The 109,744-nt window shown below is 37.7% G+C and overlaps 6 protein-coding genes across 6 annotated transcripts in view; 3 read left to right on the top strand and 3 right to left on the bottom strand.

Moving 5' to 3' along the window:
• The window catches only part of golt1a (golgi transport 1A), a gene marked incomplete at both ends in the record, with an annotated part of 2,268 nt that extends 959 nt beyond the window's left edge, over nt 1-1,309 (top strand). Inside the window, 4 exons of the mRNA XM_083892256.1 lie at nt 373-464; nt 658-836; nt 1,115-1,178; nt 1,280-1,309. Of these exons, the coding sequence (XP_083748382.1) occupies nt 373-464; nt 658-836; nt 1,115-1,178; nt 1,280-1,309 (365 nt within the window). The remainder of the gene's footprint in view (nt 1-372; nt 465-657; nt 837-1,114; nt 1,179-1,279) is intronic.
• Nucleotides 1,310-6,758: 5,449 nt separating this feature from the next.
• Nucleotides 6,759-28,891, top strand: optc (opticin; the record flags this gene model as incomplete). Its single annotated transcript, XM_083892673.1, has 6 exons — nt 6,759-6,956; nt 7,171-7,327; nt 7,450-7,608; nt 7,711-7,913; nt 7,997-8,092; nt 28,724-28,891. The coding sequence occupies 6 exons, from the start codon at nt 6,759-6,761 to the stop codon at nt 28,889-28,891; spliced, it is 981 nt and encodes a 326-aa protein (XP_083748799.1).
• Nucleotides 28,892-29,752: 861 nt separating this feature from the next.
• LOC310929673 (dihydropyridine-sensitive L-type skeletal muscle calcium channel subunit alpha-1-like) lies at nt 29,753-49,446 on the bottom strand (the record flags this gene model as incomplete). Its single annotated transcript, XM_083892493.1, has 42 exons — nt 29,753-29,941; nt 30,332-30,483; nt 31,042-31,167; nt 31,264-31,394; nt 31,496-31,597; nt 31,800-31,902; nt 32,717-32,813; nt 33,098-33,225; nt 33,423-33,582; nt 34,794-34,885; nt 35,332-35,397; nt 35,481-35,606; nt 35,700-35,726; nt 36,202-36,249; nt 36,817-36,900; nt 37,790-37,900; nt 38,149-38,307; nt 38,529-38,730; nt 38,827-38,973; nt 39,287-39,339; nt 39,443-39,550; nt 39,646-39,733; nt 39,841-39,947; nt 40,344-40,403; nt 40,514-40,643; nt 40,794-40,926; nt 41,039-41,108; nt 41,218-41,320; nt 41,546-41,660; nt 41,758-41,878; nt 41,982-42,189; nt 42,372-42,597; nt 43,037-43,197; nt 43,687-43,768; nt 44,091-44,236; nt 44,375-44,478; nt 44,953-45,158; nt 45,369-45,521; nt 45,777-45,919; nt 46,390-46,529; nt 48,395-48,500; nt 49,259-49,446. The coding sequence occupies 41 exons, from the start codon at nt 49,444-49,446 to the stop codon at nt 30,367-30,369; spliced, it is 4,977 nt and encodes a 1,658-aa protein (XP_083748619.1). The 3' UTR covers nt 29,753-29,941; nt 30,332-30,366.
• Nucleotides 49,447-53,425: 3,979 nt separating this feature from the next.
• apobec2a (apolipoprotein B mRNA editing enzyme, catalytic polypeptide-like 2a) lies at nt 53,426-56,615 on the top strand. Its single transcript, XM_083892946.1, has 4 exons — nt 53,426-53,798; nt 54,170-54,394; nt 55,092-55,400; nt 55,891-56,615. The coding sequence occupies exons 1-3, from the start codon at nt 53,575-53,577 to the stop codon at nt 55,393-55,395; spliced, it is 753 nt and encodes a 250-aa protein (XP_083749072.1). The 5' UTR covers nt 53,426-53,574; the 3' UTR covers nt 55,396-55,400; nt 55,891-56,615.
• Nucleotides 56,616-65,948: 9,333 nt separating this feature from the next.
• elf3 (E74-like factor 3 (ets domain transcription factor, epithelial-specific)) lies at nt 65,949-73,401 on the bottom strand (the record flags this gene model as incomplete). The annotated part of the gene is made up of 10 exons (XM_083892672.1): nt 65,949-66,022; nt 67,351-67,426; nt 70,853-70,958; nt 71,127-71,322; nt 71,552-71,671; nt 71,780-71,866; nt 71,965-72,108; nt 72,201-72,317; nt 72,451-72,678; nt 73,254-73,401. The coding sequence occupies 10 exons, from the start codon at nt 73,399-73,401 to the stop codon at nt 65,949-65,951; spliced, it is 1,296 nt and encodes a 431-aa protein (XP_083748798.1).
• Nucleotides 73,402-85,520: 12,119 nt separating this feature from the next.
• On the bottom strand, nt 85,521-94,103 carry asip1 (agouti signaling protein 1). The gene is made up of 4 exons (XM_083892671.1): nt 93,972-94,103; nt 87,732-87,900; nt 87,557-87,603; nt 85,521-85,830 (listed from the first exon to the last, which is right to left on the bottom strand). Exons 2-4 carry the CDS (start codon nt 87,892-87,894, stop codon nt 85,651-85,653), a joined length of 390 nt encoding a protein of 129 aa, XP_083748797.1. The 5' UTR covers nt 87,895-87,900; nt 93,972-94,103; the 3' UTR covers nt 85,521-85,650.
• Nucleotides 94,104-109,744: the final 15,641 nt, after the last annotated feature.

Below are 109,744 nucleotides of genomic sequence, written 5' to 3'. Positions count from 1 at the left end.
TGAAAGAATGACAATGTCCAGGTGCAAAGATGTAACTGCAATGTGTGCCAGGAACCTGTTCTGTTTGCCCAGGTCTATCAGCACCTGCCAGTCTTGTGCATTGGAGAGCAGACCTGCTGCCCTGATGAAAGGCTTCTGCTTCCCCAATGAGGTGTGGGGCCTGCATGTTGTTATGGCTAAGGAGACACTCACAGCAATTGCCTTCAGCACTTGGTCATGATGCCACCAGAAGTCGCCCTCCACTAAGGCCTTAGGACATCTGCTTGGGATATGTTTCAGTGGTCCTCTCCCAGAACAGAGTGGTCAGGCTTTGCCCCAGGGAAAGCAGGGATAGGTAAAAAGTAATCTCTCCTTGCCCTGTTTGTTTTCCAGAGATTGGTGTTGGTCTGATGGGATTTGGTTCGTTTTTCTTAATCTTTGGTGTGCTGCTGTACTTTGACTCTGTCTTGCTGGGATTGGGAAACGTGAGTTCAATTTATTGTCACACACATCTGCTCATTGCCACTTTCTCACTAACGCAGTCATTTTAATTGCAAAACCTCTGTAGAACATTATTAATGAGTGGGATGAGTCATTTAAACACTCAGACCAGCCCATCTGGCACCAGGAGTCATGCCACGATTAATGTCACTTAAATCAATTTTCCTCCTCATTAAGATCCTGTTCCTGACCGGGTTGACATTTATCATTGGTATCAGAAGGACCGCCCAATTCTTCTTTCAAAGACACAAGTTCCGAGGTTCTTTATTCTTCCTGGGCGGAGTCTCTCTGGTACTGTGTCGTTGGCCAATCATCGGAATGCTGTTAGAGAGTTATGGCTTTGTTCTTTTATTCAGGTGAGTAGAGGCGGAGTTTTTGTAAAACAGAAAACAAAGCTGCAAATGAATCTTCATTTTGTCATAATGAAGATAATCTCAAATGCCCCCACTTTGATTTGGAAATGTTACGTTTTGAAAGTATACATAGTAACTTCTACATTTTGTTAACATTTTGGTGAAGTTGATCATTTCATTCATCTCTTATTTTTTTTGTATCTCATACTCTCATTGATCATACCAGATTGTAATGTGATGTAGCCTTTCAGCAATGTCAACCGTTCTGTTTCCTACCATAGATCCTTCTTCCCAATGGCCTTGGGATTTGTGGCGGCAGCGTTGAATATTCCCTTCCTCAGTGCAGTATGTTTTGTTTCTGGCTCAGTAGATTAACATACTTTAAAATATGGTAATCAATATCTCAAGATAGAATTAAACATTTAACAGAATGTTTTTCCTTCCAGTTTACCTCCAGCAGCTCCTCCATGGTCTGAGCAGAAGACCTCTTACAGCGATGAGGAAGTGTGTGTGTGTTGGGGGCAACTATTTATTTTGTGGATAAACAGGAACAATAAGTTATTTTTTACAATGTTTTATATTTTCTATACTCTGAGGTTACAAATACAACCAAGCATTCGAACAATGAGCTGCTTAAAAGTGCTAACCTGAAACTTTTTACCAATAAAATACAAATCCTGGATCTATGTAGTCTTATTTCGGGAATCACTATTAATGCAATGTTTGTCAAAATTGTAAAACCTTATCAAATAACACATTTACACTAAGCAAAAAAAGTTCATTATAATAAATAGGCCTACTACTAGATACAATGTTGTTTTTTATTCATTTGCTAAGTAATCTTCCATTTGAAATAAATGGATGCTCTGGTTGTTTTTCCTTACACGTATGTATAAAAGGCTTACACTGGGGCTACGTAAAACAAACCTTTCTTTTATGCCATTCTACTTCTACAAACATACAAATGGAGAGTATGTTTATTTTCTGCCAATAAACCCCTCTAAATGTTTTACTCTGGAGCTTCAAAAACCTTTGACACGTCACTAATATCAGACTGGTGCCAGGTAAAATGTCATCTTTCCTGTGGTGCGCTGCCCTTTCACACATTAAAGAAGAGGTCGATACAGTATCTATAGATACGACATACTATAATGTTCTCTGGTTTGCGGACAAAACAAAAACATTTAAATATTTGTTTTTCTTATCTACAAAACAACCTGCTTATTAATTGAGAAAATAATAAAATTAAACAGTAATCAACATAACCATTGTACCCCTGGTGTTGTGATTCGGTGCAATACAAATAAAGCTGAGAATAACGTGCTACATTAGACAGACACACGTGATTTATGTATTTATTGTTTTGCTGACAGATCTTTTATGTTAAAATGTATTTTGGAATCACATATTTTAGTTTTTACACTCCAAATATACATATTAAATTAAATATTTTAAATGATAGCATATATCATATATATATTTACACACAGTAACAAAATATTTCGTTTTTTTGTCATTTCCCATAACGTAGACTAAAGGAGTTGTGGTTGTATGAGGAAACTTTGCGACGTTTCTTTATAGTTTGAGGGAGGGCCAACTTTGGGATCCACCATCCGATCCTGGGAAACTTTGCATCATTAGACTGGATCTTACCATCAGGTAAATTCCCAGAATGTTTTGTTGATGGTGGCACTGATGTATGGCTCAAATCCCTCAAGACTTTGAGGATTACCTGATCTGAAGGACACAAAAAGACAGATATATCTGGTTTATAGGCCATAGCTTGATTTGGATTTTTTCAACGTTCATCCATGTGGTGAAGGGAAAGTAGACAGTGTTTGAGCCTTTCATTTTATTTATATCACTTTTTCCATGCATAGTCATGTGGAATGTTGTCTCCATAAATCCCTCTTTTCACTCCATTTTTGAGGGTAATCATTTGAAACAGCAAACTTAGCTCATAATGATCTGTTTAGGCTTCATGTTTAATTTTTCAGTTTCTTCCAACTTATAATGCATGTGTCAATAATTTGTCGAGTTAATAACTATGCATTGATGCACTCATTTAGACAGTGATGACTTCCTGTAGCTACTATTTTTTTTTTCTGCGGGATGCATTGATTTGTTTCAGGAAGCTTTGAAAAGCTTCCCAGTCTTTGACTGTACCTTGACTGTAGTGAGTTGATTTCAAACTGCTGGAAGAGTAGACCGTTGTTGAAAAAGCAGCCATCATTAGAGCAACGAGACGTAGCATCATTACAGTCAGTCACAGCCTCTGATATTGTTCTGCAAGTGGAAAATAAATAATTAAAATTGTATTAATAGCAGTTTTATCATTCTGGGTTTCAGAAACAGTTTTGTGTTTGTTTACTTTGTATATACACACAAAACATTTTAATTATTGTGTGTATTTATGACTGCAATTGTCTGAGACTGGTGAGATTAGTGTTTATATCTGGTCACACCGTATTCAGGCTCAATAACCCAAGGTGAGTGGGGTTAATAAGAATACAGACATTGCATTTTGTTCCAGATGTACAAAATAAAATAAAAAATAAAAATCTACACCAGTCCCCTCTGAGGTCACCACACAAAACTACTAGGTGAGGTAATCATGTCGACCCCCACAGACCTTTACTTTGAAAGACATCACCTTTTTTGATCAATAATTATTGTGCACCTTTTATTTATGTCAATGGTTACAGCAGCTGTGTGTGCTTGTATCTCCGCAGCTTCATACCTCCGCCATGTCTTTCGCTCTGTCCTTTTTAGCAGGATTACGCAAACATGGACTTGATTTTCTTTGTCAAAGAAGACCCCCTCAAAATTAAAAAAAATCCTATTGGAACATTGACTGTATTCTTGAATGACAAAGAGCATCCATTCACACTGATCAAGTCGGTAATTACAATGTGAGAAATCACTTTTTGCACCTAATCACTGACAACCCAATACACTGTACTGCAACATAACGTTATGATCATCCTCACACAACATCATTTACCTACATTTTCACAACATGAAAATGTATTAGCCAGATATAGATACGACTGACTTGACAATGACATAAATCATGAACTAATGTGGAACGTCCTCTTTTCTATTTTACCTTTACAAAAATAATTTTACATTCAATTATAACCCAATCCTTCCAAACCCAGCAAATCACTAATTTCTTTCCTCTGACTGTGTCCATATCACATTGACTGTATATTAATTCTAATGTATTTCTAGACACACACAGTAATGTTGAAACTGTGGCAATTGCCTCATCATCAAATTATTAAACAGACAAAAGACAGAATATGAAATGTGCTGTTCTGGTCTTACCTTTACACCGAAGGTGAGCGCTGACTGAAACCTCCTGTCCCCTGCTGGGTTAGTGTCTTTTATAGGGTGACACTTCTGCGTCATCATCACTGGTTGGTGGTGTATTTGATGCCACATACAGTGCACCAACACACATCAGCACTCCTCATTCCTTTCCTGTACATCCAACTCTGTACAAATAAATCCAAACCACTGATTCCCACATGTGCACTCAAATGTGGTTTAGTTACTATTTTTGGTCTTTCAGTAATAGATAAGAAATTAGGTTTTTGGTCAACACAATAGTCTGGAGGTCATGTCAGTATAACAACAATGTGAAAGTGAAGTCAGTGAAGTGGGCTGAATAATACATCCCCACTGCTCTGGACAGAAAATTACAATGTGCTTCTATATTTGTTGATATGTCCAAAGCTCAGCTGACCGTGACAAAGTGAAATAGAGTCTGTTTAAGATGGGGCTCTCAGAGCAGGCAGTTGGGTGGTTCTCTAACTACAGTATCTCAATGACAATCAATCCCAAAGTGTTAAGTTTGATGGTGTTTGCTCAGATTCTCTGCCAGTCACAAGGGGTGTGCCACAGGGCTCTTTTCTGGGCCTACTTTTATTTACCATTAATATCAACAATGTCAGGCTTACTTATATGCAGACAATATGGTTATTTATTCCCCTACTCCCTCACTGATGCCATAAACAATGTCCAACATGCTTTTGACAGTGTGCAGAACAACCGTTCTCGTCTGAAACTTTCTTTCAATGCAAACAAGTCCAACATGATGCTGTTTTCTAAAGCCAAAAGGATACCACAAGCTGTTCCCTTAGTGGTCATTAATGAAGGTAGTGTCATCGAGGTGGTAAGCTCTTTAAAATATTTGGGCATTGTATTAGAGGAGTCTATTACCTTTCAACCACATGTTGAATTTCTTGAAAAGAAGGTCAGACTCAAACTTGGTTTCTACTTCAGAAACAGTTAAGTTTCTCTTTTAAGGCCTGTAAAGGACTTGTTTATTGTCACATTTCTGCTTGTACTGGACTATGGAGATGCCTTGTATATGCAACACAGCTAATGCATATGCTAGATTCTCTATACCTCCCTTTGCTTCATCATTTTAAAGCTCTGGCTCATCATCTGATTCACATAATGCAAGATCCATATCCAGGTGGAGCTGGAGTAAAAAACTCAAGATGCTTGGACGTATCTTGCATTTCTCCATGGCATTGTCATGAGGTGTGAACAATACTGTAAGTGACAATTCACACCATGTAATATTGGGTAGTGATTTGGGGGTATTCAAGGTGATTTGTCATGATTATTACTTTCCAGCTGTGATTGTGGCAAATTGGCAATAGTTTTAAAGGTGTGTGTGTGTGCGTGCGTGTGTTGGAGGAGACTCTGGTGACAGCTGAGTACACACTAACTGAAAATACTTGCACATTCCCCTGCTGCTTTTGTTTGTCACCCTTCCCTTCCCACATAAGGGGGCATTGTCCACAAGCCACTGTGAGCCCAAGTGAACAGCAAAGGCCTGTGTGGACTCTTGGTCCAAAGTGAATCGTCGTGCAGTCATCGAGAGCAACATCATTTGAAGGACAAACGTTAAGGAGGGTCTTCAGGAGCACACGTCTGTAAGTTCTGTAATTACTGTTCTTTTTTGATTGCAGCATGCAAGGCTTATATTTTGTGTATTTCTACTTTGTCACTTTGGACTCACAATGACAATTACTTGCTGAAAGGGTGGTGAAAACAAATTATTTCATTTAAAAAATGTACCCATTCTGCTTTAATTACATATTTGTGTTGTTTGTATTGCCTGGTATAATTCATGCAGGAATGATTGATTCCTCGTGTGTGTGCACAGGCAACAGGACAATTAAGAATTGTTCTCCTTTTCATCCATCCATCCATCCATTCATCCATCCATCGATCCATCCATCCATTTTCTACCGCTATTAATTCCAATTATTAATTAACTCTATTTTTCCATAGAGTGACATTTTATAAGTGTACCTGTGGCCTTTATCAGTGGAATGAGAATAACTAGTCCATTTTGGACAGAATATAACAATTAAATATACAGGCTGTCTTTGAAAAACCTTGCTCCAGTGCCAGGACTCGCACAGCCTTGTCATATTTCACAGCAAACATTCCTCTGACGTTTTAACCAAACAGCCAACAAAACTCCGTTGGCCCACTAATTAAGGATGTATTCATGCAAGGCGGCTTTACAAACCCTGTAAAAAAAATGTAATATGTGAAAGGACTTACCAAAGGACCAAAATAACAAGTAGAAGAAAGTATTATGATAATAGGCAGATTCCCCGTGATGTGACTAGTTGTAGTTGAAGTTTTTAGAAGGATCAAATACAAGAATAAAACACAAGAAAAATACCATTACTATTCAATAGAAAAATAATGTTCTTTGCAATAATTTTCTGTAAAACCTTAAACCTTGGCAACAAAAGCAGTTTTGAGATTGCCTAATGTAACTGAACATGTCTGGCTCTACTAAGTTTTACCTATGGCTCTGTTTGAACATACTGCTGCTTGTGTTTATAAAACCTTTTATCCCACTTGACTGACATTACAGATCTCAGGAACATGTGGTCTCGGATGGTGGCTTCTGTCTTCGTCCTGGTCTTCCTTAGCCCCTGCCCTGGCATTGAACCTTTTCCAGTTGAGCCAGATGATGATGTTTTTGACATGGAGAACTATGACCTGAATACTGAGATTGAATGGGAGAACATGGATGTCAACGTTTTTGGAGACGATTATGATTACGATTACCTGGATCAAGAGGTATGAGGAAGAAAGGGGATGGAAGTCACTCTCTAACTACTTAGAGAACAGAGAGATATCGATGGGATGGTGCTTCTCTGCCCATCCCTGTCCTGCCTCCATCTCACATGCTTCCACCCAAGATCCCTATTTATGCACTAAAATATTTGTATTAATCATATTAACAAATTAAATCTAATTAAAACGCTATATCACACTCTTCTCTGGTGTCCAGGATGGAAAGACTGAAATTGAAAATGTAGCACCAAACACCCCCTTACCAGCTACCCAGACCACAGCTCAACACTATGAGGAGGCAATGACACTGACTCCAGCACCAGTGTCCCTGGACTTTGAGGGACCAGGGCTCTTTGGCCCTGAGACTGGCCTGGGTAGGTCAAATAGTTAAATGCTATTACACAATGTATTCAATACTTATAATAATATATTGATAATGCACTGTGTTAACTGTGTGTTAACTGTGTGTTAAATGTTCCCCTCTCCCTGTGCGCAGGTATGCCTACCTGCATATTATGTATGTGCATTGGTGGGAGTGTGTACTGTGATGACATGGGCCTGGATCAGATCCCACCCCTGCCCAAAGACACAACCCATTTCTATGGCCGCTTCAACAAGCTCCGTCATGTCAAGAACACAGACTTTTTCAATCTTAGTGAGAAACCACTTTGCATATGCTCTGACTGACTGTTAATGTCGATAGTCATCGGTGTCATGGTTTTATTCTTTGTTTGTTTTGTTTTTGTGTTTCACATAGACAAGCTCCAGTCTATCGATCTAACTGGGAACCAGATCTCAGGTATGGATGAGGATGTGTTTCACTCTCTGACACAACTCCAGGAGTTATTGTTGGCCTACAACAACATGCAGGTCTTGCCTGAGCTGCCAGTCAACTTGAAGCGCTTAGATCTACGTAATAATAAACTGATAAGTCATGGGTTGCATTCTGAGGGTTTTAAGGTAAGTGTCTCTTCAAATATGATGAGAATACGAATGATGTTGCTACTAAAGCTGGTGGATGACAATTACTGTTTTCCATGCAGAATATGAGTCACCTGGAATTCCTCTATCTGTCCGGCAACAACCTGGATTATATTCCTACATCATTGCCACTGAGCCTGAAAGTGTTACACCTGCAGGTACAAACACATTCATGGCTCATCTATAATGTATCCGTATGGACAACCTGTCTCATGAAATATTGTGTTCCTGGACAACTTAATTGCATTCTAAAATCACATTATATCAGGAAAAACTTTTCTCCCAGTTTGTGTTTCATAAACAGTGACAGTGATTACTATAGGTAAGTAAGCAATATTGTTACTTTAAGGTGAAACAATGCAAGATTATATTTATTTCTAATGGAAAGGATGTTGCTGCAATGAAGAATCTGTAGACATGTAAATAAGTAACCTGATTTTGCTTCCGAAAACATTGTAAATTCAGGTTGACCTCAGTATGTCAATAGGTTGTCCATAATCTGACAGAAAGTTATACTTTGTATGCCCTTCAAAATTTGATAAATAAGTCATACATCGATATATCCTCCAAAATCGAACAAAAAAGTCACACTTCGTATGTATGTCCTTCAAAATTAGAAAAAAAGTCATACTTCCATGTCATCAAAAATCTGACAAAAAAGCCTTACTATAGCATGTCGTCTAAAATATGAATGAAAAGTCATACTAAAGCATGTCGTCCAAAATTTTGCCAAAAAGTCATACTATAGCATGTCGTCTAAAATTTTACCAAAAAGTCATACTATAGAATGTCGTCCAAAATTTGAATGAAACGTCATACTATAGCATGTCGTCCAAAATTTGACCAAAAAGTCATACATGTCATCCAAATTTTCACCAAAAAGTCATACTAAAGCATGTCATCCAACTTTTGAATGAAAAGTCATACTATAGCATGTCGTCCAAAATTTGACAAGAAAGACATACTATAGCATGTCATCAAATTTTTTATAAAAAAGTCATACTATAGTTTTTCGTCCAAAATGTGTATGAAAAGTCATACTAAAGCACGTCGTTTAAAATTTCACAAAAAAGGCCTTATTACTGGGCAGGGGTGGCTCAGATGGTAGAGCACCTGCCCCATATGCTGAGACTGTAGTCCTCTCTGCAGGTCACCCTGGTTCGAATCCTGCACTGAGCGGTCTTATCTGCGTGTCATTCCCCGTCTCTCTCCGCTATACTATCGAAAAAAGTCAAACTATAGCATGTTGTCCAAAAAGTCATACTACAGAATGTTGTCCAAAAGTCATACTATAGCATGTCGTCCCAAATGTGAATGAAAAGTCATATTATAGCATGTCGTCCAAAATGTGAATGAAAAGTCATACTATAGCATGTTGTACAAAATGTTGCCAAAAAGTCATACTATAGCATGTTGTCCAAAATTTGACAAAAAAGCCATAGTATAGCATGTCGTCCAAAATTTGAATGAAAAGTCATACTAAAGCATGTCGTCCAAAATTTGACCAAAAAGTCATACTATACCATGTCTTCAAAAATTGACAAAAAAGTCATACTATAGCATGTCGTCCAAAATTTGAATGAAAAGTCATACTAAAGCATGTCGTCCAATATTTTGGCAAAAAGTCATACTATAGCATGTCGTCCAAAATGTTTTCAAAAAGTCATACTATAGAATGTCGTCCAAATTTGACCAAAAAGTCATACTATAGCATGTCATCCAAAATTTGACCAAAAAGTCATACTATAGCATGTCGTCCAAAATTTGACCAAAAAGTCATACTATAGCATGTCGTCCAAAATTTGACCAAAAAGTCATACTATAGCATGTCGTCCAAATTTTCTCAAAAAGTCATACTATAGCATGTCTTCAAAAATTGACCAAAGTCATACTATAGCATGTCGTCCAAAATTTGAATGAAAAGTCATACTATATCATGTCGTACAACATTTTGCCAAAACTTCATACGATAGCATGTTGTCCAAAATGTGACCAAAAAGTCATACTATAGCATGTCGTCCAAAATTTTACAAAAAAGACATACTAAAGCATGTCGTCAAAAATTGACAAAAAAGTCATACGACAGCATGTTGTCCAAAATTTGAATGAAAAGTCATACTAAAGCATGTCGTCCAAAATTTTGCCAAAAAGTCATACTATAGCATGTCGTCCAAAATATGAATGAAAAGTCATACTATAGCATGTCGTCCAAAATTTGAATGAAAAGTCATACTCATGTCGTACAACATTTTGCCAAAAAGTCATACTATAGCATGTTGTCCAACAATGACAAAAAAGTCATACTATAGCATGTCGTCCAAAATTCGACAAAAAAGTCATACTATAGCATGTCGTCCAAAATATGAATGAAAAGTCATACTAAAGCATGTCGTCCAAAATTTTGCCAAAAAGTCATACTATAGCGTGTTGTCCAAAATTTGAATGAAGTCATACTAAAGCATGTCGTCCAAAATTTTGCCAAAAAGTCATACTATAGCGTGTTGTCCAAAATTTGAATGAAGTCATACTAAAGCATGTCGTCCAAAATTTTGCCAAAAAGTCATACTAGAGCGTGTCTTCCGAAATTTGACCAAAAAGTCATACTTTAGCATGTCATCCAAAATTTGACCAAAAAGTCATACTATAGCATGTCGTCCAAAATTTGACCAAAAAGTCATACTATAGCATGTCTTCCGAAATTTGACCAAAAAGTCATACTTTAGCATGTCGTATAAAATGTGACAAAAAAAGACATACTATAGCATGTCGTCAAAAATTTGACAAAAAAGACATACTATAGCATGTCTTCCAAAATTTGACAAGAAAGACATACTATAGCATGTCGTCCAAAAATAAATGAAAAGTCATACTATAGCATGTCGTCCAAAATTTGAATGAAAAGTCATACTATATCATGTCGTCCAACATTTTGCCAAAAAGACATACTATAGCATGTTGTCCAAAATTTGACCAAAAAGTCATAGAATAGCATGTCGTCCAAAATTTTACAAAAAAGACATGATATAGAATGTTGTCCAAAATTTGACAAAAAAGTCATACTATAGCATGTCATCCAAAATTTGAATGAAAAGTCATACTAAAGCATGTCATCAAAAATTTACAAAAAAGTCATACTATAGCATGTCGTACAAAATTTGACAAAAAAGTCATACTATAGCATGTCGTAAAAAATTTGAATGAAGTCATACTAAAGCATGTCGTCCAAAATTTTGCCAAAAAGTCATACTATAGCGTGTTGTCCAAAATTTGAATGAAGTCATACTAAAGCATGTCGTCCAAAATTTTGCCAAAAAGTCATACTAGAGCGTGTCTTCCGAAATTTGACCAAAAAGTCATACTTTAGCATGTCATCCAAAATTTGACCAAAAAGTCATACTATAGCATGTCGTCCAAAATTTGACCAAAAAGTCATACTATAGCATGTCTTCCGAAATTTGACCAAAAAGTCATACTTTAGCATGTCGTATAAAATGTGACAAAAAAAGACATACTATAGCATGTCGTCAAAAATTTGACAAAAAAGACATACTATAGCATGTCTTCCAAAATTTGACAAGAAAGACATACTATAGCATGTCGTCCAAAAATAAATGAAAAGTCATACTATAGCATGTCGTCCAAAATTTGAATGAAAAGTCATACTATATCATGTCGTCCAACATTTTGCCAAAAAGACATACTATAGCATGTTGTCCAAAATTTGACCAAAAAGTCATAGAATAGCATGTCGTCCAAAATTTTACAAAAAAGACATACTATAGAATGTTGTCCAAAATTTGACAAAAAAGTCATACTATAGCATGTCATCCAAAATTTGAATGAAAAGTCATACTAAAGCATGTCATCAAAAATTTACAAAAAAGTCATACTATAGCATGTCGTACAAAATTTGACAAAAAAGACATACTATAGCATGTCGTAAAAAATTTACAAAATAGTCATACTATAGCATGTCGTCCAAAATTTTGCCAAAAAGTCATACTATAGCATGTCGTCCAAAGTTTGACAAAAAAGTTATACCATAGCATGTCGTCCAAAATATGAATGAAAAGTCATACGAAAACATGTCGTCCAAAATTTGAATGAAAAGTCATACTATATCATGTCGTACAACATTTGGCCAAAACTTCATACTATAGCATTTTGTCCAAAATTTGACCAAAAAGTCATGCTATAGCATGTCGTCCAAAATTTTAGAAAAAAGACATACTATAGCATGTCGTCAAAAATGTACAAAAAAGTCATACTACAGCATGTTGTCCAAAATTTGAATGAAAAGTCATTCTAAAGCATGTCGTCCAAAATTTTGCCAAAAAGTCATACTATAGCATGTCGTCCAAAATTTGTCAAAAAAGTCATACAATAGCATGTCGTCCAAAATTTGAATGAAAAGTCATACTATATCATGTCGTCCAAAATTTTGCCAAAAAGTCATACTATAGCATGTCGTCCAAAATTTGACCAAAAAGTCATACTATAGCGTGTCTTCCGAAATTTGACCAAAAAGTCATACTATAGCATGTCGTAAAAAATTGACAAAATAGTCATACTATAGCATGTCCTCCAAAATATGAATGAAAAGTCATACTAAAGCATGTCATCCAAAATGTGACCAAAACGTCATACTATACTATGTCTTTGACCTCAATGTCATACTACACTATTTCGTCCAAAATCTGACCAATTTTAAAAAAAAAAACTTTTGGTCCAGAATTTGACAAAAACATCATACTATACTATGTCGTCCAAAATCGGAAAAAATTTTTGAAAGCTTTTTTTTTAAGCCAAAATGTGACCAAAACGTCATACAGTACTATGCCGTCAACCTCAATGTCATACTACACTATTTCGTCCAAAATCTGACCATTTTTTTGAAAAAGAACTTTTGCTCTAAAATTTGACAAAAACGTCATACTATACTACGTTGTCCAAAATCAGAGGAAAACGTTTCTATGTGGCTGTTATAGCTCAGTGGTAAAGTCTCAGACCATGATGTAGAGCGCTGGGGTTCGAATCCTAGTCAGGATGCTTATAAACAGTGCAAGAACCTAAATTCTCGAACTTCTCAGATGTGCAAGATACTATACTATGTTGTGGAATTTCTTTGAAAAATGAATTTTTGGTCCAAAATGTGACCAAAACGTCATACTATACTATGTCTTTGACCTCAATGTCATACTACACTATTTCGTCCAAAATCTGACCAATTTTTTGAAAAAAAACTTTTGGTCTAAAATTTTACAAAAACGTCATACTATACTATGTCGTCCAAAATCGGAATTTTTTTTTGAAAGCTTTTTTTTAAGCCAAAATGTGACCAAAACGTCATACAGTACTATGTCGTCAACCTCAATGTCATACTACACTATTTCGTCCAAAATCTGACCATTTTTTTGGAAAAAAACTTTTGGTCCAAAATTTGACAAAAACGTCATACTATACTATGTCGTCCAAAATCGGAAAAAAAAATTTAAATCTTTTTTTTTGCCCAAAATGTGACCAAAACGTCATACTATACTATGTCTTTGACCTCAATGTCATACTACACGACTTCGTCCAAAATCTGACCATTTTTTTTAAAAAAAACTTTTGATCCAAAATTTGACAAAAACGTCATACTATACTATGTCGTCCAAAATCGAAAAAAAAATGTAAATCTTTTTTTTTGCCCAAAATGTGACCAAACCATCATACAGTACTATGTCGTCCAAAAATCGAAAAAAAAATGTAAATCTTTTTTGCCCAAAATGTGACCAAAACGTCATACAGTACTATGTCGTCAACCTCAATGTCATACTACACTATTTCGTCCAAAATCTGACCATTTTTTTGAAAAAAAACTTTTGGTCCAAAATTTGACAAAGACGTTGTACTATACTATGTCGTCCAAAATCGAAAAAAAAATTAAATCTTTTTTTTTGCCCAAAATGTGACCAAAACGTCATACAGTACTATGTCTTTGACCTCAATGTCATACTACACTATTTGGTCCAAAATCTGACAAATTTTTTGAAAAAAAACTTTTGGTCCAAAATTTGACAAAAACGTCATACTATACTATGTCGTCCAAAATCGGAGAAAAACATTTTATCATACCATGTAGCTGTTATAGCTCAGTGGTAAAGTCTCAGACCATGATGTAGAGCGCTGGGGTTCGAATCCTAGTCCGGCCGCTTATATCCAGTGCAGAACCTAAATTCTCGAACTTCTCAGATGTGCAAGATACTATACTATGCTGTGGAATTTCTTTGAAAAATTAAATTTTGGTACAAAATGTGACCAAAACGTCATACTATACTATGTTGTTGACCTCAATGTCATACTACACTATTTCGTCCAAAATCTGACCAATTTTTTGAAAAAAAACTTTTGGTCCAAAATTTGACAAAAACGTCATACTATACTATGTCGTCCAAAATCGAAAAAAAATGTAAATCCTTTTTTTTGCCCAAAATGTGACCAAAATGTCATACAGTACTATGTCGTCAACCTCAATGTCATACTACACTATTTCGTCCAAGATCTGACCATTTTTAAAAAAAAAAAGTTTTGGTCCAAAATTTGACAAAAACATCATACTATACTATGTCGTCCAAAATCTGAGGAAAACATTTTGTCATACCATGTAGCTGTTATAGCTCAGTGGTAAAGTCTCAGACCATGATGTAGAGCGCTGGGGTTCGAATCCTAGTCAGGATACTTATATCAAGTGCAGAACCTAAATTCTCGAACTTCTCAGATGTGCAAGATACTATACTATGTTGTGGAATTTCTTTGAAAAAAGAATTTTTGGCACAAAATGTGACCAAAACGTCATACTATACTATGTTGTTGACCTCAATGTCATACTACACTATTTCGTCCAAAATCTGACCATTTTTTTGAAAAAAACTTTTGGTCCAAAATTTGACAAAAACGTCATACTATACTATGTCGTCCAAAAACTGAGGAAAACATTTTATCATACCACCTAGCTGTTATAGCTCAGTGGTAAAGTCTCAGACCATCATGTAGAGCGCTGGGGTTCGAATCCTTGTCAGGATGCTTATATCCAGTGCAGAACCTAAATTCTCGAACTTCTCAGATGTGCAAGATAATATACTATGTTGTGGAATTTCTTTGAAAAATGAATTTTTGGTCCAAAATGTGACCAATACGTCATACTATACTATGTCGTTGACCTCAATGTCATACTACACTATTTCGTCCAAAATCTGACCAATTTTTTGAAAAAAAACTTTTGGTCCATAATTTGACAAAAATGTCATATACTATGTCGTCCAAAATCAAAAAAAAAATGTAAATCTTTTTTTTTGCCCAAAATGTGACCAAACCGTCATACTATACTATGTCGTCAACCTCAATGTCATACTACACTATTTCGTCCAAAATCTGACCAATTTTTTAAAAAAAAACTTTTGGTCCAAAATTTGACAAAAACGTCATACTATACTATGTCGTCCAAAATCGAAAAAAAAATGTAAATCTTTTTTTTTGCCCAAAATGTGACCAAAACGTCATACAGTACTATGTCGTCAACCTCAATGTCATACTACACTATTTCGTCCAAAATCTGACCATTTTATTGAAAAAAAACTTTTGGTCCAAAATTTGACAAAAACATCATACTATACTATGTCGTCCAAAGTCGGAATTTTTTTTTGAAAGCTTTTTTTGTAAGCCAAAATGTGACCAAAACGTCATACAGTACTGTCGTCAACCTCAATGTCATACTACACTATTTCGTCCAAAATCTGACCATTTTTTTGAAAAAAAACTTTTGGTCCAAAATTTGACAAAAACATCATACTATACTATGTAGTACATCATACTATAATATGTCTCCAAAATGTGACCATTTTTGGAAAAAAAACCTTTGGTCCAAAATTTGACAAAAACGACACACTATGTTGTCCAAAATCTGAATTTTTTTTTGAAAATCGTTTTTTTGGTCCAAAACTTGACAAAAACGTCATACTATACTATGTAGTACATCATACTATAATATGTCTCCAAAATGTGACCATTTTTGGAAAAAAAACCTTTGGTCCAAAATTTGACAAAAACGACACACTATGTTGTCCAAAATCTGAATTTTTTTTTGAAAAACGTTTTTTTGGTCCAAAACTTGACAAAAACGTCATACTATACTATGTAGTACGTCATACTATACTATGTCTCCAAAATGTGACCATTTTTGGAAAAAAAACCTTTGGTCCAAAATTTGACAAAAACAACATACTATACTATGTCGTCCAAAATCAGAATTTTTTTTTGAAAAACTTTTTTTTTGGTCCAAAACTTGACAAAAACGTCATACTATACTATATAGTACGTCATATTATACTATGTCTCCAAAATGTGACCATTTTTGGAAAAAAAACCTTTGGTCCAAAATTTGACAAAACGACATACACTATGTCGTCCAAAATCTGATTTTTTTTTTGAAAAACGTTTTTTTGGTCCAAAACTTGACAAAAACGTCATACTATACTATGTAGTACGTCATACTATACGATGTCTCCAAAATGTGACCATTTTTGGAAAAAAAACCTTTGGTCCAAAATTTGGCAAAAACGACATACTATACTATGTCGTCCAAAATCTGATTTTTTTTTTGAAAATCGTTTTTTTGGTCCAAAACTTGACAAAAACGTCATACTATACTATGTAGTACGTCATACTATACTATGTCTCCAAAATGTGACCATTTTTGGAAAAAAAACCTTTGGTCCAAAATTTGACAAAAACGACAAAATCTGATTTTTTTTTGAAAAACGTTTTTTTGGTCCAAAACTTGACAAAAACGTCATACTATACTATGTAGTACGTCATACTATACTATGTCTCCAAAATGTGACCATTTTTGGAAAAAAAACCTTTGGTCCAAAATTTTGACAAAAACGACATACTATACTATGTCGTCCAAAATCGGATTTAAAAAAAAAAAAAAAAAAGTTTTTTTGGTCCAAAACTTGACAAAAACGTCATACTATACTATGTAGTACGTCATACTATACTATGTCTCCAAAATGTGACCATTTTTGGAAAAAAAACCTTTGGTCCAAAATTTGACAAAAACGACATACCATGTCGTCCAAAATCAGATTTTTTTTTTTAAAAACGTTTTTTTGGTCCAAAACTTGACAAAAACGTCATACTATACTATGTAGTACGTCATACTATACTATGTAGTACGTCATACTATACTATGTCTCCAAAATGTGACCATTATTGGAAAAAAAACCTTTGGTCCAAAATTTGACAAAAACGACATACTATACTATGTCGTCCAAAATCTGAAATTTTTTTGGAAAAACGTTTTTTTGGTCCAAAACTTGACAAAAACGTCATACTATACTATGTAGTACGTCATACTATACTATGTCTCCAAAATGTGACCATTTTTGGAAAAAAAACCTTTGGTCCAAAATTTGACAAAAAAGACATACTATACTATGTCGTCCAAAATCAGAATTTTTTTTTGAAAAACTTTTTTTTTGGTCCAAAACTTGACAAAAACGTCATACTATACTATATAGTACGTCATATTATACTATGTCTCCAAAATGTGACCATTTTTGGAAAAAAAACCTTTGGTCCAAAATTTGACAAAACGACATACACTATGTCGTCCAAAATCTGATTTTTTTTTTGAAAAACGTTTTTTTGGTCCAAAACTTGACAAAAACGTCATACTATACCAGGGGTCACCAACCTTTTTGAGATGAGAGCTACCTGAAGGCTAAAGAATAATATGGAGGGCTACCACATTAACATTTTTTTTTGTTTACCATTTAAATGATTAATATTATGCATTCAACTGCATACACATTCATTCCAGTGCTTACTCCTAACGATTACCAGTTTTTATAAACAACATCAAAGATATTTTACTGAGAGATCATACGGATACATGCACGTGAGGTGAAGTGAAGTGAGCCCGCGGGCACCGTATTGGCTGCCCGCGGGCTACCAGGTGCCCGCGGGCACCACGTTGGTGACCCCTGTACTATACTATGTAGTACGTCATACTATACTATGTCTCCAAAATGTGACCATTTTTGGAAAAAAAACCTTTGGTCCAAAATTTGGCAAAAACGACATACTATACTATGTCGTCCAAAATCTGATTTTTTTTTTGAAAATCGTTTTTTTGGTCCAAAACTTGACAAAAACGTCATACTATACTATGTAGTACGTCATACTATACTATGTCTCCAAAATGTGACCATTTTTGGAAAAAAAACCTTTGGTCCAAAATTTGACAAAAACGACATACTATACTATGTCGTCCAAAATCAGAATTTTTTTTTTAAAAACTTTTTTTTTGGTCCAAAACTTGACAAAAACGTCATACTATACTATGTAGTACGTCATACTATACTATGTAGTACGTCATACTATACTATGTCTCCAAAATGTGACCATTTTTGGAAAAAAAACCTTTGGTCCAAAATTTGACAAAAACGACAAAATCTGATTTTTTTTTGAAAAACGTTTTTTTGGTCCAAAACTTGACAAAAACGTCATACTATACTATGTAGTACGTCATACTATACTATGTCTCCAAAATGTGACCATTTTTGGAAAAAAAACCTTTGGTCCAAAATTTTGACAAAAACGACATACTATACTATGTCGTCCAAAATCGGATTTTTAAAAAAAAAAAAAAGTTTTTTTGGTCCAAAACTTGACAAAAACGTCATACTATACTATGTAGTACGTCATACTATACTATGTCTCCAAAATGTGACCATTTTTGGAAAAAAAACCTTTGGTCCAAAATTTGACAAAAACGACATGCTATACCATGTCGTCCAAAATCTTAATTTTTTTTTAAAAAACGTTTTTTTGGTCCAAAACTTTACAAAAACGTCATACTATACTATGTAGTACGTCATACTATACTATGTAGTACGTCATACTATACTATGTCTCCAAAATGTGACCATTATTGGAAAAAAAACCTTTGGTCCAAAATTTGACAAAAACGACATACTATACTATGTCGTCCAAAATCTGAAATTTTTTTGGAAAAACGTTTTTTTGGTCCAAAACTTGACAAAAACGTCATACTATACTATGTAGTACGTCATACTATACTATGTCTCCAAAATGTGACCATTTTTGGAAAAAAAACCTTTGGTCCAAAATTTGACAAAAAAGACATACTATACCATGGCGTCCAACATTAGAATTTTTTTTTGAAAAAGTTTTTTTGGTCCAAAACTTGACAAAAACGTCATACTATACTATGTAGTACGTCATACTATACTATGTCTCCAAAATGTGACCATTTTTGGAAAAAAAACCTTTGGTCCAAAATTTGACAAAAACGACATACTATACTATGTCGTCCAAAATCAGAATTTTTTTTTGAAAGTCGTTTTTTTGGTCCAAAACTTGACAAAAACGTCATACTATACTATGTAGTACGTCATACTATACTATGTCTCCAAAATGTGACCATTTTTGGAAAAAAAACCTTTGGTCCAAAATTTGACAAAAAAGACATACTATACCATGTCGTCCAACATTAGAATTTTTTTTTGAAAAAGTTTTTTTGGTCCAAAACTTGACAAAAACGTCATACTATACTATGTAGTACGTCATACTATACTATGTCTCCAAAATGTGACCATTTTTGGAAAAAAAACCTTTGGTCCAAAATTTGACAAAAACGACATGCTATACCATGTCGTCCAAAATCAGAATTTTTTTTTGAAAAAGTTTTTTTGGTCCAAAACTTGACAAAAACGTCATACTATACTATGTAGTACGTCATACTATACTATGTCTCCAAAATGTGACCATTTTTGAAAAAAAAACCTTTGGTCCAAAATTTGACAAAAACGACATACTATACTAAGTCGTCCAAAATCAGAATTTTTTTTTGAAAAACGTTTTTTTGGTCCAAAACTTGACAAAAACGTCATACTATACTATGTAGTACATCATACTATACTATGTCTCCAAAATGTGACAATTTTTGGAAAAAAAACCTTTGGTCCAAAATTTGACAAAAACGACATACTATACTATGTCGTCCAAAATCTGAAATTTTTTTTTGAAAAACGTTTTTTTGGTCTAAAACTTGACAAAAACGTCATACTATACTATGTAGTACGTAATACTATACTATGTCTCCAAAGTGTGACCATTTTTGGAAAAAAAACCTTTGGTCCAAAATTTGACAAAAACGACAAAATCTGATTTTTTTTTTGAAAAACGTTTTTTTGGTCCAAAACTTGACAAAAACGTCATACTATACTATGTAGTACGTCATACTATACTATGTCTCCAAAATGTGACCATTTTTGGAAAAAAAACGTTTTTTTGGTCTAAAACTTGACAAAAACGTCATACTATACTATGTAGTACGTAATACTATACTATGTCTCCAAAATGTGACCATTTTTGGAAAAAAAACCTTTGGTCCAAAATTTGACAAAAACGACAAAATCTGATTTTTTTTTTGAAAAACGTTTTTTTGGTCCAAAACTTGACAAAAACGTCAAACTATACTATGTAGTACGTCATACTATACTATGTCTCCAAAATGTGACCATTTTTGGAAAAAAAACGTTTTTTTGGTCTAAAACTTGACAAAAACGTCATACTATACTATGTAGTACGTAATACTATACTATGTCTCCAAAATGTGACCATTTTTGGAAAAAAAACCTTTGGTCCAAAATTTGACAAAAACGACAATATTATACTATGTCGTCCAAAATCTAATTTTTTTTTGAAAAACGTTTTTTTGGTCCAAAATTTGACAAAAACGACATACTATATACTATGTCGTCCAAAATCAGAATTTTTTTTTGAAAAACGTTTTTTTTGGTCCAAAACTTGACAAAAACGTCATACTATACTATGTAGTACGTCATACTATACTATGTCTCCAAAATGTGACCATTTTTGGAAAAAAAACCTTTGGTCCAAAATTTGACAAAAACGACATACTATACCATGTCGTCCAAAATCGATTTCTTTTTTTGAAAATCGTTTTTTTGGTCCAAAACTTGACAAAAACGTCATACTATACTATGTAGTACGTCATACTATACTATGTCTCCAAAATGTGACCATTTTTGGAAAAAAAACCTTTGGTCCAAAATTTGACAAAAACGACTTACTATACCATGTCGTCCAACATTAGAATTTTTTTTTGAAAAAGTTTTTTTGGTCCAAAACTTGACAAAAACGTCATACTATACTATGTAGTACGTCATACTATACTATGTCTCCAAAATGTGACCATTTTTGGAAAAAAAACCTTTGGTCCAAAATTTGACAAAAACGACATACTATACTATGTCGTCCAAAATCAGAATTTTTTTTTGAAAATCGTTTTTTTGGTCCAAAACTTGACAAAAACGTCATACTATACTATGTAGTACGTCATACTATACTATGTCTCCAAAATGTGACCATTTTTGGAAAAAAAACCTTTGGTCCAAAATTTGACAAAAACGACATACTATACTATGTCGTCCAAAATCAGAATTTTTTTTTGAAAATCGCTTTTTTGGTCCAAAACTTGACAAAAACGTCATACTATACTATGTAGTACGTCATACTATACTATGTCTCCAAAATGTGACCATTTTTGGAAAAAAAACCTTTGGTCCAAAATTTGACAAAAACGACATGCTATACCATGTCGTCCAAAATCAGAATTTTTTTTTGAAAAAGTTTTTTTGGTCCAAAACTTGACAAAAACGTCATACTATACTATGTAGTACGTCATACTATACTATGTCTCCAAAATGTGACCATTTTTGAAAAAAAAACCTTTGGTCCAAAATTTGACAAAAACGACATACTATACTATGTCGTCCAAAATCAGAATTTTTTTTTGAAAAACGTTTTTTTGGTCCAAAACTTGACAAAAACGTCATACTATACTATGTAGTACGTAATACTATACTATGTCTCCAAAATGTGACCATTTTTGGAAAAAAAACCTTTGGTCCAAAATTTGACAAAAACGACATACTATACTATGTCGTCCAAAATCTGAATTTTTTTTTGAAAACGTTTTTTTGGTCCAAAATTTGACAAAAACGACATACTATATACTATGTCGTCCAAAATCAGAATTTTTTTTTGAAAAACTTTTTTTTGGTCCAAAACTTGACAAAAACGTCATACTATACTATGTAGTACATCATACTATACTATGTCTCCAAAATGTGACCATTTTTGGAAAAAAAACCTTTGGTCCAAAATTTGACAAAAACGACATACTATACTATGTCGTCCAAAATCTGAAATTTTTTTTGAAAAACGTTTTTTTGGTCCAAAACTTGACAAAAACGTCATACTATACTATGTAGTACGTCATACTATACTATGTCTCCAAAGTGTGACCATTTTTGGAAAAAAAACCTTTGGTCCAAAATTTGACAAAAACGACAAAATCTGATTTTTTTTTGAAAAACGTTTTTTTGGTCCAAAACTTGAAAAAAACGTCATACTATACTATGTAGTACGTCATACTATACTATGTCTCCAAAATGTGACCATTTTTGGAAAAAAAACCTTTGGTCCAAAATTTGACAAAAACGACATACCATGTCGTCCAAAATCAGAATTTTTTTTTAAAAACTTTTTTTGGTCCAAAACTTGACAAAAACGTCATACTATACTATGTCGTCCAAAATCTGATTTTTTTTTCGAAAAACGTTTTTTTGGTCCAAAACTTGACAAAAACGTCATACTATACTATGTAGTACGTCATACTATACTATGTCTCCAAAATGTGACCATTTTTGGAAAAAAAACATTTGGTCCAAAATTTGACAAAAACGACATACTATACTATGTCGTCCAAAATCTGAAATTTTTTTTGAAAAACGTTTTTTTGGTCCAAAACTTGACAAAAACGTCAAACTATACTATGTAGTACGTCATACTATACTATGTCTCCAAAATGTGACCATTTTTGGAAAAAAAACCTTTGGTCCAAAATTTGACAAAAACGACATACTATACTATGTCGTCCAAAATCAGAATTTTTTTTTGAAAAACGTTTTTTTGGTCCAAAACTTGACAAAAACGTCATACTATACTATGTAGTACGTCATACTATACTATGTCTCCAAAATGTGACAATTTTTGGAAAAAAAACATTTGGTCCAAAATTTGACAAAAACGACACGCTATACTATGTCGTCCAAAATCTTAATTTTTTTTAAAAAAACGTTTTTTTGGTCCAAAACTTGACAAAAACGTCATACTATACTATGTAGTACGTCATACTATACTATGTCTCCAAAATGTGACCATTTTTGGAAAAAAAACCTTTGGTCCAAAATTTGACAAAAACGACATATCATGTCGTCCAAAATCAGAATTTTTTTTTGAAAAACGTTTTTTTGGTCCAAAACTTGACAAAAACGTCATACTATACTATGTAGTACGTCATACTATACTATGTCTCCAAAATGTGACCATTTTTGGAAAAAAAACCTTTGGTCCAAAATTTTACAAAAACGTCATGCTATACTATGTAGTACGTCATACTATACTATGTCTCCAAAATGTGACCATTTTTGGAAAAAAAACCTTTGGTCCAAAATTTGACAAAAACGACATACGATGTCGTCCAAAATCAGATTTTTTTTTTGAAAAACGTTTTTTTGGTCCAAAACTTGACAAAAACGTCATACTATACTATGTAGTACGTCATACTATACTATGTCTCCAAAATGTGACCATTTTTGGAAAAAAAACCTTTGGTCCAAAACTTGACAAAAACGTCATACTATACTATGTAGTACGTCATACTATACTATGTCTCCAAAATGTGACCATTTTTGGAAAAAAAACCTTTGGTCCAAAATTTGACAAAAACGACTTACTATACTATGTCGTCCAAAATCAGAATTTTTTTTTAAAAACGTTTTTTTTGGTCCAAAACTTGACACAAACGTCATACTATACTATGTAGTACGTCATACTATACTATGTCTCCAAAATGTGACAATTTTTGGAAAAAAAACCTTTGGTCCAAAATTTGACAAAAACGACATACTATACTATGTCGTCCAAAATCTGAAATTTTTTTTGAAAAACGTTTTTTTGGTCCAAAACTTGACAAAAACGTCATACTATACTATGTAGTACGTCAAACTATACAATGTCATCAACCTCAATGTCATACTACACTATTTCGTCCAAAATCTGACCAATTTTTAAAAAAAAAACTTTTGGTCCAAAATTTGACAAAAACATCATACTATACTATGTCGTCCAAAAATCGAAAAAAAATGTAAATCTTTTTTTTTGCCCAAAATGTGACCAAAACGTCATACAGTACTATGTCTTCGACCTCAATGTCATACTACACTATTTCATCCAAAATCTGACCAATTTTTTGAAAAAAAACTTTTGGTCCAAAATTTGACAAAAACATCACACTATACTATGTCGTCCAAAATGGGAATATTTTTTTGAAAGCTTTTTTTTAAGCCAAAATGTGACCAAAACGTCATACAGTACTATGTCGTTAACCTCAATGTCATACTACACTATTTCGTCCAAAATCTGACCATTTTTTTGAAAAAAAACTTTTGGTCCAAAATTTGACAAAAACGACATACTATAGCATGTCGTCAAAAATTTGACAAAAAAGACATACTATAGCATGTTGTCCAAAATGTGAATGAAAAGTCATATTATAGCATGTCTTCCAAAATTTGAATGAAAAGTCATATTATAGCATGTCTTCCAAAATTTGAATGAAAAGTCATACTATAGCATGTCGTCCAAAATTTGATCATAAAGTCATACTATAGTATGTCGTCAAATATTTGACAAAAAAGTCATATTATAGCATGTCTTCCAAAATTTGAATGAAAAGTCATACTATAGCATGTCGTCCAAAATTTGATCATGAAGTCATACTAAAGCATTTCGTCAAATATTTGACAAAAAAGTCATACTATAGCATGTCGTCAAAAATTTGACAAAAAAGTCATACTATAGCATGTCGTCAAAAATTTGACAAAAAAGACATACTATAGCATGTTGTCCAAAATGTGAATGAAAAGTCATATTATAGCATGTCTTCCAAAATTTGAATGAAAAGTCATACTATAGCATGTCGTCCAAAATTTGATCATAAAGTCATACTATAGTATGTCGTCCAAAATTTGATCATGAAGTCATACTATAGCATGTCGTCCAAAATTTGATCATAAAGTCATACTATAGCATGTCGTCCAAAATTTCTCAAAAAAAGTCATACTATAGCATGTCGTCTAAAATTTGACCAAAAAGTCATACTATAGCATGTCGTCTAAAATTTGACCAAAAAGTCATACTATAGCATGTCGTCCAAAATGTGACATAAAGTCATACTAAAGCATTTCGTCAAATCTTTGACAAAAAAGTCATACTATAGCATGTCGTCAAAAATTTGACAAAAAAGTCATACTATAGCATGTTGGCCAAAATTTGAATGAAACGTAATACTATATATAGCATCTCGTCAAAATTTTCACAAAAAAGTCATACTAAAGCATGTAGTCCAAATTTTCACAAAAAAGTCATACTATATCATGTCGTCCAAAATTTGAATGAAAAGTCATACTATAGCCTGTCGTCAAAAAAGTCATACTATAGCATGTCGTCCAAAATTTGAATGAAAAGTCATACTATAGCCTGTCGTCAAAAAAGTCATACTATAGCATGTAGTCCAAAATTTGACAAAAAAGACATACTATAGCATGTTGTCCAAAATGTGAATGAAAAGTCATACTATAGCATGTCGTCCAAATTTTCACAAAAAAGTCATACTATAGCATGTCGTCCAAAATTTGACAAAAAAGTCATACTATAGCATGTCGTCCAAAATTTCTCAAAAAAAGTCATACTATAGCATGTCGTCTAAAATTTGACCAAAAAGTCATACTATAGCATGTCGTCTAAAATTTGACCAAAAAGTCATACTATAGCATGTCGTCCAAAATTTGACAAAAAGTCATACTAAAGCATTTCGTCAAATATTTGACAAAAAAGTCATACTATAGCATGTCGTCAAAAATTTGACAAAAAAGTAATACTATAGCATGTCGTCAAAACATTGACAAAAAAGACATACTATAGCATGTTGTCCAAAATGTGAATGAAAAGTCATACTATAGCATGTCTTCCAAAATTTGAATGAAAAGTCATACTATAGCATGTCGTCCAAAATTTGAATGAAAAGTCATACTATAGCATGTCGTCCAAAATTTGATCATAAAGTCATACTATAGTATGTCGTCCAAAATTTGATCATAAAGTCATACTATAGCATGTCGTCCAAAATTTGATCATAAAGTCATACTATAGCATGTCGTCCAAAATTTCTCAAAAAAAGTCATACTATAGCATGTCGTCTAAAATTTGACCAAAAAGTCATACTATAGCATGTCGTCTAAAATTTGACCAAAAAGTCATACTATAGCATGTCGTCCAAAATTTGACAAAAAGTCATACTAAAGCATTTCGTCAAATCTTTGACAAAAAAGTCATACTATAGCATGTCGTCAAAAATTTGACAAAAAAGTCATACTATAGCATGTTGGCCAAAATTTGAATGAAACGTAATACTATATGTAGCATGTCGTCAAAATATTCACAAAAAAGTCATACTATAGCATGTCGTCCAAAATTTTACAAAAAAGTCATACTATAGCATGTTGGCCCAAATGTGAATGAAAAGTCATACTTTAGCATGTCGACTTAAATTTGACCAAAAAGTCATACTAAAGCATGTAGTCCAAATTTTCACAAAAAAGTCATACTATATCATGTCGTCCAAAATTTGAATGAAAAGTCATACTATAGCCTGTCGTCAAAAAAGTCATACTATAGCATGTCGTCCAAAATTTGAATGAAAAGTCATACTATAGCCTGTCGTCAAAAAAGTCATACTATAGCATGTAGTCCAAAATTTGACAAAAAAGACATACTATAGCATGTTGTCCAAAATGTGAATGAAAAGTCATACTAAAGCATGTAGTCCAAATTTTCACAAAAAAGTCATACTATATCATGTCGTCCAAAATTTGAATGAAAAGTCATACTATAGCCTGTCATCAAAAAAGTCATACTATAGCATGTCGTCCAAAATTTGAATGAAAAGTCATACTATAGCCTGTCGTCAAAAAAGTCATACTATAGCATGTAGTCCAAAATTTGACAAAAAAGACATACTATAGCATGTTGTCCAAATTTTCACAAAAAAGTCATACTATAGCATGTCGTCCAAAATTTGAATGAAAAGTCATACTATAGCCTGTCGTCAAAAAAGTCATACTATAGCATGTCGTCCAAAATTTGTCAAAAAAGACATACTATAGCATGTTGTCCAAAATGTGAATGAAAAGTCATACTATAGCATGTCGTCCAAATTTTCACAAAAAAGTCATACTATAGCATGTCGTCCAAATTTTCACAAAAAAGTCATACTATAGCATGTCGTCCAAATTTTCACAAAAAAGTCATACTATATCATGTCGTCCAAAATTTGAATGAAAAGTCATACTATAGCATGTCGTCAAAAAAGTCATACTATAGCATGTCGTCCAAAATTTGACAAAAAAGACATACTATAGCATGTTGTCCAAAATGTGAATGAAAAGTCATACTTTAGCATGTCGTCCAAATTTTCACAAAAAAGTCATACTATAGCATGTCGTCCAAAATTTGACAAAAAAGACATACTATAGCATGTTGTCCAAAATGCGAATGAAAAGTCATACTATAGCATGTCGTCCAAATTTTCACAAAAAAGTCATACTATAGCATGTCGTCCAAATTTTCACAAAAAAGTCATACTATAGCATGTCGTCCAAATTTTCACAAAAAAGTCATACTAAAGCATGTTGTCCAAAATGTGAATAAAAAGTCATACTATAGCATGTCTTCCAAAATTTGAATGAAAAGTCATACTATAGCATGTCGTCCAAAATTTGATCATAAAGTCATACTATAGCATGTCGTCCAAAATTTCTCAAAAAAAGTCATACTATAGCATGTCGTCCAAAACTTGACCAAAGTCATACTATAGCATGTTGTCAAAAATTTGACAAAAAAGACATACTATAGCATGTCGTCAAAAATTTTATCATAAAGTCATACTATAGCATGTCGTCCAAAATTTCTCAAAAAAAATCATACTATAGCATGTCGTCCAAAATTTGACAAAAAAGACATACTATAGCATGTCGTCAAAAAATTTACAAAAAAGTCATACTATAGCATGTTGTCCCAAATGTGAATGAAAAGTCACACTATAGCATGTCGTCCAAAATGTGAATGAAAAGTCATATTATAGCATGTCATCCAAATTTTCACAAAAAAGTCATACTATAGCATGTCGTCTAAAATTTGACCAAAAAGTCATACTAAAGCAAGTTGTCCAAATTTTCACAAAGAAGTCATACTAAAGCATGTCGTCCAAATTTTCACAAAAAAGTCATATATAAACATGTCGTCCAAATTTTCACAAAAAAGTCATACTGTAGCATGTTGTCCAAAATTCGACCAAAAAGTCATACATTTGTATGACGTCCAAAATTTGACAGGAAAAAGTCATAGATTATTATTTGACAAAAAGTCATAGGTTGGTATGTCTTCCATAATTTGACAAAAAGTCATAGGTTGGTATGACTTTTTAAATTTGACAAAAAGTAATATGTTCCAAGGGCACAACTTTTAATTCAGTAAAATGAAACATTGACGGTAACCTTCTTAATTTTTAGGACAACAACATCCAGTCTCTGCAAGAGGACACTTTCTGTAACAAACATGATCACAACTTTATCCGCCGAAACCTGGAGGACATCCGTCTGGATGGCAACCCCCTGAACATCAATCTGTTTGCCCAGGCGTATGTCTGTCTTCCACGCCTGCCTGTCGGTAATCACTGACAGCTTCCAGAGACCAAAACGTGCCGTTTTTATGGAAATGTATTTTCTGTTGTGTGTGTGAGATAATAATGTTAATGTGGGCAGAATTACATGGAAAACACCAAGAGACATTACATTACATGTAATATTTTTATCCAAAGCAACTTACAAGAGAATTGAGTACAAACTGTCGGGGGGTGGAGTTGAACTTGTGACCATGATGTGTCTTGCACAGGAGGTACGGGTCTTAACCACTGAGCTTAACCACTGAGCTACCCCCACTCCCAGACATGGATTTAAAAGGAATTAATTGATTTTCTGGGTTTCTACAGTTGTATATGAACAACAGAAGTTGTATATGGCCAATTTATTGGCAATCAGATGGCTATTTCCATATCCAGCAAACATACTGCTATGTAAGTATTATTTCATCTGTGGTGTTGATTTGGTAGCAGTGATCATTTTAATGTGTCTTTCCCTTTCTTTTCATTAAATCATCATATTCATATCTCATTAAAATAGTCATCATACTTATGACTTGCATGATTGTTATGAGACTCAATTAGACTCTGAATGTATTCGAGGTTTTTCTTGTTTCTGGGGCTTTATCCTAATTATGAAACAGTATGTTATAGCCACATTCTAGTCACTACTTACAGTATGTGAGTTGTGTGGCATTGTGTGCACTTATGTCCAATGGCTTTTGTCTGATAATATTTACATCATGGTATTGCTCATAAATATGTACTTTTGTCTTAGTAAACCTCATACTTTGATGAAAGAACAACAACCACATCACATGTCTATTTTAATATCACACAGAACAATATATTTCACAGACAGAAACAGAAGTCCAGCTGAATGCTCATGTTTTTCTGCTTTGCATTGCTTCATGTCTTTGTGTTCAGTGTTTTTTTCACTGGAGTGTTGACTCCTGCCCTTAAACCTAATGCTCTACACTTGGTGGAAATGGTGTTTCACGGATCAATGTCTTTCATCAAAGTCCTCCACATCCGTTGAGAAGGTCGTCCAGTCTCCATGTTGCCACAATCAAAGTTCATAGTTTTTATTCTGAAAAAACAAACAGACAAAAGGGGGAAAAAAGAGAGATGAAAAAGTGCAATTATACAACAGTTGCAGGAATACATACACCATAAGGTTCTGGCTGTTGTGCAGTAAAGCCCTTTACATATTTTACATTATATCCCTGGTCTCTAATTTTCCCTCTTACTGTCAACATCCTGCTGGAGATTTAACCATCTTAAGAACAACGTAATACTCAAACTAGTCAAATCTATTCCCTGATTAATCACTGCCAACAGCTTTTGTTTATCAAATCTTTTAAAACACAAGTTATATAGATATACAGCTTGATAGGTCTGAAGTCATATTACACATTTGTTGAGAACAATACAGAATTATTTATTGTAAATAAGTTACATTTGTAACAATCACACTGACCTGTGGCTTGCACTGAGGCCTGCTGCTGGAGATATTTATATACTGCTATTCATGACTCCTTCTGCCATCTGTAGGGGGCGCTGGTGAGTGGTCTGGTTGCCAGTGGCCTCAACAAAGAAAGCATCAGAATGGTTTCCAAAGAGACTATGTCTCTGTTGTACAAGAAATAGGAGACATTACAATGTTAATGTTAACACAGCTTCTGTCACACATTTAACTGAAGTTTAAAGTGCCCATATTATACCCTATTACCCTATTAAGGATGAAGCACCATAGCAGGTTATGTATCTGTTTGTACACTTTCACACACTATTCATTGGATACATCTTTGTTTGATCAGAATGACACATTTTTTTTTACATCCCTAATCATATGTTGACGTGTAACATTCCAATAAATTTTGCCATAAAAGTGGGGTGAGATTTTGTGTTATAGATACAGTATATAATCTGGTTAAGTTTTGACTATTGTCCTTACTTTTATTTTGTTGATATTGGCCAATGTTCTTTCAAAGAGAATTGTTGTTTTTATACAAAATTCCCAGGTAGGTCAAACTATTACCCTTAGGTTGAGAGAACAGGAGAGGTGGGAGTTCTGCCATAGATTTCTATAAAGGAATTTCTAAGTCTAATGACAGGTCATTATTAATCCTACTATATTTCCATTCCTCCCTCTACCCTAACCCTACAAATCTCAATCCCTGCTGCTACCCTGAAGGGGGTCTCCTCGGCAGTTTCATCAATTGCTCGCTCGATGTCTTCTTCAGTTATCAGGTCTCCAGAAATGGTCCTATGGAGTTCTGGAGCTGCCTCTTCCTCAATGTTCCTCAGTCCTGCCTGATAGACACAGAGACAGTAAAGTTAAACTGGGATTTTACCTTCACTTTTGTTTCACTGTTTCCCATTGGATAATATTGTGCTTTAACTGCTTACCTGTATCTCATGGGTAGCACTTTTCTTGGTGGGCCTGTAGCCATAGTACTCTTCCTGTCGCTTCTTCAATTTCCTAAAATAATCCTGGATTAGGAAAGTGGCATAGAACTTTCCCACTGTCACCTCATCGTCTGTTGAAACACAGGGATGCATGTGTATACGTCCGATCTGTTTCAATGGTAACTGACAATCAACAGCTGACATAATTTAACATCTGACTTAGCACTCATACCTCCAATAGGAGGGATGACTTGATCCAGGAGTTTCATACTAGTACGCTTCCAGATTTTCTTTATTATTGCCCTCAGCTCCTCGTTGGCTTTTTCAAAATTACCTGAAAGAAAGAAAGTATCAAGCAATCAGACTACTGAAATAGCCAACATGCACATTCAGAAACACTGAAACATTATTAAAAGAAAATGAGATTTTTTAAAAAAGTAATATTTGTGTTTCTTTCTGAAAATTCAGAAACCTATTCATTCCCTGTTATGCAAATAAAAAAAAAATACAACACAAATAGTCACAATCACACAGACCTTCTGTCTTTATTTTCAGTGCAGTTCTAACCAGGGCAAATAGTGTGGCATTGAAGGTTACAGTTCCATCACTGTTGAGGGGCATGTTCATGGAGACCAACCTCTGAAAAGACAGAAGAAATACACACACACATCTAAGCATTGCCAGTAATATTTTCGCTGTGGTGCATCAGTCAGCACAGACTTTTTGTCAGTGCCTTTTACAACAAACTTCTAGGCATTTATAAGAAGTTTCAGGACTTGACAAGTAAAAAGTTGTATATGGAGCAACCTGATGTGCCTGACACCTCATTACATGGAATATCTGCAAATCAACACAGAGCTAAAAGCTACAGTAGATATGGCACCACACTCTTTAAAAACATCACAGTGACTCACTTTTGCTCAAACTGAACCACCAGTACCAGGCATCATCATCATCTCTACCATGTGACACTTGCCAAAGCAGTTCCAGCCACTGAATGTAAGATATTGATGTGAAACTGTATAATACATGTATTGATGTTACAGAGAAAAGAAACCAAAGGTGCCACATCTACCTGAAACACAGCTACTTTGTAATGTTGAGTCACTCGATAGGTTTGTCACTAGTCTGATGTAACTTATGAGCAAGTGGTTACAGGATAACAGAGGTAGAAATGCTTTGAATGCATCAAGACAAATGAGGGGAACAAAAAGGAGAGCTGCTGTCGCCAAAGCAACAAGCTGGTGCTCGGCTATTTAATAACTGCAAAATGAGGCTGCAGCAGATGACATGTCACAGACACAACAAAATTGGTAGTGAAGCATCTTTTCTGACGTCTTTGGTCGCAGCATCACCTCAAAACAAGGGAAGTGATGATCAGAGAAGAGTAGACAGCTTCCAGATTACATGCACATGCGTTTCATGCGTCATCAGGCTGAAGATTTTCCCTCACCTTGCAGGCAATGCGATGTGGACAGAACTTGCCAAATCCTAGAGGTGGAGGTATTCTCCGTAGAAGTGTCACCACATCAAGGTGCTTAATACGACCTCTGTAAGAAGGAATAAAAAATACTTAATGATGAACCCATACTAGTGTATAAAGATGATTCTTGCTTGTTCTCTCGCATGTAAGAATCTTCCTATAGTTCTTTTTGTTTAACAGAGAAGAAGACCAAGTGTCATAATATTAGAACCATTGAATGTCAGATACATCACAAGCTGTGGTAAACAGTGCTGTGTAATGATCGATCGCTTGTGACCAAAAATAACAATTCCAGTCACAAGTCTCAAAGAAAAATTCTGCAATATATTCCATGAACATGCAAATACTTACGTAGCTTCAGGGTCATATTCAGCCCAGATTTTCTTAAATTCATCCAAGTGCTGAGGACCAAGAATGGACCAATCACGTGTCAAGTAGTCAAAGTTATCCATGATGACAGCCACAAACAGGTTAATGATCTGTAAAGGATAGAGTCATTTTTATTAGCTGTGTAGCTGTAGACAAAATTAAATTGAAAAAGAGCATTCAAATTACATTGGCATTATTTCTGATTTATGTGAGACTTTTTGTTCATTCTCTTTATTTCTTTTTTTGAATATGCATGAGATAAATTGTGTCACAATGTGTGTGTGTGTGTGTGTGTGTGTTATTTTACCAGAAAGGCACAGAGCATGTAGAAACTCATGAAGTAGATGATGGCAAAGTTGGATCCACACGTGTATTCTTCCCCAGGCAGGTAATCTGACTTGGGGTCACACCTCTTCCCGTACATGCACGCTAACATGACTTCATGCCAGGCCTCCCCTGTGGCACATCTGCAAAATAGATCCAATATCACCTCTGCTTCTCAGTTGTCATTCACCTTCCTATTAACTGTTATAATATTTCACCACATTAGCAGCTGAAAAGCCATTTCTACAAAATTATTTTCTCATTATAATTAACATGTAATTAAATAAGTATGCATGATGTACACTGAACAGAAATATACCGTAATATTCATCTATTATATATTTCTTGAAAATTAGTATCAGCATGACTTTTAAGGCAACCAACCCAATGCAATTGAAGTTGAAATTATGCAGACATGCAGATCTGGCGTTGGGTTAATTGGCAACTCACAGCAGACAGGAACACAAGAACACAAACCTAGGAAAGCTGCCACCACCAGCACAAATCCACAAAAGGACACTTTGGTGCCTGAAAATCTAGATAAACTGGACAAAGCAGGTTCTATTCTGTACTGAAAATGTACCAGGAGTAAGGTAGGTGTCATTATTTTAGTGGCATTTTTCATCAATGTATGTTTTTTTTTTCTTGATTTTGTCTGAACTATTATTTCTAATTCCATTCATACTGTCATATTCTTATATGAATCATGTGGGGCCACTTTCTAATCAGACTCTCCATGCTGCTATCAATGTCAGTACAGTACACAGCATCAGCTGGCAGTGTGTGAGTCACTGTGACCTGCCACCACAGCAATAGCGGCTATGCTAGATGGCAAACCATGAATCAATCACAGGATTTGTCGGGTCTATGGGTTTGTGTTAGGTAACCTACAGCTGCTAGACAACTGCAACAAGGGCATCTAATCAGAATGGCAAGATGGCAGGAATTGGACTTGTAACCGGAATGTCACTGGTTCACATCCTGGGACCAGCCAAGGGCTGTGGCTACCCCTGAGCTAGGCACCCGATTCCTATTGCTCCCTGCTCTTGTGTGTGTTCACTACTGGTGTGTAATGTAAAGAATGGTTTAAATGCACAGGTCAAATTCACTATCACTAATTAGTGTTTGTGCAAAGTGGTGCTGAGGAGAGTAATGTCTGGAACACCCTGCTCAGCCTGCTGCCACTTACAACTAGACCCGAACCATTGGCTTGTTTATGTGTGTTTTTGTGTTTGCACAGCGATAGTAGGCACGGTAGTTACTGAATATTCTGTTGTTTCTGCTGAGTGAGACCTTGAATTGAGGTATTACTTATGGCACAGAGTGAGTGCACATGAAGATGCTGTCCACCAACCTGAATAAAAGGAGCACAGCCTGTGGGAATGTCTGAAAGTTGTTGTTCCTGTTGATGTATGTCCCATCAACCAATGCAATTTTACCAAATATCTGCAGAAAAAGAGAAGTAAGGTTGTAATTGTGGGTTTCTTGCTGTGCATCAGGTTGTTCTTAGCCCAAGGAACATTAAGCATGGAATTCACAGATTTGTGTTTGTGTTTCCTCTGAATGTGTTATATGCAGTCAAATTATGATGTTCGTGTATGGTTTGATTGTATATCTAATCGTTTTTGTGTTAAAAAAAACAACAACAAAACAAAAAACAATATCGCATTATAATTTGTTTGTGTCCCAATAGGCAACACTGTGGTTCACCTGAACTATGCCTAAATTCACATGTAGCCTCATTCATAGATGCGTTTGAAGGCACCTACGCCTTCCAACTATGACAATGACCCAAAGAACACACTTTTAAATGAGAACCAGCTGATAAATAAATAAATTAAAACGATAAAAAGCATAGATATTCAATGTATGTGTGTGGATGTGCAATATACCTGCATTCCAACCACAGCATATATGAAGAACAGCATCAGGATGAGCAGTGCTACATAAGGAAGAGCCTGTAACACAGTGACACAAGACCATTGTAAGAAAGACATTCAATCCAAAAACAGACAGAACGATGCTGAGAGACCACACTGACCTGCAAGGATTTGATGAAGGTCCACAGAAGGTTCCTTATTCCCTCGGAGCGATTCAACAGTTTCACCAGACGCATTACGCGGAACAGTCTGAAGAATGTGATTGATACGCTCATGTTCTCAGAAGACTTTGTACAGAGAGAGAGGACAAATTGGGAATTACACAAGGTTAACCACTAAATTCTACCAAATTCTAATGTATCGAAGTTAAAGAAACTCACAGCAATTGCTTGCATGGGATCCACTGCCTGTAGAAAGAAATAATTTATTTTTCCACTAGAACACTTTGGGGAATGTACATTACTTCTTAAGATAGTTTTACTCATGCTCATATTGCAAGGTTTGTTAATAAGTGCAAGTAAACATACTTTTTTACTCAAACAATATTTACACAATGCAAATATGAACTTACATTTACTGCTATCACTTACAGCAACTTAGTTAAGCCACAATGAGTTCATGCTGCTCTGAGGTACCAAGACCATAATGTCAAAGCATTCAGGCAGAGAGACAGATAATATTACAAAATCCAAGCAGTCACAAACTGAAAATCACCTCAGAATATACAGAAAATAAGCCATTTCCTATGTGAACGTGCAGGGCACCATTCCCTTATAGTACCAGGCTATAAAACACAATTGATAGACCTGGCCTTGTTCAGATTTCAAATGCCATCCATGAAACACGTGAATGCCATGCAAAAGTGAAGCAAGTGATAGTTACAGCACAGCCATGGAGACAGTAAAGTCCTCCAGAGGAGGCCAGTGCTGCCTGTGGAAGGGGAAACACAAATTATAGTGATGTCAGGAAAAGAAAGCTGCCGGCTGTGAAGGTGTCTGTGTGGCGAAAAAGAAGAAGAAGGCATGAAACATGTACAGCAGATAAGGAAAACTTTTTTTTATGTAACCACTCACAAAAACAATAAACAAACCATATTAGATACTGATCTTAGAAAGTCGAAAGTAAATGCTTTGTGACAGAATTCTTTCTGATTCACATGTGCACAATGTGCTTGAGCAAATAACATACAGATACAATTACTATACTTTGTCTATGAAACACACTTGTAATGCTTATCCCGCAACATGAACATGAACGTTGTATTAGAAATTAAGAACAGCGCTGAATGTGTGTCTCCTGAGAGAAGAAGAGGTAAGTAAGTCAGAGAAAGGGAGTCAAGAAGTTTATCCGTTCATATGTGTCACTTGATTCACGTTGTTGGCCACACAATAGTTTGAATGCAATAGTTTGTTTTAGCATTAAACCTGGATAAGTGGTCATATACTGTGTTTATTTGTGGTATTTCAGAAAAAGTGATTTGTTGTGTTTGGTACTCACATCAATTTCAATCAGCATCACATCCACAACACTTCCAATGACGATGACAAAGTCAAAAACATTCCAAGGATCCCCAAAGTAACCCTGGGTAAAACAACGAAGTTAAGAAACAAACAAAACAAGGTGTGGATGTTTGTTGAGATGACACACATAATGAGGCTGGTTCACTCCACATTGTCATATCGTAATTGCTGCATATTGTTCACTTTACAATGAACGAATGAAATACAAAACATACAATGAAAAGGCAGACATAATTTACCCATTCACGCTTTAGCAAATGCATCTGCTCCTACTCTACTGTCCTTTGGTTATCCAGTAATTTCCAGGTAATAGCTTGGTAATGACTTCCCTAATGCCTGCCGCACAAAAGAGGATTTTCAAATCTGACTTGATTTGAAAAAATCTTGGGAGACCACACACACACACAAACAGACTTTGTCACCGATTTTCAATGTTTTAATCCTGAGAAGACGAGACGATCCAGTCAAGATGCAGGACCACATAGAGACATGGACGTGTTTATTAGCATCATTAATTAATAGCTGTGCTGAGAAACGCCAAACGTCATGGCTGAGAAAACGTTATCAACTGGCTTGTATAAGTTACGGTCAACTTGATCTCATTCGTTATTGTTGGTTTCTGCCTGTGCCCCAATCACAGTTCGCATTGACTCTGATGCGTCCGATGACATTAAAATCGCGTCTGTCAATCACTCATAATTTGGCCAAATAATCTGTTCAAATCAGCCTAAAATTGGAAGGCATCCAAGAATCTTGGGAAGTTGATTGTTATTACCAAGCTATTATTTGCTGAGTATTAAGTATAAATCAAATAATCGTTTGTATGTGTTCCAAAATTATTACCACATTATCCCCATATTGTTACTGTTAATATATCTCAATCCCAGTGTCAGCTGTTATGCAATTTATTTGGACAATATAGTAATATAGTGTGTTGAAGTTTGACTAACCTTGGCTTTGAAAGCCATGAGTTTGAGGATCATCTCCACAGTGAAGAGCACAGTGAAGATCATGTTCAGCATGTCCGACAGGTGAGTAACATGGGCCGACTGGTTGCAGTGCTGTAAGAATTACAGATTGACAGCTGCGTGGATATCGGGTGAGACAGTGGGATTAACTTTTCACTAAAGACAGTCACAAGATGAACATTTGTAAATATTTTACTTTATGTAATAATATGCCCTGCACTGAGTCATTATTTTGGTCCTGCAAAAATGGACCCATAACATCAATTATCAATCGTGAAATGTGAAGTAAGTTTAGATGGTAGACGGTTACAAAAACAATGCAATGTGTATTGTATACATACCTGCATTCCCAGACACATGGTGTTCAGCATAATAAGCAGGAACATGAGGTACTCAAAGTAGCAGGAGGTGACGATGTACCACACTTGATACTGGTAGGGATTCTTGGGAATATAGCATCGCAGTGGTCGAGCTTTAAGTGCATACTGTACACACTGGCGCTGGATGGGGTAAAAGAAGGTAGAGGGAGGAAAAAATTATTGAGACCTCCTGATAATTGTAGTGTGTACTACAATAAAATTAATAAAGTATAAATATAATGAACAATTGTGTAATATGCGAGGCATCTGTTAGTTTCAGGATTTAATTATCATATACAATGGGTACCCTCAAGCATCATGTCTTGTCATTGTAACTCTATGTAAAGAGAGAAAGAGCATACCTGGTTTTTGTCCAGCTCACAGTTCTTATATTCTTGCTCTCCTTGCTCTTGGAAGGTAACAATGACGAAGCCCACAAATATGTTCATCATGAAGAAGGCAATGAGGATGAGGTAGACGATAAAGAAGATGGAGATGGCCACTCTGTTGTTGTATACTGGGCCTTTGTCCTCTAAGTTTGAATCAATAGCTTTATACAGTATCCTAGGTAAATAAAAAAAAGACATGTCCCAAATAAGCACACACACATACACACACTGTCATAAACTACATTTATGGAAAAAAAGACAGATCACTCACTTTGGCCATCCTTCAAATGTAGAAATGGTGAAGAGAGTCAGCATGCCGTTGAGGATGTTATCAAAGTTTAGTTCAGAGTTGGTCCATTTCCTGTCACGGACCACCATTTCATGAAGTGCTCCTTCCTGGTACCGTATGTAGTAACCTCTGAGCCACAGAGAGGGAGGGACAGACAACATTGTTATATGAGGACCAAATAAATACCATTGTCCCAATTCTTTACAGATTTAGTAAAGGTCATCCCTTCTGCAATCCTGTCTAAACTGGATGTACCTACTTTAGGACACATCTAACTAAAATGACAATTTTTTCTTTACATGTTTTTCAAAGTCAAAATTATTTTGAATTGCTATTGTCTTAAAGTGAGTTTTGCAAAGACTATACTGAAGCAGAGACCAACCCAAATGTAGCACATACAATCAACGACAGGACCGAGATGGGCAAAAATTGCTGTACTTACTTGCATGTTTCCTCAGTCATTTTGTCTGGATCCGTGCAGGCATAGAACTTGCCCTAGGAAAGCAAAAGAAGGAACTCTCTTTATGAAATAGCAGATTCACAAAGCTCATTATGAAATACAGAAATGAGCTAAGCTAAAATAATTCACTGCTCTTACTTTGAAAAGTTGGACTCCAATGCAGGCAAACATGAAGTCTAGAAGCATGGTGACCAATACAATGTTTCCGATGGTCTTCACAGCAACAAACACACACTGGACCACGTGCTACAAGACACAAGATATTACAGATAGATGATAATTCAGATCAGTGCGAGGCTACGATTTGTAAAACTGGAAGTCGATTCAGGGACAGTTTATACCTTCAGTCCCTTGGCTCTGTTTATAGCCCTCAAGGGCCGAAGTACCCTCAACACCCTGAGAATTTTCACCACTGAGATGGCACTGGATCTATATTATACAAACACAGATGTGTCACATTTGCTGATAAATTGCAGTTTTCTTGTCATATTTGCAACAAAGTAATGCGGTACATGTGGAGAATCCAGTCCACTTACTCCATGCCCATTGAGAGGAGAGACACACTGACCACCAGTAGGTCCAAGATGTTAAATGAGTTCCTGCAGAAGGACCCTTTGTGGAGTATAGCCCCATATGTTGTCATCTGGAAAGGATACGATATTTTCCACTCAACAACCGTTGCTTTATATAAGGTTAATGCTGTTGGTATAACAATGCTTGAACAGAAAAAGGGACAATCATAAACTGACAATCATTGTTGGATATTATCTTGACAGATCGTGAGAAGTTTAGAGAAAGAAGCCATCAACTCAAACCAGGATCCACATGAAGAATCTATTACTGGTGTATTGAGAGGGGCTGTCTCAATACACCAATTATCTGTCACCAACATGGATGCTGATTTGGGGGGCTGAGAAAAACAATGATCAAATCCCTCAGTGAGCCCCCCACAACCAACATGGAAACCTGTGTGTTCACCTCTTCAAGTTTCTCCTTTCATTTGTCAACCATCTGTATCAACATTATCAACCGTTATTACCTTGAGCACAATTTCTGCTGTGAACACCGAAGTGAAGACTATATCAGCATACGCCAACACCTAAAAAGTCAACATTTGCAATGTCATCATATTATTATGGGTACAATAAATGGTGCAATAAATCAAATTTTGCAATTGCAATGGGAACATTTCAGTCACAATCACGTCACCTTGTTCCTGAAGGACATAGGGTCAATGGGATCCTCAGCTGCTAAAGAAACCGATGACAGCAGGATGAAGAGGAGGATGATGTTGGTGAAGGTGGTTGCATTAATAATACGATGGCAGAGCTTCCGGAACCTGAAATTGTCAGAAATAAATGTTCGTATAAGTAAATTCAAGATGTAGGGTTGGAAGGATGATGTGTTCTGGGTTAGATGGTTGGCTACGTAAATAAAACTGACTTAACTAGGTTTGAATCGCTATCAACAACATATTTCAACATCATACTTGTTCTGAGGTCCAAAGATGAAAAAAGAGCTGGCTTCTGGCATCGGCACGGCTTCCTCCTTCAACTGCAGATCTGCCATTGGACGAGGTCTGGGACTTTCTGGTATATCGGGGTCCTCTTCCTCATCATCACCTGACCAACAGAAAACAGAACAGGTTCATTCTTCAAGAGGTTCATTCTTCCCTCTGAGTTGGTAATTGTATAATTAACAATAAAACAATGCTGTGAAGGATATAAGATTTACCTGGAAAGTCTGCTGGAGGGAATGGGTCTTTAATCTCATTGACATTTGACTCAAACTCATCGATCTTGAGCTGCAGATGGGGAAATCAAGCAGTTTAAAGGTGGGTTAGAAAGATAGGATTTACATAAATGTATAAAAATGTACTGGCAGAGCAAATGGATGCTTTTGGATCACCTCACCTTGGCAGTAGTAGGCATGCACTCGATGCCTTTAGCCCTTTGCTCAGCCAACTTCTTCGCCAGGTTTGCTTTCTCTTCTGATATTTTATCAGGTACGTTTGCCCTTAACAATCCACAAAGAGATTAGTTTAACTGGTTGGTGGCATCTCTTACTACATACTAAATCTTGTTATTCTGGGGCTCAAAGATGCAGTGATTAGTACTGTTGTCTCATTGCAAGATGGTTACTGGTTTGAATATGAATTTTACCAGGGGATGTTACGGTTTTGTGTAGGTTCTTTGACATTGACTTGACATTGAGTTCTATACAAAACATACAAAAAGTTACCTGAGGGCTTTCTTGCGATTCTTTTCCTCTGCTTTCTCCTTCTGTGCTAAAGTCAAAGACTCCGCCTCTGCCAGATTATCAACAGCAATGGCCAGGAAGACATTTAGGAGGATGACTGAATAAAAGGCAAGTTAAAGATTGTAAAGATGGTAACATGTTAAATATAAAACATACATAGGCATAACATATAAACATGAACTTCATGAGGATACAATTTCCACAGACGAAGAGGATGATGAAGTAGATACTGACTAGTATTCCGGGCATACTGGGTCCACCATGAGCCATAATACCATCATACATGACGGCATTCCAGTCCTCACCTGTCAGGATCTAAAAACACACAACTCATTCATTAAAGGTAGCTAAATTTGCACACTTCCAAATTTAATTACTTTAACCTAATTTTTTTTAATCAAATAAACACTGTAAATACCTGGAACACTGTAATGAGGGCCTGAGGAAAGCTGTCAAAGGTGCTGCGCGGTTTGGTTTGATTGGGAAAGTTGAACTTCCCTCCAAATACCTGCATACCCAGCAGGGAGAAGATGACAATGAAAAGGAAGAGGAGCAGCAGCAAACAGGCAATGGAACGGGTCGAGTTCAAGAGGGAAGCCACCAGATTACTGAGAGACGTCCAGTATCTGAAGGACATAACGGGAGTAAAGGACATTATCAATCGTTAAACTAGCTTTGTTTACAAATGCAATCCACAATATTGTCCACAGCAACTGCAATACAATATTTGCTCAAACTTATGCAGCCCCCTAATTATAAACAGTCATGTTTACATGCATATAAATGTTCATATTCAAAGCTTTTTTACCTACTGACTTTAAGCAGACGGAGCAGACGTATGCAGCGGAGCACAGAAATACCCATGACTGACATGACGCCCATGTGGACAAGAATGAGCTCCATAATACCAGTAGACACCACAAAGCAGTCAAAGCGGTTGAAGAGGGACATGAAGTATGAGGGCAAGCCAAGAGCATACATCTTCATGAACATCTCAATGGCAAACATAGACAGCAGTAGCTTATTGGTATTGTCTAACAACGGTGGACGTTTTTGGGGCCAACAGCATGAGGAAAAGAGGGAAGGAAAAAAAAGTTAGGTAACGATACATGCATGGAAAATATGGAATTTGGCATAAAATGTTATGTTTTGCATGGATAATTAAAGCATTGTTATCCCTGAAAACTGTTTCTGAAGTCATTAAAAATTGTTTGGATAATATGTATATATATATATATATATATATATATATATATATATATATATATATATATATATATGTTTTATATTTCTTGAGATGTTGTATAGACACAAAGGGGAATATATTTTATGTTTCCAATTTCTCCACTAAATGGTGTCATGTAATAAGTTAATAATTACTTAATCACATAGCAAATAATTTTTCCTGAAAGAATCACATATTAAATTTGGGATGAAATGCATTACAGCCTGTCTAGTTTATGATGCGCTTACCTTGCCAGTTTGTGATTTTCTGAGACTGCTTGTGGTGTTCTGTTGCGATGGCCAATGTATTGAGAAAGACGAGCATGATCACCCACCAGTAGAACAGTCTGGACTTCACATACACTCTGCATTTACGCCTTAACCATCGATTCCACTTACGGGCCAACTTACTGCATGACAGGGGAGGAAAGATGCGATGAATAAAATGGTGAATCCTTAGGGTCCTAAAATAGTACTACTTGAATGAATGAATGAATGAATGAACAACCACTCAAAGTACTTAACTCTACAAGTCACATTTATCTATCCACACAGTACTTCTATATACTGATTTTCTGATCATACATCATCATCATACACCAAATTAGATTTGAAAAAAGATAACATTTTCAATTTCATAAATGATCATACATCTATGCTGCTTATTGTGTTGATGATAATGAGGGAAAGCCGGGGCCAATCCAAGCTGGCCAGGCACATGGTTGTCAGACTATTAAATGGCCAACCTACAATGCTCCAATTAATTCCAATCTGCATGTTTTAGAACAGAAACCAGAATAGCAGGTAAAAGTCCATGCACAAGAGAATAGAGCATGTGAATCCCACACCTAAAGACAATGATATAATAAAATTGTGAAGATTACAAAGACACTACTGACTAGTAATAGATGATCAGCTGCATTGTATCCATTTTTCCGACACTTCCCGTCTCCAATCCTCCATTTTCCGTGCTGAGCAGACCTAAAGAAAGCACAAACACCTGTGTTATATTATCTCACTACATGCAGTTTTAACAATCACCTTCCTCTGCCATTTTGGCTTTTTACCAAATATGTCATCAGCCCTTCTGTAGCTGGTAATGTTGATAATAACAAGTTGCTTACAATAACCACTTGTTCTGGTCTTTTAGCAGAGCTGTACAGAGCAACATACACTACTTGCTCAGTGAAGCAAGGAGACAATAACAGCTAACATCTATAACAACATTTATCATTACATTTAAATTTGGTGTTTTGGAAGTTGCACGGGACAGTATCGCAGTTCTGTGTGACCTTTGTCTTACCCTGTCCCTCCTGGTCATTGTCAATGACCTCAGCATGAGTAATCCACTCCATATAACCTTTGAGATCCTCATCTAGCTGCTGTGTTTCTCTTAGCTTTTGAAACTCTCCACGTGACTTGGCCTTCTCTCGCTCTTTCGTGAACTCACTGTTAGGAAAACCCATGAAAAGAGGTTGAATAATGTGTGGAGAACACAAAGATGGCGGATAGAAATGGACAGTGGAAAGCATGATCATGTAAAACGAATTATGGAAGGGTAGTAAGTTGGCTTTGAGTAAATCCTACCCACTGAGAACACCCAGGACCAGGTTCAGCACAAAGAAGGAGCCAACCAGGATGAGCGTGGTGAAAAAAATCCATGGCCACTCCATTCCTATAGCATCATTTACCTGTCAGAGAGAGCAATTACAACTATTTCACATCTCTTCATGTGATTAATGCTCAGAATTTGTGACAATCAAGCTATTACACTTACATGTGTAGCCTGTTGTATGCCTTATTGTACAGTGTTTGTTGCTGTACCAGCCTCAACCAATATAATGCAACATATTTACTACCCTTTTCTATATATTAGATATATGGTTTATTTTAGGCAAACAAAAGTTGCAATGTTGTTCTAATATCTGTATGACCACCATTTGCCTATGTTACTGTTACTATGTACGCATGCAAGTTAGTTATCTATAGAGTTTAATTTCTGAAGGGATAGACATAACATTTAAAAAAAAAAAAAAAAAAATTTAAAACTTGCAAAAAACCTAAAACAAATCGTTGAATTGACAAAACCCTGGGGTAAATTGGTCTCCCTCAAGCCTAATGTGGGGCTAATGACATTGTTTGAATTAAACAGACCAATACCTTACCCAGTAGAGGACATCAGTCCACCCTTGTGTAGTGATACACTGGTAGACAGTCAACATAGCAAAGCCTAGGTTGTCAAAGTGGGTGATTCCATTGTTTGGGCCTGGCCAACCAGCACGACACTCTGTGCCATTTATGCCACAACGGCGACCGTTTCCAGCTTGAGCACATGGAGCAGGCTTTTCATTCTCCACTGTTGCAATTATGTCTGAAGAGCAGAAAACAATAATCATGATCACGGAATACACAAATATAAATCATTTATCTTCCTAATAAAAGTGGATGTCACTCATATAAACACATGGTAATCCATAGCACAGTACAATTTGAAATATTTGTGAAAGATTTAATCCATCACATTGAATTCAGTTGTTCCTGGTGCATAATAAATAAAGAGCTATTGTTCTGCATACTGTACTTGTGCCTTTGTAGTAGCAGGTCTTGTGCATTTTGCACTTGAAGAGCTCCAGACCCATGATAGAGTAAATGGTGACCATAAAAAGGACCAGTAAGGTGATGTGAAAGAGCGGCAGCAAGGACTTCAGAATGGAGTTCATCACCACTTGCAAACCTGAAGGGCAAATAGAAATGCAACTTAGAATATATCACACCAACTGTCATATTGTGATGTAGACACCATGATGTGTTTATGAGGTGGTATTACACAACTTATAGGTTAATGAAAATGTCAAACTCCTCTTATGATTAATACAAATACATCATCAAAATCCAAAAGTTTTAAAGAAACCCTGCTCACAGACAGACAAGCATCAGCAAACGTATAACCTCCTTAGTGGAGCCTCAGAGTCACAGATGAGTTACTCACTGGGGACTCCAGAGACCAGTCTCAGTGGTCGAAGTACTCTGAACGCACGCAAAGCTTTCATGTCAAAGCCACCACCTTTTTCACCGACTGGAGCCTCCACTCCACTGATGTGGTTAATGGCATCCACAGCCACAGTGAAAAGCCTGGGGAGAAACAAACGCTACGTATGAGGCGTTCTCTGAATGGAACGTTTTAAAACCTGGTTTACTAAAGTCTAATTTCTCATAGTAAACTGAAAATAAGTGAGCATCTTCCCTGTCTTTCTGGCTTTTTTTGCCCATTAACATTTGCCAAAATTCTTCTGCCTATCTGCATATGCATCCATTTGCTGTAGTTGTTTACAACAACAACTTCAATGCTGAGCAGCAAGTTCTGTAAAATTAGTGAAAGTTGTGTTGATAGTGCACAAACCTTATTTTTGTAGAATGCACTACAAATATAATTGAGCACAGCAGAGGCAAAGGATAGAGAAGCAGATTGATTGTTTCATCAGTGAGAATGGAAAATTGCTAACATTCTGATTATTTACTGTGCCAACCAGCCCAAAATAATCATGTAATAAGATGATAGTTGTAAAATCATACAGCATTTCAGAATGAGGCCGTGGACTTACCCAACAGATACACAAACAAAGTCCAAAATGTTCCAGCAGTTTCTTAAATATGCGTCAGCGTGGAATAGAAATCCATAGGCAACAATCTTCAGGAAACACTCGATAGAGAAGATGAGGAGGAAGATGTACTCCAGGCTTTCCTGAAAAACAGCGTTGTAATCCATGTTACATTATAAATACTTACTATTCCATAGACTGCATCTAATTGACCAAGATGGACAAGATCAGACATTAACATATTCGAGGGACAACTCAGTTTGAACGGTCTGGAGATAAAGAATGAGAGTAAAGGTTGTGATGGTTAGGTCTCGTACGGAGGAGGGACTGTGATTATATTGGACACAGGATGTTGAAGATGGAGCTGCCGGGCAGGAGGAAAAGGGGAAGACAGCAGAGAAGCTTCATGGATGTTTTGAAGGAGGACATGTGGACAAGAGGACAGTTGGTGTAAGTTTTATGTTTCACGTCACAGTCTTTTCTGTGACTGTCACTTTCAAACTCACACCGCGCTGCAGAGTTTAATGGCCTCTCGCATTTCACCAGGAGAATGCAGAGAATGTCTATTTTAACATCCCACTGACAATGTCCTTCCTCAGTGCCTGCGTGATAATGCCTTTGAATCATTACCACTGGTTGTAAATAGATTAATGCAATGTAAAAATAACGATGATGAAAGAAGACAACAACCAAAACTAAATACGAATCAAATTAATGAAATTAAAAGTTAAAATAGACCCTTTTTTTTCTAACCAAAGAATTTTTTTGGCAAAAAAAGAATGGAAACTCTTGGGTTTGTATTGTAAATTATTAAAATGAACATTCAAGAACGCAACTGTTGTGTTTTGTTGTTCTCACATACAAGCAGGATTTATTCATTGTCTAGATTTCGTGTGTATTCACGAGATACATTCATATTCTAATAGTATAAATCCATACTGGAGAAACAGTCTGAGTTTTTCTCCTCAATGGTAACAACTCTCATTGTGATGTCATGATGAAATTTTAAATTTGGAAGCAGTGGAAAACTTTTAACAGGATAAACCATAAGAAAGTGAGCTAGTTATGTCTGTCGCTTTGAAGCTGTAAATAGATTAACTGTTCGAGGTACAGTTTAAAACTCACTGGTCATGCTATTTTGCTCATGTCTGACCTGCTTGCACAAAATGTGGCAGTGGTTTGTTTGGGTTGTATCCTAAAAACTGGTGAGATTAAGTTTTTATGTTTATATTAAGGAGTGTAAAACACAATAGGATGCATATAAAATTGACCAATTTAAATAATGAAAGACACTATTTGTTGCTGCACAATAGTAGCAGTATAAGAGGGCATATCTTACATGTGACAACAGCAAGATGTTGTGATTGTTATTTTCCACATACATTACATTAAGAGGTAGAGCTCAGCTACAGCATCAGGTCAGATGTAGAGCATTGCTTCACTGAAATAAAAGTAAAATAGTTGTTTTCTTGGAAAGGATGTTGTCTTCTGGTTTGATAACATTATTGCACTATATCAAACAGCAAAACACACAGTATTAAACCTCTGTGTCTGGGTTTATTTATACCGTATATCCACAAAAAGGACACATCAGCAGCTGTGGCTGCTGATGTGTCCTTTTTTAGGATACATGTCAAGTGAGTTTTTTGCTGTTATTAACTCTAATTTTCCTTCTGTGTATCGGTTTATTTTTTTCTTCATGCCATTGCCTTTGCTCCTGCCCATGTGACTCTCTCCATCCTCTGTCCATCCTCACAAACGAGGAAGCACTTGAATTTTGTGTACAAACATTGTATCATGTCTTATGGTCTGCATATCTATCATATCATATTTTGGAGGGTTTACAATACAAATAAATGCAGAACTGTTCAGATCAGAGTTTGGATGAAGTGTTTTGTTTTTCTCGAGACTTCATGTGAGAAGACACATGAATTATATTAAATACATTAAATACTATTTCACTCAAATAATATCAAACTATGCACACGACAGAAGCATGCTGACGCACCAAGTTGCTGTTGGTGTTGTTGCTGTCTTCCTCGGGCATGGGCAAGTACACAGCCAGAGCCACACAGTTGGCAAAGATGGCCAAAAGGATGATGATCTCAAAAGGTCTGAGAGTAAGTTATAGGAAGCTTACAAGTCAAAATCACAGCGATTCACACATACAGGAGATGTTCGATGTTATGATCCACTAAAGGGTAAGATGTCTATAATTTGTTGAGATTTTTAATCCATAATTGTTTATCTGTGACCAATAAACTCAAGGTTTGATGTAACTCTGTTCATTTGAAGCATTTGAAGTGAGGACCCTCAAAGCATTCCATACCACACTTAAAGGGATACTTCACCGATTTGAATGTGGCTTTGTATTGCTACAATAGCAGTAGTATTTTTTAGAAAATGTGCTTCCCTCCCTCAGTATTTCCCTGACTTGTAAAAAAATCAGTTTTCCCTTATCCAAATGTGCCCTACTGTGAGTCAAATGACGCGTTTTGCATCACAGTAGGGCACATTTTGAAAATGGAAAACACAACTCAGTGAAAAACTGAGGGAGGGAAGCACATTTTCTAAAAAATACTACTGCTATTCTAGCAATACAAAGCCACATTCAAATCATTGAAGTATCCCTTTAACCATCACAACTTAATGCCTAACCCTTATGCTAACCCCTAACTTAAACCCACTCTAACCCTAACAGTAAAACAGGGTCTTGACCCCCAAAAAGGTCCAGCCAAAATGTCCTCACTTTCCCAAAATGTCCTCACAAAGCTACAAATTAAAAAAAAAAACACACTGTGCTGCAACAATCACAGGACATCTTCTCCTTTTTTTATCCATCTGCCTGTGACCCTTTACTAAAGCAGGATACTTCCACTCCACAATACTGATGCACGCCTTGCGGAAAGGATTTTTCAGTGACAAGAAAAGGAGAGAGCGTGCAGGTCTTGGGTTGCCCCCCGTCGCCATCAACTTCTTTAGCTTCTCCTTTTGTTTTCTCTTCAGCGTTTCCTCATCCATGATGTAGGACGACAACGGGGGACTGCTGCTGTCTGCCATTTCCGCTTCAAGAAACGATTGTGCCTCGAAGTTCTCCTCGAAGTGGTGGTATTCCAGAAATCTGTTGACAAACAAGGGTACTGCTTTCAGGTTGGTGTCTTTTTGGTCATTTTAACCCTTCTCAACTTGTCCAAGTCATCTCCTGCACTCTGTTTCTCAGTTCGACTGAGCTACTTCTGTCCCCGTATGTGGAATGACAGCTGTCCCCTCGACTTGTACAGGATTGGTTTACAGAGCAGCTGCTTGGACAAGAGAATAAATATAGACAATGAGCATGGTTGTCAAAGCACGGTGTGACAAAAGAAGATGTTCACACTTATAGTATAGGTGTTTGATAAGAAATAGAAGTGATTGAGTGTATCCAAAACTTATTGGGGGGAAAGCACAGGCCATGAAAGATGTTACAAAATAGGTGATGGAACACAAAAGCATTCCACCATTTCCCTAGGGCATGTTAACAACACAGTTTCAAAATATTTTGACAACTGTCAATGCTTAAGAGCAATCACATTCATAAGCTATGACACCCAACAGCCCAATCAAATCAATTTTATCTATAAAGCACATTTAAGAAGGATCAAGATCAAGAAGTGGCCGGAAAAAATTTCTACAAAGGTGTCTGGACTCCTGAGAGGGTGGACATACGAGAGGGGCTCGGTGTCGAGCTGCTGCTCCAGACATCGAGTCAGGATGCCTTCTGGATGTCTGCATGGGGAGGTGTGTTGGTCATACCCAACCAGAAGGAGACCCAGAACACGCTGGAGAGATGATATCTCTCAGCTGGCCTGGGAATGCATTGGTGTCCCACCAGGAGAGCTGGTTGAGGTGGCTGGGGAGAAGAGTGTCTGGGGCCTCGCTGCTGAGACTGCTTTTCCCGCAACCCGGACCTAGATGTGCGGTAGAAACGAGGACAGTAAAACATTTAAAAAAAATTATATATATATATATATATATATAAAAGCAATACAACATCAATAACATAAAACAACAACCAACAACTTAAAAGTGACACCTCACACAATGTTCAAAACCAAGAAACAGAGGTGCATTCTAGGAAGGGATTTAAAAACAGGCCAAGCCAACTGAGTTCATGGGGCAATCAGGAGCAGCTGATCAGCTGACCTGAGAGCCCACAATGAAACATGGATGAAGCTGGTCAGAGTGAAGGTATGGTTTAAGTAACTTTTGGTATGAGGTCAGAATTGGGGGAAATTCTCTACGGAGAGCTACCCCTACAATTGTGGAATAAATATTTTTATTTTAACTACACTGTCCAGGGTGCACCCCGCCTCTCGCCCTATGTCAGCTGAGATTGGCACAGCACTCCCGCGACACTCATGTGGAGGATAAAGCGATAGAAGGTGGATGGAAGGATATTTTTACAACACCACTGTAAATATCCATCCATCCATTCTCTAATGCTTTATCCTCACTGTTGTAAAAACTGACTCTGCAATGTGTGTTTCTCGCAAGACCCAAGACTTTGTGAGACCTCCTGATTCTGAGGACTCCGGGTGTTGGCCGCCCTGATCTTGCAAGGCTGCTTTTCCACTAACAAACAGTAGAGGGAGTGGAGACAACCCTGCAACATCTCCTCTCAACAAGACATGCAACCAAGACAGTGACTCTGAAGCTGTTAAATTAGCATACATCCTGCATAGTTATGCTTTAAAAGCCAAGCAGCAGGATTTTTAAATAACTGCAAGCAGGGAAGCCTAACTAGCGCCTCAATAAAACACTTATGAGGATTCTGTTTCTCTTTTGTTGTTGTTGTTGTTGTTTCTTTCTCCCTGATTCATTTTGTACGGCGTGTGTGGCAGGGGGCTGGCTGTAGTGATGTCAGCTGCCAAGTCACACCTGGTTGTCATTACTCACCACCTCCATATAAACGCCTGGTCATCACCTGATCACTCCGCAAGATAATTGTGCATCCTATAGGAGTTTGACTCCTCTAGGAATATACTATAATACAGGACCTTAACCTAGACTGTTTTCTGACAGCTCTGATAAATTAAAACCAAAATGCGTGGAACTTGTTCTCGTTATAAATAAATGCACCAGACCACATTCTTGAAATCCTCTCAACTCTACGTTTATAGATCAAATGTATGTCTTTTAGATCATAGTTTACAACAGTTTTATTGTATAAAAACTCTATTAGCAAAACAGAAATACTCAACAACTCAACGACTTATGACAAAGCAAATACTGCCATCTGCTGGTTCCCCTAAAATCTGAATCATACTCAACAAATACACTGTTTCTTAAAATTGTAATTAAAATTTAAAAATCGTACATACTTTTATTTAGTCAAATTATGATTATTGCAACAATCTTTTTAGGAGTAACCTAACGTGCATCAACCAAAAAACTATAATTGACAACAAACTATCTACAACCAGTAGATGTGATCACATCACAAATTAAGTCACTTTTTTTTTTTATATGAATTTTCCTCAGGCAGAATCCTTTTATCTGTCCCATGAATAATCAGGTCCACTCATTTTTGAATCCCTTCTTATTTTTATTGGACTCTTTCAGTTTGAAATTTAATTTATATTGATTTGAATTGGATTTAAATTTGACTTGAAACTTTGATTTGTACAACAATGACTTTTCATTTCTGTCAATGACCAGACGTCATTGTTTATATTTAACGTTAGCACCACCTGGTGGTCTAAATGCAACAGATTGTTGTGGCTGTGGGTCATTCACACATCATCACACTAATTTGCCTAATATCCCCTGAGGGTTTACCCACGACCAGACAATCGTCTACTGGAGTGTTTTAGTTTCTTAAAAGAAGACTTTTAGAGGACATGTCAAGTGTGAACTGGTGAACAAATTAGATTTTGAATGAAAGAAAAACATATGAGTTTATGCTGTTTGTTGAACATGTGGTTTGCATCAGTCGGAGTTGTCATTGTGCATTACATGATGGCTTGTGTTTGAAGTCTTCGAGCTCATTTAGTGAACAACATGTGCGTTGCAATTAGCACAGGATGATATTGTTGTACACTCAGCAAATTAGGACTTCAGATTGTTGGGTGGTGAAATTACTAAACCGTGCATACTAAGAAAGAATAATCAGTTGTATTGTTGTCTGATTAGAAAGTGAAATGGCAGTAGACTGAGTTTACTTCACCTCATATGACCGCCCCTGACTGCTGAATTCAAGTGTGATAGGGAAGGCACGAGCTTCAGTGCTGAGGGGCCATTGTGGGGGGAGGAAGAGGCTGTTCATATGCAATGTCTGGGGTTTTTTTCCAACTGAATTTTTTTGTCTGCTTCTTGGGACAGTGAAGATGGAGCGATAGTTTCACGGTAGATGCTTTGACTTACGATACTTGGGTTTTTGCAATTTTTTGTGGTGAATGGGTTCACTGAACAACTGAACAGTATCTCCCATGCGTGTTTTGCACGTGTTTTACATGTAAACGACCCCTAATCCGGCCCTGATTCTGCCTGTGATTTATGCGATAGTAAAAACTCTCTCACACACACTACCTGTTCAAATGTAAGGGTCGGGCCAACCCCAATCCTCAGTCTTGAAATAGACCCTGTTGGTCTGTGAACTGCAGCTGTCTGTGTGCGTCTACCATAGTTCAGCCTATGAGCCTTTAAAGGCCAGTGTTGATATTTTTAGACTGAAGTTGCTGATGTTGAGTTTTTTATACAGTATCTTACACAGAGTCTAATTTCCCTTCTTAAACCCTGTCGGTCATGTCTATTGGTTTTTTATTTATTCATTTTAGCGTTGTGACTGGTTTTATTCTGATTATCAGAACAGTGTGATATCCACAGTGTGCCAGTAAGTAAATGAACAGATTTACGATCTCTTACTATAGCATTAGCCTGGGTTGCCAACACACCTGTTAGATCCCTGAGCTACTTTTTTTCCTCCAAACTCCCCTGTCATCTTCACCAGTCCACTCCTCCCCCTCTCACTTGCCCTCCCTCCCTTCCTTCATGTCTTCTGTCTAGTCACTTTACCTCAGATCCTTTGTCCTCATCACTTCTGTCCCCACATCTTGTCTTTTTCTGCGTCCTGACTGTTTGTGCTATAATTACACCGCACAGACTTTCTGTTTTCTGAATTTTCCAGCCAGCCGGTTTTTTTTTCTCACCATGGCTGACAAAGGTCATACGCAGGCGAGAAGAAAAGAGAAAAAAGACCCAGAAGCGGCTGAAAAGACCAAGGGCGTAAAGGAGGATGAATCGGAAAAGACAGAAAAAAATGGAGACATTCCTGCAGCTGAGGCATCAGCCAATGGTGCTGCAGCGGCTAATGGTGAAAATGGAGAGTTTAAGGTAGAACCAATGGAATTACCGCCATTCGAAATCATCAAAGGGTAAGTCCAGTTCAAAACAATGTCGTAAACCCAGGGTTATTGACTTATTGACAGATTTAGGTGAAGCCCAACTTCCTTTGACCTTTGAAATATTATTTACCTCCTGTAACGTGTACTGATGTTGAATCTCATTGTTAAATGTAATTCAAAACTATAACCTTCCGTCTGCACTCATAGTGTCTTTTTTCAGCTTAATTAGAACTACAAATTGTATACAGTACAGGTCATGCAGACCCACTATTTTCACTGCATATACAGAATCTTCCTGTCGTCTGATTGAAATAGGGTCCAGCTCCCCAGCTCCTATTTTTGGCTTTGCACAATGTCAGAATGTGAAGAACTGTTCCTTGTTTCTCTTCTGTTTTCCTCAGGGACCGAATTGATCCTTTTGCGTTTAAGTTCCAATTCAAGAATGTGGAATACTCCTCGGGTCGCAATAAGACCTTCCTGTGTTACCTGGTAGATACAGGGAACGCAGCTGAGGGACTTCTGAGGGGCTGTCTGGAGGATGAGCATGCTGGCGCTCATGCTGAGGAGGCCTTCTTCACACAGTGCCTGCCAGAATACGACCCTGCACTTAAATACACAATTACCTGGTACATATATTTCTCTTTACTTGTCAGATGTGTCAGCTATGTGGTTAGGATTAGACCTGCATGCAGCTTTAATCAAAATGAGTGACTCTCTATGTCCACCTGAAACTCATGTGTCCAAAAATCATGATACATGCATATTATATTGTTTGGTTGTAGTGCATGTATTACTGACAGATAAAGTTAAATGTTTAACTATCTGAAACAATTAATACATCAAAAAAAAAAGGTTTGGTCATGTGTTTGAAATGATAAAATTTTCATTTAATTTAGATCAATTTAAATGATCTGATGTAATACAATTTTCTGACCAATGTTGCCACTGGAGGGCAGTATGGTACAGTGATATCGTGTCAGTTATCTGCAAATTGAATAATCGGTTACTGGTTGTTTAAATGGATATGAAAGATGTGCGTGACAAAAAAAAACAAGTTGCGCATACAGTAGATGTACTCTATGAATGTGTGAGTGAATGGGTGAAAAACAGCAAAGGACAAGATATCCATATGTAATGTATTAAAAAGAGAGTTAATCTCCTAAATAAAATGAGTCTTATATATTTCTCACTCACTAGCAATTTAGCACAAAGTTGTATTCTCACTTTTGGTCGAAAATCTATTGTCCAATGTTCAAAATGTGACAATTAATTAAATGTGTAGTATTTAATTGTCCTTTCTTCCTTATGATACTTCCCTCTCAGGTATGTGTCTTCTAGTCCATGCTCCACTTGTGCAGGAAAGATCGCTGAGGCACTGAAGGCCAGGAAAAACATCAAGCTGAGCATTTTTGCATCACGGCTGTTTGAGTGGGAGGAGGAAGAGATTCAAGCGGGGCTGAAGGCCCTGCATGATGCTGGCTGTAAACTGAGGATCATGAAGCCTCTGGACTTCTCCTACATCTGGGATACATTTGTGGAAAACGAAGAAGAAGCGCTGAACCTGTGGGAGGACTGTAAAGAAAATTATGAATATTATCATGAAAAGCTGGCTGACATTCTGCCGTGAACAAAGTGAGTGTTAAGGACAGCCTTTGTGTCCTGAGAGAGGTGTATGGTTTTGTGTAATTTCCATCGCCATTTTTTGAAGCTTGTGCCCTAAATAACATACTGATCACAAAAATGTCATGGGAGAGTAAAAAAATATTAAAGTCGGGGTGCAGCACATGCCCGACACCCCTTTAGTCTCTGTTCTGAGGGATATGAGTGATCTGACATCACCTTGTAATGAACATCTGTTTAAAACTAATGATAAAATTGAATTTTTGAAAGAAAATTGTAATTGCAAAATGGTGCCATGCATATATAAGGTGGGGTTTGTACGAGATTATAATTCATGGAATTAATCTAGAACATTTCCTCTTTTAACAAAAATGATGAATTGTGTTCAGATTTAAATGTCATTGATTGGGATAGTGAAGTGTCATGAATTGTGAACATAAACCGTCAACTCTAAAATCACTCTGTCTCACCATCTGTCTCTCCTCTGTCTGTGTTGACATAGATCCAGTATGAAATGGATCCAGTGTGGGTTTCCCCATCAACAGTATGAGTTGCCCCGTCTACCGTCACCATTACTGCTTTGTTGTTGCCGTTCCTATGGTGCTAAATTCTAAAAGTTCTCTTCTACCCTCACACCCTTTCCTTGTAGAAGTGTGCAATAATGCTGTCGTCAAGCTTTTGTGTTCACACAACATCTGACCGGTCCTAACACCTGGTTCACACTTCAGACATTAGTGCTTAAATCTACATGTTTCGGAGTATTAAGTGCAAAGCCTTAAGCCACTTAAGTTTGTAACTGTATTTTCCACTCTGATGTGTGTGTGTAAGTGAGCGAGAGAGAGAGAGAGAGGGAGAGAGACACTGATGAGCATTGTGAGAAAGTGGTGATGAATGAGTGCGTGTCAGCTTTTCGAACGAAAAACTGAACCCGAACTGCCTAAGTCGTTCATATCTTTTGTTAAATGACCAGATTAAGTCACGTACAATGAACACGTGTGATGGTGCGTCTGCATAGAAAGCGTTCCAGATGTTTTTGTTTTGTTTTGGGGTTTTTTTAGTCAAAAAAAAAAGACGCAACACATGAAACGGATCTCATTTTCTTGTAGAACTGAATCTGCTGCTGCTTCTGCTGCCTTAAATGTTTAAACACTTTTTTGTCGATCACAAACCTGTCTGTTCTGTTTTTTTTTCTAGTTCTTTGAGTAATAAACAGATTCAGTAGTCGTTGTTGTTGTTGTTGTTGTTGTTATTTCACTTGACACGCCACAACACATGACTTAAGCCTTCATGCACGCAGTTACACCTTAAACCAGACAATCTTGTGCGATAATAATGTCTCATCCTGATTGAATCATTCTTAAACCTGTCATTCGGTGTGGTGACCTGGTTTCTTTTGGCACACAATGTTGTTGAACCTAGACCTGACCAACTGACACAAAACCCACATCATCAAAGTGCCCTGACAGACTTCTAAGTAAGTAAGTAAGTATCCAGACAAGCCTTCAGTAAACACATAGCTCAATGATAACTGCTCTGTTAATCTCTTAAGATTGTGATTTTAAAACTGCCACATCCAATTTCTCACACCACCTATGCAGTAGCAAAGCCTCATGTCACTGAATGTCGAAAAAAAGTTAAAAAACAAGTATAGGTTTTTGTTTTGGGGGGCTCTTCTGTGACAGGCGAGTGATTCAGATCAGCTCATTAACACGACACTCTTAGAAATAAGGGTTCCAAAAGGGTCCTTCTACAGGAGCTGAGGTTCTACCTGGAACCATTTGCTTATGAAACACCCTTTCCCGAAGAAAGGGTTTTTCAAGGGTTCTTGGTAACACTAATGGTTCCAGTAAGAACCATTTTGATCCAGAGAACCCTTTAAAACCCCTTTCCTGAATAAAGGGTTTTAAAAGGTGGAACGGTGGAACCTTTATAAAAAGGAGCCAAAAAGGGTTCTCCTATGAGGACAAACAGAACCTTATGGTTCAAGTGTACGAGTGTATCCCTGTGGTGACATTGCATTGATATGATGCGACAGACAAACATGCATATAAATAACAACACTAAAAAATGGACACATAACTACCTTGCTGATCGGCAACAGATCTATTTGTCAACATTCATGGAGTCACCTGTTACTTGTACTTACACTGGACTACCACAAGGCTGTGTCCTCCTGCCTTTGCTGCTCATCCTCTATGCAAAATGCCTGTGTATCAGTCATGACTCCTGTACAGTGGTATATACTGTATGATGATATGTGGCTCTGCTAAGCCTTTTAAACAATGAGATCAATGACAGAGTAGAAATCAATCATTTCTGTAAGAGGCATTTAAGCAATGGACGGATTTTAAACACAAAATAAAGCAAAATAAAGAACTTAATTGTAAGTAACTCATTAACCACATTTTTAGGAACGCCACACTTGATAAGTTAGATAAGATAAGATAGTTAGAGTGGATTAAACTAGGTGAACAGACAAGTTTATAGGAATCCTGTCAATGTAATGCTGAGCCGAGTCAGTGGCGGAAGAACTCTACTCCGATGTAAGTCTGATAATTCAACACTGTTTTGATTCCCAAAGTATGGGGAAGTTTGCACTCAAAACTACGTGAAAAACAAAAAAACAAGGCACAGTTCAGTCTAGTTAAATGCTTCTTAATCATGTCCATTTGGTTCTTTCCAAAATGGATGCATAATCAAATCAAAAGTATAAAGTTCCTTGCCATCAAAGTCAATCTTCAGCTCCCAGAAAACTACTGTAAAACTACTGAGACTCAGATTAATGATCTCATGTCATTAAAGTTCCAATTTCCTTGTTTTGGTGTCGTATTTTACACAAAGTATAATTGAATTGATTTAAGAGTGTAAAAACATCCAACATCAACACATATTTTATTATATGTTCTATATTTGCAAGAGTGAAATAGGACAGTACTGCACTGAAGGAATGATCAGCCGCTCTTAAAACTCAGTCCATCATGGTAACAGACACCTGCTGCACATAAAACAGCTCTCATCACTTCATATTTTTAAATGTGCCTTTAAAACATCTTTTATTTCTCTCTCTTTGGTATTCAACTGTGAGTTATGCTATGGTTTGTTCCCCATTTGGTGTTAATATTTGTAAATGTCAGCTTCATTACTCAACAAGGTTATTTTTAGATGTGCTTTGGGCAGTTGCCAGAGTTTTCTTAGACTTTTGTTCTTTAGTCTTTAGTCTGCTTTTAACCAAGGTTTTGTATTTAAATGTTTGCGTAAAGCACCTCGAATCTACCTTTGTGTATGAAAAGTCCTGTGATGACACGTCTGGTGTCACTATGTCGGAGAGTCCCTTTCTCGTGATGTCATCCTGAGGGCGTGTCTAACCTATGCTCCCCCTGACAGGTAACCAATAGATGGAGATGGCTTCATTGGCATTGTCATGAAAAAACAATGGGGTTTGGTTATTTTGTGTTGCATTATTTCTTTTGTTTTGCACAATGTGTGTACAAATTCCTCAGTGATTTAAGTTGATCATTTAATGGTTTAACTTGGTTGAACGAACGTGCCGCGGTCTCCCTCCAGAGCTGCTTCATGACAAACTGTAGAGTTGGACCTTTTGACATTCGTTGAAAAGACACAACATTTCCACACACAATCGGGTGTCACCTTCCAAGAGTTCGGTCTCAGTTTTCATACCCGGGACTGTGGTGATGCTGAGTGCTTTCAGGTTGCATAATGACAAACAACCCTATCATTCTCCTATTCCTTCAGACAGTGTGGGAACTAAGGGGAGGACAGATGAGACTAATTGTCAAAATCTTAACATGCTGCCAGGAAATAAACACACACAGCAACAATAGAGCAACACCAGCGATAATCAGGTGCTTTCCTTACAAAGGAGGGCACACAGCTTTGGGAATTCATTATGTAATTCACTCAGCTATGAGGAAAACCATGTGAGAGTAAGAGATTATCAAGACCATTATTCCTCATGGAGACATAAAAACCTAGTCCAGAATAGAACAAAATTTCTGAATATTCGGTGCCAAATTCCTTCGTGCATTGCCAGTTGTGCATCATACTTAAATTAAAATATGTTCATGTTGTTTGTGTGAAATAAAGAGGCGCGACAACATGTGAGCGGTAAACTGGGCTTGTCCCACTGCTGTTCACATCCAGTAAACTTCACCGACAAAAGAATCATGCTCAACTGGTTCCTCTCAGTGAAATGGATGCCAACATTGCGATCACCAAAATAAAATAAAAATAAATAAATAAAAAATAAAAAATAAAAAATAAAAAATAAAAAATAAAAAATAAAAAATAAAAAATAAAAAATAAAATAGAATTGAATTAAATTAAATATGCTTTTTCTGAATTGAGATAAGCTTTCATTCCCTCTCAAAAGCTTTATGCTGCTTGTGCAGTTTCATCCAGATTTCCATATTTGTATTGCGCCAAATCACAACATACATTATCTCAAGGCACTGTACATAAGGCCAAAACCTTTACAATACAATGAGCAAGCACTCGGCATCAATGGAGAGAGAAAAAACTAGATTTTAACAGGAAGAAATCTCAAAATGTGCAGCAATCGGCCTAAAGGTATAAGGTTGTTATAAAGATATTCAAATACTCTTATTTGGTCTTGATGCTCAGTCTGTTCTCGAGCGTGCAGGGACCGACTACACTGCAAAACACCGTCTGCACCTTAGTCATACTGCTGCACTTATTTGGGAAAATAGGATTGGTTCAATTTTGGTGATGGGTTAGGTTTTCAACGACTTCATTGCTTGCTGTAGTTCAACCAGTTGGTGATTGCTTTGTTTAGAAGAGGGGATTTCATTCAAAATATTGATACAAATTCACTAAAATTATACAAAAGGGCAGGTTTCCAAAGAGCCGCAGTGTAATCAACACTAGGTTTTGAAATGTAAAATTATCTTTCTTTTTTTTTTTTGCAAATACCTTGTGAATGAGCCGCTTTGTTAAATAAGTTTGTTTATCAGTGTGTTATCAGCAGACTGAGGCAGCTCAGGAGACAGAAGCCAGCTCACATTGAATGATCATGGAAGGCCAGATGTCTGGATCGTCTTAACAAAGTTCTAACTAAATTAGAAACGTCCAGTGTCTAAAATCTATAACAAAGTAAAACTGGATTGAGCTAAACTTGTGGGACCCGTTTGCTTTCATTCAGTATTAAGTTGCTGTGTATTTAGTCAAGTTCAGTTCAGTAAGCTGACACTTCAGTCACTGCTGTCACGTGTGTATTCATAAAGAGCCCCATTGTGTTTAAGTGACTGGTTCAGTTGCTTTATCAGTGACATATCATCGTGTTATCATCACACCTAATTACATTAGAAGAAGTCCTGCTTGTTTTACGCTGTAAATCAGAAGTGTCAAGATGAAATGAATGGCATTTAAAAACATAGTTGAGTAAATATGTAATATTGTGAATGGTGAACTATGCATATATACATTACATTTACACAAGGTGTATTCTGCCTCTTCTAACAATAATAATTTCCAGCAGGCTGCACACTGAGTGGTGCATTACCCTTAGACACATAGTCTGGCTAAATTACGTGATGACAACCATTACACAACTAAAGACACTTACTATAAGCATGAAAACACAACAGAGTTGTATTCTGTTCCCATGCCTCCTCCGTATCTGACTCAGCATTGCAGTATCTTACATCACGGCTGTTGCTACCTGGAGGGACGTTCATTACGTCCTCACTTAGACACAGCTTCTCTACGCCATCAGATAATATTGAAAAGTTACTTTAACATTTGAATGAGTCATGATGGAAAGACAATATTGGCTTTATATTTAACATATGTGATTATAAATTCTCTGCAGCTGTACTCTGTCTATTATTGTTTACTTATACTTACTTATATATGTATTCTTTCTTATATTATATTATATTTGCATGCTTTGGGTATTACATTTGTTTTTTTCTGTTTGTTTTGTAACTTGTACTTGAGCTCAAGTGTCTTGCATTCTTTAGTTCTGCAGTTGAACCTGGGCCAGATTATTCTGATCTGATGATTGACATTTAATTATATAAAGAGCAGACCTGGCATGTTGCTCTCTCTTCATCTCTCTCTCTCTCTGTGTTGCTCCACGTGCCCGTTTCCACACTCATCTCCAGGCAAATGTCTTATTTTGAGTTCAAATAAACGACTTGAATCATCATAAACTGACCATCGTTTGTGCCATCTAGCCAAATGCCACTTTGTCCTTTGATTAATTCAAAGCAAAGTTAATCACATTAATTATTGCCGGGGTTAGGGTTAGTCTGTAATGATGGCAGTGCGACATAATGACGTCTAAAGCAGCAACTTCTTAATTGCTTGAATGAATCGCTCTCCAATCAAGTGATTCAATAATATCTTTGAACGTTCCCTATCACACAACATCACCCCCTGCTATAGTTACACAAGCACATATCACACACATCCATCAATCTGTATTTGTAAATAGAACATAATATGCAGTCTTAGTGTGTGTGTTTGCATCAAAAGGGGTGAAGCAAAGATGGTTCAGTACAAAAGCTCTTTTCTAACTAAAGTAGTTTCTCCAACAATGTTCACTGAGGTGTGTGTGTGTGTGTGTGTGTGTGTGTGTGTGTGCATGTGGGTGTGTAATTAAAAGCCTCCTGTTCACCAAGAGCCTGCCAAAGTTGACTGCAGCCTTGTACTTTACCAGGAGAGGTCACTCTATCTGAAGCTTTGAGTAATTAACCCTTTTTTCTAAAAATCAATTGGCTCAAGTGGTTCACAAAAGCTTCATTTGCCCATCACCACCAGTCTGACAACAACCTGTGACTCTATAATCCTACACGCCTGCATTTAGTGTAAGTTTTGCTCAGTCAGACAGCAAAATAAGGTTTTTTTGGATTACCTTGGCATGTTTCGGACCACTTCCTGTGTGTGGTCTTCCTCAGGTCAGGTCACGTGATGTTACATGTGACATATTGGCCTCCTGTTTTATGCAGACACCAGGGGGTAACTACGCCCCCTGCTGTCTGCACCCCCCAGCATCCCATGAAACAATGTCAAGGTAATCGAGAAAAAAAAAAATGTTTTTCTGTCTGAACGAAATTTAAATCTCAATCATTTCTACCAAGAAGACTGTATGAACCTTTTTGGACAATACACCTAAATTATAAATGCATTACCAGACATGAGAGAGATGGCCTGAAGTGATGGTCCTGGTGGAGTCCACCTGGATTCAACACGAGGTTCGTGCTCCAACAACCACTCTGAGGAAGTCCAAACATTCGGTTCTGCTATAAATGACTTGTATGTCATTGCTGAATTATATTCATGAATGCAATGATGAAATAATTAATTCATAATTAAATGATCCAGTTACCCACTCTGTTTTCTACCACCATCACCTACAAAAGTGCATTCATTGTCTCATCACCATCTGTCAATGTTGAACGCCAAGTCAGCATTTCTAACTATAGTTGTCCTGTTTTCTGAGTTCTAATTTCTGAATGAATTTTTATTTTTTATTTTTTTTAAATCTCTGTAATCGCGCTATCATGACTTCAGTTCAATTAAGTTTTGTTTGTCAAGTCCCAAATGACAACATGATTTATTTCAAGGCACTTAACATAGTAAAGAAAGCAAACAGTGGAGAGACAAAACAAATAAAATATTTCAGGCTGGCTTTAACGCTCCCGGGTGAAACCAACAAAATATTATGATCAGATGGCACATCAAATTTCACACACTTTATCGTCACCGTGTGCGTGCAGATTTCCACCCAAAGACGCTCGTCTAAACACAAAATAAAAAGTGGGAATGCAACGCCACTTTTGCGGTTTGTGTTCAGATCGTTGTCGTGTAAAGCTATAGCCTAATACATGTTTCATACGACATGACAAATGGTCACTAACTGGAGCTGTCTTGGCACGACATCAGTCACGGTCATCCAACCCAATCCAAATAACATATATCAGACGTACAGTATCTAAAGTCAGCAGCAACATTTACTGTTTTCAGTAAAGGCTGTAAAAACCTAGCAGTAAATATTTCCTGGCAGGAGACAGTAGCGTCATAGCCAAGGAGCAGTCTCTATCTTAACACACAATGTGTTATCAGTGTCAAGAGATACTCACACATGATACTGACGGGAAATGAAGGGTGGGATCATAGATATTGGATAGCGGCACCAGTTTGTGATTACATCCACTTTTAGCTTTTTCTTCTAAAGCTTAAACTTTTTGTTTCTAGTTGTTTTACAAGCACATTTTTAGAGTAGGAACCTTTAGACTTTAAATGTTAAAACAGTCAAGCAATTTTAGTTGGGCAATGCCATACTGCCTGATGAACTATTCAGCTTAATTCACTACAGTACATGAGCGCATACTTTTTCTACTCTGCAAAGGTCAGGTGGCGTTAATTTAATGCAACCTTCAAGGATCATTAATCCTGTGTCTGGGAGGCTGACACAAAGAACGTGGGCACAAATCTATTTTATGGAGCTCTGCAAAGCAAAACATTGGCCACCATGTAGTATTTATTAACATGTGATTCATGCAACTATTTTTTATTTACAAGAGTTTTTGAAGGTACACTCTTAGAAATAAAAGTGCTAAGTAGAACCATATAAGGTTCTTCGGCTTGTCCTCATAGGAGAACCCTTTTTGGTTCCAGGTACCAGGTTCCAGGAAAGGGGTTCTAAACGGTTCTCTGGATCAAAATGGTTCTTACTGGAACTAAGTTACTAAGAACCCTTGAAAAACCCTTTAGTTTTTCAGAAGCATGTGGTTCCAGGTAGAACCTCAGCCCTTGTAGAAGGACACTTTTGGAACCCTTATTTCTAAGAGTGTATAGTGGGCAGCATTGTTTTGGGCATCATCAATCAATAATCACACAGAAACTCTGAATGATGTAAATCAAGAGATCTGAGTGGGCTTTGTTTACAGGCTTTACTAATACTGGGCCATTGTAGGAGTAAATGACCAATCACAGGACAGTTCTGCGAAAGTGTTCTCTGAGCTTAAGTTTCCTTCGCTCAGACAGAAAAAGTAAGGTACCTTGACATGTTTCGACCACTTCCTGCTGTCGTTGTCCTCAGATCAGGTCATGTAATGTTAGATGTTAGACGTGGCTTGCTTCCGGTTTTATACAGGTTTGTCTTGTTGGGGACAGCATCCCAGGTGACGTTTGATAGGATGTGAAGGTCCCTCATCCCGTGTGGATGGTTCTCGGGGCGCGTTCCCAGATCTTGATCCAGCGGTGGTGTTTGTTGCTTTCAGAGCAGAAGAAAGACACGTTGCATGTAACATCCCGTGACCAACAAGACAGACAGTATAAACTTTTTTTTGAATTGAAAGTGTATGCTACTTAACTGTTTCACTGCAACTGTGCCGCATACTGGTTCCTTCATATGATCAAAGTTCTATGCTGGAAAATAAGAGAAAATACTTTTTAAAAAGTTGCATACTAAATGCAATAAAATAAGTCAACTAAGATAGTTTTAGAGATGGAGAGATTGCCTTGAGTCACTTGTTCATCTGGTGGGTGTAGCTCAGAGCAGAGAGCTGCAATGCCAAAATATTTGTAGTTTAACAGCATGCCCCTGTCTTACCTCCAGAGCTGTGCAGTGGTCAGTTGTATAATTAGCTGCTCCGTGCTTGTTTCCACATAACTTGAGCATTTTCATATTTTCATTCATGAATTATACCGACACAATACGGTTCGACCGAGGTCCTCAATGTGTGGAGGTTGATTAGTTTTGACTCTGATGAACCCATAATTATTCATAATGCAGCATCAGATCAGAGACATACTGTAAAAGTGTCCTGCTGCGCACTCATGGGTCAAGTCATGAGTGCGTATGGCTGTGTCTCTGTGTGTGATTTAATTTACCATAGTGGCATAGACGATGGTGTGATAGACAAACACAAGTGTTTAATCAGTAACCCTGGGGAAGGGCATAATGACTGTGTTTACCGGGTGACAATGCACTGAGATCACTCCAGAAAAACTCCACCCCATTTCTTTCCCAGCGTGTTTTTCTGGCAGTGATTGTGAAGTTTCCCGTAATCTACGTGCCACACTCACATTCTGGCCAGTGGCCAAATCTACCTGTTCGACTGGTATGTTGACCTAGAAGGAGGAGAGCAGTCACTCGCACCACAATATGTGTGTGCGTGTGTGTGTGGGAGTGCTATGATCAGCTAGATAATTAACAGGTATAACAGTGAATGCATGTTAGTTGTTTTTTTTGCAGTTTACAGAGGACTCAATTAAGTGTGATTGGTGGATGGGTTGTTAAAATATGGAGTCATCAGTTTAGAGTGAGGACATGTGAAATGTTTGCACCGATTATGTGTATCGCTGCTAACAAATAGCAACATGATTATGGTCTTTTACTCCTCAACCTGTTTGTGTGTTCATCACAAAGCATAACGTTGAGGGTTATTGTTTTAAGGTAGGGATGGATGAGTTCTTTTCAGGACGCTTTCACAATGAACTCATAAATAATCAGACTTAAATGTGTACATTTTATTGTAATTGGCAGGGGAATTACCGTGTGTTCATCTCACCTCAATGCTGCTGCTGCTGCTGCTTTACAAATCTGTTCACAGGTTCACCGTTCCTTGTTGTTATCAACATGTCATCTGCAACAAAAAAAGAATGAATTAATTAATTACTAATTATGAGACAAACACATTAAAAAGAATAGTTTTTCAGATGAACAGACAACATACAACATTTCAACAGATTACATCGACAAAAGAAATGATAGAATTATGCACAAGATAAAGTAAGTATTATAATTTTGTTTGATTTTTGGTCTAAATGTTAGGTCACTCACTCATAAATTGCCATGTGTCATTGGTTTTGTAATTTATCACCATTCTGTACATTTAAAACCTGTTTTCTGCAATAATTGTGTTCATTCAAATTAATAAGCACACTAGCGTTTCTCTGAGTTGCCTGGAGGAGGGCTTGCAGAAAACCCCCCACTCCATCTTAACTATTAACCTAAAACCTAAAATTAGCTTGAAAGCCTTATTTTTAGCCTTCCACCCCTGAGCTATATGATAAAAACCAGTTCTCCTAGTTACATATCATCCACCTGCCCCTCACCTGCCCCCTGTAGATAATGACTGCGACAGCCTGATGGAGATTTTCACACAAAGCACAAACCAAACTTTGCACATTTGCAGCACAGTTTTTTATCTTTCATAACCACACGCTGCTGGCACATCCGTAATAAAGCAGTAAACATTGCGCCCAAAACATAGTCACCTGTGTGTGTACTCCAGTGACCACTGAATAAACTTGATTGACTGATAACAAAGGTTGAGACTGGACTGTGACTGCTTGGCACAGCCAGCTCAGACCGGCCACACCAATTCTGTTTTTTTAGTGAAGAGACGAGAGTACCTTGAACTTTTTTATGATCTACTGTTTGATGATGACTGCAAAGACCTTCATTTGGCTTGAGGTGACACGAGTGTTTCAAACACTTTAAGACTTCTCTGTGAAGCCATGTCACTAGTATTGCAACAACACATCATCAGTAGGGTAAAACTAACCCGACTCACGACTAATCTAATCCCAGCTCACGTTCCCTATTAGTGGGTGAACAATCCCACGCTTGGTGAATTCTGCTTCACAATGATAGGAAGAGCCGACATCTAAGGATCAAAAAGCGACGTTGCTATGAACGCTTTGCCGCCACAAGCCAGTTATCCCTGTGGTATAACTTTTCTGACACCTCCTGCTTAAAGGATCGTGATGCCCCGCTTTCATGGTCTGTATTCCTACTGAAAATCAAAATCAATCGAGCTTTTGCACTTTTGCTCCTACTATTATTTAGGTTTGCCTCTGTGTTGAGATTGAAAACTGCTAAACGCACTTTTGGGGCAAATGAATGTGAGCTTTGGACTTGCAGAGAAACCCAATACAACTGTGAAAGTGAAGTGCATAAATACCTTACAGCTGCTGTTGCACGATTTCTCACTGCTGGAGGAGAAAGTTGCATGTGCTGGTGCGACAATCCTCTGGGAAGACAACTATAGCAAAAAGAGAAGACTGTCATGACACACAATAACCAAAGGCAGCAATGCAACAATATGGATGACAACTGCCGTAAAACACCACCAACAGCCATGCAACAACTAGATATACATAGGAATGACACATGGTGACACAGTCAGTACGTTTACATGACATTACAAAAAAAAAAACTGAACATATGAGATGTGTTGATGCCAGTCTGACTGAAATCTAATTTGTCACAAATGAACAAGCTGAAAACGTATGTGACAATAGTCCAGTGAAATGACCTTACTAAGACATTTGGAGATGAACCATAGTGTGCAGATATGTAGAAAATGTAGGTTACTTTTTTGGTACGATGAGCGACAACACCCTCTTCACTTAGGATGGAGCCACTCTCATGTTCTGTTCATTACAGATCCAGATCCAATGACAGCAAATGTGGACAGTGATGGATGTCACTGTTGCATTGATCATGATTAGATCTCCACAGACATCTCCGCATTGCTGCTTTGCTCCAGCACCATCAGATAAGCAGTGTCACTTGACTGGAGACATGGTTGTTGGTGAAACGAGAGCCAACTTTAGTGCCAACAACTGCTGCCAAACTAGAGATTATTATCTGCTGTCATCTCCAACAGGCCAGACCTGTTGTACACTCAGCTTAGGCCAGAAACCACCACCTGCCAGTGTCAGTTAGAGGAAGCAGACAGACAATGCTCAGTTATACTGCTGGGAGTCTAACAATGAAGGATTGATAGTGTGTCTACAGTCAGTGACATAATAAAGACTATTTAGAAATGATTTTGTCTATTATAATGTGCACATACACACATGGTAAGAGAGAGAGAGACAGAGAGAGGGAGAGAGTGACAGAGACCGAGAGAGAAAGCACCTGCACGGTCAAGCAGCAAGGACTGTTTTTTACTTTTACTCATGCATGTTGACTTCTATACAAAAGTGACACATTATATGGCTCATTTGAAAACTTTAATGCAATTGTTTGTTGCATAATGGTGTCAGGTGTGCAGTTCCAGGTCCCAATTGCTGGTTGAAAGGAGCCTTGTGCAGTGTGGTGTAACACAAGCTCTTTGTCAAACAATCCGAGTGGACAGGTCTTACAGGTTTTTATGGCACTCGTCTGGTGAGACCTTAACATTCAGTGTCTGGCACTGTGTGTTGGAATGGATTTTTTTTCTTATCTCTTTTCTGTGTCCGCATTTTTAGTGCAGGTAAAGCAGAACGGGGATGAGACATCACTAGAACCATACATCCATCTTCTACCACGTTATCCTCCACGCAAGGGGGTTGCTGTGCCAATCTCAGCTGACATAGAGCGGGGTACACCCTGGACAGATCGCCAGTCCATCACAGGGCCACATATAGAGACAAACATACATTCACTGTCACATTCACACCCATGGTCAATTTAGAGTGACCAATTTACCTAACAGTGTCCATTTTGGACCGTGGGAGTAAGCCGGAGAAAACCCACGCACACACAGGGAGAACATGCAAATTCTAGCCATCCATCCATTTTCTACCGCTTTATCCTCCACAGGAGGGTCACTGTTTAATGTGAGACAACATGGTCACGTTGAGGGTTAGGTAGAGCACCAACTCATGGTTAATCAATTTCTGCCAAAAGTCTGGTACCTGAAAGCATCTAAGCTTTAAGGCTCCATGTGTCAACAGAGAATCAAAAATCTGCTCCATCTCTGACTGGTGGCTTGAGCACAACATTGTCAAACAGAGTGCAAACCAAGCCTCAAGTGTTGTTGGGTTGAACAATTAAGTTTGTAAACTGAAATCACAGTTTGCACATCACCAAGATTTACTGTTATTGGTTTGCAAGGTCATGGCATCCTATCATGTGACAGAGACCATGACTTTTTGTATGTATTTATGTTTTAACATGTAACAGCTTTAGTGCTAACTGAATACGGTTGCGGTGTTACCGATGCCCAGAGAACCATTTATCTGTTTGGTGATGAAACCTCTTATTGCTTAATAAACAACTGGTTATAAAGAGCTTCCCTGAAAAAGGACGAAATACACTGCACTTTGCAGACTATTAAGATTGAAGGGGCCATTTTGAAGATATAGACGATGTCTTTGTCTGTGTAGAAGTGTATGACAAAGCAGGTGTTGTTGTGCTGTTAGAGACTGTGACTGATTCAAAACAATCAACCTTTGCCACAAATGTGTTTATGGTTATATCGCAACTAGGCCATCTTACGTGCCACGTGCCAACCCTCCTAAAACGGTAAAATCTGCATGCCAGTTCTGTTTTAGTTTTACTCACAATCCTTATCGTGGCCACAAATATACACATTTTAGTCTCTGGTGTTTCCTAATTGCTAATTACTAATTACTTAACTATAGGATAGCGTTTCATCAGGTCTGTTTCTTTTCTCTGACACAGTTTATGTGTTCATAGGGGTTGGTGATGGTGGGTGGGGTGTTTGTTTTAGACTTTATCTGCTATACAAATAATATCTGACTGATTTGATACCAGAGTAGAGCTTCAAAAGAGGCAGTTATTGTATGTCAAAATGTATTTTTTTGTTAACAAAAAGTTATTTAACAATTAACAACAGACATGATATGACAGTGAATACAAATACAATCATCAATTAACATGAAAACAATCACATAAAACAGCATGAAACTCATCTGTTGCTGATGCCTACAACGTGTTTTTGCGGGTGGTTATAACATATAAGAAGTGATATATTTACTTCTTATTCAAACATTGTGACAACACACTTTATAATAAGTGATACCAATTGACATGTAGTGCACATTGTTACTGTATTAAGCTGAAGTAACATCACATCACATTTTTGTCTCCCTGTTCTGTCTTGATTCTTCGCATTAGGTTTATTTGTTAAAAAAATAAAAATAAAAAAATAAAAAAGACTGTTCCTGACTTGATCCTGCATTCAAATCGACATAAGAATATATTTACACACAAAACTGAGGATGTCAGTTCACAGTTTCAAAAAAAAACAAAAAAACAAAGTGAACAATGTTTTCAGAGCTACAATGCTCATACAATCAAACAAATCAACAAAGAAGTGACGGATAAGAATAGGGGGTTAGCCCTGCTTCAGTAAAAGAACTGAACACCCAGGTTCATTTAGTACAGAATTGTAGTGTTTAAACAAACTCACAAAATGATGATCATTTTAGTGCTGTGTACATACTAGCTTTTCGAAATAAAAAATACAAAATAACAGTCACGACAATAATATTGGTTCATAAAACCTACTAGAGCCAAAAACAGTGGCTTACGTTTTCTGCAACACCTCCCTTCTTAAAGGAAGTTAGTGTCATAAACATCGGAGAGAGGCAAGGTTTACTTTTCAAAAGAACACCTTTTTCGTTTGACTTTTTTTGGTGACTTTCTGCCCACGTTCTGTGACTTAATGCCTCACGTCCATGCCAGACTCCTCAACCTTCCAGCCGCTAGAATTCCTCCCAAATTTGTATACAAGCCTCCTGCCATCAACTCGCTCCAGGATCTCCCTCTTATAGTAATACCTGTAGGTGGAGAAGGATCATTTAGTCCAGGATTATTACACAAACTGATCAAGTTCAGGGTTAGAGCAGTAACTAGAGGGAGAATATTGCTGATCCTATGAAAACTGTCGTGGATCTGCTGAATTAGCCAAAACAGCCAAGATGTGTAAAGCTGATGAATGAACTCACCTCATGGCACGGCTGAGTTTCTCATAGGTCATGCTGCTGTTCTTCTTCTTTTGGCCCCACATCTGAGCCACAGCCTCAGACTTGAGGAACTTAAAGACACCCTCACGGCGGTCCTCCCATTTCATCAGGCCTTGGTTCCTTTCTGGATGGATCAGAATGTCCCTGATGAACTCCCACAGGTGTGTGCCTCGAGGAACTGCCAAAAACAGTAGGGCACAGTGAGTTAAATGTGTCTTTGTTTGTGCCTGGGTGTATGATATTGAGCAGGCAAGTCAAATAAGCATCTGCAGCCTGATAAAAATGCAAAATAGATGCAAAGTATAGTTTGAAAAATGGATCTGCAGTGCTCCAGTACACATCCCTTTTGAACAGTGTTTTACATGATGCATAATACAGCATTAGAGCTTTTCCAAACATTTCCTCACCATGTTTGTTTTTCTTAGGGCTCTCGTAGACGCTGCTGTGCTCTCTGCTGCTCTTTGGAGGTCGCCCACGTGGCCGCTTCAGGCGAGTTTCTCCTTTCTCAGATTTGATTTGGTGTCCCTCTGCCAACACAATAGTTTTGTCAGGTGTTTACTTGAACTCATTAACACCGCTGGGAATGTGGAATGCAAAGCTCAAAACAAACAGTGACTATTTTTCTGTTTACTCACTGCTAATCCGTGGGTAGGAGAACTCTGGGTCCGATTCACCACTGCCAGACTCTGGGGAGCTGTGGCCTGAAAAGCCACACATGCCACCTAAACAAAAGAAAAATATGATATGTTATATAATATGTTTTTTTGTAAATGGAGGTAGGTGAGGAATGTGGTAGCAAACTAGCAAATGAAATACTGACCGATTGAGGTGGAGCTGTACTCGCTGTCAGACTGATTATCAGACAGATACTCTTCTCTGACAGGTGTCATGGACTCCATGGTCAAACTGGACAGATCAAATTCATCCCTGTAGTCAAACTCCCTCTTGTTGATAACTACGTCATCTGTTGGTGTGAAGCAGCTGTATTAGTACCAAGATTTTCCCACTTATCCATTATAAGTCAGCGTCTTTCATCGGCGTAAAAAAAATACACACCCAGGCTAACTTTAACGGTGCTGAGCAAAGGACAGTGTGTGGTTTTTAGGTTGTGCAGGAAGTTGTCCAGAAGCTGGCAGGTCTCGTTCAGCTCTGGTCCTGTCAGGGTCTGAAACTCTGGAGAGCAAAAAAAAAATAATCAGGCCACAATCTTTATTCATCCAAGTAGAAGTCTGGCATATGGAAACGGTACAAATCAACATTATTATTGTGTGATGGTGATAGATGGACATATTTCATGCAGTTTTACCATATTTGTGTTCCTGCAGACTGTTGTAAAGGTGTGGTCCAAGCTGTGGGCCAAAGATCCCAATCATCTGGTCCTGGTTCAACTGGCAAAGAGAAGGTCCGTCCATGGTACAGCAGTCCAGACTGAGGGTGCTTGCATCAAACTTGGTACTCTCTACATGGTCGCCGATCCACTCCAGAACACTGTCAGGTGACCAGTAGACCGGGCTGACGTGCTTGTACCACTGACCTGCAAAAAAAAAGGATGGAGGAATTGGAACAATTCCTGTGCGTGCACTTTAATGCACATAAACATTAAAAAATGAATACAGATTTAGAAATGATACATTTTCAAATAAAATCTTAATTTTGGGACCAATTCATTAATACATCAACCTGCCAGATCCACCTAAATTAACCTCAAATTCAGCAATCTGGATCATTGATTGATACCACTCTGTGTCATCATCCTGGTCTGTATTTGTCTCTCAAACAAAGCCCGAGCTAAGTTATGCTATGATAAGCTATGATAAGTTAAACATTAACTATCTGGTAAATGATTAAACTAACAGGATCCAAATGGGGCCATGCAAAGTTCAGTGACCTAATGATCTCGATGTCTGCGAGTTTTGAAAATCAAAAAAAAGGATTGTGTTTACTGCAGGATTAGTCTTCAGCTGAAACCGCCTACGAAACCCAGGCTGGAATACAATAATTGACATGCTTTCAAAGCCCTTAAATGATTCCAGATTTCTTTTGCTCTCACTTAGCACACATGAAATTTAATCTACAACATTAAGAGACAGAACTAAGATTTCCTCTTACTGTTCATGTTGCAGCTGTATGATGGGTTGAATGTCTGCATAGAGCTGGACAGAGCACTGGGCTGCTGTGGCAGGACATCAGGGACTCCAGTGTGGTACATGGTGAGGTTGGCATGCGTCAGGACGCTGCTTAGGCACGTTGACGACATGGAGACTCTAAACAAACACAAGAAAAAAAAACTGTCACCTTTTTGTCCTCTTGAATTAAATTAGATGTTTTCTTTTTTCAGTTCAAATAGGAAATACATGCAATTAACAAATTCATTTTATTGTAGCTTCATAACGTAAGACTGACTTTAACATATTAGTGCAATAGTAATAATGACATTTACCTGAGCCACAGTATGATGCAAAGAAATGACTCCAAGAAAATCCAAGACGAGCGTGTCTTACTGTGTAATAATAGAGATGTGCTCCTGTGATGCTTTATACTGTGGTACAGGAGCGGGGGACGGACTCAGGTGAGTTCAGGGGAATTCCACCTGATAATGACCACACCTCCATCCTCTGCTTCCTCCTCCTCCCCTGCTTTCCTAAGAACTTGATCAACTAAACAAACCAGCCCTGCTATCCTCTCAAAAAATCTTTGTCTTTAAAAGCATCAACACAGGTCGGTGTATACACTGGCATAGGGTTTAAGATATTTGTTTACACTTATGTAATGTGTCGGGAAAGCCAGACAAAAGCACATGAAATTTAAGTATTTGAGGGCAAACTGCAGCACGGTTGTGTTTTCTTCATCGTTTTGCACACTGGAATCACATAAACACATTACATGCTGATTTATTCTCGCAATCACTTCCATTTATTAAGATTAAGTGGATTTTCTATCACCAAAGCCAGGCAAAGAATGGTAATGTTGAATACAATTGTTTTAACTGACTGTGTTTCCACATCACACCAGGTTTCACTAAAACAGAAGATGACAAAATTAGTCACAGTTTGTTACCAAACTCTGGTCCTGGTCCTGGTCCAAGTTTGGTTAAAGTTTGGGGTAATCTGTGAATTTGAATTAAGGTAAAATACAGAGACAGGGAACTGTGAGCAGTGGGACCAAAAAAAAATCTGGTAATGCTGTTGAACCACTTTCGGTTAACTGGTTATGGTTAACTGGTTATGGTTAACTGGTTATGGTTAAGATAAGGGAAAAGGTTTTGTTATCCAAACGAATGGAAGTCAATGCAATGTTTTAACAGGAATAATTGTGCAAACCTGTGCATGTGTGTGTGTGCATGTTGACAATAGGACAATAAATGACTGATAAGAAATATATTAATCAACTGCTAAACCTAACCGAAAGTGGTTCAACAGAATTACCAGATTTTTATTTTTTTTTGTGGTCCACTGTTCACAGTTCCCTTTCTCAGTGTAAATACTCTGTCTCTATCCATGCAACACAGTGGTACATACTGTACATGTATACTCAAATGTACAATGTTTGCACTGATCCTAACACACACCTCGGCATACAGTGCACGGGCCAAACAAAGGTGACCTCGTGTTTGCTGAATGAGGTCAGCTTCTGCGTTTATTGCCGGCGTCTTGACCTTGAGACCGTAAAGAACACCAATTCCAATTGACTTTATCTTTTGTTTCAGTCTCTGAGCAAAGTTTGGATTGGCTCGCCAAAACAAACCATGGCAGCAGTCACACTACCTTCCTCCCCAACAGCATAGCTGAAGCCAACTTAATGGTTGACTTTGTTTTCATTATTCAACTTGGCAGCTATGGTTGTTATGCTAACTCTGAGACCTCACCAGTGAGCTTTGGCAGCAGTCAGTGGATTATATGCAGACTTCTCTCTCCTTCCTTGGAAACTAAAATCTGCCCGTGCATGTTGTTTTGTAATACTAAATATCATATTGCCTATGCAGGTCCTGCTCCAATAAACCTGATGGGCAGCTAAACTGACGAAAGGAAACCTCAGGTCAAAGGTGAATAAATGGAATGCTGAAACTAATTGTAATTGAACAAAAGGCAGAATTCTGCAGGGCAGACACGCTGTGTTTTCGGAGATTTGCTCAGTGCAGGTTGTTGGATCGCAGCAAACCTCTGACGCTTGATACAACTCACTGCTGATACCTAGTGGTAAGTGATCTAATGCCAACACGTCTACAACACCTTCTTCTAAAACGACTGTAATTACTTAAGTATAAATCAAATCAGTTAGGTGTGGACACATATTCCAGCCAGGTACTCTGTGGCATGACGCAGATCCTTGCTCCCATTTAGATTCCACCATAGGAACTAAACTGAGTCCATGACTAACTGGGCTCTATGCTTGATTCTTCCAACCCACATGTCAAAATATCTTGAGACAAAATGAACCCCACATTGCTCCTGATGCCTATGCTACACACAGGTTTATGGCAGGTGTATGATGCTAATAATAGAAGTACCGGAATGCATGTGTGAATGAGTGAATCTTGGCTATAGTGTAAAGTACCTTGTGTAGTTGCCAAGGCTATAGAACACCATTAAAATAAAAAATTGACTTGTGAAACAGCATGGCTTTGTCAGTGCTATTATAGTGTCACAATGGCAAAACTAAAACGACTAAACTGCACTTGAAGCTCTGTTAATAATACATACAATTATGTTATGTTTCCCATATCTATTTATGTAGACGCAACCTTTAACATTTTTGAATTGAACTGAATGTTTTTATTCTTTACCACTGTTTATAGGTTTATTAAGGCAGGTGTTTAAAAATCTATCAGTCAAAAGATACAGATACAGATCATTATAGTGTATTAACCATCATCCTCTACAATCTGCTTTGTATGAGGCCTTGGATTTCTATGGAAGGGTGTTAGGGCCAACATTTGAAATAAAGAAAACAGCATGAATTCTGAGATTAAACTCAGATTTGAAAGAATTGAATTGAGTTTCTAAGAATTCTGACCCTCATCTCACAATTCATGCATCTTTTTTTTCTTTTTTTTACTTTCTTTCAAAAAATATTTTACAAGTGGCCCTAATACTCTTCCATAGATTTTGCTATAGTAACAAACAAGGTTTTGTTATGAATAATGTCTTGACTGTGGCAATAGAGCCCATTCTTCTCTATATAAGTATTAATGGACCAACCTATTTTGAATTTGATGAGTCTTAGACAAGGGATACATCAATAGTTTTTTAGAGACATCCTCTGTTCCTTATCCTCATGCAAACCCTCATCTATGATGCAACAGAATATGTAAATACAAACATACTTTATACCTTAATGTACCTAACATGCCACCAGTAACCAAAGAAATGTGCATGGGGAAATTGAGCAGCTACTGTGCAGATAAAATTAGTTTTTAGTAAAAGTTTTAGTCATAGTTTTTACAAACAGCTATAGTTAGTGTGTAATAGATGAAATAGCACAGATAGATGATAGACATTAATTACAGCAATAGATCTTTGGTCAAATATTTGCCCATTGATCTTTTCCTATAACCCCTGACAATGTTGGCTTTTGAAATGTGTTTCAGAGAGTAATGACACCTCATTTTCTCCCAAATTTCACAACATCACTCAGACCATGTCACTGCAACGTGTTGGTGGAAAAGCTTAGCGTGGAATGCAGCTCGGCAGGTTTTTTCTTTCTGTTGAAGCACTGGCTTTCATGGCCTGGAGACTAACAGGAAAATAATTTCATCACTTGTAATTCATGCTTTTCTTTCCCCCCCCCCTACACCCTTCATAAATCTTATACACCTGTGTTGCTAAACACTGGGGCTTTCCACTGTGTGTTAAAGAAGTGAGGAGTGAAGCTGTAGAGCTGCGTCATAACAGAGGCGCGTCAACTGTTGTCAGCGTGTGCATTTGTCATACAGTATCTGTTAGGGTGTTAAATGGTGTTGGGCCTGTGATTAAAATAATCATTTTAAAAGTAGTATTGCTTTACATATTACTCCCCTCCAAACATATTTTGCTAAACTATACTTACATGTTTGTTTCTCTTAAAATCTTACTTGGTAAAAAAAAAAATACTTTCTCCTCAACAGTATCCGGGGGTGGATACTCCAGGTTTGTGCAGGTATGTCTTCACTAACATCTTCAACCCTTCCCGTGAACTATGCTATTGTCCCAACATGTCTTAAAGCAACAACCACAGTGCTTATAGTGCCAAAGAAAATGGTTTTAAAAAATTTTTTAATTGTGATGACTAATGCCCACTGCCAGCCAAATGCTTTGATAGATTAATTCTGGCCCGGACTATACCATCCCCACCACCACATTAGCCTAGCACCAGTTTAGCTACCGGGCAAACAGATTGTAAGAAGTCGCCATTTGAGCCATTTCATAAGCCCATTACTGTCAGACCATCCTTAAGTCATAGACATGATCCCTTACCTCTGGATCAACATCGCTGAAGACCTCTCCCTGGCCTCACATCTACAGTCACTGGAAAGGCACAACAACTTATCTTCTTCTAGAAGAGGCTGAAGAGAACCTGTGTGCCTCCAAACCCTCTGGTAAATATGTAGAGCATCATTGCAGCACCATGCAGCATGTGCCAAGAAAGATCACAGAGGGCTCTGCTCATCAAGACTCATCAGGACAGAGCTTTCTTCCTGCACCACTGTCGAAGCATTGTCATAAACATCACACATGACCCCAACACTCTCAATCTGACTGACAATAACTCTACTCTGGCAAATGATATGACAATTTAGATAATCAGCACGAGACTCGCTCACATGTGCACTTTGAAATCTATTATGTGCTATGTATTATTGTAAGGACTATTGTGAAAATCAGTCATCAGTAACAGTAGTTACTGTATATGGGGGTCACCATGTTAATATACTGACACTAATATATTTGAATTTGAATTTCACTTGAACCTATATAAAGTCATTCACAGGTCCTGAAACGTTTGCTAAAAAACAGTTACGGTAATGTGTGACCTGAACCTGACCCAGGTCTGTCAATCGTTTGAAAACTGAGACCTGGACCTGTGCAAAAACTGAGACCTGGACTGGACTTAGACAACTCAAACAGTGATTATAAACACAGTATTCCAGCAATATCCACAGTATTCCCGTTTGGTTTAAATCCTGCTCTGACGACTACCCTACACCAGCATTTTAGGAGTCTGGGCAGCTTCTGCTGTCCATCAGGTGACCAAACTGTAGATATAGTATGTTGTTTTGTAAAGATATATAATATTTACCAAAAATAAAAACCTCAGATTGCCTGAAGGATTAATGTGTTTTTAAAATAGATATTTTTGTATACGAATAATATAGCAGGGTGCTGATTTGGTGGCAGCTCTATAAATATCTGAAATTTAAATGATATACATCAGATAAAACAACTGCAATTGCAAACATAGCATTTTTGTACACTGCTTATCTTTTTACAATGGTACTTCTTTGCCACCAACCAAACATAAATGATTGAAAATAAAATAAAAAAGTATTGGTTTGAATTTGTAGTGTGGTTAGAGGGCATTGTTTATTTTTTTTTATATTACCTTGAAAATTAAGTTGTAAATAATACATTCATACTACAATGTGGGGTGTAAGTTTAAGAGAGACATTCATGTGGTCAAATTTTAAATTTGTGATTTGTTTATATTCATAATCTCTTTCTCTCTCTCTTTTCTCACTCTTACTCACACAGAGACGTACACACACACACACACACACACACACACACACACACACAACCCATAATTTCTTTGTCATTATTGTCTATTACACACATCTATTATGTCACTCCTCTCATTGTCGCTTTGTCTCTTCTACGTAGAGACATGTGCGTATATCTGTTATGTCACTACCCTCACAGTTGGTCTTGTCTCTCACCGTGTCCACAATAAAGCAAAGGAAAGAAAAGAGAATGGTTTAGTGGGGTTGAATGAATATAGAAACACCTCTATACACTGCGAATACCTCAAATATCTCCTCGGCATGGTTGATAGAATTTGCTTGAAGTTTTATTTGTCCTGAGCCTTTTAAATGTGTTTTGCAACAAAACACCAAAGCAAATTCCATCTATGTAAAAGCTTACTTGGTGATAGATTCTAGCACATTCCTACACAAATAATGTTTATGTTTGGTGACAATCACCAAATCAGCAGTACAATGAGATGAGATTAATAAAATAAAAAAAACAAACGCCAGCATGACGGCATTTTAAAGTCCTAGTTTAAAATAATTACGTTAAAACACTAGGATTAAAACGCCCTTAGACCAGTAAATAATTGTCTGAAGTGCCTTACAGACTCTAATCATGATGCAGTTTCTAATTGTATAATAATGACGTCAAAACCATTTTGACTTCAGTTGGATGCTCAATCACTGATTTACATGAAATACTGACATCCAGTGGTGAAAGGCTTATAAAACGATGCAGTGGTTGGTTTCACTGGCACAAAACACTGATGAGCTGAATAAAATCGGATGACCTTAACTTAAGACTGTAAAAAATATTGACTTCTAACTTGAGATATTCTGAGTTTAGGTGGATGCTATCACTGATATACATAAATACTGTATTTTAGTATTGTATAAACATATTGACCTGTTGGCCTGACACATTCTTTTTTTTTTTTTTTTTTTAATTACACTGATTTGAATTTTTAACTTTCTTGTTTATTTTTTAGTCTGAAATAATGAATGCTTGACCTTTTGCTTTGTGCTCATGCATCTGTGGCATTTACTGACAGGTGAAACTGTGAAACTCCTGCAAATGATATGCTTTGTCCACAATAATGATCAGCGTATATATCTATATACCATGTGTACCGATGTCTCTTACTGATGTGCGTTTCCTCTGCTGACATCTGCTGGCTCAAAGAGGACACAGAGGGAGAGAGGGATGGTTATCATGGTTCAACTGTTTATCTGAAGCAGGTCTCATGCATCAGGGATAAGGGAAGGTGAGGCGTGGAGAGTTTTATACTTCACCTAGAATAAAAAACAGATTGAGAGAATGTTTCATTAAAAAAGACTAAAAAAAAACATGAGGTTAAAAACATGCAGTGGCCGTGCAAACATTCAAGAAAAAATATGAAAAACAGAGGAGGGGATTGCAAAGTGACACGGGCATCATTCAGCTGTGGTTCAACTGTGTCAATGAGCGGATTCAGACACATGGTTTTTAACTTCACACGTGATGTCATCAGTCCAGGAGTGGCATCGCGGCATGAGACAACCCATTTTTATATGAGAATGGTTTGCAAAAGAACAGGCAGAAAAAAATGTAACAGTCATACAATTCAAGGGCCATTATTGTAGCCCCTCTAATATTTTGCACTTTGGACCAACGTAGCCAGGGTTCCTTTTTTGTATATGAGAATGGGTTGTGGGTTGCATGAGATGAAGCCTCCCTCCCTGGATCAGCAGTTAGAGTCAGACTTTTTTCATTTTGTAGTTAAAAAGTGCCCAAGATTTAAAACCACCCTGATAAAATGGAAGTAAATGCCATACATTTCAATATTTTAAATCTGCTAGGAACAGAAAAGCATCCAGCCCCAGATTATTGACACATCTGAGAATAACAACACCTGCACCACATTGACTACATCCTGACCCTGAAAGCACAACTTCAGTTTTCAGACACAGACTAAACATTCTGGTTTGAATCTGTGCGATGAATGATACTAGATACTGATACTGGACTGGGAAAATGGAAAGAAGAAAAAAAAAAACACCTCAAAGCTGGGTAATAGACCAAAGAGGACCTGACAATGTCCAGCATAGACTTTGCAGTTGCTTGAACTGGACCCCAGTAAACTTTTATCGTAAGTGCTTTATATGTGTTGTATAACATTATCTGAGATAACACAGGTCATGAGGGTCTTCATAAACCTGGAAATCCGTGCTAGTTGAAGTGCCCGCTAACATTAAAGAAAACTTTAATGACTCCCAATGAATGAATTGACTCCCAATCGCATTATCTGGGCGTTGATTTTGTAACGTCAGTCTTTTAAAAGTGGTTTCAAAGGCCCCTGCACGAGTCGCAGCCTCAGCACTTCCCCTGCACTTTGACTTATTTGTCCGTTAACTACATCATTACTTTGGTTGATGTCCAGCTTCTGAAAAGTTGATGAAATGAGTAACAAAAAGAGCGTCCTTTTCTTTCATCAGCAGAGCAATCACTTCTAACGGAGCTGCACGAACAATAAAGACATATTTTCATAACAAAAGGTTATACAACAAAGCCAGGGAGGTGGTGTCTCAGTGGGCAGGGGTGAATTTGGCAACCAGCAGTGCCGGGCCGAGACTTTATGGGGCCCTAAGTAGAATTTGATTTGGGGCCGCAGTAACACAGTACAACAGCAGACAAGTAAACCAGTTTAAAGGCTTTGGCTTTTAAAACAGTTGTGCAAATGTTCACTAAACGTGCGATTTTCAATTGCAACATAAAACCTCAGGGCCTCCACCTGAGGAGCTCACACCAGCAGAGGCTGTGGCTCTGCGCTCCAGTCGAGGACGGCCTCAGATTGAAGAAATGGGGGGAAGACATCAACAGAAATGAATTTCCTCTACTTCAGTCTGGAATGACTATAGTAAATGCATTAAGGCTTTTTTTAAAATGTACTTTTAAATTGTATTTTTTAAATTTCTGTTGCTACTCATTAATCTTTTATTTTTGCATTTTTCTTCAGATTCCGTTACATTCGAGACCTGATTGTAATTGGCTTTTTATTTTCATTTATATGACATGAGCAGCAGAATTATGTTTTGGGAGTCTGTTTCCACTGATGGGATATTCTTGGAGACAAAGCTGAAATTCAGAGCAGAGTCTTATCCAGAGTAACTCTGTGTAATTGTTTCTGGGACTTAAGTAAAAGCCATTTGTAAATTCAATAAAAGTGTAATGCCGGTTTTTATTGTTGTAATTCTTTTGAACTTAAGAACATCTGTGGGCAGCTCAGCCGCTAACTGTTTGCAACTGCTGTTCTGCACAGCGAATGTGTGATTCATTTGACCGTCCACGTGAACTCACGTCAGATAACCGAAAACACAACGAAGATGTCATGGTCTGATTGGTGCAAGCTATATTTGGCTAAGAATTTGGTCCTGGTGCTAAACGCGACTTGATCGAAAAGGACATTTCTGGTGATGCAACATCTGGAAAAAATGTTTTGAAGGTGCAACAATGATCACCTTATTTATCCTCTTTTTCTGACCATGCAATTGTCCTGCATGCTTTGTCAAAATCGATTTATTTAGGAATTAGCAACAGTAAACCAAAAAACAGCAGAGCATAAAGAGGAGTTTGACCTTGTGAGAGGACAAAACCCAATCAGTTTATTGCACAGTATCACAAAGACAGGCCACTGTGGTGATGGGCAGCACTACTGTTTCATTTTACAGCCCCTGAAAAGTCCATCTTTGTTATTACATAAGTAAAAGCTGCATTAGTATAAACGTCTTGGTCTTTGCAAGCAAGAATGGGACGTGGGCCAACAACTTGTGCCTCATTCTGTGCATGATTGTACATGACATTGTATTGTGAAAAGATTTAACTCTTGGTGCATTTGAGTCAAAGATGGAAACTGCTGCTGAATGTGCATGAACACTGAGCCCTTAGTCGTGCAGAGTAGTAGAAAGTAGATTATCATTATGTACTATACTGACAGGTACCACTTTTTAAAATATATGATTTAGTTTTAGTTTTAGTCTTATTTCTATTCTATTCTATTTTGTGTGATGTTCTAATATTGTCATTCTAATCATATCATTTTGTGGCAGAATATATGTTAAAAGTTTAGTTTTTTGTTTTTTCAACAATGTTGGTGTTTCCCTCTGTGAAAAACCTAATGGTTTGTATTATTCTAATCATGTTCTATTGTTTACATGTGAAAATAATTATCTTGATATGTTTTTTTTTTTTATTGTGTCACAATTAATGGATGATTAGCGAGCGCCAGCTTTCATGGAATCAACAAATTGTCTTATGAATGGTGTTTAATATATATATATATATATATATATATATAAATAAAAGGGTATTTATAGCTGAACACTGTCCCCAGTGTTTCAATAGACCATGTGCTATTTATACCTAAATCTTTTTTTTTTTTTACTCATTCAGGGAATTTGGAATTTTGTATTTGAACAATAGAATAAATAGTGGACTTCACAGGGTTAGATTTGAGTCATGTATACACTCTGTCTTTGTGAAAATGTATTTGATACAATTAATAAAAACATTTTTATTTTTTTTAAATATGCTCGTTTAAAAATATCGGAACTTTTAACCTCAACACACTTAGTGACGTTGTTACTAATCCCCTGGAAATTTTCATCTGTATGTGATTTTTTACGATATGCACTTGAAACTGGCAAAGACGCATATTTCATATCCAACACATTTTGATGCTTCATTTTTCTTCGTCTCTGGCTCCTACATCTGTTGTCAAAGCTAAACTAAGCTTCAAAGCGCATAAGCTGCAACATTTGAGAGCGAGTGAGTGTGTGTGGTTTTGTCCAATATGAATCCATCATTTCAGTCAACAGAGAAAAGCAACAACGCTGCGTTCAGATCAGTTTCAGCAACTGGAATATTCTCTCTTTGATCTCTGTACAGATATAAATCTCAACAATTAAAGGTGATGATTCTTTACAGCGGGCCCATGTACTGGTTAGCGCTCTCGCCTTTGCAGCAAGAAGACCTGAGCCCCAGTTGGAACAAGGGCCTTTCCTGGCAAACTGTCCAGGGTTTACCACGCCTATCGCCCTATGTCAGCTGAGATAGGATAAATCGGTAGATAATGGATGGATGGAACAGCTTCCAAGAGAGACATAACAACTCATGAGCCACTCCACCTCGACAATGCTACACCGTGCACACCCCTACTTCCCTGGATTCATCTGCTCCTCGACAGCAGGCGGTGTCATCAAACCAAGGCAGCTACCTGGTTTAAGACCAAGCAAGTGGCTCAGTAAATCAGTTATGGTTGCTTTAGTTGCTCCAATGTTACTTGGATAATTGTGGTAATTCTGGCGCTAATACCAGCAGCGTATCTTAAAGTTCCCAGAGTTAGCAGCTGACCAAATAACCATAAACGATGCTAACTACCAATCCACTGGCATTATTCACGCGACTGTCGTGATTTCTTACTTCTAGCCATAAACTGTACGCAAGAAGAGAAAAGGTGCTGTGCGAAGAGGCTGGAGAGTGTTTGTGGCAATCCTCAGTTCTATTCAAAATAAATAATAAAAAGTTATTCAAAATTGTGCACATTTTTGATCACTTGGGACAATAATAAAATCACCACTGACCTCTGAAGTTACTACAGTAACAGCGATTTACCTTCTATATGTCTCCCTGTATGCTTAATGTTGCTCCATCTTCTTATGGTTTATTTGGCCATTTTCCTGTTGCTTGCCGTTTTGCTGCAAAACCAAAGACTTAGAGAGCAATGTCCCTGGTCTAGATCAGCATAGCAGTCAGAATAAAGAGCTTTTTAACTTTATTTGTACAAAAGCAGTTTACTGACAGTAAAACATAAAAGTTTAAGGGCTAAATTTACTGTTAGCCCTGATCATGGCCCCACCATGTGGCCAACCACGGTTAAATGGTAATAAATTTAATTAAAAGTAAAAAAAAACAAAAAAACACAGAAATCATATTTGAATGGAAGCTTGGGAACGGGGTCCTGATATTTTTTTCTGCTTTGTCTGGCCTGCACACATGGAGGAATGGAATGGATGGAGCACAATTCCTTTTTCCAGGAGCTGGATGGGATTGAATGAATATGGCATCCATCCATCTTCTACCGATGCCAATCCCAGCTGACAAAGGGCGAAAAGGCGGGGTATGAAATGCTTTTGCACATCTCATTCCCAAGCCTTATTCGTTCTTGGCCACATTATAATTTTTTTTTCACAGTCGGGGTCTAGAGAGCAAGAGAAGCAAACATTGTCTGCTCTGATCAGTCGTAAAACTTATCTGGGTAACCTTGAGTCCTGTAATAATATTCCAGGACTCAAGGAAATTAAGTTTATTTTGTAAGGGGGAGTGTATAATACTCCCTTACAAAATAAACTTCATTTCCTATTACATTTCAAAAGACAATTCAACAGTGAATATGGTACAGAAGTTTATTAAAATAGTGGCTACTCATTGAAATGATATGTATGTCTGTGTAAAAAATAAAGCAATAGAAAATAGTTTGAGCATACAGTATTAATCTGTGTATGCACGTTTAAAGCTTAAAAACATGAATTTAAAAAAAGTTTCATAGCAGTGCTACAGTTCAAGCATTACACCCTGGAAGATTTTAGGCACTTTGCTGTGGCGCAGTCCTGTTTGATAAAGTGCTTTCATGCAGTAGATTTAGCGCAGCATTAAGAACCGAGGACCAAACCCTAGAAGCAGTTTGTCTTGCTTCAAGTGATTTGTTCCAGCATGAAGTTTTGTTGGGTCAGGCTGCAGACGGCCGCTCAGCAGTGAGGGTTGCCCATTCGACAGAAACACACAGTTCTGAAGAGGCGACACTGGCAGAAGGCACAGATGTCACAGCATACATTGCTCTGAGATTTGCAGCTTCCCCACAAGGGAGTGCAGTTGGCAGGAGCAGTAGGAGGAGGAGGAGGAGGTGGGTGCTTTGCACCATATTTGTTCTGGGGGGGAAAAGAAAAAGAAGAAGATGAAGAGGGAATAATACATGTGATCATAGTGGTGAATAAAATATCATGACTTTTAGATACCCACTGTCACGTGACTTAAGCCACCAAAAGTTTTGCATCTTAACTCCTCTTGCGCTCAACTTTGTTTAACTGAAGCAGACTGGTGAAAAAAAAAGATGTGCGCGCGTGCACACACACACACACAGTGAAAACCAATACCATACCAAAGCAAGCAAACACAACCTGCTTTTCTTCAAAGTAAACTTTTTCGACCGCAGCTGAGCTCCATTTTATTTCTCACAGTCCTTCCCATACTCCTATCTGCCCCATCTATTTGTACACCTGTTCCCACTTCTCATGAATGTTTTTTTTTTTTACTTTATTCTATATCCAATTGGCGTTTAGTTTACTTTGCTTATTTCTAAGTTCAGTTGGTTTTTGCAGCTTAGATTTCTTTTCTTTTTTTTCTTCCACCCATCTGCAAAGGACACTTTTTCTTCTTTGAATAAAGTAAGTGAACACCTCGTCTGCCTCTGTTTTTGGGTTTTACCCCTGTGATATTGATTCTAGCCACAAGTATATATATATAGGAATTTTCCTGTGACTCTGGACTCCCACGCTCTTCAGAAGGGGTCACTCCAGACCCAGACCTTTGTCCATAAACTACGGACAACTTTGACGAAGCATTTGAGTAGACTCTTTTGTTGAGTCCCGCTAATTTTGTTGATTACAGAGCAGCATTTAAACTAATATATGTTATGACATTATCAAGTTAAACGCAGCAGCAGCAGCAGCTCCATGTGTGAACATGCATTTAATTTGTCTTTTTGTTTTGTGGGTGTGTTTTATTTTTCACCCGACACAAGAAGAGTACATTTTATAATTACAATATTACAATAAGCCTGAAATAGTTTAAAGCTCTGGTGAAGACTTTGGAGTCCCGGTTGTCCGTGTTTAATAGCAGCTGCTATGGCAAGACGTTTTTAACATTTAATAGCGAGACTGGATATGTATTACAGATCTCTGAAATTCAATTCTTCCTATCCACAATGTCATTCTTCCAAGGACAAATGACGTCACTTCAGTGTGGTTTCATTACAATTACCGTAAATGTTATTATGACTAGTAACAATTCGATCGAAGATATCTGAAATGGGAGCTTCTCCTCGTAAGAATTCTATTGCAGATATCCAGAATGTTCGTTCTAGATATCCAGAATGTAATTGTGGATATCTGAAATTGAAAGCCCAATACACATGAATGGCAAAAGTGACGTCATTTGTCCTAGGAAGAATGTCATTATGGATACCTGAAATGTTCTTTTTGACTAGGAAGAATTGAATCACAGATATTTGTAATGTATACCCAGTCTAGCTGTTAAATGTTAAAACGACTTGCCATAGGCTACTGATACCTTTGCCAGGTCTCCCTTGTAAAGGTGATCATTGATCTAAATGGGACTAACAAACTGTTTTTTAAGATAAAAACAGTGTATGAAACAGACAAATCTTCCCTAAATCTACAGCATGAAAGCACATCATCTCAATTGTCAGTTGCGTGGTATATAGCCAAAAAACCATGAGAAGAATATAAGTAATATTATTACCTCACAAACGAACATGTTTATTCACTTTTTTTTACTATTTTCTTGACATAAGAAAAATAACTTCAATTTCTGATTTAACTGTTACATGCTGTCAAACCTCTATTGTGTGCCCACCTTTTTTTGTTTCTTTCCTTTTCTCTTCCTCGGTGTTCTGGGCAACTCTGAAAGCAAACATAAGAGAATGAAAACACCTCTGCACAAGTATCGTATCATACACGTGAGCAGCATCATTTGGCAGAAATGATGAGGTCTTTAAAAAAAAAAAAAAAAAACAGCAAAAGAATCTTACCAACAATAACAACAGGAGGTGAGTGTATCTGCAGGCTTTCAGACAGAGTGTTAGATACAGATAGATTGCTGGAGAGTATTTCATCTGGGATCATGTGGGCAGAGCAAAGAAAGTACTCTGTCGTGGTGAGGACAAAGCAGCCAAGCAGCAAGAAGACATGCATCTTTATCTGAAACAAAGGTATCACAATATATTTGTTTAGGGCATGTTTATGTACAGTATTTAATATATTGTACAAAAACGTCAAGTAAAACATTCACATCGTTATCATTGCTCAATTTCTCTGTTGAGGGTTTTTATCTGCGAACAATTTCACCATTATAAGGCTTCATTTACACAATTTACCACAATTTATTGTTGAAGTGCAGCTGATTCAGCATACATCAAATTGAAAAATGTTTTTATTTGACAGCATATTAATAAGTTGTGTGACTACCCATTTCTTATTAGGACAATTTTTGTTGTGAAAAGAAGGGTGTTGCCCTATTGTAGGCAAATACACACTTTTCCACACACAAACTAGTGAACAGTGACTTGTAAAGCAGTTGTTTTCAGTGTCCTGAATCATTACAATCAGTTAACTAAAAAGATTTGGTCACAGAATCATTCAGTACTTCTTGCATGACCGGAGCACACACTCGCCTGTCACTCGCGATCGCAGGCATATGCACCAGACTCCTCTGTTAAATATTAAGATTGTAGACATTTCCTTGCTTAATGTTGGAGATTAACGCAAGTTCTCAGGATTTTTCTTTTTAAATTGATCTACAATTTCTGTCCAGGGTGTACCCCGCCTATCACCCAATGCCAGCTGAGATAGGCACAGCACCCCCCGCTACCCTCCGGTGGAGGATAAAGTTGTAGATAATGGATGGACGGATGGATGGATCTACAATTTGGGCATTGTTCGGTTTGATTCTAGCGTTGGACGTCTTGCTCATGCTTCTGACCAATCAGTGGCCGGCAGTATGACGACTACACACACAGTATTGTCTCAGCTTGTTTGGAAACTTACCAGAGCATAGTACTTAAAAAATACCAGGTACTATCGCTAATGGAAAAGCAAAAAAAAAAAAGTGCTGTGCTGTTCCGAGTCGAGTCGTGTCGTGCCGGGACCATGTAGTGGAAAAGCGTCAAAAGACAACTGTACAGGGTCATGAGATGCAAGTGCCACTTAAATTCCCTTTAATTCCCCTGTGAGAATCTGCTTAAATTATGTTATTTGTCTTAAGTACCTTATCACAACCATTTGAAGATGTTTGATTTATGATTTTTATTTTTTTTTAATATTTTCCGTTATTATATTTCTAATTTTTGTTCAGGACTGTGTGAGTCGCCTGCATGTCTCTCTGCACGTTCACCCTCGGCCTCATATCATTTATTTGTTTTCCTGGAATTCCAGAAATAGGTACACAGTCAGTCACAGCCTAAAGTATCAGACGTCTGCTTCTTTCTGAATCGTTCCAATATGTGTTGCCGTTCAATTTACACTTCCCAGGTGGTCTCTTGCTAACTGGTCCCTGATGTTTCTCGCATGATGCATCCCATTTCTTTTTGCCTTTAGGTTCGACTTTGATTCAAGATGTTACTGCACTCAACTCTCACTCCAGCACTGTGGATGTCTATAGACAGAAACCAGACCTTGTTCTCTCGTTATCTAGTTGTTTTCATCCTTGTTTACGCTTTCTTTTATTGCCGTCTCCTTTTTTTTATGTTGGTGTATTAGTGTGTGTCATGTAGTGTCATGTTTTTACAATTTGAATACTTCGGGCTAATGATGACATCCATGATGTCTTTAACTATGCTGGTGTCCAAATCAAAATTTATTTATATAGCCCACAACTACAAAACACTGTTTGTCTCATGAGGCAGACCCAAAACATAAAATACACAATTACAAAAAATAGAGATTAAAAAGTCCAGTGTCAAGTGTTCTGCTTTAACTCATCATTTCAAGATACAACTACCCCTTGCCGTCTAGGAAATCCTTCTGACAGGTACCACTGTGACAACATCATCGATTATCACTTATTGGTATCCATCCATCCATCCATCCATTCATCCATCTTCTACCACTTTATCGTCACAGGAGGGTCGCAGGGGGGCGCTGTGCCAATCTCAGCTGACATAGGGCGACAGGTGGGACACATACAAACAACCGCTCAACCATTCACTCTCACTCTGACACCTACAGTCACAATTAAGTGTCCATTTTACCTAATCCCCATATTGCACGTTTTTTGGACTGTGGGAGGAAGCCCACACACACATGGGGAGAACATGCAAACTCCAGGGCCAGAAAGGCCCTTGTGCCAACTACTGCACCAATCGTGTGGCTCACTTATTGGTATATGTATGTAAAAACTGAGTTAGATAATAACAATAAGTACTACACATCTAAGAAAGGAGCTGTAGTACTACAACTTTTATAATAATACCATGCATGTGAATTAAGGTTGAAAGGGAAAAACATTATTCGGTTAGCTCCCATTCCTAAGCATAAGCCTAAACAATTCAGGATGGCGCCTGCCGCAACTGTTGTAATCACAGCGACCTCGGTATAGCACTGGCTCCAGTCTGTTGTCTACAGAATTTGTCTCTTCAAATTTCCGCTGAGCCTGACCGGAATTGGGGCAGACGACTGATGACGCTACTGCGCAGTCCTCCCCATGGTCAGCTCCATGTATCAACAGAGAAACCTTTAAATATCCTAACTCTGGGACTCACAGGCAGACTGACAGAGGATGCCCAACTGTTAACATACTTGTTCATATATCTGAGCTGCTTCCAATAAAGCTTTTCAACTTAACTCATCTCTGACTCCAGAAAACTCCATCCTTGGTCGACTCACCAAATAATCAAATCTCCGCAACGAAGGTCAGTGAGAAGAAAATCAAAGACAAAAGAACATCAGCTTTTGCTGAACTCACTGCACATCTACCAAAGCTGAAGCAAATGTTTCCTCTGACAATGACAGTGTCCAGATCACAGTTTGAATAAGTCTTTATCTGTGCTTTTGTCTGGTTTAGGAGCCGTTCACATGTAGCACCTAAAAACATTTGAGACACGTGTTGAAAAAGCCAGAGTTGTACGGTTGTACTTCTGTCTTGTCTCGTTGTACAACTGATACGAGATGACCGACGGTGTTGCATCCTCACTGAATAAAGCAATGCATTAAATTAATGGAAACAAAGACGAGGGATTACCAGTGCTGCGTTTCCTTCACCCCCAGCCTTGCTTTGATGCATGATGATACATGTGTGGAGATAAAAGAGTTTATCGGCGTATATAAAATCTAGTTATTTTAAAATGAATTATCATTAATCCAGTTAGTGTTGTGCAAATTTGGAGATTAGGGATAGCGGATGGTCTTAAGTAGTGCTAGTCTGATTAAATGCACTCTTATTAGATTAAAATGAAGAGGGGATGTAAATACATACCATGCGGATGTTCAAATAGATTACACCACTTTTAACGAATTAAAGAGTCCCCATGTTGGCAAATTATTTGAAAATTCAATTGCGTGCAGCTACTGACCCCATGACTTTTAGTACGTGTCTGTTCTCACGTCACATTATTTCTTTACTGCCTATGCCTCCACTCCACTCTTTGAACTTTAATGTTTTTATTTTCACGCAAAATGCTCCGTCTCTGACACCAGAGCTTTCATCACCACAGAAATTAACAATAACTATAAACGCGATGAGGTTTTGATCTTAACCGTTTGCAGTCACTTGGCCGCACGTCGACGCACAGGTTTGTTTTATTACAAGCCCTGAGCGCACGGCTGATACGCTTTTCACCTTGTGATGGTCCGTGTGTGTGTGTGTGTGCGTGTACACATACTTGTATTTATTACCTTCTTTCTGGCATAAACGCTGACCTTTTTAGGACTGGTAGTCCTCAGGGAGACCCAAACCTGGTCCCAATGAAGCAGAAGCTAATTCCTGAGGAACATTAGGTTAGGTTTAAGGCCAATATTTGAACTGTAGGTTAAGGTAACCCATGAATTGTTGAGGGTTATGGGATAATGGATTGTTAAGTTTGTAAATTCAAAGCTGCGTCAGCCTGTGTGTGCGTGGGTGCGTGTGTGTACACTTCTTTTTATCAGGACCAGTTTTACTTTAGGTTAAGGTCTAGATGTTTAGATGGATAGATCATGGATCACCATTATCTATATATATTTTTAAGGTAGTTCCAAACATATTCACTTGATGAGTGAATAAAAAATTCTCAACAAGAGAAAGCTTCTGCCTGCTGCTGAAAAAGCGTTGGTGTGAGTATAACAGAGAATTAAGTGTACAGTAAATGTGATATAAACCACACACGGCTTTAGTATAGTCTGGCCTGACGCAGTAAATGTGCCCAGTCTCTTTAGACTTTTTACGTCACATTTAAAATCCTACTCCTACTCCTGGGTTTTTGTGTGTTTTATTGTTTTATTGTGCCGTGTATAAAATATTATTATCGTCCGCTGCTGTGGTTTTACGTCTGCGCCGTTTTACTGATGTAATTGTGTACAGCAATTTGTCCAGCCTTGGTTGTGTTGAACGTGCGTTATGAAAACGTTGTGTCTTGAAACCATTTCACTTTAAATACAGTCATCATAGGTTGAGGAGATTCAATTAAAAAAAAATAATAATAATACAAAAGGCTGATGTGTTAGTGTTAAAGCTCACTATGTTCTTTGGCTTGGTTATTTAGGGCACATCTCTGAGGAACACTAAAGTGACTTTTGTAGAAATATAAACTCATTCACATTTTCAGCTGGTTTTCTTTGGCTCTGAGCTCAGAATGTCCTTGGCACTGCGACCGCTTCACACTGCGAATGTCAAAACAGTGTTTATGAAATCTTCACGTTGCCTAATCACTGTATTTAAATGAAGTAATTGGTCCGGTTTAACAGGAGTTGAGTTTGAGTCTGTTCATTTTCTGTGATATTACAAACAAACCTATAAGAAACATCTGGTCTTTCCCATCCTGTCTTTAAATGACAGATGTTTTCAACATATGTTACGCTTATTATTATTGTCAACCCGACCGTACGCTCTTACACCGTGACCTCACAAAATGCAAATTTCCCTTTATATAATCAAAAAAAAATGTTGTTTTTTAAGATATACCAAATCAAATGTAGAATTTTTTATTCCGTATGGATCGCTGCATATTTTATTGAAATGTAATATTGTCATTATTGTATTTAAGTCAATAAATTACAAATGCTTTTGCAGAAATTATAGTAATTTCATAATTTTAAATGCCATATCAAAAATTCGATATGTAACTCATAGAAAGGAAAAAATAAAAAAAATCATGATTTATTTCACAGGACTTGTTGTTTCAGGTATATCAGCAGTCAATATTGTCGAACTATAATGTCCCTCATAGAATTAGATATCCTGCACCAATATTTAAATTTTTGCTGTAAATAGAGATTTTCTACAACATAACCTACTTAAAATTGTTATTAAAATTATTATTATAGTTTTAAACTAACTTTACATTTATTTAAAATAGTGTCTGCACACTGTTTTTCAAAAACTGAATCAAAGCCAAGCCAGCACATAAAATCTGCATTGATTTAGTTTAATTAACTTGGCAGAAGACTTGGCATTAAAATTACTTTGCTTACTGGCTGCAGTTTCACAGTTTCTATAAAAAACACATTTACTATTGTACAATTGTTTTAAAAACACAAAAATAGAGCTTGTGGAATCAAAAGTACAAGTGGAACAAAATTGAAACACCATTTCCAAAACAACAAAGTTTTGCTGAAATCTACGTGAATATAATTAGTGGAGGCTGCACAATTACATGGCAAAAATAATTGCATTATTCAACAAAAGCACAATGCATTTGTTTCATACATATACAGTAGAGAACTGAGTGCACGGTCACGCAGTACTGCAGAGACGCAGAAATTAAACGTACAAAAAAAAAGTTGCTCTTCAGATAAGAAAACATTCCATTCTAACAAAAGTCAAATCATAATTATTTGGATTTCTTTGTGGCAATGACAAGGTGCAAAACTGAAACAGACTATATGTATATGTGCTATATGTTGGGACTTAAAACGAAAACAAAAACAAAAAAAACTAAGGGAAATGTTTACCTAAGTTCAGCTTTTCTATTTTTGAAGGACCATAAAAAAGATCTGCGCATATTCCCAGTGTTTGAGACTTATGGCTCCATATCTATTGTTGGAACAAAACATTAACAAACAATAATCATTTTCCTTACCTGTGGATCCTTAGTTTTGTCCCACTCTCAGTTGTTGCCTTTCTCTTGTGTCTAGGACGAAGCCGGCCACTCTTCTGACCGCTCTTTTCTTTCTTCTTGCAGAACGTTTTTATTTCTCTGCCTCTTTGATCCCCAAGTCACATCTACCTTTTTCACCACTGATCTTTTCTTTTCTGCAATCTCTGTCCCCTTACCTAAGATTCTCTCTCTGTGTGTGTGTGTCTTCCCACAAACCTTATATAGTCCCCATTCCTTTGTTGTTGTTGTTTTTTTTTTTGTTTTTTTTGTTATCTCTGCTTGACTACAACTACCTTGCCCTGCAGTTGATAATGAAGACACACACTGTGATTTGTACAGGAGGCGGGACCAGAGCTGCACTAGGGTGGGGGATAGGAAAGGTCTAATTATGCAGAGCATGGACAGATAAATGTGAACCAGACCCTCTTCTAAAGTGTTGTCTCTGGTCGATGTTACCACAGCGTCAGTCTGTAACTTTAGCCCACATTTATTTCACTGTCACCTGGCGCACTATACTATAAATGTTTTTGTGAACTATAAAGATTGTGATGAGAAGCTAATTCCTTAACTCAGTCAACATTAAATCTTTGACAGCATTCAGAGTCAACAGATCAACCAGGGTTTTTAAAGGACTTGTCATGTGTTAAAATATTGTCAATATGTCAAATCATATAGTGACAGATATATGTAGATGTAGATATAATTGTATGTCATCTGAATGAAATGATTGCTTGCGTTTATTACAGTATCACGAGTGCAAAAATACAACTTTGGCTCTCAGGACGTTAAGAGGATTTCAACAAATAATGTAAAAAGTGTTTATACCAGTCTGTATAAACTTGTATAAAGTACCTAAAGTGGATACTTGAGTACAAGTACAAGTTTCTTAGCAGAAAATTACTTTGGTAGAAGTTGAAATCACTTTTTATAATATTACTTGAGTAAAAGTCTTGAAGTATTGACATTTACTGTACTTAAGTATCAATGTGACAATAGTCATTTTCTGATATAAAATGTAACTTAATTTTTAAAAGTAAAAGTTTTTTGTTTGTTTGTTTTTTTAAGTGAAGAGTTGGGGTTGAGCCATGGTGGCTCAGTGATATGGCGACTTGTTATTAAACTGGAAGGTTGTGTGTTCAATTTCTGGCTCTGCTCGTCTATACGTGTACGTCCTTGAACAAGACACTTAACCCCACGTTGAAGCATGTGAACGGCAAAACTGTCGTGTAAAGCAGCTCATTAAGAGTAGAAAAGCTCTATATAAATACGAGTGACAACGATAGTCAGAGGAAACGTAGGGGAGTAAAAGTAAAAAGTTGCTAGAAATACAAATAAAGTGAAGTACAGATGTGTTACAACACTGGAAGTTACAGAGAGAAAACGAGAGATGGCGCCAACGAGCAGTGAGGTGTGGAAGTCATTAAGTGTTGGCTATACTGCCCACATGGCATCGTCAGAAGCACAAGACGGTGGTAGCAGTTGGCAGATGGAACGAGAGGAAGGCCCAGGTGAAATATATCAGCAGCCGTCAGACAATTTCCCAAGTTGGCCAGCTTTGAAGTGAGTGACAGTGAACAAATGCACAGTCCAGGTCAAGTCCGGCTAAGCTGTTCTTCAAGCACCCTAATGACAGGTTCAAAGTGACTTACAGTTCAGTCTGGATCACTGATTGTGGTCAGTCACAGAAAACCTGTTAGGCCTCTGGGGCCTCCAAGCATTTTAATGACCCAATAATGATCAATAATCTGATGAATATTCTGTGCTACATCAATGAAAAGAAGCCAGCGAATGCAAAACAACAAGTTTTGACGTGGCAAAAATGAACGGGACCAGTGTCGGATTCAACCTGTCAGAGTTTCAATCCACGGAGATCGACCAATTTATCACAAAAACTTGACAGAGTGAATTTATCTGATCTTTATAATGCCCCCCGGCGTGCTTTTTACAAGTCTGGAAACAGCGGGAGAGGACTTTAGTCCAGACCTGCAGTATCCTGACATCTTCAAACACCTGATTAACTTCCCTTCATCTCACTCCACAGAGTCAATGAACGTTTACAAGAGCCTGGAGGGAAACAAATGGACGCAATCTGGTGCTGTGACCAACGTTCAACTCAGGAGTCGAGCGGCTAAAGATAATAGCGTTCTCGTCACTGGAAGGGTAAGAGGGAAAAGACGATCACAGTAAAAGATTATTTGTTGACATCGACGGCGAATACTCAGAAACTAGGAAAAAAAATCCAGCCTGTGCGGTCAAGAATTTCTAAATAAAGGGGCACACACACTGTGTGTAGCAGCCGCAGATGTCAGAAGATGGATATGACGGATCTGTGGTTTAAAGGTGGAAAAATAATGCCAGCCTGGAATTTTGTGCATGTTTCTCTAAATGTTAACCATCTTTGTCGTACCTCCAGTCATAAATCTTTTATCAAATTCCATGGCCCCCGACTCTGCAACTCTTTACATAAGTCTGTTAAGCTCATCCTGCAAAATGTTTAGGACTAGTCTGGTGAGGTATCTTCTGGCAAAATAATATAAATGAAATGAATTTGTAATGTTATGGATATTTTTCACGCTCTGTTTGTTTATTGTGTCTTTTCTTTGTTTCTTTCCCTTTTTTCTCTTTTTTTTCTATTAGTTTTAGTGTTTTAGTGATTTTGTTTTGAGGGAGAGGATTTTACGTAAGCCCTTTGGGCTTCTTTTCCTCTCCGGCACAAATACTTGCCTTTGTATTGTGAAATATAATTCTTGTTTTTATCATTGTGCATATGAATAAATAAAAATGTCATATTTGTATTCATATTTATTTATATCAAGTCGACACAGGCAATAAAACATCCACTAAATCTCAATAATATCTGTGCAAATCACGTCACACAAATAAACTGTCTTCATGTTCCTTCATTTCCTTTTTGTGACTAAAACTGGTAAACAAATATAATGATTATCTTTTGAAAATGTTATGTCTGATCATTTTTCAAAAAGAAAATATCCCACTCGTGAGCATTTTTTTTTTTTGGGGGGGGGGGGTCTGTTAAACAAAACCTCACTTTCTCATCTGAAGAGGAAGAGTTTTGCACAGTGAATTTCTACAGCACTGCAGAATTTCGCCACAATGCTGTTTTGTCTAAAGTTGCATCTAAAAAGAAACAATTGCAGTGTTGTTCAGTATTGAACCTTTGAGAGGTTGACAGAGGAAACCTTCCTGTTTCTTGGACCCTTGGGTATGATTTTGTCAGCTCTGCTCAAACAAAAATAAATTTATGACCTCAGCGTTCTTACAACTAGCGTCTTGCATCCATGCGTGTGATCAGTGAAGTTTCGCAGACCAGTATACAACAGTTGACCTCTGGACATAATGCAGGCTTCCGGTCGACCTGTCCATAACACTTTTGACTTTTAACACTTTCATTATATAACTGTGTGAATAAGGGTTCACTTGATAAATGTCAATTTTGGTGCCTCACAGACTGAGAGTAAACGTTTGTTTTGGATCCCTTTGGTCGATTTGATCTGTCTGTGTAAACAAAAAGGAAAACCCGCAGAGGAACATCATCATTATCCAGGCCAGAACGCCTGTGACCTTCTCCTGTGGCTGTTTTGAAAAATAAGTCGGTAATAATCAGGAAGGTAATCTCTTCTTAACCGCAGATGTGACTCAGAACACAGACGCCACAACTGCGTCCTTGTTGAATGCATCACTGTATGTTTACTTCACTTTAAAAGAAAAGATTTTAAATAGTTTAATTTAGTGGAGTCACTTAGTAACACTGATTTAAATCTGTCATGAACCTCTATTTCTTAAGCTACATGAAGAAAACCGTTTAAAGTGTGTCGCTTGTTTTCAATTGTGGACAAGTAGCGCATTTGGAAAGAGACTCTGCTTATTTTACCTTCAGTGTATGAATTGAAAGTATGATTTTGAAATTAAGGTTCAATAGAGCTTTAGTATTTTTACATTTCGCATGATTTAATTAATTATTTTGTATCAAATCTATGGAGGTATGGTAATGTTATTGCACACAAGACGAAAAACAAATGATTAAGTACTTCGATTAAACTAAACAAGAATCCACAAAACAAACCAAACTGTTGGCTTGTTGGACCGTTGCATCCTTAATAAACTGCATTGAACTTAAAGGGAAAGACTGCATGACACATCATTAAAGCTGTGTTTAAGCGATTAACAGCTTTTAAAGCCATTAAAGTGCATAACCGCAAAATATAAACAAATGTCCACTACATTCAAACCATTTTCAAGTCTATCAGCTCCACATGACTTTCTCTGGTGTTTCTCAGTATAGAATGTCTGTTTCTGCGTCACGCCTGAGCAGGCGAGGCAGAAGAAGCACACAGTGTGAGCAAAGCCAAACATCTTAATACAGAAAACACCAAGACGTGACCATGAAAGGTTTTAGAAGTCGATTCTATGTCGAGAAATAAACCAGGGCACTCGGGAGGAATTTGCAGCTGTATGTAAATCACGAACACGATTTTGGCGCCTCACTTATACGATCGTTTGATATTGAAAATGCATGCTTCGCCAAAAGAATGCAAAGCGAATCGTGACACACGATTACATGCAACATATAACTCATCAAATACCAAACAAATCTAATGTCTGGCAGAAGGTAAAAGCTCTGTGTGTGTGTGTGTGAGAGAGAGAGAGAGAGAGAGAGAGAGAGAGAGAGAGAGAGAGAGAGAGAGAGAGAGAGAGAGAGAGAGAGAGAGAGAGAGAGAGAGAGAGAGAGAAAAGAAGAAGAAGAAGAAGGAGAGGGGTGAGAAGAAGTTACAATGAAGCTTTAAGTGAGAGAGTTTTATAAAAAATAAACATTTAAAATGTTAGGTGTCTCCTGCACAAGCACTTTTTCACAGTGATATTTGAGAAGTGAAATAAAGTTGACTTTAGCACTAATTATTGGAACTCAAAATTGGTTTGGTAACTTCAGTGACCCTTGACCTCCATTCACAGGTGATTCCCATCATGAGAAAGGGTATTTAAGGAGGTCAATTGTAAATGTTTCTCCTCTTTGCATCTTCTCTGAAAAGTGGCAACACGGGAGCCTTAAAACAACTCTCAAATGACCTGAAAACAATGATTGCTCGACATCATGGTTTAGGGCAGGGGTCACCAACCTTTTTGAGTCAGAGAGCTACCTTAAGGGTAAAAAATAATATGGAGGGCTACCATATAATATTTTTTTGTTTGTTTACCATTTAAATGATTAATATTATGCATTCAACTGCATACACATTCCTTCCAGTGCTTACTCCTAACGATTACCAGTTTTTATAAACAATATCAAAGATATTTTACTGACAGATCATACGGATACATGCAAGTGAGGTGAAGTGAAGTGAGCCCGCGGGCACTGTATTGGCTGCCCGCGGGCTACCAGGTGCCCGCGGGCACCACGTTGGTGACCCCTGGTTTAGGGGAAGGATACAGAAAGCTATCTCAGAGATTTAAGCTCTCAGTTTCAACTGTGAGGAACATTGTGAAGACCACAGGCAGAGTTCTAGTTGAGGCCCTAAGTGGCAGATCAAGAAAAATCTCAGATAAGCAGAGGCGAAGGATGGTGAGAACAGTCACAGTCAACACACAGACCAGCTCCAAATACCTACAACATCATCTTGCTGCAGGTGGTGTCACTGTGCATCGTTCAACTATTCAGTGCACTTTACACAAGGAGATGCTGTATGGAAGAGTAATGCAGAAAAAGCCTTTTCTCTGCACCCGCAACAAACAGAGTTGCTTGAGGTATGCTAAAGCACATTTGGAATAAGGTGCTGTGGACTGATGAAACTAAAATAGAGTTATTTGGGCAAAACAAGGGGCGTTATGGTGAAAAAAAGCACACAGCATTCCAAGAAAAACACTTGCTACCTACAGTAAAAGCTGGTGGTGGTTTCAGCATCTTTCATCATGCTGTGGGGCTGTGTGGCCAGTGCATGTACTGGGAATCTTGTTAAAGTAGAGGGTCACAATGATTCCACTCAATATCAGCAGATTCTGTAGAACAATGTCCAGGAATCAGTGACAAATTTGAAGTTGTGCCGGGGCTGAATCTTTTAACTCAAAATCTACTAAGGCATTCATGCAGAGGAACAAATACAATGTTCTGGAATGGCCATCTCATTCTTCTTCTCAAATATCACAGTGTTTGTCTCCTATATGATATATTTAACTGAAATTTCTTATCCAAACAACAAATGATTTATAAAGGGAAACCATGAAAATTTAAAGAGCATGGGTCAGTTCTTGATGTGATGCTCTCAGATTTTAACAAGCTGCAACCCTCGAACCCCAACTTCATTAATGAGGCGCCAATAAAGTCTGTACACCTGAGCACGGTGCTTGCTGAAATGGGATGTCTGGATTGTCTGCTGACTCATGGCGCTTTTCCACTACTCAGTCCTAGCACAACTTCACACATTAGTGACACTACCTGGTACTTATTTAGTAGCTACCTGCTGCTTCACTGCGGCCCACCAATTAGTCAGGGTGTCGTGAGCGAAACAGCAAGCCAAACTGAAGATCAGTTAAAAATACTTACAAATCCTAGACATGAGTTAATCTCCAACATTTAGCAAGGAAATGTCAAAAAGCATCACAAACCCCTTCCGCTGTATTTCAGTTCAGTGACTGTGCCAGACAGAGTCTGTGCTCCGGTCATGGAGGAAGAATTGAACAAATCCTTTAAATGAACTGATTCTAATGATTCAGTTACAGTGAAAACAACTGCTTTAAAAGTCACTTGTCATGAGACGAGCCATGCCATGCCGGTACCATGTAGTTGAAAAGCTTTTGAAAAACGTTTATGTGTTTTATTGTGCTTTTATTGTTTTTGCCACTTCTGCTGGTTTGGAAATGCTAGAAGCCCAGAAGAAATGGCCAGCAAACTCTTAACAGTGTCATTACTCATTTCCATTTCGCAATAGAACCACAAGGACGATTGTGGCTGATGAGAGGCATTCTCTCCAATCGGCATTTAAAATGCTCATTCTGGTAGATGATGATCATTCCTTCAGTGAAATAGTTTGTGAAAATGTAAACTCACAAGCTTCTCAAAAAAAAAAAAAAACATTACTGAATTCACAGGTGTTTGTGACGTCAATGCAGCACTTGTTGACATATTGACAGCGCTATACTTTTGCGTCAGAGGCCCGGGCCACAGGACTTTGCTTACATTGGAATGTGATGTTAAACCACAGTAATTCCGAGTAATTCCACCTCAGGCAATTTGTGCTTTTCAACACTTTCACACCACTGCTGCTCAATACAACGCAACCAATTACTCGCTGAGAAGCGTTGCACGAGGCGTCCTCGGGTTGCCCTAAAGCAACATATGGATGTGTTTATTCAATGCATTTTATCCACAATATTTAAATAAAACAATTTGATTCATTATTTCTTTCAGAGCAAAGGCAAACCCAGACATTTCACAGGCTTTTTAATTCAGCACAAAATTTCACAACACCATGTTATTCCAAACCTATCCCACAAACAACTAAACTGCATTCTTGAAATGTATTTTGTAACAAGCTTATTTTCTTCTCTATCACTATGTTTGTTTTTAACACATTACAGTAGTGATGTATGTAGTTCGGATTAAATTCTGGTGGCTTGGAAGCAGCAGCAGTTTGAAAACAGGTTGATATTAAATGTCATGTATGGAGGTAAATCTGTCTCACCAGATTCAGAATTTTAAAAGCCTTTGGATTTCTAGCACTTACCGTTTTTCAACATTAAATAAATTTGTGGTTAAAAATAATAAAAAAAAAAGATAATACACTCACTGAAGGGCAATTCTAAGCATCACCGTCACATTTATTTCTTTAGTTTTAGCTGTAGTTGCTGTGAAATGTATTTTATATGCTTAACCACTGCGCTTAAACCTAAACACATGGAACCAGGAAATAGTTTTCACCCTCTTTTCCTATAATTTACACTTTAAATTCCACAAGCAGTTAAAATACGTCCCCAAGGGCATTTTAGCCACTTGAATGTTTGTCACTTATTCTTGATTTTAGATAACTTTTTCTTTACAACTGGTCTCTCCAGTCACTGACGACACCGAAGTCCATAAAGAAAAGCTATGATTTTTCTATCAAAGCTCACAGGACATTTTGATTAAACTGGGGATTTTTGTGACTTCAGTATTTGAAATCCTTAACTCAGATCTTCATTAGTGACAAAAAAAACTTCAGCTCTTGTGTCCCTGTGAGCTAAAAGGTATGATTTTCTCTTTGAACTTCGTGTGTGTTTGAGAGAGAGAGAGCAAGGTTTATAAACTTCAGTTTCCAGTCAGAAAGAGCTATTATGACAAGATAAGTCCTTTGTCCCCAGTGTGTCAGTGCATCATACAGCCACACTTCATAAAAACTTTAACAATCCTTTTAAAAGTGGCCACAAAAGGATTGCAATGTGTCTTGGAGCAGCCTCACAGAAATATGGATTTGCAACTTGAATGATAAATGTAATGTCAGATGGGGTTTTTTTCTGACAATTTGCAGAGCATGCGGAAGAGAACATTTATTGGCCGTGTACTTCACCTCCGTAGGTGTAACCGCAAACGACAAGATGGACGGTGAGATGGATCGTGCTGCGTTTCTAAAGCATTAATCTCATCTCTTCGTCAGCCCCGAGTGGGTCTTCTTCTCCGTAGTTTCCACTATCACCGACATAGTCTGTTGTTTTCCGACAACAGTTCTGCAGTTTATACGTCATCTATTTCTAATTCCAAGACAAAGACTGGGAGGACATTTTGGTGCATGAGCACTTGAGCAGAACGCCAAATCTGACGAAAGCATATACATGTAGGAGTAATCGGACTATGAATCGCATTATCCAGTCCAACTAAGACTAGCTCAAGCTCAGTCAGACCAACGTCTTTACATGACATAAAGGAAACCGAAATGATGGTCTTAGTCAGACTATAATTGGACTTTTAACACGCATGTAAACACACCGAGTGATTCAGCCAATGACTTAGTGTAGCTTTATTTGGGAAAATCCACTGACTCAAGAGTACCAAAGAAAGGAGTGGTCAAGAAGGAGGAACGTGCCAGGACACAGGAGCTGTTCTCCTGATCCCCCATCAGTGGGTTCATGTTCACAAAGGTAAATCAGAATTATTTCAAACACCAAAGTCACAAAACAACACAACTGAATTTAAGCTGTACTTACACATAATGTGTATCGCTGCAGGCTTGATTTTAGAGGGCGATCACAGAAGTTTGCAGAGCAGAGTCTCTCATGACTAACTATGTAGCAAAGGTTGCTAATGTTGCTAAAATGATTGTGATGTAATGCGTGGTGCGTCTGTGAATAATGGGTGCACTTTGTCCAACAAAAAAACATTGGCAGCGAGGAGACAAACCTTTGTCCTAGTTGGGTAGTAACATCAGGGGTGAGTGGGGTTGTCCTCTGCTGAGGACCCAGTGGGGATGACGCACAACACCAAAACTAGTAAAATAAATTCAATTTGGGGGGTGAAAGAGGACACAAACGAGATGTCATATGGATGTGGTTACCTGACTTTTCATGGGGCACTCTTCAGCTCCACGAAAGCCCAATTTTTACATTACGTACATTGATTTTGTACCGTATGTGTGTGCAGTAATAAGACATTGGGCTATGTCTGTGTTTTTGGGTGGATGTACAGTACAACAGCCAAGATGAATGCCATTTTGACTGCAGATGTACTGTGGCTCTGGTGGGATGCCAGCCAGAGACGGAAGAATAACGAGCGGTCAGTGAAAACCAACCGGACCTAACCTGACCAGACCTAAGCAACATAAAAAAAAAAAAACCTGAAGAAGCATGTTGTAGCAAACCACATCATTCCAATTTTTAAACATATATTTGTTGATGCATAAATATAAAGGCCTGTACATACTCTGCAAGAATAGTAGTTTGTTTTCTTGAGGCGGCAAGAACAAGAACAAAATTAGTTAATTTCACGAGAAACCCACATTTCTGCATTAACCAAACCCACATTTCTGCATTAACCAAACCCACATTTCTGCATTAACCACACCCACATTTCTGCATTAACCACACCCACTGCCCAGATGAACACCCAAACGAGGGCTGCGATAAAAGAATGATGTCTTTCTCGCGGAGTATGTACATGTCTTTAGTAAAGTAGAAGGCACAACACGCGCTCTTTTAAGGGTAACCATGGTAACAGCAGTGTGATGTGTTAATAACTGATGTGACGGTGACTTTTCATTAGGATCCCAATCGGACATTAGATAGAACTGAAGCATGTGCAGTGTAAATGACTGGGTTTCAATGGGCTTGAGCTGGTGGCACCAGAGAATGTCCACCGTTGACTTATGTCATTGAATTAATTTCACTGACCATAACTTAACTTAGCTCCTCCACATATCACTGACCAGAGACTATAAATGGTTGTTGAGTCAAAGTCTTGCCCTGGTTTATTAGAATGCTGAAAATCAAAGAGCTCTCTCCAACCCATTAACCCTGAACTATGAACTTCAGAGGAGCCAGCTACTGAAATGCAAGAAGCCCAGAAGAAATGGCCAGCAAACTATTAACAGTGTCATTACTCATTAGTCCATTTCACAATAGAAGCACAAGGACGATTGTGGCTGATGAGAGGCATTCTCTCCAATCGGCATTTAAAATGTTAATTCTGGTAAATGCAAACTCACGCTTCTCAAAAAAAAAAAAACATTACTGAATTCACAGGTGTTAAGTGACATCAATGCAGCACTTGTTGACACATTGACAGCGCTGTACATTTGCGTCAGAGGCCCGGGCCACAGGACTTTGCTTATATTGGAATGTGTTGTTAAACCACAGTAATTCAGAGTAATTCCACCTCAAACCATCTGTGCTTTTCAACACTTTCACACCACTGCTGCTCAATACAACGCAACCAATTGCACAAGGCGTCCTCAGGTTGCCCAAAAGCAACATATGGATTTGTTGAAATAAATAAACCATCCGATTTATTATTTCTTTCAGCGCAAAGGCAAACCCAGACATTTCACAGGCTTTTAATTCAGCACAAAATTTCACTACACCACGTTATTCCAAACCTGTCCCACAAACAACTAAACTGCATTATTGAATTATATTTTGCAACAAGTTTATTTTCTGAAATGGTGTATCCCCAAGCCGCTCCTCAGCATCATGATGCCAATCGGGGAAAAAAATCCTGCTTTCAAATAAAACCTTCATACCTCGTGTAGCATAATTCCCCGGTGTCAAGATAAGGTAAGCCGACCAAATGTGTGACTTAAGAAAGATTTTACAATAAAGTTTTACCGTGTCACATTAACAGGATACTGTAGTGTTTGGACTGTGGTTGCAAGAGGTAATTACATAGTCAGCACTGACTGTGCTGAGCACGTACCCCAATACAAACGTACATACTGGCCTTGAATATCAACGATTGGGAAAAGTCACAGTGCCTGTTCTGGATATTAATCTGTATCTATGGGCGATATCAGACTTTAACTTTCTGGGTCAGACAAAACGAGTCGATCAGGCCCCTCCCTCTGTGTCCATCCCTGTTCTGTGGCGCAGCTGCATTCCAGCAGTCGAATGCTGACGAAGGCAACGTACATTCAATCTTCATTTACAAGTTCCAGCGTGGACTTTACTGTTCATACAGTGAAACGAACACATGTGCCAGTTTCCCTCCATAAGGCTCATGGTCCTAAGAAGTGGTCTAATCAGAATAAGTGAAAACACCTGTGTTTGTTTCCACACAATGGCAAAGTTAGGGTATCATTTTTTAAGAGGAAGGCCCAAAACTGATGGCAGTATTTATTGGCTTCTTACTGAGGCATGTCTATGCAATTAATGGGACTCCTGTTGTTGGTTTTTTACCACAATGCAGCACAAATTCATCATTTGCGACCTGCATTTTGTGCCATTGCAGTTTTTACTGTGTAGATGCTTTTATATACACATTTACGCCACTTGTGTCAAACTCAAGGCCCGCGAGGTCTATGCTGCTTTAAGGCGGGTGTTGACCATAAACTACATTTCCCACAATACATGGCGATTGTGTTACCCGTGAAGTGACGGCATCCCACGACAAATGAAATTGAGATTGAAATATCCACAAATGATCCCAAAATGTCCAGGGAGAGAAAGATTGATGCAGATGGAAGGTAGTTTCAAGAAAGATGGGATGGTGAATACATGTTTGTGCTTCAAGGAGAAAAAAACAAATGTCTTTTGTGTTAAGTCCTGCGTAAAGTGCTCTGCGTAGGCTACGCAGAGTCCTCTGCGTCGACGCAGAACCTGTCGAAGAGCCTCTGCGTCGTCTCCGGGTGCACGGAATATTTTTTAAGTGTCCGTCACTCCGTCAAAGGACAACGGAGACGGCATGAGCTGCGATTGGTCCTCAGGACAGGCCGAGCGAAGCTGCTCTGTGCCGGCTCACAGTACTCGAGTCAGTGAGTAGCGAGCGTCCACAGAGGGCGGAGCTGAAGACCGCCGACTTCGTCGCTGCCGAACAATAAATACGTCATATCTTAACACACACAGCACATGTTTAGACTCTAAATGGCCAATTTCTCGCCTCAAATGATCTTAAAACTGCGTTCCAGGACACAGAAAAGTGACAAACGGCCGCTGTTTCAACAACAACAGTTTTTCTCCCTCGGACGCCATTGCTCACTGTAGCCAAAAGCACAACAACCTTGCGCAGCGACCCCTACTGATCGGGCAGGAAATTGCAGCGCCTATCCGTCACCACGACGCAGAAGTATAAAGGCTCGAGTGGTCTACGTGGTGACGCTGACGGATAACGCATTACGCAGTCGGAGAAGTAAAATGTGGCCTTTACGAGGCGGTGTCGGTCGTCAAAGGGTACAATCTACGTCGGTATTTTGACACGAAACAAGGAGCCAAGTGTGCCAAAGTTAGCCTTCAAGAAAAACAACAAATTGTCAAAGAATTAAAAGGCAAACTGCGATCGCAGCAGAATGTGTTCACAAAAGCCATAACCAAAAACGATGACTTGTTGTTCCAGTTGACTTCTGTGATGAATTTGGTCATGGGCATCGGTTGATTAGGAACAGAAATCGCAGCAAAAAGTTTGGTGACGGAAAGGCTGGAGAAATTCTGGTGTTTGAGGAGCACGTTTTTTCACACAGGCCTCGAGGATGTGGAGGTTGCAGGTAATCACCACAAAATGAGTGATGACATCTTAGAGCTTTAAAATGGACAGAGAGATGACAGATCAGTGGATGGCGGCGCCACAGAGAAGCTATAGGAACACAACATCCAAGAAATCACACCCCTAATCCTAAATTCATGTAAAAGAGCAGCTGTCTAGTAGAGGAAACTCAGAGCAGAGATCTAAGACAAATGAGACAAAATGTTTGGGAACAGCAGAGTGAACGCGTACCTCCTGCCAGTTCACCGTCACCACTGATAAAAGTCAAATAAAACCACACAGTAGAGACGGCGCAGCTGAGAGCGCAAAGCTGGTCAGCCCATCATTTCCATTGAACCCAATCCAGTCAACTTTTAAAATTCTCATTACACCATTTGCAAGGCCACAGCGGCTCAAGTAAACATATGATCAAAGCATTTTTCCTCTGAAAATGCAGTGCGACATGAACACTGCCAAGGATATGAGACGCCTTTGAAGGTTTTGCCATCATTTTCTTTATTTAGGGTCTGCAGAGACCTGCGTATGCAGCTCGGTCACATGTACTGTGAACTTTTTATTAGGTTATTTGTTTATTTGGACATGACCCCCACCTTTATTGATAATTTGTCTCACCAGTGTCTCTTTACCTGTTTTTTAACCCATTAGCTTTGGATACTTGGATTTCCTACCTACCAACCTTGCTACATATGCCTACTTCCTTAGCTATACTTATACCCAGTGTTGTAATGTAAGTTTTATCATTCAAACATCTTTCATTACATCGCCATTCACACGCTGCAACATGGGGTTAAGTATCTTGCTCAAGGACACACACAGACAAGCAGAGCCAGAAATTTAACCCACAATCTTCCAGTTGAAAAACACCTTGCCCTACCACCGAGTTATGGCTAATTTTTTACTTTATAAAAATATATAATATAGTATATTATATATCCGAAAATTACTTTTGATACTGTGTGTGTAACTAAATAAATGTCATATACTTTCAAACTTCTACTTGTGTAAAATTATAAAACATCAACTTCTACCAAAGTCTGCTAAGATACTTGTACTTTTACTCAAGTATCCCTTTAAGGTACTTTATATAAGACTGCATATTAATGTCAGCTGTGGGTTTAACAGAAGAAGTCGTCCTGGAAACGACCGTTGTGTGGATGTTCACACCAGTTGGTCGGCCATTGGTGACCGTTTGATCGCATTGTGCAACAAGTTAAGAAGCAGTATAAAGACAGTATAAATGATCACTTTGCACATTTATCTTTCAATGTTTCTGAATACAATGAACCAATTTTAATTTTATTTCAGAATAGATAAAAGATGTGGGGGTGGGTTTAGATTTCATTAATGTACATTAATCTCGATAAGAGAAAAGATGTTTTGTATCAGGCTTAGCTACTAGATAATCTGGAACACTTTACTCCAAGCTAAGTGAGTTCCTGAAATATAAAACACTTGTGAGGTCTACGTAGGATGAAAATCAGCTCAGCGCTTTCCACTAACGGTAAAAGGAAACAGACACAAACATTTAACCATGCAAGACATGAATAGCAAGTGAAATATCAAGTGAAATGGTGCAGTATATGTCAACATTTTATCTTTTTGACAAAAGTGCCCAGACCTCTGCTCCAGGCCATTAAGCCCATGCAGCAAATGCTTCAAGAAAGTATTAAATCTCAGTTGCCTCACGTTTCTCATAAGAGATGAACTCGCAACTTCTATGTCCCGTAACGTAAAATGACCGTAAACTTTCTTGTTGAAAAAGGCTGAGGGATTATCTCAGGTCATCTGTCACATACATTATGAAGTGTTTGCACCCGTTCATGCTTGTCTGGTGGGAGGAGCTTAGTGCAGGGAGCCTCAGAATAACTAAGGAAAAAAGAAGCCGATGTAAGGACGGTGCTCACTTTGAATGAGGAAATACTTGTTGATTTGTTTCTGTTTTTAAATGGTATCACTGTACCATAATGGCAACAACTATTCAGATCTAACTGCCTGCTTAGGCATTACCCCCCTCATTGGATTGCTTAAACACCTTAAGACTCAATTACCGAGCCTGCACCTGGCCGCCACATGAGCTCCCCAGGCAAACTTCTTTCCGAGAAACGAATCGTCTCAATGCTCAATTTGGGCTCCAACATGCGTCCAATTTTGCAAATTATGTTCACATTTAGAGGAAAATAGATCATAAACCACAACAACACAGGTGTGATTCAGAGCTGGCTGTGTCCAAAAGATACTTGGTTGCAGGTGACACTTGTAAAGTCCAAGCTGCAAAAAAGAGTTATGGTGCTGCTCAAAGTGCAAATCTCAGAGCTTAAATCCTCTTTAATGTACAGTTTATGGTCTTCCTTTGTTTAGGTCGAGTCGCTGGTTTTATTAAAGCCAGACTGAAAAGAATACCCGACGCCTGATTCTGCGTTTTATCGGCTGTAAACACTGAAGGGAGCGGTTGCACATATTTTACATATACAAACAGAGAGGCAAAGTTCAAGACATGCATGCAAAATCCAGATTTTTTTGTTTTATGACAAATCTTGAATGTCCACGGTGACCTTGGATCCTCTGATCTAATTTTTATGTTTTCATC

Source organism: Microchirus variegatus (assembly GCF_963457635.1).
Source record: "Microchirus variegatus genome assembly, chromosome: 7".
Taxonomy (NCBI): Eukaryota; Metazoa; Chordata; class Actinopteri; order Pleuronectiformes; family Soleidae; genus Microchirus; species Microchirus variegatus.
The sequence above is the reverse complement of the archived record's forward strand: the minus strand, read 5'-3'. Positions and strand labels throughout refer to the sequence as shown.

Excerpts from the sequence above, each read along its gene's own strand:
- asip1 (XM_083892671.1), bottom strand. The coding sequence starts at position 87,894 with ATGCATGTCTTCTTGCTGCTTGGCTGCTTTGTCCTCACCACGACAGAG. Across the intron at positions 87,604-87,731 it reads ACCTCCTGTTGTTATTGTTG|AGTTGCCCAGAACACCGAGG; the intron begins GTAAGATTCTTT and ends GTTTGCTTTCAG. Across the intron at positions 85,831-87,556 it reads AAGGAAAGAAACAAAAAAAG|AACAAATATGGTGCAAAGCA; the intron begins GTGGGCACACAA and ends TTTCCCCCCCAG.
- apobec2a (XM_083892946.1), top strand. The coding sequence starts at position 53,575 with ATGGCTGACAAAGGTCATACGCAGGCGAGAAGAAAAGAGAAAAAAGAC. Across the intron at positions 53,799-54,169 it reads CCATTCGAAATCATCAAAGG|GGACCGAATTGATCCTTTTG; the intron begins GTAAGTCCAGTT and ends TGTTTTCCTCAG. Across the intron at positions 54,395-55,091 it reads CTTAAATACACAATTACCTG|GTATGTGTCTTCTAGTCCAT; the intron begins GTACATATATTT and ends CTTCCCTCTCAG.